General features: G+C 38.6%; 4 protein-coding genes across 4 annotated transcripts in view; all 4 read left to right on the forward strand.

The window, feature by feature from the left end:
* The window catches only part of LOC133655043 (growth/differentiation factor 10-like), a 12,960-nt gene extending 6,700 nt beyond the window's left edge, over positions 1-6,260 (forward strand). The window contains exons 2-3 of the mRNA XM_062054946.1: positions 1,043-1,866; positions 5,886-6,260. Of these exons, the coding sequence (XP_061910930.1) occupies positions 1,043-1,866; positions 5,886-6,077 (1,016 nt within the window). The 3' untranslated portion in view covers positions 6,078-6,260. The remainder of the gene's footprint in view (positions 1-1,042; positions 1,867-5,885) is intronic.
* A 5,355-nt stretch (positions 6,261-11,615) lies between these two features.
* Positions 11,616-16,613, forward strand: gdf2 (growth differentiation factor 2). The gene is made up of 2 exons (XM_062054947.1): positions 11,616-11,995; positions 15,575-16,613. The coding sequence occupies exons 1-2, from the start codon at positions 11,641-11,643 to the stop codon at positions 16,459-16,461; spliced, it is 1,242 nt and encodes a 413-aa protein (XP_061910931.1). The 5' UTR covers positions 11,616-11,640; the 3' UTR covers positions 16,462-16,613.
* Positions 16,614-31,026: 14,413 nt separating this feature from the next.
* On the forward strand, positions 31,027-33,735 carry LOC133655045 (retinol-binding protein 3-like). Its single transcript, XM_062054948.1, has 4 exons — positions 31,027-32,286; positions 32,355-32,545; positions 32,800-32,942; positions 33,099-33,735. The coding sequence occupies exons 1-4, from the start codon at positions 31,093-31,095 to the stop codon at positions 33,422-33,424; spliced, it is 1,854 nt and encodes a 617-aa protein (XP_061910932.1). The 5' UTR covers positions 31,027-31,092; the 3' UTR covers positions 33,425-33,735.
* Positions 33,736-48,105: 14,370 nt separating this feature from the next.
* antxr1c (ANTXR cell adhesion molecule 1c) lies at positions 48,106-119,338 on the forward strand. Its single transcript, XM_062054949.1, has 18 exons — positions 48,106-48,269; positions 72,163-72,234; positions 80,524-80,595; positions 80,910-80,991; positions 81,362-81,392; positions 82,522-82,595; positions 82,741-82,809; positions 84,534-84,614; positions 84,792-84,852; positions 85,344-85,442; positions 85,509-85,578; positions 93,847-93,925; positions 97,654-97,749; positions 97,863-97,901; positions 101,167-101,265; positions 101,342-101,506; positions 103,718-103,798; positions 116,902-119,338. Exons 1-18 carry the CDS (start codon positions 48,106-48,108, stop codon positions 117,148-117,150), a joined length of 1,683 nt encoding a protein of 560 aa, XP_061910933.1. The 3' UTR covers positions 117,151-119,338.
* The last annotated feature ends 24,167 nt before the right edge of the window (positions 119,339-143,505 follow it).

Here is a 143,505-nt window from a genome sequence, read left to right on the forward strand (position 1 = left end):
CCTTGCGTGTTATCACTGGATGCCTGCGCCCCACCCCTGTGGAGCTACTGCCCATCTTAGCAGGCATCCAACCCGCTGAGCTTCGTCGCCAAGGTGCTGTAGCAACTCTGGCGGGCCGGGCAAACATGGATGAGAACCACCTGCTCCATGAAAGGCTCACACTCTCCTCAGAGCCAACGCCCCGCCTCCCCTCCAGAGACCCACTGGTACCAGCCGCCCTGAAGCTCCTGCAGCAATGCAGTGACAACAACATCAGGGCGGCTCACTGGGCGAATCACAAATGGAGCACGGACCTGGAGCATACCATCTCCTCCAGACTCCGTGACTTCATACCTGACACCGGCTCAATACCAGGCCTCTCACTACCACGAGTGGCCTGGGTGAGGCTTAACCGCCTCCGAACTGGTGTCGGTCGCTTTCGCTCAAACATGTTCCAGTGGGGCTTAGCACCTAACGCGACGTGTGAGTGTGGCGCGGAGGAGCAGACCACGTGATCCTGCGTTGCCCGATTTATCGTGCTCCTAATGGTTTGCGTGGCCTGGCGGACCTGGATGACTGCTCGGTGACCTGGCTCACTTCTGTGTGTCCTGACATATGAACGGGAGGGCCCCCCGGGCCTGGGGTGGTAAAAGGCATAGACCCTCGGCCTCAGGTCCGGGTGCCGGAAAACAGCTGCCCATACGATGAAGAAGACCACACCAAGTGCTGCAAACCTCAATCAAGCTATAGCCTCTAATTTAATTTCACCCTTTAAGTACAGAAGTTGGGCAAAGTTAGAAGCTATTTTTTCTATATATATATATAATGACATATTTAAGTTTCTGGAACTTATCAGCAACTACTGTGCATTTCTAGCGGTTTCCATTCAGTGCAAGTCATGCGAGTGAGGTAAGGACAAAAAAACGTAGCGTGGAGAGTTGAGCAACAGTTCATGTGGAAATACAACATATTGAGGGTTTTCTTGATGTCTACATATGCATACACTACAGTAACAAACTGTTATGTTTCTCTCTTTTCCACCCCCCCCCCCCCCCCCCCCCAGAAGCGTCACACGGAAAAGAAATGTTGCAGTTCAATTTATCGTCCATCCAAAACTCTGAGGTCATCCTCTCTGCCTCCTTCCACTTCTTCTACACACGTCAATGCCACCGTCTGTGGCGTTCCCGTCGCCGTCATCCTCTGGTCCTCTTCCATGAATTGTTGTCCAACAATCTGCTGGGAAACGCCACTCTGAGCTCCTTTAAGAAAGGAGCCTGGCAGTCAGTGGACGTCACAAGCGTAGTCCAACAAGGCAAAGATCGGGTCATCATGGTGGAGTCCGATTTCATTTTAGCAGGAATGCGACAGAGGAGTCCCAACGACCACGAGCGTCTCTCTTCGGACATTATGCCTTTTTTAATCCTCTACGCCGATGACCAGGCCATAAATGAGCCCAACAGCGTGGCCGCCACACTCCAAAGGTACAAACCTTTAAGAGTGGAGGAAGATGCAACCGCATCATCCTCAAGAATCCGAAGGGAGCTCCATCACCAAATCCAAACCAATGACATACCAGAGGTCCAGTTCGGCACCTTAAAGAACCACAAACTGTGGCAAAGCACTTTTTTCCCTGGCAAATCCAAAGCCAAAGCAGGAAGGAAGCAGCACCAGGAGGACCGGGAGGCCCTGGGCAAACAGCAGGTGCTGAGCTTTGACGAGAGGACAATGAAGAAGGCCAGGAGGAGACAGTGGAGTGAGCCCAGGGTTTGCTCAAGGCGCTACCTCAGGGTGGACTTTGCTGACATTGGATGGAGCGAGTGGGTTTTAGCGCCAAAGTCATTTGACGCCTACTACTGCGCTGGTTCTTGTGGATTCCCCATCCCTAAGGTGAGCACCTTTTGACAAACTGAAATGAGCTAAACACGGTGAAAATGTTCAACACAGTCTGATGTGGGAAGCTGGTTGACCTGGGATTTCCTCAATAACAATCCATTGACACACTCTTCATCAGAAACACTTAAAGGGAAACTGCACTTTTTTTTTGCAATTTTGCCCATTAAGAACACGTTTTTTCTTATCTGCATATTCTAAATAGTGAAAAACTGCTAGTAAGAGGTGGTTAACAATACAGGTAAGAGGGATACAATCTATTCCACACATATATATATATATATATATATATATATATATATATATATATATATATATATATATATATATATATATATATATATATATATATATATATATATATATATATATATATATATATATATATATATATATATATTAGGGGTGTGGGAAAAAATCGATTCAAATTCGAATCGCGATTCTCACGTTGTGCGATTCAGAATCGATTCTCATTTTTTTTAAATGGATTTATTTATTTTATTTAAATTTATTTTTATTTTTTTTAAATTAATCAATCCAACAAAACAATACACAGCAATACCATAACAATGCAATCCAATTCCAAAACCAAACCCGACCCAGCAACACTCAGAACTGCAATAAACAGAGCAATTGAGAGGAGACACAAACACGACACAGAAAAAAACCAAAAGTAGTGAAACAGAAATGAATATTATCAACAACAGTATCAATATTAGTTACAATTTCAACATAGCAGTGACTAAAAATCCCTCATTATCATTAGACATTTATAAAAATAAAAAATAAAGAACAATAGTGTCACAGTGGCTTACACTTGCATGGCATCTCATAAGCTTGACAACACATTGTGTCCAATATTTTCACAAAGATAAAATAAGTCATATTTTTGGTTCATTTAATAGTTAAAACAAATTTACATAATTGCAATCAGTTGATAAAACATTGTCCTTTACAATTATAAAAGCTTTTTTCAAAAATCTCTGCTTGCATGTCAGCAGACTGGGGTCGATCCTGCTGAAATCCTATGTATTGAATGAATAGAGAATCGTTTTGAATCGGGGAAAAAAATCGTTTTTGAATCGAGAATCGCGTTGAATTGAAAAAAAATCGATTTTGAATCGAATCGTGACCCCAAGAATCGATATTGAATCGAATCATGGGACACCCAAAGATTCACAGCCCTGATATATATATATATTGATTTCACAGAGCGTAGCAACGGTAGCGTTTGTTGAAATGTGCTGTGTAAAATCAATGTCATCAACAACATAGAGAGCACTTTTTATGTTTGCTGACTTTTTGAGCGTTATCATTTACCATGTTTGCTTAACGAACATTAAACAATAACTTGCGATGTCTGCTCTCACTGGGATGCCGACAAATGGGATGTTTACATCTTTCAGGGCTTGCGCTCTCCTTGTGCTAGTAAATACAGAATAAGCGTCAATCCTCAGCCGAAGGAGTGTGTGCAAGCCGATGTCTCACAACGCCAGAAAAGTAGATCCTTGGTGTTAGCTCTTACATTGTTGGCGGTTTTTGGATGTTTTTTTGGAAATAGATGAAACCCATTACTTAGACTTAGACAAACTTTGTTGATCCACAAGGGATATTGTTCCACACAGTAGCTCAGTTACAAAGGATGGAAAGTGTAAGGATGGAAAGGATAATGCAGGTATAAAGTAGACTAAAAATGTACCGTAGTAGCAATATAAAATATAATATATATGTAATATGTTTACATTACATTATGTTTACATTACCTGCATTGTTAGCTGTTTTGAACTTGCCGTTGTTTCCTATTTACAACGTGCAATAAAGAGAAAGACTTGTGTTTTAGTCTCACCTAAGGATTGTGGATGTAGGGCAACATTTAAAAAAAAAAGTGCAGTTCCCCTTTAAACACTTTTTAAGTAACATTTTCTCCGTCACACTCATGTAAAAATAATAATAATAATAATAATAATAATAATAATAGGCTCCAGGTCACTTGCCATCCCACGGCGGACAAGCAGTATAGAAAATGGATTAATTAAACTAATTAAACGACTATCAAGCCTAATTGGTTTTGTGACTAAGCTTTTAACTCAAAACACTTGTCTCTCAAATCAATTTATTGAAAGCAATAAAACTGGTGCTTGGCCCCCAAAAAGAGCACAATTTTAAAATGTATAATGCATTTTTCTTAAACTAACTTTCACATATTCTATAAAAAATTAGACCATAGAGAGTACTACTAACAACTATAGCGATGTTATGAAACAATGTAATAATAATGTACAGTATTTACCTTGGAGAGTGGACTTCCACTGTATTTCTTTCCAGCTGCTTCTCCGTCAAACACACCATCAGCAGCTATTCAAAATTGTCATGTGATAAATGTCTGCTGCTTAGAGATTATATTTAGACTCATTCTGCTTCAGTATGGTGCAGACTGGCAGTGATACGCTCAAATTGCTTTGCCAAGTTAGCAACCCACTAAGTCATGTTTTTGATGATTTCTTTTTTTTATTCACTGAATATCATCCACTTTGTCTTCTCAGCACAGTCCTTCGTACTCACTTTGTTCCGTCCCATGGTTAGAAAAACCAAGTCATGTCCATATCTAGCTATATTTTTACGGAGTTCACTGTGACATTTGCGACGCCAACTACGGGGATGCTCGTAATTCAAATGTGTAATTGCATCATTGAATGAGGTTGCTAGATGCGCAGCCGAATTCAGCTCGATCGACTGGGCTACTCCAAGGAATTTTAAACTACTTTAAACTACTAGGGGTTGAGGTGCTTTGACCATAATAGCTGAATAGACAAGCGTTTTGTCAATAACAAGTCTCTCACCAACACATTTTACACAGAAATTAGGCTATTTCAGGAAGAAGTACGTCATAACTGCCTACAATATCATAACAAATGGCAATCATATGGTTATTGTCAGTACTATCAGAAAATAAACTCTAAAACGAACTACAACCAACACTAGCAATGGTTTTACTGGTGAAAATAAGTAGAGCATGCTTAGCAGCCTAATGTACGCCCAAAACTAAAGAGGAGATATTTCACCAAGGTATGCTTATAGGCTACTGTTTCAAACATTTCAGATTGCCATATAACTTAGTACATGTAGTCCACAATATGCAAACACGAATGAGGAATTATTTTATCATGTGATTTGGCTGTCTCCATACGTTTCACATTGCTGTGACAGCCTTGCTAATGTTGGAACCCATTTCCTCAGCGTATCAGCATATTGAGAACGAAATAGGCACTGACACTACCCATATCGACATAGGTTTTATTTGTCGAAAATATATTTTGCGCTGTCAGTTCGACTACACATCGACATACAGGCTTCCGGGCATATATTTTCCCCGTTAGCCTGTATGTCATTGACCAGGCAAGCATGATAAGCATTACACTAGGAGCTATGCACCATCACACTAAGCATTCGTTGCGCGAACATATTAGCTTTGTTAGACAAGGTCATAGACTGAATTGGACAATAGTTTACATACGGAATGTCCATTTCCATTTACTACAAGTAATAAGAAAACGTAAATGAGGAAATTAGAGAGTTTTGCGTCAGATGAAAAAATCTTCTCCCCTTTCAATTGTCTCCCTCTTTCAAAGGCATCCCCGATACAAATCCTCGTTTTGTTCCTGGCTTGGTCATGAATAAGTTGAGAATCGTAACAACGCCTTTTAAATTTACTAAGGTCTGACATGTTTAGTAACTTTACCATTGGCAGTAGCTAGACGAAGAGGGCGGTGCGTAACTGTCATCCTGGATGTGACACACTCACGGACCTTCTAATTGGTCAAACGGTAGAGAGCGGGGTATCAAAATGAAAACAATAACAAGTTTGAAATTTTGAAATGAGCATATCCCGGCTGAACCACTGTTATCAGTTATAGAAGTATTCGAAAAGAACATGATTTATTAATGCCTTTTGACATATCAGGGTCATTTAATGATGACTTGACATTGACAGCCTCTTCCTGCTTACTCCCCCTAAGGTGGTACGTCCATCCAATCACGCCACCATCCAGAGCATCGTCAAAGCTGTGGGAATCGTGCCGGGTATTCCAGAACCATGCTGCGTACCAGAAAAGATGAGTCCTCTCAGTGTGCTTTTCCTGGACCCCACTAGGAATATGGTCCTCAAGGTTTACCCGGGAATGTCTGTGGATACCTGTGCCTGCCGGTAGGAGCCGAGATCACCCATCTTTTTTTTTTTTTCCTTCCTACAAACTGCCGTTCAGCGATGACAAGAAGAATTTTATTTTTATGACTCCTGGAAAGCTTTGGAGATGTCAAAAACTGAATCACATAACATTAAGTTACGTCATTTCAACTTCCATCCATCCATCCATTTTCTACCGCTTGTACTTAACTAACCGTATATATATATATATATATATATATATATATATATATATATATATATATATATATATATATATATATATATATATATATATATATATATATATATATATATATATATATATATATATATATATATATATATATATATATATATATATATATATATATATATATATATAATGTAACACCTCCCATATAACTACAAAAAGTTATTACTGCATGAGAGGTAATGATTGTGTGTTTATTAATATCTGCATTTTTACAGCGAGTTTGTGCCTCAAGCTGCAACACAAAGAAATAACTTGTGTGTTGCTGCCACCTGCCGTGCGTTTTTAGCATTGCAGGGGCTGCAGCAATGGTGCTTGCTGAAACTATTCATTTCAATGCATTGATAATTTTCTATCCAATACAATGTGTACAGTTTTTCAATATGTACAGAAAATAGTATAAAACTCTAATTGTATAATCACATATTATTGCAGTAATTTAATTTGTTGCTTATACTGTAATCTGACGCTTGATTAATTCTACGGTAGACACAGTGTGTGTGCTTATCAAGGTAATAAAGTAATTTTAATTTACATGAATTAAATCGTGATTATTTACTTTAATTAGATATTTTTTGTTTTTGTTAAATTAGCAAAAAAAAATGTACATTCACAGTATAAACAGTGGGTCGGAAGTGACCCATCTAACATTAGTTTACAATTATAAAAACAAAATACTAGACTTTTAAAAAAAAAATACAAAAAAAGTTGAGCGTACAACATTTACATTGAAAATATAAATAATTAAATAAGAAATTGTATGATTTTAATAATAACTCATTTTAATTTAAATAGTTATAATAAAAATTAATCATTTTCAAACGATTGATGATTATGCATGGGAAGAGAAGCCGTGGAGTTTTGAACAGTTTTTTCTTTAGTTTGATTTTCCCTGCTGTGTTTATTTCAAAGCCAGCATTATTTCATGTTTTCATGCCAGTGGATTTTGTCATTGACATCCATCATTTAAAGCCCCCTCAGTGGGAACTTTCAAACGCATGAATGGACCACTGAAAGTGATCTTGGTTTTTGGGGCCGGGGGTTTGTGTGTGTGCATTTGTTTTTACAAAACACTGCATGAATTCAACCAAGGCTGAAAGACAAAAACGCAAGAAGATAGGCCGAACTTTGGCTTGATCCCCAGAACCCACGGTCATATATTCACTCTTTATGACTTACAGAGTTCGGAGCTGGAGTATGAAATCTGCTTTTGTGTCAATCACTGAAAATGTATCATTTGGATTGGTCAAAAAAGTTCAAGTCGGTTAACAAGGAAGACTTATCTAAAGTAGCTGTTTTTAATAATGCTTTAATTACATGATTGGAATATTTAAGTGAAAATACACAAAAAGCATGTAAAAGAGGATGTATATTTCAGTTCGGTAATAAAATCCTTATATGATGATAAGAGTCTTAAGAAACTATTGAAAGTCAAAAATGATTCCACTTTGTGTTTTTTGTTGTTGTTTTGTGTAGCCTCTAGTCACATTTTGCTAATAGGGGTGATCTAAAGCTAGAGCTAAGTGGGGTTAGCAACTAACTTGAAATTATCCTAAATATTTATGAATTCAATAATGACATACTTAAAACGTAGTCACATTGTTTCTACATTCCGTCCTAGTCTATGGGCTAGACAAACTATCTTTACATTAGCTCAGTTAGCCTCTACAAAAAAGAAAACAAATGTGATGTAAACCCCGTTTTGACAAGTTTTTATGGTATTTGTTCAAAATAAATCCTATTCGCAGATTGACAAAAAAAAATATCAAAGTCAAGGACAGTTTGTATTTGTTTTGTTGTTTTCCGTAACCTCTAGCCACATTTTGCTCATTTGGGGTTAACAACTAACCTAACATGTTCCTAAACAATCTCGGCTTTATTAAAGACGTACTTAAAAAGTAGAATCACATTTGTCGCTTAATTCAGTCGCCTTCCATGTACTAGTATAGTAATCGCCAAACTAGCTTCAGATTATCTCAGTTGGCATCTACAAAAAAGAAAACAATTGTGATCTAAACCCGTTTTGACAAGCTTTAGTTTTCATGTTATTTGTTCAAAACTAATATTATTACAGCATTGACAAAAAATATCAAAGTCAAGGATAGTTTGTATTTGTTTTGTTGTTTTCAATGACCTCGAGCCACATTTTGCTAATTGGGGTGAGCTAAAGCTAACTGGAGTTAGCAACTAAGTTGAAATGGTTCTAAAACATTTTTAATCCCGTAATGACATACTTAAAAATTTGAATGACATTGTTTCTTCATTCAGTCTTCTTCAATGGGCTAATACAGTAGCTGACTAACCTTTTCATAGGCTAACTATGGGCTAATAACTGCTTAACAAGGTTTAGATTAGCCTGGTTAGCATCCACAAAATAGAAAACAAACGTGATGTAAACCACTTTGGTAAGTTCTCATGTTTGTTTAAAATTAATATCAAAGCATTGGCAAAATAAGTCAATGACATTTATTATTTGTTTTGTTGTTTTGTGTAGCCTCAAGCCCCATTTTGCTAATTGGGGTGAGCTGAAGCGAGAGCTAGCTGGAGTGTGTTAGCAACTAACTTGAAATGGTCCTTAAAGGTTTATGATTTCAGTAATGGCCTCCTTAAAAAGTAGAGTCATGTTGTTTCTTCATTCAGTCTCTTTCAAAGGGCAAGTAACTACCTAACTAACTTTAGATTAGTTCATTTTCCCGTAGCTGAGCCAAGAAGATGAGATCTCATTTGTGTCTTACTTATATCTCCCAGACATAACAGAGCACTAATCGAGACCAAAGTAGTTTTCTCATTCTTCGCAAATGTGTCTCCTGAGAAATAAGTCTCACAGTGAGCACTGTGAGAGATCTCAAAGTTGTCTAACAGACACAAATGAGAAATGAATGAGCTGGTTTCCAATATAAAGTTACAGTTAAAGTACCCCTGATAGTCACACACACACTAGGTGTGGTGAAATGATCCTCTGCATTTGACCCATCCCCTTGTTCCACCCCCTGGTAGGTGAGGGGAGCAGTGAGCAGCAGCGGTGGCCGCGCTCGGGAATCATTTTGGTGATTTAACCCCCAATTCCAACCCTTGATGCTGAGTGCCAAGCAGGGAGGTAATGGGTCCCATTTTTATAGTCTTTGGTATGACTCGGCCGGGATTTGAACTCACGACCTACCGATTTCAGGGCGGACACTCTACCCACAAGATCACTGAGCAGAGCAGAGCAGCTTTATTTGTCCATTCTTAACATGTACAAGACACATAAGAACTGAAATTACATTTTCGGCACAATCCCGCTAGATGGGACCGCCAACGGATCAGCCACTTAGGGCGCTCCAGGCTTGTGTATATGTCTCAATTATATCTCAGTGGGAGATATAGTTGGTGTGTCTCTCACTGCTCACTATTTGAGTTCTCAGATGTGTCTCTTTTCTATCTCAGTAAAAAATAAAATTGAGTAATGCATTTTAAATGGCACATTTTAACTAAAGTATACCTCAATCATGCCAAAATTTTAGAAAATAATTAATTCAGGCAATATGGATATATGGTCAGAATGGTTTATTGACATCATATTCTACCTAATGTGTTGATTTCTTACACACACACCATATACTGTAACTCATTGACTACAATTCCGAGATCCAAAACTTAACCCTAGCATCCATGATATGTTCAAAAGACACTTTTTGAGACCTTTTAACGTGCATTAGCTTTCTAGAGGTTAACTGATGACACAGTGGTTAGTGCTTGTGCCTCACAGCGAGAAGGTCCTAGGTTCAATCCTGGGCTCAGGTTCTTTCTGTGTTAAGTTTGCATGTTCTCCCATTCTCCCAGCCATGGGTCAGCTGATTAGTAAAATTGAATTGTCCCTAGCGTGTGAATGTGAATGGTTCTCCATCTATCTGTGCTGGTCCTGTGATGAGGTGGCGACTTGTCCAGGGTGTACCCTGCTTTTAATGATCCCATTTGTCTCAGACATCTCATTTCATTCTCGCTCAAATGCCCTCCTTTGTCTCAGTGATGTCTCTTTTTAGCTTTTGCATTTGTTTCTTATCTCTTGCTCCTAAGCATACTTGCCAACCCTCCCAATTTTTCCGGGAGACTCCCGAATTTCAGTGCACCCCCCGAAAATCTCCCGGGGCAACCATTCTCCCGAATTTCTCACGATTTTCACCCGGACAACAATATTGAGGGCGTGCCGTGATGGCACTGCCTTTAGCGTCCTCTACAACCTGTTGTCGCATCCGCTTTTTCATCATGCAAACAGCGTACCGGCCCAGTCACATGTTGTATGTGGCTTCTACAGACACACGTACACTACCGTTCAAAAGTTTGGGGTCACCCAAACAATTTTGTGGAATAGCCTTCATTTCTAAGAACAAGAATAGACTGTCGAGTTTCAGATGAAAGTTCTCTTTTTCTGGCCATTTTGAGCGTTTAATTGACTCCACAAATGTGATGCTCCAGAAACTCAATCTGCTCAAAGGAAGGTCAGTTGCGTAGCTTCTGTAACGAGCTAAACTGTTTTCAGATGTGTGAACATGATTGCACAAGGGTTTTCTAATCATCAATTAGCCTTCTGAGACAATGAGCAAACACATTGTACCATTAGAACACTGGAGTGATAGTTGCTGGAATTGGGCCTCTATACACCTATGTAGATATTGCACCAAAAACCAGACATTTGCAGCTAGAATAGTCATTTACCACATTAGCAATGTATAGAGTGTATTTCTTTAAAGTTAAGACTAGTTTAAAGTTATCTTCATTGAAAAGTACAGTGCTTTTCCTTCAAAAATAAGGACATTTCAATGTGACCCCAAACTTTTGAACGGTAGTGTATTTTAACAGTTGAATGTTCAATTTTTATTGCATTTTCTGGTTGACACAAGCCCATTTTGACGTCGCACAAAAGAGTGACATGGGTCCCCACAGTGAAAAACTATAAAGAATGCAATCATGTTTATTTAAATAGACATTTTTGGTATTGTTTCCGCTGTTCTTGACACTTTCACCCTTGAGTTGGAAAAAAATACTTGATGGACAGCAGTCTGTGTGTAAGTAACCTCACAGTTTCCAGGACCTCCCTCATTATCGCCGTCAAGTGTTTACAGAGTCTTCATTAGCAGCCAGCCCTCTAATGATAACAAAGCTTAAAATAAGTCATCAATGGCCGCGATAAGCATGGCTGTGCTACTATTTTGGTTGACACGAGTCCCCGTGTTTATTCTTTGGAGCATGGGAATGGACCTCACTGCTATGGTCCTTTCATTTGGGTATCTCCTTTGTCCAACATTACCACCACAAAGCAAGGAAGTCGTTGGCCTAAAAAGAGTATCATTTAAAAATGCACAACTCCAGAACATTCTTGTTTCAGGTCTGTTTGAGTCTGGTGCTTTCTACAGGCTCCTGCACCTGCAAGCCACTCGGTAATGACATTCAAAACGAGGAGGTCCTTAGAGGATTTCACTTCCAGCAGTCAGAGGTGGATCTTCTGGAGGAGGAAGACATGGACTCAAGGATGGAAGACCTCCTCGGAACCATGAAAGAAGACTTCCTGAGGAAACTCAACCTTTCCGATGTGCCGCAGGAACACGGAAAGATTTACCCTCCTCAGTTCATGATGGAACTCTACAACAAGTATGCGTCCGACAGCGCGGCGATCCCTCAGTCGGATGTCATACGAAGCTTCGGTGTCCAAGGTTCGCTTGTTTAATATCATGATGTTTGTCTGGTAAAGCTGTGATCCAAAGTGAAATATCTTTACAATGCATTAGAATTTATTGGGGGCAGCAATATCAGTCTGGACGGGCTAGTTTTTTACTATTGATGAATAAATATAATTATGTTTATGTTAACATTGTTGGGCAGGTAAAGCTGGGTGTGAAACTTGAGTGGTATTTATTAGGGTGGGTCAAAAAGAATTGTTTTTAAATTAGTGGTGATTCTTATTTGTAACGATTCTTAATCGATTAAAAAAAAAAAAATTTTGGTTTCTTTTAATCTGTCCTGTCCAGCCACTCAGACGAATCATATAGTTGATGGAGATGTCCATATCTGCTGTACAGGTCTACTTTAGAAAAGAGAAGTGTGGGATATTTCTCCTGTTGCCTTATTTGTATTTGACTTTATTAAATGTTTGGGTCGATTTATTTTTTTAAACAAAACCTGTTTTCTTTTTAGTAATATAGACATTTATTAGAGCTGTTTAAATGTTTTATAGAGGAATGTATTTAATAATAGAACTGGGACCCAGTGTTATTAAAAAGTATTGATTTTAAATCGAGAATTGTTTTGAATCGAATTTTTACCCCCCAAAAATCGAAACTAATCGAATCGTGTGGTGCCCAGAGATTCACAGCCCTGTATTTATTAAACTCTACATGGTCAAGAGGGATGAGGTGGTTGATAAACAAAAGGGTGCTAAGGACAGACCCTTGGGTAACACCGTATAGCAAGGAATGCCAGCTGGGATTTTAAATTGAATTAAATGAGTTACCTTTTAAACCAGTTATTGGGTTTATCGGAGATCTTGGTGATAGCGTAGTGGTACACATTGCAGCCTTTCATGCAATATCTATGGCTCAAATTTCAATATGATTTATTATCAGTTATTAATTGCAGTGAAGAGTGGTTAATTTTGAGACACTTGTAATTTAGGGCTATATAAATAAACATTGATTGATTGATTGATTAATTGTAAAACTATTGTCACACCATCACCACAGTGCAAATTAAAGAATACTGTGTAAGTGTGTGTGTGTATGTATATAAGTATATATATATATATATATATATATATATATATATATATATATATATATATATATATATATATATATATATATATATATATATATATATATATATATATATATATATATATATATATATATATATTTTTTTTTTTTTTTTTTTTTTTTTAATAAATAAAACATTTATTTATTTATTTATTTTATTTTTTTGAAGAATGCATTCAGGTTTGTGATCTCTTTGACCCTGTGTTTGTATCCCCCGATTGTTTTTTGTTGAAAATATATTTTGAGAGTAGTAAACTTTCGGAACAATTTATGTTAAGTACAGAGGACATCAATACTCCAAGATATAATGATTTAATCCACCGAACATAAAACTAATAATGTCCTCATACCTACAGTATAACATCTTGTTGGTTGATGCTTAGAGGGCGTTAACTTTCCAATATGTTACACATCATATCTCGCCTTCCTACGGCTTTTAGGACGTTATGATGAACTTTGCGTATACCCATGTAACACGTGCACGTGCATTAGCTCTGTGTGTTGTTAGCTAATGACAGCGATTTGGATAGCAAACATTAGCTATCATTGTTTATATATTCTATCGTAACAACAGCATGACTGTACATTGTAACAGTAGTTGGCGACACGTCATTACTCAACTTAACAGTATGACTCAAGGTGTCATAAAAGAAATAATTATAATAAACCATCACACGGCAAAACACAGGGCAACTACTACTACTACCAGGATTGTAAATAACAACTCCAAACATGAATTTTGAGCAATTGTTTACAAAAGGTTGGCAAAAAGCATGCTGTGAGAATCGATCTCTTTGCGGCGTATATTTCATTCGATATTTAGAGTTAAGGTTGTTTTCATTAGTCCCCAAAAAATGGACCAGAATTAGAGATGTCCGATAATGGCTTTTTTACCGATATCCGATATTCCGATATTCCGATATTGTCCAACTATTAATTACAGATTCCGATATCAACCGATACCGAACGATACAGTTGTGGAATTAACACACATTATTATGCCTAATTTTGTTGTGATGCCCCGCTGGATGCATTAAAAAATTTAACTTTACCATGAATTGATTAACGTGGACCCCGACTTGAACAAGTTGAAAAACTTATGCGGGTGTTACCATTTAGTGGCCAATTGTACGGAATATGTACTGTACTGTGCAATTTACTAATACAAGTTTCAATCAATCAATCAAAAACAATGTTTTCCAAAATAAGAGAACAACTTCAACTCCAGTTATGGAAAAAAGTGCCAACATGGCAGTGCCATATTTATTATTGAAGTCACAATGTGCATTATTTTTTTAACATGCTTTAAAACAGCTTGGAATTTGGGACATGCTCTCCCTGAGATAATCCTGATACCCATTACAACTATGGGAAATACTATACTTTGACTTTCACAAAGTGCATTATTTTTTATTTTTTTTAAACATGCCTCAAAACAACAGCTACAAAAACAATGAAGGCACACAGCTTCAGTCCAGAGTGTACTGGACTACGTCCGTGTTTTACCGGATATGTACCGCTCCGTACAGCGAGGTTTTAAAAAGTCATTAATTTTACTTTTTGAAACCGATACCGATAATTTCCGATATTACATTTTAAAGCATTTATCGGCCAATAATATCGGCAGGCCGATATTATCGGACATCTCTAACCAGAATCAAATGTTTTCTTACATTCTGACACTGGAATGTACACCGTTTGTTTTTTGTACACTATTGTTGTACAATATTGTACACTTAAAATGTACAATATTTTTTTACACCGAATTACTGTTGATATAAAAGTATTAATTGGTATTTTCTGTAAAATTCTGGTACCTGAGCTGCCAGTTTTTTGCTGTAAATCTACTGATGTTTTTTTGTTTGTTTGTTTTTTGCCGCGGACAAGCCAGTCTGCTGTCTGCAATTTTCAGCCCCTGTTTCGAAATATATATATTTTTTAAACACCTGTTTTTGGTCATTTATTTAGTTTCTGCAGACTGGTGATTTTCGTTTTTGTTATATGAAATATGAAATTTAAATCAAACCGTTCTTTAAAATCTGGTTATTGCTTTTTGACAAGAAAAAATATAATTTTTTTTCTTTAATTCTTTTGTTTTGTATTTCAAAATGAACCATTTGCTTGTTGTTTTTCAAGTCCCATTCATAAAATGAAAAAAATCAATGACCAAAATATACACTGGCCGCAATATTAGTCACCCTATCTGTGTTTGTTGTGATGGAGTTTGCACCGAGATTTTAGTTGATGGGATTTAAGATAGTCAAACCAAAGTATTAATTTTTTTAATGAATAATTTCAAGATACTGTATATTTATAAGCCCTGCGTAAATGTACTTAACGATGTAATATCCTAATAAAAGGTTTTACTCTAATAAACCAATCAAATTGGCCCTGCGGCTTCTCTGTATATTTTGATTTCCTCTTCAATCCACAGTTATTGTTGAGCATGAATGCACTGACCTCTTCCTATCTCTCTTGCAGATATCACCCATTCTGTGACAAACGGCACAGAGTGGAGATACAGGCTGCTGTTCAACATCAGCATTCCCAGCCATGAAAGGGTCACCACTGCTGAACTACAGCTCTTCTTCCTCCCGGATGCTAGGTCAGAGGCCACCTTCCACAGTTACAAGGCCTCCGTCACTGTCTACACAGGCCATGAACAGAAATCCATGCCTCAAATACTGGCTTGCAAAGAGTTGACCAGCTATCAGAACATGTGGGCAACGTTGGACGTCACCATAGCGATGCAGAATGGCGTCATTTTGGGCCACGGATTAACTGGATTGGATGTAGTGGTGGAAGGGAATGACTGTAGCGGCGATGAAGGCTGTCTGAGCATGAGCGTGTCAGTCGGAGATAACACTTCGGCAGCTTTGATCGTCTTCTCGGACGACTTTAGCAGCAGGCGAAGGGAGGCCAAAAAAGAACTAAGAGAGATGATGCTCCATGAAGAAGAAACCATCTTCTTCAACAACTGGAACACAGAGGGTCAGCTCACCAACCAGATTCCAGGGGCTCAGCATCGCCGGAAGAGGAGAAAGGCGGAAAGGGAATACTGCAGGCGAACGTCCCTCAAAGTCAACTTTAGAGACATCGGCTGGGACAGCTGGATTGTGGCGCCTCCGGAATATGACGCCTTTGAATGCCGGGGATTGTGTTACCACCCGCTGACGGATGAATCCACCCCGTCCAAGCACGCCCTCATCCAGACGCTGATGAACATAAGAAACCCCAAGAAGGCTAACATGGCTTGTTGCGTTCCCATCAAACTGGACCCGATCACCGTCATGTATCAGGAGAACGGACGCCTCACGATTAGATACTTGTATGAGGAGATGAAGGTGGCAGAGTGCGGGTGCAGGTAGTCAGAAACAATGCAACTGTTATTTCTGTCGGCAGCACATTATTATTACTACAAGTACACATCAACAGTACAAAATAGGGCCGTCAAAATGAATGATTTCATAAATCATCATTCAGAATCGAATTAAAAATGTTAACACAATTAACCCACCTGCAGCACTAAACGACTCAAACCCCTGAAACGTGGACAGTTTGTCCTTGTAGCATAATGACATGTGTAGTGACATGCTATAGAAGTAAACAAGTCAATATGGAGGACTAATCAGTACAAAAAACATGACGGAGAGTTTACTGACACCAAATGTTATGCACACTCCGCTGGAAGTAAGGGTTTTATTCCGGAGTAAAATAGCACATTCATCACACAAAAGGAGTCACATGTCCACATGTGTCCAACGTGGATAAATGTTTGTTTAGAAAAAATATGAACATTGTTATGTTCATACAGTATATACCAGGGGTCGGCAACCTTTACCACTCAAAGAGCCATTTTGGCAAGTTTCACAAATTAAAGAAAATAATGGGAGCCACAAAAAAAAAATTTTTAATTTAAAATGAAAAACACCGCATACAAAGCTTAAATTGCTTTGTGCTATGTTAACCAGGGGTCTCAGACACACGCACCGGCACGCACTTTGATGTGGAAATTTGATGTTAGTACGGCCCGCGAGTTCTGAATGAATGGCGCTTGATAGCGTCATACTTGCCAACCCTCTCATTATTTCCATGAGACTCCCGAATATCAGGGCGTGCTGGCACTGCTTTTGGCGCCCTCTACAGCCTGCCCAAATAGTGTACCTGCTCGACCACATGTAGAATGCAGCTTCAGCTTGCTCACGTCAGTGACAGCAAGGCGTACTAGGTCAGCAGCCACACAGCTTACACTGACGGTAGCCGTATAAAAAAACTTTAACACTGTTACGTTACAAATATGCGCCACACTTTGAACCCACACCAAAAAAGAATGACAAACACATTTCTGGAAAACATCTGCACTGTAACACAACATAAACACAACACAACAAATACCCAGAATCCCATGCAGCCCTACCTCTTCCGCTCAACCGACGCACGGGGGGGGGGGGGGGGGGGGGGTTGATGTGTGGCGGGGTTTGGTGGTAGCGGGGGTGTATAATCTAGACTGGAAGAGTTAGGGCTACATGTGATTCTGGGTATTGGTTGTGGTGTGTTTATGTTGTGTTACGGTGGGATGTTCTCCAGAAATGTGTTTTTCATTCTTTTTTGGTGTGGGTTCACAGTGTGACGCATATTTGTAACGTAACAGTGTTAAAGTTGTTTTATACGGCTATCGTCAGTGTAAGCTGTGTGGCTGATGACTAAGTATGCTTTGCTGTCTCCTGCATGTGCAAGTAAAAGCTACATACAACATGTGGCCGAGCTGGCACGCTGTTTGTAAATGCTATAGAGGACAAGTACTGCAGTGCAATTGGGGAACGCCCTTAATTTAGTAATTAGAGTGAAAATAGGATTATATTTGCCCTGGGAGTTATCTAGGAGAGGCACTGAGATCCATAAATCTCCTGGGAAAATCGTATGCAAGTATGCAGCTGGGCCGCATCAGAGTGGTCAAAGAGCCGCATGCGGCTCCGGAGCCGCGGGTTGCCGACCCCTGGTATATACTGTACACACAGTGGTACCTCTAACTTAAAGTACCAGTAGAGTGGAAAAACAAGTTGCCTTTATATTGAAGCCATTATCATATATATATATATATATATATATATATATATATATATATATATATATATATATATATATATATATATATATATATATATATATATATATATATATATATATATATATATACATACATATATATATATATACAGTATATATATATATATATATATATATATATATATATATATACATACATACATATATATATATATATACATATATATATATATATATACATACATATATATATATATATATATATATATATATATATATATATATATATATATATATATATATATATATATATATATATACTACCGTTCAAAAGTTTGGGGTCACATTGAAATGTCCTTATTTTTGAAGGAAAAGCACTGTACTTTTCAATGAAGATAACTTTAAACTAGTCTTAACTTTAAAGAAATACACTCTATACATTGCTAATGTGGTAAATGACTATTCTAGCTGCAAATGTCTGGTTTTTGGTGCAATATCTACATAGGTGTATAGAGGCCCATTTCCAGCAACTATCACTCCAGTGTTCTAATGGTACAATGTGTTTGCTCATTGGCTCAGAAGACTAATTGATGATTAGAAAACCCTTGTGCAATCATGTTCACACATCTGAAAACAGTTTAGCTCGTTACAGAAACTACAAAACAGACCTTCCTTTGAGCAGATTGAGTTTCTGGAACATCACATTTGTGGGGTCAATTAAACGCTCAAAATGGCCAGAAAAAGAGAACTTTCATCTGAAACTCGACAGTCTATTCTTGTTCTTAGAAATGAAGGCTATTCCACAAAATTGTTTGGGTGACCCCAAACTTTTGAACGGTAGTGTATATATATATACATATATATATATATAAGACACCAAAAGACTTCCAAAGTTTGCGAATAAATAGATATGATCAAAATATTATAAATATCAGAGGTTCCCGAGCCATTTTGAGAGATAATGTGGGAGCCAGTCAGGTGATCACGTGACGTCGCTCTAGGAACCAAAGATCCCTTCCCCATCAACAACAATGCTAATCAAGCAGATTTTGTGAGAGCCAACAGCGATTACTTTGGGAATATTTTTGAGCCCAAACACAAAAGACGATGAGCAATACGTTTTAGAAGACGACAGCTTCCCAGCGGATGCAGCTTTATTGAGACGCTAGCAAAAGCCGAGTGATGGATGCAGTTTCCTTGTGACACTGTAGCATCCGCAGCATTGCTAGGTACTAAACATACAAACTAACAATAACAACCCAAAATAAAACAAACACTTTGTTTTATTTTGACCATCTCGGGGGACGTCAAAGTCGAGCAGCCTGTCAGACCATGGCCACATTTGTCTACTACCAGGTGAGAGATGCATGAAATATAATCTAGAGACGAAGCAGAAGCAGCCGTCGACTCAGTGTGTCAACAATAGCAGCGTAAGATAGCATTAGCTCACTGCTATCAATGTGGCGCTAAAATAGTCCATCTGCATTGGCGTCTATAATAACAATATCACTTACATACTTGCCAACCCTGCCGAATTTTCCGGGAGACTCCCGAATTTCAGTGCCTCTCCCGGGAAAACCATTCTCCTGAATTTCTCCCGATTTCCAGCCGGACCTGAGTGAGGACAGCTTGTCGTCACGTCCATTTTTCCTCCATATAAACAGCGTGCCGGCCCAGTCACGTTATAACATCTACGGCTTTTGGAGCTCAGTGCGCAACTGCACACACAACCAGAAGGAGACTATTATATACAGTATGTCTCCGTTATCCATAGGTTTATCTATAACCCATAAAGTAGGCAGGCACGGAGCTATTTCTCAGCGTGTGTTTATTCCAGCCGGCACGTTAATACACTGACACACAACATCCACATTCCCATCATGCATTGCTTCAAAACTACGGCAAGTAGTAGAGAGGAGTGTTATGTGTGTATATGTGTAAATGAATGAACACTGAAATTCAAGTATTTATTTTTTATATATATATATATATATATATATATATATATATATATATATATATATATATATATATATATATATATATATATATATATATATATATATATATATATATATATATATATATATATATATATATATATATATATATATATATATATATATATATATATATATATATATATATATATATATATATATATACTATATATATATATATATATATATATATATATGTATATATATATATATATATATATATATATAATATATATATATATATATAATATATATATATATATATTATAACTATAGAGCCCACATACGGGCAAGGAAAAACTCACCCCAGTGGGACGTCGGTGAATGACTATGAGAAACCTTGGAGAGGACCGCATATGTGGGTAACCCCCCCCCCCCCCCCCCCCTCTAGGGGAGACCGAAAGCAATGGATGTCGAGTGGGTCTGACATAACATTGTGAAAGTCCAGTCCACAGTGGATCCAACACATCAGCGGGAGTCCAGTCCACAGCGGGGCCAACAGGAAACCATCCCGAGCGGAGACGGGTCAGCAGCGCAGAGATGTCCCCAACCGATGCACAGGCTAGTGGTCCACCCGGGGTCCCGACTCTGGACAGCCAGCACTTCATCCATGGCCACCGGACCTATGCAACTCCCCCTCGCAAGGGACAGGGGAGAAGAGGAGAGAAGAAAAGAAACGGCAGATCAACTGGTCTAAAAAATGGGGGTCTATTTAAAGGCTAGATTATACAAATTAGTTTTAAGATGGGACTTAAATGCTTCTACTGAGGTAGCATCTCTAACTGTTACCGGGAGGGCATTCCAGAGTACTGGAGCCCGAATAGAAAACGCTCTATAGCCCGCAGACTTTTTTTTGGCTCTGGGAATCACTAATAAGCGGAGTTCTTTGAACGCAGATTTCTTGTCGGGACATATGGTACAATACAATCGGCGAGATAGGCTGGAGCTAAACCGTGTAGTATTTTATACGTAAGTAGTAAAACCTTAAAGTCGCATCTTAAGTGCACAGGAAGCCAGTGCAAGTGAGCCAGTATAGGCGTAATATGATCAAACTTTCTTGTTTTTGTCAAAAGTCTAGCAGCCGCATTTGTACCATCTGTAATCTTTTAATGCTAGACATAGGGAGACCCGAAAATAATACATTAAAGTAATCGAGACGAGACGTAACGAACGCATGAATAATAATCTCAGCGTCGCTAGTGGACAAGATGGAACGAATTTTAGCGATATTACGGAGATGAAAGAAGGCCGTTTTAGTAACACTCTTAATGTGTGACTCAAACGAGAGAGTTGGGTCGAAGATAATACCCAGATTCTTTACCGAGTCGCCTTGTTTAATTGTTTGGTTGTCAAATGTTAAGGTGGTATTATTAAATAGATGTTGGTGTCTAGCAGGACCGATAATCAGCATTTCCGTTTTCTTAGCGTTGAGTTGCAAAAAGTTAGCGGACATCCATTGTTTAATTTCATTAAGACACGCCTCCAGCTGACTACAGTCCGGCGTGTTGGTCAGCTTTAGGGGCATGTAGAGTTGGGTGTCATCAGCATAACAGTGAAAGCTAACACCGTACTTGCGTATGATGTCACCCAGCGGCAGCATGTAAATACTAAAGAGTGCAGGGCCAAGAACCGAACCCTGGGGAACTCCGCACGTTACCTTGACATAGTCCGAGGTCACATTGTTATGGGAGACGCACTGCATCCTGTCAGTAAGATAAGAGTTAAACCAAGACAAGGCTAAGTCTGACATACCAATACGTGTTTTGATACGCTCTAATAAAATATTATGATCGACGGTATCGAAAGCGGCGCTAAGATCAAGAAGCAGCAACATAGATGACGCATCAGAATCATTCGTTAGCAATAGATCATTAGTCATTTTTGCGAGGGCTGTCTCCGTAGAGTGATTTGCCCTGAAACCGGATTGAAAAGGTTCACAGAGATTGTTAGTCACTAAGTGTTCATTTAGCTGCTGTGCAACAATTTTTTCGAGAATTTTGGAAATAAACGGAAGGTGGGAGACCGGTCGGTAGTTTGCCATGAGGTCAGGATCGAGGTTAGGTCTTTTGAGCAGAGGATGAATAACCGCTTTTTTGAATGCTAGGGGAACAGTGCCGGAGGAAAGTGATAAGTTTATAATATTTAACACTGATGGACCTAATAATACAAACAGTTCCTTGATAAGTTTCCCAGGAAGTGGGTCAAGTAAACATGTTGTTTGTTTTATCCCACTTACACGCTGTAATAATTCCTCTAATGTTATTTCATCAAAAATAGAGAGACTATTTTGGAGGGCAGTGTCCGTCGTATATACACTCGTATTTGTGTTAATAGAACCCAGTTGTAGCTGGGATGCGTTGTCTTTAATCTCCTTTCTAATGAGTTCAATTTTCTTATTAAAGAAATTCATAAAGTCATCTGCCGAGTGGGTGGAGCTACTGGGAGGAGTCCCTTGTTGGGTTAGCGATGCTACTGTACTAAACAGAAATTTAGGATCGTTTTTGTTGAGGCGGATGAGATTTGAGTAGTATTTAGCTTTAGCTAAGGTAAGCATGCGTTTATAAGTTATTAAACTATCACTCCATGCTTGATGGAAAACCTTAAGTTTAGTCGCGCGCCATTTGCGTTCCAGTTTTCTACATGATAATTTATGAGCTCTAATTTCTTCTGTAAACCATGGGGTGCGCCTTTTAGGGGCCCTTTTTTGCTTTAGCGGTGCTATACTATCAATAATTTCGCGCAAGGCATCGTCAAAGTTGTTAGTGAGGTTATCAATAGAGCCGACATAATTTGGGAATGGTGCCATTACCGAAGGCAGTAGGTCAGCAAGAGTCATCGTTGTGGCAGCATTAATGTTGCGGCCGCTATAGCAGTTATTATTATTATTAGCTTGTTGACAATGAGTCAAAACTTCAAATTTTATAAGGTAATGATTGGACATTACTTTAGTATATGGAAGTATCATAACTTTGGAGGTGGTGACACCCCTGACAAGCACTAGATCTATTGTATTACCGTTGCGATGCGTGGGTTCATGTATTATTTGTGTGAGACCACAGCTATCAATTATGGTTTGGAGCGCCACGCACTGAGGGTCCGATGGGGTATTCATATGGATATTAAAGTCCCCCATTAGGATTATATTGTCGGCGTGCGTCACTAGATCAGCAATGAACTCTGAGAATTCACTGATAAAGTCTGAATAGGGCCCAGGGGGGCGGTAGATAACAGCCAGGTCGAGAGGTAGCGGTGTGACCGACCTCATAGTAAGCACCTCAAACGATTTATATTTATTATTTAGGTTAGGGGTAAGGTTGAAATTTTCATTGTATATTAGTGCGACACCCCCTCCCCTTTTAAGAGGACGGGCAACATGCGCATTCGTATAGTTAGGAGGAGATGCCTCATTGAGCGCAAAAAATTCGTCTGGTTTGAGCCAGGTTTCGCTAAGACCAATGACGTTAAGATTGTTGTCTCTAATGACCTCATTAACCAATAACGCCTTGGGAGACAATGATCTTATGTTTAAAAAGCCCATATTATAGGTATTGGGCTGTTTTGACGAGTTTTTGTTAAGATTATCCGTAGTGGCAATATTAACAATGTTGCGTTTATTATGCGTAGTGCACTTTAAATAGTTTCGACCATATCTAGGAATTGATATGACGGGAATTTTCCGATTGTTTGCTTGGTGCTGCAATAGACTGGACATATCATAATTTGCCACCTCAGTAGAATGCATGTCCACCCCTGACACAGACACAACAGAAAAAACATTATGTGAATTGTGTATTATTCTAAGAGAATTGCTATGCGTACATGGATTATCCAGCCTGGCGCTGGCTAGTTCTAGCTTAACTGACTCCTCACCCGGACTAACAGACATTGTAATTGCCTGTGACCGGGCTTGCTCTAGTGTGGTCAGTCAAGTGAGACTTAAATAGTAGTCTATGTTTCTAGACAGGATGATGGCGCCTTCCTGGTTAGGGTGAAGGCCGTCTCTCATCAGCAAGCCTGGTTTGCCCCAGAAAGAGGGGCCAGTTATCAATAAACGTTAGTCCCTGTTGCCTACAGTAGCTAGGCAGCCACTTGTTAAGCGAGACTAATCTGCTATATCTCTCATCATTGCCTCTCGCAGGCAGGGGGCCAGAGACAATTACTCGATGCCTGGACATCTTTCTGGCGAGATCACAAGTCCTGGCTATGTTTCTCTTTGTAATCTCTGACTGTCTCATTCTAGTGTCATGTATATATATATATATATATATATATATATATATATATATATATATATATATATATATATATATATATATATATATATATATATATATATATATATATATATATATATATATATATATATATATATATATATATATGTATGTATGTATATATATATATATATATATATATATATATATATATATATATATATATATATATATATATATATATATATATATATATATATATATATATATATATATATATATATATAATAAATACTTGAATTTCAGTGAATTGTAGCTATAAATATACTCCTCCCCCTTTACCCCGCCCCCCGGTCAATTTTTGCGTATTTCCATTATGACTAATCTAATAACATGGGCAGAGTGCAGAAGTTTTACTACCGCAATGTCAATCTCCGAAAATAGTCGAAGGTATTCAGAGCACAATATTCAAAATGGCTGACTGAATTTGTGGCATTTTGTGATGTTTAAACTGTGTTTTCACAAACTTTGCGGATTGTAAATACAATTGGATATGGTTTAATGGATACAATGAAACACAAACAAGCATATAAAGTCAACTTGTTTTTCTCCTCTACTGGTACTTAAACAGTGCCCCAAATTAACAGTGTTTTGAGATACAGTAAGAAAGGGGATTCATATGGCCTCAAAGTGGATAGTTCACCCCCCATTTTGTCACGTTTCATGTGTCAGGAAAACCGTGACGAATTGGGGGGTGCACTATCCACTTTAACCGCTAGATGCCAGTAGAGTGTTGAATATTTCAAGATGTGTTTTGTGTCAGTTCCAACTTTGACCACAGCTTTATATGCCATGTAGAATGGCGCTTCTTCCCATCATTTTCATTATTTTCAAAAAGATTAACCCCCCACCTTCCCCTCAAGAGAGATCCACCTGTTTTGCTGTACGTTGCAAGCAAATATTTCCGTTGGAAGCATTCCCGCCATTAGTTGACACAGCAAATGTCCCAGTGAACCCCTTTGAAAATGACCAAAACGTCTGGATTTACTTGCTAGCATTAACTTATAGCTAAGATCGACATAATTTTGTGTTTTCAAGCATGGACAGGAAGAAAGTGGGTGTGAAGGACAGTACCGAGAAGAAGAAGTGGATGATATTCATTGAATCAAAGAAAGAAATCAACAACAACATGACAAAGCGTATAGTCATAGTTGGAACGTAGTACTGCTAGTCTGCACCATTCTGAAGCAGAAGGAGTCGATGACACCATCCATGAAAATATGGAAAAGCTGATGATGGTGTGTTTGAAGATTGAAGGAAATACCGATAAAGTCCACTCTCCAAGGTAAATAATGTACATTAAAATTACTTCATAAAACTACTGTAGTTGTTTTCTGACAATATTTCTTATCCAAAAGTTTTGTTTCTTTTTAAAATGCATGTTACATGTGAAAAATGGTGGTATTTTTTGGGGGTGGGGGGGCAAGCACCAATTGCACCAATTGCTTTCAAGTCATTTCAATGGGCGACGTTGATTTGAGATACAAGTGTTATGAGTTAAGAGCTCTGTCACAGAACCAATTAAGCGTGTAAATTGAGGTACTACTCTCTCTCTCTATATATATATATATATATATATATATATATATATATATATATATATATATATATATATTATATATATATATATATATATATATATATATAAAATCCCCTGACGAGTAGGGAAACCTGAGAAACAGGCTTTTAGGGATGATATAGCCTCTGTGTTTTTTCCTGACTTAATATATATATATATATATATATATATATATATATATATATATATATATATATATATATATATATATATATATATATATATATATATATATATATATATATATATATATATAAAGGAACTCTGAAAATTTGAACATCGTGTAAAAGTCCATTCATTTCAGCAATTCAACTTCACATGCTAAGTGAGCTATGTCAAGCCTTTATTTCTTATAATGTTGATGATCATGGCCTACAGTTTTTGAAAATCCTACATTTTCTGAGATTTTATATTTCAGGTTTTCATAAACTGTAAACCATTATCATACAAAAGTATACTAAAAGAAGGCTTGAAATATCTTGAGTTGCATGTTATGTCATATACTGTACTGTATTAGTTGTACCTTATAAATCTAATTGCTGGAACAAACGAACCTTTGCACAATTTTTTGAGTTTCACCAGTATTCAATCTGAATTTTTTAAAAAAGCTTATTTGACAGTACTTAAAATGTATTTATGAATCAATGTAAATCTGTACATTTGTAATTTCAATATAAATTATCAATGATCATATTATAATAACAGACTTTCCCAGGATATTTAATCAATCGCAACTGGACTTTTCAGTTTGTCTCAGAAGACGTTTCGCCTCACATCAGAGCAGGCTTCATCCGTTCATGCTCATATACTTAAAATATATATATATAGATTGGTTAGACCTAGTCTTAGATTGGTCAGATCTAGTCTAAGATCTAAGTCTTAGATTGGTCAGATCTAATCCAAGGTCAAAGTCTTACATTGGGTAGATTTAATCCAAGATATAGGTCTTACATTGGTCGGCTCGAGTCCATGACATAAGTCTTGAAATGGTCAGATCTAGTCCAAGATCAAAGTCTTACATAGGTCAGATTTAGTCCAAAATCTATGTTTTAGATTGGTCGGATCTAGTTCAAGATCAAAGTCCTACATAGGTCAGATTTAGTCCAAAATCTATGTTTTAGATTGGTCAAATCTAATCCAAGATTCTAAGTCTATGAGCATGAACTCATGATAAAGCCTGCTCTGATGAGAGGGGAATCGTCTTTTCAGACCCCCTGAACAGTCCAGTGCGATTGATTGAGTCTACTGATATATTTCCAATTAAAGTCATACATGACTGTATAATGCCCTAATGTGTTATTAGTTTTACTTGCAGTTGTTTGTTGTTCATTGTGAAGAAATTTTAAAACTGATGCAGGGTTTATTTTTATACAAAGTGATCTAATTGTTTCAATAAGACTATTAACACTAATAATAATAAAGAATATGTTTTAAACTGTATCTTAATGTTGACCCCCTTAATTATAAATAGCTCTTTAAAAGTCTCAGTTTAAATGATTTTTTAACAGTTTTAAGTAGGTGTCAGAGTTCCCAATAGTTTATTTCAAGTGTGTTGTCCAAAATCATAGTCTTGATGTTGGCATTAAGATGTAATCTGTAGTCTGTATTTTACATGCTTATGATCTGTTTTTGATTAATTGTATTGATGGGATTCTTTTGGGGGGGGAAAATGAACATAAATCTATCGTATTTACTGTATATTAGATGACAGTTTTTGTTTGCTCATGCAAGTAAATTATTAATAAATACAAATCTTATTTTCAATTTGGCTGTGATTTGTTGTTGCTGTTTCTTTTGTTGCAAATGATATGTAATATAGCTTGTAGCGTATATTTGTGTATGTGATTTTCTTGACCAAGCATTGAGCGGAAACTCACCAAGCTATGTGAACCACTAACCTACCAATGGCTATATATATATATATATATATATATATATATATATATATATATATATATATATATATATATATATATATATATATATATATATATACGCAGTACAGAATCCAAAGGGTGGAAAGCACACTGTATGTTTATGAAGATATTTGCATATTAGGGTTCTGAAAAGCTTATTTGATTAGTGGTAGTTGGCATTCTTTACCCACTGAAAAGCTTATCCAGCTTCAAGATTAGCCTTGCTTGGTGTATGACGTATGATGTACCTCTTTGAGTACATCATTAAACATTAAATAGCATGTACTGTTTATTATCCCATTTGTCATGGAGGAAGCAATTGTTAGGGTTATGACATGGTTTATTTGTTCAACAAGTTACACTGAGGATCACCGCCTGTCACCTACACACTTCAACATATTGAAAAGGAGCAGGAAGAGGCTGCCGTAAGTTTAAGGGTTAATATTAGGCTCTCATGGGTCCTGAACTGAACAGCTCAGCAGTATAGTTTATATACACAAAATGAAGTTTGCTCTTAAATCCACAGTGAAAGAATGTTTCATTCTGATCCAAGTTTGTGATTTAAGGCAGCTAGGCCACGTGTCTGCAAACTGACCCAGACTTGACCGCTTAAGTTACCAAAGCTTTTATAACTGTGAGTGGGATCAACATATTTTAGTAATAGGACTTTGATGCATACCCTGGATTAGGCAGTACAAACTATACTACAATACTTTTCGTATTTAAGTAGTAAATGCAAAAGTTACGAGGGCCACCTGGTCTGTGTTCTGGATCATCCCATTCTTCAACAGTCGAAAAATGTGCATTATAGGTAAATTGGAGACTCTAAGTGGTCTGTAGGTGTGAATGTGAGTGGTCACTGCTTGTTTGTCCATACTGTATATGTCTTGTGATTGAGCTAAACAGCTCACCGGTGACCCAAATGCCATATGCATGGATGTTAAACAAAGATTTAAATTAAAGGGTCGTCAACGTTCTCCAGGCCACAGACCCTCGAACTGATGGAGAATTATAGAGAGGGGACCCACCATTTAATCTCCCATAAAAAAATATTTTCAATTAAACTGGTTTTGAAGGTACATTGTTATTGTGCAATACTAAGATATTAAATTAATACAGTACATCGCAAGCTGGCAACTAGTGCACCAATCGCTAGCTAGGAATTAACACGCTGAACGCTAACTTGAAACTAGTGCACTTAATTTTTAGCTTGAAAATAGCACACTAATCGCTAGCTATCCTGAATGCTAACATGTACACTATATTGCCAAAAGTATTTGGCCACACATCCAAAGGATCAGAATCAGGTGTCCTAATCACTTGGCCCGGCCACAGGTGTATAAAATGAAGCACTTAGGCATGGAGACTGTTTCTACAAACATTTGTGAAAGAATGGGCCGCGCTCAGGAGCTCAGTGATTTCCAGCGTGGAACTGTCATAGGATGCCACCTGTGCAACAAATCCAGTCGTGAAATTTCCTCGCTCCTAAATATTCCAAAGTCAACTGTGGGCTTTATTATAAGAAAATGGAAGAGTTTGGGAACAACAGCAACTCATCCACGAAGTGGTAGGCCACGTAAACTGACAGAGAGAGGGGTCAGCGGATGCTGAAGCACATAGTGCAAAGAGGTCACAATTATGGTGTGGGGTTGTTTTTCAGGAGTTGGGCTTGGCCCCTTAGTTCCAGTGAAAGGAACTTTGAATGCTTCAGGATACCAAAACATTTTGGACAGTTCCATGCTCCCAACCTTGTGGGGACAGTTTGGAGCGGGCCCCTTCCTCTTCCAACATGACTGTGCACCAGTGCACAAAGCAAGGTCCATAAAGACATGGATGACAGAGTCTGGTGTGGATGAACTTGACTGGCCTGCATAGAGTCTCGACAGGAACCCGATAGAATATCTTTGGGATGAATTAGAACGGAGACTGAGAGCCAGGCCTTCTCGACCAACATCAGTGTGTGACCTCACCAATGCGCTTTTGGAAGAATGGTGGGAAATTCCTATAAACACACTCCGCAACCTTGTGAAAAGCCTTCCCAGAAGAGTTTAAGCTGTAATAGCTGCAAAAGGTGGACCGACATCATATTGAACCCTATGGGTTAGGAATGGGATGGCACTTCAAGTTTATATGTAAGTCAAGGCAGGTGGCCAAATACTTTTGGCAATATAGTGTATATAATATAAATATTTATTCACATTGTTTTTATTTTAAACCTACAACGTACAGTGAGTAGGGTGCCCATGCCACTGCTATATATAAACTACAGTGTGTTGGATCAATGTTAGAGAGATTTAAATTTGTGTAAAAATTGCCGGGGCAATATAAAAAAATATATTTTAAAAATAGTCTAATCAACCAAAAATGTAACAATCCCCGCCCCACTGCAATAACTTTGTGAGGGACGTCAGCCCCTTGTTAATGACCACTGATCTTATTAATTCATTAAAAGGGTTTTCTAATTATTTTGTCACATAAAACAGTACACCAACTAAAATCCATAATAATGCGTCTTTTGTGGAAACAAAAACCCAATCTTCTAATTACCATATTTGGACATAATGTATGTATCATATAGGTTGGCTGGAATTTTTCCCCACTTTATTTTTTTCCCACTGATTCTGTGCATTTAAATGTATTTTTTCTGTCTTTTATTTCTTTAAATTGCCAAGAGAGGAATTTTAATGTAGCATTACAAGCATCCTAAATGCACACTTGCCAGCAGAGGGCGTCAGCACCAAGGCAACCTGACAAGAATCCATTCAGTCAAAGTCATGTTATTTACAGAATGTGGGTAATGCATACAGTATATATTCATGCTGGAATCATTTCCTGAATGGATCTTTTCAGCACAGTTAATCTCTTTGCAGACGTTTGGTTTTCTTACACTGCTCACCACATATGACAGCACTCGCTTTACATAGCAGTTTAAAACACCGTATTCAAATTTAGGGGGAGTATCTTTGGAAACGCTTCCCGGTTATTACAACAATTGGGCAAGCTTGTTACTGCCTTACAGATGGATAATGCGATTAGAGGTTTATTGTGGGTTAAAGCCTCTTATGAGTGTGTTAACAGAAACCTTGCAGACATAACACAGCCATTTAACAAAGGACCTCTTCGCAGGCGGAGGTTGGTTCACCTGCTGACTACATTGGAGAAAATGGCAAAGTCTGTGTTTCTGATAGCGTCTCTTCTAGTTTTAGGAAATGTTGCCTTCATACATGCTGCGTTTTCTCCCACTCTCGTTGTTGACATGGTAAAGGTCGTCATAGACAATTACTGCTCACCAGAGAAGCTCCAAGGGATGAAGGAGGCCATTGCAGCAGCCAGCAGCAATACAGAGATCCTCAATATCCCAGATGGGGAGTCTTTGGCTGGAGTCCTCAGCGCTGGAATGCAGACCACAATCAATGATCCACGCGTGAAGGTCTCCTATGAGCCAAACTACGCCCCTGTGGTTGCGCCAGTGATGCCTCCTCTACCACCCGAGCAGCTTGTCGCCGTCCTCCAAAACTCCATCAAGCTGGACATCCTGCAGGGCAATGTCGGCTACATGAGAATCGATCACATCCTCGGCGTGGCAGCTGCTGACAAAATCGGCTCTTTGCTGGTAGACCTGGTCTGGAACAAAGTTCTGCCTACTTCCGCCCTTATCTTTGACTTGCGGTACACTAGCAGCGGGGACATCACAGGAATTTCTTACATCATATCCTACTTCACTGCAGCCGATCCTATCATTCACATCGACAGCGTGTTTGACCGTCCTTCAAACACCACCACTAAGCTATGGTCCATGCCCACCCTGCTGGGCGAGCGATACGGCACAACCAAACCTCTCGTTATCCTCACAAGCAAGAACACCAAAGGTATCGCTGAAGATGTTGCCTACTGCCTCCAAAACATGAAGAGAGGTACTGTTGTTGGAGAAAAGACCGCCGGGGGTTCGGTCAAACTAGATCAAATCAAGGTGGGGGACACTGACTTTTACGTGACATTGCCAACTGCGAAGTCCATCAACCCCATCACAGGTTCAACCTGGGAGCTTGCAGGCGTCACCCCTGACGTTGAAGTCAACGCAGAGGACGCCCTTGCTACAGCTATCAAGATAGTGGAACTCCGCGCACAAGTCCCCGCCATCATTGAGGGGTCGGCAGCACTGATCTCTGACAACTATGCCTTTGAGGAAGTTGGGGTTGCTGTTGCCGCAAAACTGAAAGGTCTCTTGCAGAACGGAAACTACAGCATGGTTGTCTCCAAGAAAGATCTTGAAGAAAAGTTGTCTGCTGACTTAAACACTCTGTCTGGGGACAAGAGCCTGAAGACCACCAGTAACACTCCAGTCCTGCCACCTATGGTAAGATCCCAGTACGACAGATATAATCGTCAGTCTTCTTTGTAAATCTTCCTTGTCTTTCTCCTCAGGATTATACTCCCGAGATGTATATCGAGCTCATAAAAGTCTCCTTCCACACGGACATTTTTGAAAACAACATCGGTTACCTGCGTTTTGACATGTTTGGAGACTTTGAGGAGGTCAAGGCCATCGCGCAAATTATTGTGGAGCACGTGTGGAGCAAGGTGGTCAACACAGATGCCATGATCATTGACCTCAGGTGGGCAGAACCTCAAGATTTTATGTAAAAGGCTGCTTGAGGTTTTTTTAAATGTTAATCGCTCACTTAAAATGATGACTATGTTCAGTATATCTTTCAAATTAAAGTTGTGCCTATGGTAGTGTAATGGTTGAATGGTGACCATTCTGCACAGAAAATAAATGGATGGTTAATGTAGGGCCAGCAACCGAGACTGGAAATGTTCTTCATAGAACAGCATTGTCTTATGTCTTCCACTGTAATTGCATTTACAGGAACAACCTTGGTGGCCCGACGACAGCTATAGGAGGTTTCTGCTCTTACTTCTTTGACGCCAACAAACAGATTGTACTGGACAAGCTGTACGACAGACAGTCTGGCACCACCACTGAACTCCAGACACTGCCTGAACTCACTGGTAATTGGACCTGGCATTGGGCCATTGCCTTTTTTTAGTCCTGCTCTGCGGTACAGCTAACCTGAATTATTAACTAATACTTCCCCTGTTTTCAAGATCCCCAACAAAAGTTCCTCCTCTAGTCTTCAATTTCTAAAAGATTTGTTTTTGACACAGGAACAAGATATGGATCCAAGAAGAGCCTAATCATCCTGACCAGTGGAGCAACAGCTGGCGCGGCAGAGGAGTTTGTCTACATCCTGAAGAAACTTGGCCGCGCTATGATTGTCGGAGAGACCACTTCCGGGTCATCCCACCCGCCCAAGACCTTCCATGTTGGTGAGACCGACATCTTCCTCAGCATTCCTACAGTCCACTCTGTAACAACAACCGGGCCAGCCTGGGAAGGAGCCGGCGTTGCACCTCACATACCCGTCTCAGCATCCGCTGCCCTTGAAACTGCCAAGGGCATTTTCAAAAAGCACTTGGGAGGCCAGAATTAATCCTCAAAATGAAGGTATACTTTTGTTTTGGCAACCAAAAGCGTTGTTGAGGTTTAGGATCTAGATTTGTTCCAATTTTAAACACTATTTAGTCATATTTGTGACATAGAGCAATGTTTTGGTGCCAGTTTTTATGTCATTATAGATAATAGATGTCCACACAAAACATGAAAATTAACTGTCTGAAAAAATGACTCGCCATAAAATGTATGTACTATTTTTATGTCAACTCCAATGTTAACTGTACTATTCAAACCTCCTGTTCAACTTGGGCTAACTTTGTTGCAGTGGAAACAAAATAAAAAGACAAACAATGAAATCAAGTGTGTTGGGTCATTGTTTAAACCTTTAGTCATTTTTAATTCATCCTTTACAGTCGGACGCAAAAAACACAACCTGTCTTACACATATGATGCAGTGGTTACCGTATTAGGTATCATATATATATATATATATATATATATATATATATATATATATATATATATATATATATATATATATATATATAAATATATATATATATATATATATATATACATATATATATATATATATATATATATATATATATATATATATATATATATATATATATATATATATATATATATATATATATATATATATATATATATATATATATATATATATATATATACAGGCCAAAAGTTTGGACACACCTTCTCATTCAATGTGTTTTCTTTATTTTCATGACTATTTACATTGTAGATCAGACCTGGGCATTCTGCGGCCCGCGGGCCGCATCCGCCCCTTTGTGCATCCCTGTCCGGCCCGCGTGAGGCCAATCATAAATTACAAAATACATTTAAAAAAGTATCTATGTCGAGTGTGCAATACAACTGTGCTGCTTTTATTTTGAAATGTGTTATTTATGGGCGTATGTCCGGGTGTAACCTGTGAGGGAAGGTGCACAGCGACAAGTGATGAGACGCTAAAAAGAGAAAAGTTGATGACGAATGCCGTGTTTCCAACAAGACATGGACTGCCAAGTATTTCTTTACAGAAATTAAAGGTAAAGCCGTGTGCTTAATTTGTGGTACACAGCTTGCTGTGTTTAAAGAATATAATTTGAATCGCCACTACACGATGAAGCACGAGGGAAAATTCTGTCCGATGAAGCGTGCGCTAGGGAGGCTGATGCGTTGATGGTAAAACTGCAAACCCAACAAGGACTTTTTGCCAAATTTCACACCCCCAGAGATGCAGCTGTCAGGACAAGTTTCGTCATTTCTCACAAAAGCCCCAGAAAAAGTAAGGCGTTTTCTGACGGAGAGTTTATTAAGGAGTGCTTATTGGACTCTGTTGCGCTGTATGCCCGGAGACTTGGACTGTTTTTCGGTGGCTTTGGATGAGAGTTGCAATGTACGTAACACCGCCCAGCTGCTCATCTTCTTACGTGGGATAACTGCAGACTTTCAAATCACGGAGTAGCTGGCAGCCATGCAGTCAATTAAAAGAGACAACCACAGGTAATGACTTGTTCACATAGGTAAATGCGTGTTTGGACATGTTAGGACTGAAATGGGACAAGCTGGCAGGTGTGACAATCCAATCCACTTTATTTATATAGCACATTTAAACAACAAAACGTTTCCAAAGTGCTGCACAACAATATTAAAAACAATATTCAAATATTATCCTTAGCTCCACCAATGACTGAATAAAAAGAAAAAATAATTACATATAAAACCAATATAAAAAACAATATAAAATAAATATGATTAAAAACGATTTTTAACAACAGATGGTTGTCCAAATCTGATGGGGAAAAATGTTGGATAACGCAGGATAAAGTGACAGAAATTAACCCTGTGCAGAAATGGACATTTTTGCATTGTATAATACATCAGGAAGTGTTGTGTAAAACAGTGTTAAAAATAAAACCATCATAAGCAATCTGCTTTTGTATAAAGTTAAGTTAGGTTAAATTAAATTATTATTATTATTATTAATTATTATTATTATTATTATCATCATTATTATTTATCTTACGGTATATCAAAAATAATATTGAGCAAAATTTAATTGAAATATTGTCGTGTGGCCCTCCAGCAGTGCTCGGGTTGCTTATGCGGCCCCCGGTAAAAATTAATTGACCACCCCTGTTGTAGATTGTCACTGAAGGCATCAAAACTATGAATGAACACATGTGGGGTTATGTACATAACAAAAAAAGGTGAAATAACTGAAAACATGTTTTATATTCTAGTTTCTTCAAAATAGCCACCCTTTGCTCTGATTACTGCTTTGCACACTCTTGGCATTCTCTCGATGGGCTTCAAGAAGTAGTCACCTGAAATGGTTTTCACTTCACAGGTATCATATTTTTGATGCCTTCAGTGACAATCTACAATGTAAATAGTCATGAAAATAAACAAAATGCATTGAAATGAGAAAGTGTGTCCAAACTTTTGGCCTGTATTGTATATATATATATATATATATATATATATATATATATATATATATATATATATATATATATATATATATATATATATATATATATATATATATATATATATATATATATATATATATATATATATATATATATATATATATATATATATATACGAAGATACATATATATGTATGTATCCATATATGGTGTGTTTAGATCATGGGAACAATGAACATCAAATCAAAACCACACAAACATAAAACATTACCACTTTCAGGTTGTTACAGTATGAGCGGATATATATATGACTAGCCTAATATATGCGCATTATGGATGAGTGATGCACCCAAAATTTGTCCGCAGTAAAAAACTGACCACCAGAACAACGCTGCAGAAGCAGGATATAAGCAAGACGCAGGGGATTGTCCACAGTGGGGGCAGCATTATTGCAATGTGGACATACTTAAATGTATCCCAGATATATCCGCGGTCAGCGATCTACAAAATGTGCAAATATTAAGAGGACAGTGATGGTTTTTGAGGAGAGAACATCCAACTGGAGCAGCAGCGCAAAGCAAGTGTGACGTCATGCTTGCTGCAGCTAGCCTCTTTTGTCACAGACATCGAGGGACAGAAGTAGAGTCTCTAAACATGAGTACAGTCTCTATTAACACCAGAAAAAGATGCTAGATTTGTTGATGGTCGTTTTAAATAAAGAAAAGGTCACTAAAGTCTCTAGACATTTGAACAATTCTCAACAAAGTACATGGTACAATTAGCAATTTAAAAATGGAGCAAAACGATATAAAATAAAAAGTACATGTTAGTACTAATTTGTTTTCAAACGTATGTGTACGTTGTTTTAGCCTTTTTAAAAGAAAATCATAATATAGAAAATTATGCAAATTAAGCAATGACATCATGTGACCGCACCCACACCACGCCCATAACCACACCCACACCACCACAGGTATTTTGGCAATCTAGGGGAAACTCTGTATATACCTTGTTGTTTTGGGTACACTTTCATTGACACCAAATTTATTTCAAATTGTGTTTGATGACACTCTAATATAAACAATAGACATTGTTTTAACATCTTTAAACCAGTAAGTGAATTCTCTTAAAGTACCAGTAGAATGGAAAAACAAGTTGCCTCTATATTGAAGCTATTATCATATATATCTGATTTATGACCCCTAAAGACTTCCAAAGTTTGCAAATAAATAGATATGCTCAAAATATCAATCTCACCAAGATTCCTGAGCCATTTTGAGAGTTAATAAGCATGCCAATCACGTGATCTGTGAGGTTGCATTAGGAATCAAAGAGCACTTCCCTCATTAACTTCTCCATTGCCGCGAGCAGAAATCGGCGTTTTTATCCAATTTTAGGTCGCAAATATACCATATTTTATTTTTGATACCTATTTAGGATACTTTTATGGACACTTTATGGACAATTTTAAAGTGATCAAGGTGTCCTTGTTTGTTTAAAAACTTCACCGACCGCTAGCTAGCCTGGTTTGTTTTTAGCCAGGTGGCTAGCTAGCCAGTCGCTAACCTCCAGCTCGCCTTGTGCTTGACATTTTAACGATCGCACGTTTGAATACCGGGTTTTTGGACAGTCACAGTTGAGATGACCAACAAAAAGAGTGACAAGAAGGAGGTGTCTGGTGGGGCTGCGTGTAAAGTCAAACAACCAGCCAGGAGACACCGATCCCAGCGTGGCTCGACCGATAGCGGAGGTGAGCCGGGTGGTAGCATGGAGGTGGACGCATCCGTATTGGAATCGATCAACGCGAGATTGAGCAAGCTGGATATTCTGGATGCACTACAGCAGGACATCCGTGACTTGAGAAGTAGCCTGGAATTCAGTCAGAAGGAGATTGAGGATCTAAGAAAGGATAATGTCCTTCTGAGAGGCGCGATGACTGACATGCAGAGATCTACCGACTTTCTTACAGCGGACTATAGGCGCATTAAAGACACGCTGTTGGATATACAGTGCAGGGACATGAGAGACAATCTCATTTTCTCGGGGATCCGAGAGGGCAACGCCGATCCGGAAAAAACTGTAAGAGAGTTCATGTCGGATAAACTCAAGCTCTCCCCGGAGGTGGTAAGATACATAACTTTTTCCAGAGTGCACAGAATGGGCAGACCTGTGGACAATAAAGTCCGTCCCATAATAGCTCGTTTTGAGCATTTTAAGCACAAAGAGTTGGTGAAAAGCCGAGGAAAGGAGCTGAAAGGGACCTCTCTCTGGTTAAATGACCACTTCCCGGCTGAGATCAACGATAGGAGAAAGAAACTGTCACCGATCATGAGAGAGAACCGAGCCCAGAACAAGAGAGTGGCACTAACAGTGGATAGGCTGTACATAAATGGACAGCTGTATCGGGACCCAAAGGTTACCCCCTGGCTTTTTTAGAATGGGCATTCGTGGGTGTTTTTAGTATCTTGGTTTGGCCTGTGTCATGACTACTTCCAGTACTGTTATGTCCTGCACTAAGCTGGGCCTTCATAGGGGCCTGGTGTTAGCTCACGTGAATGTATGCAGCCTGCGTAATAAGTATCAGGGAGTAGAGTGTATTATCAAAGATAATTTTATTAATATCTTTGCCATTTCTGAGACCCACCTTGATGATTCCTTTTCTGATTCAATTGTAGCCATTGAGGGGTTCTCAATTTTTAGGAAAGATAGGAACAGGTTTGGGGGTGGGGTGGCTATTTATGTTCAGAATCATTTATCTATCAAAGTGCGCAATGATTTGATGAGGGAGAGTATTGAAGCTATTTGTGTGCAGGTCTATCTGCCTTATTTGAAACCAATTATAGTAGGCTGTTTCTATAGGCCTCCTAGTGCTGATGCTCTGTATCTGAAGGAGTTATGTGAGATGTTTGACAGGATATCAGATGCGAATAGAGAAATCTATTTACTGGGTGATATGAATGTTGACTGGCTGGGACAGGGGTGTACAAACAAAAATAAGTTACTATCCATTTTAAATGCTTGCAATCTGTCCCAAATTGTTGCCCCTCCCACGAGAATAGGTAGTAATAGTGATGGTATTATTATAGCTACATGCATTGATCATATTTATACAAATGTTCCGGACCAATGCTCCAAAGCAGTCTCGGTTCCTGTAGGTTTTACTGACCACAATATAATATCTGTCACTAGAAAGACAAGGGTTCCTAAACCTAAAGCGAAAATTATTTTTACAAGGTCTTATAAGAGATTTGATGAAGAATGTTTTATTGATGAAATATCCTGTTTAAATTGGAACGAGGTGTGCAGTGAGGAAGACCCTGAGGCTGCACTGGACTTATTTATGTTAATGTACATGAGTGTTGTGGACAAGCATGCCCCTTTGAAGAAGTTTTCTGTCAAAACTAAGTCTGCCCCATGGATTGATAATGGACTTAGAAGTTTAATGACAGAAAGAGACATGGCTAAAAAAGCCTCCGTCAACTCTGGTTTAATTGATGACAGGCATAAGTACTGTTCCTTAAGAAACCAGGTCACAAAGTTAAACAAACTGAAAAAAAGGGAATATTACAAACAGAGGTTATATGATGTGAGATATGATAGCAAAAACTTATGGAATGTTTTGAATGAAATCATGGGTAGAAAGAACAATGTCTGTACACCTTTTGTGGAATCAAATGGGTTGGTACTCACTAAGCCATGTGACATTGCCAATCATTTTAATAACTATTATGTTGACAAGGTATCTCAATTAAGGCATGGTATGCATATATCCAATAACAACAAATCAGCTGACCTCATTAGGAATATTATAATGGATAATAAGGACTGTGAATTCAATTTTCATCAGGTTGAAGTCAGTGAGGTTGAGAGGTTACTACACTCTCTTCCTGACAACAAAGTAGCTGGTGTAGACAACCTGGATAGTAAATTACTGAAAATGACTGCTGGTATCATATCAGTGCCTGTTTGTCATATTTTTAATAAATGTTTACAAGTGGGCCTGTGTCCAAAGATATGGAAGGTGGCTAAGGTTACTCCTCTACATAAGGATACCAAATTGGCTTTCAATGAGGGCAATTCTAGACCAATAAGCATCCTACCTGGGTTATGTAAAATACTGGAGAAATGTGTGTATGCACAAATTCAAGCTTACTTTCAATCAAATGGGCTAGCAACTGATTCTCAACATGCATATAGAACGGGCCACTCTACGTCCACGGCTCTTATACAAATGACGGACGATTGGCTTAATGCTATAGATAATTCTATGTTGGTTGGAGCTGTGCTGTTAGATTTTAGTGCTGCATTTGACATGATTGACCACTCTCTTTTAATTGAGAAACTTAAATGTTATGGTTTTAATACTTCAAGTTTAATGTGGATACAGAGTTATTTGTCCTCAAGATCACAACAGGTGTATCTTAATGGCAGCTTGTCTAATAGCAGAAGTTTGGATTGTGGTGTTCCACAGGGAAGTTGCCTAGGACCTTTACTTTTTTCTATATTCACCAATGATTTACCTTGGGCTACCGGGCGTGCAAGATTGGTTCTTTATGCTGATGATGCAACCTTATATCATGCTGCACCATCATGCAGTGTACTTAATGTAGTATTGAGTGAGGAACTAAAACTGTGCATGACTGGACAGTATGTAACAGACTTGTCCTTAACACCTCAAAAACAAAAAGTATTATATTGGGGACTAGGCAAGGGTTATCTTGTGACCCAAAGTTGGATTTGAGGCTAGGTATTTCAACAGTTCAACAGGTCAGAAGTGCCAAGCTCCTTGGAGTGATGCTGGACTGCACTCTATCCTGGTCAAATCATATCAGTGATATAGTTACAAAGATGGGAAGGGCTGTTGGTATTTCCAGGAAATGTGCTGGTTTTGCTGATCCACCTCTTCTTTGTCAAATTGTTAAGAGTTTAGTCTTGTGTCATATTGACTATTGTTCTACAGTCTGGGTGTCTGCTGCAAGTGGTGAGATCAGTAAGCTCCAGATTGTCCAGAATAGGGCAGCAAGGCTGGTTCTTGGTTGTTCACTAAGAACCAATGTGAACCAAATGCATGCTTCTCTTTCCTGGCTAACAGTGCAGAACAGGTTGTTGGCTAATACTCTTATATTGTTCAAATCAGTAACCGGTAGTAAAACTCCTGCTTTTCTCATGGCCCAAATAGTTCACAGTAGCACTATACATAATCACAATACCAGGGCATCCAGTGAGGGGCATTTTGTACTCCCTCGTCCCAGGAAGAATGCTTTGCGGAAATCTTTTATTTATAGATCTTTATCGCTCTGGAATAACCTGCCTCGAATTCTCACCAGCATTGAAAGTAAACAGGTTTTTAAAAAGAGAGTAATATTTTATCTGAGTTTTTAAATTAGTTTGCTCATTGATGATTTGTTTGTTATATTTATATGGTAATTATTATTCTGTGACTGTAAATTGTTTGCTTGTTTTTTTATTGATGCTTTTATTTTTTTTCTGTATTGTGTAGTTATAATTATATGCTTTTACTTGTAATTGTATTGAATTGTGGACCCCAGGAAGACTAGTGGGTTGTTGAGGCAACCAGCTAATGGGGATCCTTAATAAAAATCAAATCAAATCAAATCAACAACAATGCTAATCAAGCAGACTTTGTGAAAGCCAACAACGATTACTTCTGGAAAAATTACGATCCAGGACCTTATATTTTTGAGCCCGACCACAAAGAGGATGAGCAATACGTTTTAGAAGACGACAGCTTCCCGACGGATGCAGCTTTATTTTATTTCTAAGTAATAAACATACAAACTAACCATAACAAACCAAAATATAACAAACACGTATTGTGATATTTCCACTCTCCCAGGGATCACTCTGTGACAGGTGTGTGTCGCAGGGTTCTTGTCAGGACCGATAGACGGGGCCAGGCGGGTTGCCATGGTTACAATGTTTTATTTTCGATATCACAAAGTCTTTTCTCGTCTTTGCTTCTCTCCCAAAAGTCTTTCCTCTTTCCTTTTCTGGCTTTTTCAGATCTCCTCCTGGACCACGCCCCTTCCACACACTCCCTACCATCCCTGCTGATGCCGGTATTATTCAGCCCCCAACTCCTCTGCTTCCTCCTTAGCCACAGCCAGAGGCTTCCATTTTCAGCCAGTTCTTGAATCGCTTTTCGATACGCTGATCCTATGCAGCCAATGTCGCGGCTTAGGCGGATGGTTGAGGACCCGATGAAGCCCCTACATCCCATCTCGATGGGTCGCATGTGAGTTTTCCAGCCAACCTCCATGCACTCTGCCGCCAGGTCTGCATACTCGGAGTGCTTCCGTTCGTTTGCGGCCTCCATATTTTGCTCCGATGGGACAGTGAGTTCCACCAGTATAATTTTGAGTGACTCAGACCACATAATCAGTTCTGGCTATAGTGATGTTTCTACAATCTCCCTGGGGAATTGGACTTGCTTCCCCAGGTCAACCCTCATAGACCCCTCACTGCCGGTTGGGAGAAGCCCCGCAGTTTTTTTTGGTGGGTTGTGTCAGTGTTCTCTCTGGCTCTTGTAAACAGTTTAGCGTGTTTGTCCTGTAACACGGGGTCAGCATGACTCTGCCACCGCTGCCAATTTCCTAAGCACCTGATGGTGTCGCTACCAATAGCGGCCTTAGGACAGTGTTGTGTTCCAGTCCGACAAAATGTATTGGAGACATTAATGATATTACAGAGGAGACAGGCCTCTTCAGTGCCAAACCATTGGTGAAGGTTTTGGGGACGAGGTAAGATGTCACAGAAGTATCTGATCACAAAACCGAGCCTGGCTTAGGGGGTCTTCCACAGATGTGACCATGAAAACACCTCTGTAAAAACCCTCTGCTTTGTAATTAGGGATGGGAATCGAAAACCGGTAGATGTTCAGAACCGGTTCCCAGTGGATCAATTCCTTGGAATCGCGTGCCATTTTAAAAAAAAACGATTCCCTTAACGATTCTTGTGGGTCGGAATGCCATCATTACACAACGTGCATAGTGAAGTCAGATTGCAAAATGGCGGAGCAAACCCTCTAAAGTTTCTCTCCTAGTCTGGCTACATTTTACAAAAAACATTGCAACAGCGCTTCTTGTAATAATTGCAAGATTGCTACTTAATCAAGAGGAGGACAGCCGAGCAATATCCTGAAACATTTAAACATTAAAATTAATGTCGCGTTTTTTTTTTTAACCGCTCCGATCTCATCCAAGCAGCAGTAACGCTAGCACGTCATCTGAATACTACAGGTACTAACTCACCGCCTATCATGTTAGCGCTATTATTTGTTAAAAATTGAAATAAATGTCTTTTCCTTTAGATTAGCGTGACGAGAGACAGATTCTGACTGGCTCCGAGGCGGGAAGTACTCACTCCAGTTCACGTCTGCCGCTAGACAAATGTCACCGAGCGACGACTCAGTTTGTGGTCAAAAGCTTGCACCCATTTGACACGGGAAACACTCTTTTTTTTCCAGTAGGAGAATGTTCAATTGTAGTCTGAAAAAATGTCACATGTTTTCCTCCTACCAGATTTTCACTCAGTCATTAAATTCCATCCATCCATCCATTTTCTGCCGCTTGTCCTTTTTGGGGTCGCGGGGGTTGCTGGAGCCTATAGTCATTATATTATACAGATGAAACTCAAAAAAATGTAATATTGTATAGAGGTATTTTCATGTCAGCAATTAACTTCAAATGTAAAACTAATCTGGGATATGAACTCATTACATGTCATGGCTGACAGTTTTTGAAACCCCACTGTTGGAGCCTATCTAAATTATTTATTTATTAATTTTTAGGACAATGGTAAATTAAATAATACCAATGATGATGTTGATTAATTATTGAATGTTTTAGATGAATATTGATTGAGTGTGATTGTTTTTAGCTGCTCACGGTCCTCCTCCTGGTGAGAGCGTCCTCCTCCTATTATTAAGGAGAGAGGACAGCTGGGTGCTCCTTTTGTCTGTCTATCATGTTGAAGGAGTGAGGAGTGAGACAGTTTATCTACCGCTAAATAAGTGTTATTTTGATTAAACTGAAGTCAACCACAGAGAATATATTTGTTTGTGAAAATAAATTATGATCATTTGGAATCTAGAAATACCTCCGCGAGTGCTTATTAAGGAATTTAGTGAGTCATAGACCCCCTCCTCAGGGGACTACTCTGCTATCTTTATTTTTTCAAACTTTTTTGAATGCAAGAGTAGCCGTAACACCCACATTTTCTGAGATTTTCATTTCAAGGTTTTCATAAACTGTCAGCCACAATCATCACAATTATAATAACCAATGGCATATATCACTTTGCATGTTATGATTTAATATCACATGTTACTAAATGTTACATGTTTTTTTAATTCTATAGAAGAATATTTATTTCTTGTATATATATATATTTTTTAAAGTATTTTTTTCTATGCTATGTCTGTGCCTCCTGATACCTCACTGTAGGCTTTTTAAGGTCATGTTACCTCTAAACCAGGGGTGTCAAACTCATTTTAGCTCAGGGGCCGCATGGAGGAAAATCTGTGCATTAAACTCATGGCATTAAAACTAAAAAAATGAAGACAACTTCAGATCGTTTTCTTTGTCTCACGTTGGCCAAAAATTACGGAGCCCCTAAAGCATGGGTGTCAAACTCTGGCCCGCGGGCCAAAATTGGCCGCATTCACCGCTAATTCTCATACTTGCCAATCCTCCCGTGAGACTCCCAAATTTTACACCCCCGCTACCACCAAAACCCGCCCCTCCACAACCCCGCCCACCTCAACCGACGCACGGAGGGGGGCGGGGTTTGGTGGTAGCAGGGGTGTATATTGCAGCCCGGAAGAGTTAGGGCTGCATGGGATTCTGGGTATTTGTTCTGTTGTGTTTATGTTGTTTTACGGTGCGGATGTTCTCCCGAAATGTGTTTGTCATTCTTGTTTGGTGTGGGTTCACAGTGTGGCGCATATTTCTAACAGTGTAACCTGTATCGCTGTAGATCAACTATGCGTTGCATTCACGCGTGTGTGCGTACAGAAGCCGCACATATCTTGTGACTGGGCCTGCACGTTGCTAGAATGGATGAAAAGCGGACGTGACGACAGCTCGTAGAGGAACTTAAGGCAGTGCCTTTAAGGCACGCCCGGGTGGACTACGAGATATAATGACTGATGAACACCTTCGTTCGATAATGAAGGTTGCCTCAGCTCAAAGCCTGAGCCCCGACATTAATGAACTAGCATCCAAGAAAAGATGCCAGGTATCTGGCTTGGGCACATCAGATTAGATCAGTGTGTTGCAAACTGAGCAGTTTAAAGTCCTGAATGGTTGGTTTATTCTTTGTTATTTTATTTTACAAATTTATTAGCCTGTGGAAAAAATTAATGTTGATATTTACCTCAGAAGGCTGCAAATAGAAAAGAGGCATTCAATTTTTAATTAAATTGTATTTGATATGCCATTGATATTTTGTAATTATTATTATTATTTGAAACTCCATTTTGCATGTCACTATAAAGTTATATAAGCCTTGCTTGTTCAATATTCAATGCAAAACTTGTTTGGGTCTCTATTAAAAGGTAAATTTGTTCAACCTTTGCCCGTGGCTTTGTTCAGTTTAAAATTTTGGCCCACTCTGTATTTGAGTTTGACACCCCTGCCCTAAAGGGATATGGGGTATTTTTTTTTTTAGATATGTATCTCGTGCTCACGCAAAAGTTTCTCGAGCGCTCGAGATAGTTTCTCGTGCCCACGAGATGTTTTCCTGTGAGCACAAGAAACATATAGGCACAAGGGGGAAAATATTTTTTTAGATATGTTTCTTGTGCTCACGGGAAAACATCTCGAGCGCACGAGAAACTTTTGCATGAGCACGAGGTACATACAGTATCTAAAAAATAATTTCCCCCCGTGTCCCTTTAGGGGCTCCGTATTAGAACAAACACATTCTGAAAATATTACAATAAAAATATAGAAAAAAATACTGGCAGCGGTAAAGTTTAGATCCATGAAGGAAAGAAGAAAGTGAATTAATGTTTATAACTGAATAAATTTACATATGCATTATTTTTATTTTTATTTATTTTAATTTTAATTAAGTAACATTTATGACAACCTTTTTCCAAAACACAATATAGAATGTGAGATATAACAGGACAATGCAGACATTTATCATTTGTTTTCAAAACGGTTACAAAAAAGTGGGACCCCAAAAATGTACTGTGTGACACCATTTTTATGACTTGATGGGGTCCCTCTGACCCCATTTTGAAAATTCCTAGCGCCAACACTGATGGAGTATTGGTGTTTGCAAAACAGCAGCAGGCAGCTCTGGCCTGCGGGCCGGTTCTAATACTAATCAAATATCATCCCGGGGACCATAGATCATTCATTTGCGGGCCGAATCTGGCCCGCGGGCCTTGACTTTGACACCCCTGCTCTAAACTAAACACAATTGATGTTAATCCACCTTTTTTTTCCCTGTTTTCCAAATAAGAATCGATAAGAGAACCGTTGAGGAACGAAATTGTTGAGCAGAATTGAAAATGGAATCGGACTTGTGTTTACATAAGTTTCGATCGGGAAAGGCGTTGATGTGTTTTTTATTCATGTTAGCATTTAGGCAAGGCGGCAATCAGTCCGTGAGTTTTTGATATTCTTTCATTTAAAATAACCGCCGTTGTCATTATTACCGTTTATCATTACATCTCTAGTTGTGTGCCAGTCTGCCTTGGATTTTTCCTTTTTGCCGCATTGTAACTTGGCTGCATTCCTTTTAAAAGCCATGTAAATTGTGACATACTTGTTCCAAATCATTGCAAATATTACCTTCTCCATCTGCATTTCAGTGAATAAATGCCACCAGTCACTTCCAATTTTCAGAAATACAATACTTTATTTACTATAAATTAGGGTTGTACGGTATACTGGTATTAGTATAGTACCGCAATACTAATGAATCATTTTCGGTACTATACCGTCTCTGAAACGTACCGGTGTCATTTTTTGGCATCACAACATCTTCTTTGATTTATTTTAAATGTATATTATGTTTATATACTCAGGAAATATGTCCCTGGACACATGAGGACTTTGAATATGACAAATGTATGATCTTGTAACCACTTGGTATCGGATTGATACCCACATTTGTGGTATCATCCGAAACTAATGTAAAGTATCAAACAACAGAAGAATAAGTGATTATTACATTTTAACATAAGTGTAGATAGAACATGTTAAAAGAGAAAGTAAGCAGGTATTAACAGTAAATCAACAAGTAGATTAATAATTCATTTTCTACCACTTGTCCTTAATAATGTTGACAAAATAATAGAATGATAAATGATACAATACGTTACTGCATACGTCAGCAGACTAAATTAGGAGCTTTTGTTTGTTTACTTACTAATAAAAGACAAGTTGTCTAGTATGTTCACTATTTTATTTAAGGACTCAACTGCAATAAGAAACATATGTTTAATGTACCCTAAGATTTTTTGTTAAAATAAAGCCAATAATGCAATTTTTTTGTGGTCCCCTTTATTTAGAAAAGTACTGAAAAGTATCGAAATAATTTTAGTACCGGTACCGGTACTAAAATATTGGTATCGTTACAACACTACTATAAATGAATTACTACTGTAGAGAATATTCATTAAATATAGAAATGAGTAAGAGGACCAAGCTTTTTCGCCAAAGTGCCTTCTTGTGCCTAACCCAGTCTCTCCATACCATGCTATATTGCAAGAGTGTTCCTTTGAACTTTTTAAACAAGTCTAAGCAGGCAAACTTGATCCAGGAGGAGGAAAAGTGACGATCAGGAAACAGTGAAGTCTGTGGTAAAGTTCCGGGGGGTCAAACTTGAAGATGTTGAACCTTTCCTGCCTTGCTCTTATTCCCAGTCTGATGTGGGCGGGGCAAAAAGGGATGTTGACCCAATTTTTTCCTCTCTCTCTTTTTCTCTCCTTCTCATGCCTGAAACATGAAACCTGGACCATTTGAGTCCAGCTTGTCCCACGGGCTCCAAGTGCCAACAACGCTCCGCTTCATCTTAATCTAATTTTGTATTATTTTATACCGCTGCTCAAACATGTTTTTTCATTTTTAATTGATTTTACAAAGACTCTAACTGCAGTTTTTCTTTTGTCTTTCCTGCATCCCTCTCATTTTAAAGCCGACTCCGGGATGTGAGCACACTTGTGTCGGTGTGTTTTTCATCCAAGCTACTAAGGGACTACTTTTTTTAAGAAGAAGAAATGCTGCCACGATTGTTGTGGAACATGTCTCTTGTTCTGGTGTTGTTTGGATTATTTTTGCTCACTTCTTCATCTGCCAGAGGCGAACCAGAGCTCAGGGATGAAGAGGAGGAGGAGGAAAGTTCTTGCCAAGGCGCTTTTGACCTCTATTTTGTGCTTGATAAGTAAGTCATGAATTATCCGACTGGTATACTAAGTGGGGAAAACATCATTACTCCTTCATGGGTGTCATAAAAGTGATTTTAAAGATCAACATGATTGTTTATAAGCCTACAGTATGTGTTAAAGTGAGCATCTCTGCATCCGAGCGCGTGGGGTGACGCAGCAGAGGAGGCGGACTTGTGGTCTGCTGAATCAGCAGAAAGAGAGGGGACTGTTTGGATGATACAATCATGTTTTTCTCTCGACCCCAAGTTAAAATCCACCCACTCCCCCTTCAAAAACAAAGAAATTATACATGGGAGAAGGGTCTCTCATTTTATAGCCACATGTATACCTCCTTCTTTTTCTTTTTTTTTGAGATTGCCCTGCCATCGCTCTGTCATTACCAATCTTGGTACTCCCACACTGGAAAAATGCTGCGGTTTAGGGACATCTCAGCACTGCATAGATCACTCTGCCAGGGAAGAACGTTTCCACTGCTCAAAAGAGGTCCTGTGTAGTACATGATTCAATGAAAACTTCAACATTATTCTATACCAGTGGTTCTTAACCTGGGTTTGATCGAACCTTAGGGGTTCGGTGAGTCGGCCTCAGGGGTTCGGCAGAGCCTCCGCCGCAGCGGTCAAGACACACCAGACTTATGAATTGATGAACGTGGACCCCGACTTAATCAAACAAGTTGAAAAACTTATTCGGGTGTTACCATTTAGTGGTCAATTGTACGGAATGTGTACTGTACTGTGCAATCTACTAATACAAGTTTCATTCAATCGATCGTGTAAATAAAAACATCTCCCTATCGACGTATCTGTACTGTAAAGTTAATATTTGAATAACAATAAAAAAGAAGTTTAAGTATAAGTATTATGGATACCCCCAAACAATGTTCCCTCTAATTTTTCTTCTGATTTGCAAGTGTATAATTTGTTGTGAGTTCATGCACTGTGTTGGTTTTGTTCTTTGAACAAGGTGATGTTCATGCATGGTACATTTTGTGCACTAGTAAAAAAAAACATAACTTTGTCTTGACTTTGAAAAAAAAAAAAAAACAAAGTTATTTTTCACTAAAGAAGGGTTCGGTGAACGTGCTTATGAAACTGGTGGGGTTCGGTACCTCCGACAAGGTTAAGAACCAATCTTCTATACTGTATCTTTTTGTCAATACTTTTATACAATTCAACAATTTATCCATTTGTCCACCTCCTTCCATTCTAACCTATCTATCTCTAGGGGTGTCCAAACTTTTCGACTGGGGGGCCACATTAGGCTTAAAAAATTAGGCCGGGGGCCGAAAGCGGACTGCATGCATAGTAACTATATAAATATATATATATATATATATATATATATATATATATATATATATATATATATATATATATATATATATATATATATATATATATATATATATATATATATATATATATATATATATATATATATATCCATCCATCCATCCATTTTCTACCGCTTGTCACTTTTGGGGTCGCGGGGGGTGCTGGAGCCTATCTCAGCTGCATTCAGGCGGAAGGCGGGGTACACCCTGGACAAGTCGCCACCTCATATATATATATATATTTATGTATGCATATGTACATATAAAGCCTATACCTATATGAGTATATCAAGCAGCCAGGGTTAAGCGCCAAACATGGATAAGAGGAGAGAGAGTTTTAAATTGTTTCCATCATCCCTTGTAATGGATTTAAATGGGTCTCATTTTGATTTTTGTTGTTGTTGATTAGACATTTTTTACAATATCCAAAAAGTTCAATGAGCAGGTTGTGTTTGTTGACTCTTTGTACTGGTTGATTTTTTTTTTCTGCAACGTGAACTTGGAAAGGTTGTTTGAATTGGGTCATATAAGTGAATGCTGTACTTTGTTGACTTGTTGTTATAATTAATGGCAGATTTATTGTTATTGGCCAACAAATTGTTTCTAAATGGCAGCAATTAGACTACTGGATATTTATATATGATATGGATACACTGCTCCTGATCAAATTGTTTATCGTGCTGTTTCGTGGGCCAAATTGAGGCTGCCGGTGGACCACATTTGGCCCGCAGTCCGTAGTTTGGACACCACGATCTCTCTGTCCACCAATTTGTCAGTCCAACAATCTTTTGTGCATCTACAGTATGCATCTGCCCAACTATCTGTCTGATAGAAGCTACTTAACCTGCAAGACGTAATACGTGAAGCTAGGCAAACACAAGTCTACAGCTCTAAATATATTTTGGGGTGTACCACAGGGATCAATACTGTGACCAAAATTGTTAAATGTTTATATAAACGACATCTGTAAAGTTACAAAAAACCTAAAGTTAGTATAATTTGAATTTGTTAAGAAGAGAACACACAGAAGCTAATACAAATAATAACAGAAGAAATGAACAAAATAAAGAGATGGTTTGATAAAAACAGACTATCCTTAAATTTAAGTAAAACTAAAATAATGCTTTTCGGTAACAGCATTAAAGAAAGTCAAAGAGAAATAGAAATAGATGGAGTATATGTTCAAAGGGTTAAATAAATACATTTTTGGATGTATTACTGTAATAGATAATAAAATGAACTCGAAATCTCATTCAAAAAAAATATACAACATAGGGTGGCAAGACATACATCAATAATAAATAAAGAAAAATGGACCAAAAATCACTCCATATTCTCTCCTGCTCACTGGTATTACCATAACTAAGTTATTGTGTAGAAATATGTAGGAATAACTACAAAGTACACTTCATTTGCTAACCGTGTTACAAAAGAGGTCAGTTAGGACAAAACACAATGATGGTCATAGAGAACATTCCAACCCTTTATTTTTGTAATCAACAATATTGAAATTCAAGGATTTGGGGCAACAGCTTAAGTTATTCACAAAGCAAACTATAACCATTTTTTCTCAACAAAAGAGGAGAAATATAAAATTCAACTTAAAACAATTGTAGAAACGTACAACACTTAAAACCCACATTATGGAATGGATTAAGCAAATAAATAAAACAAAGTACTAATTTGCCACTTTAAGAAACTGTTCAAACCCAGAGTGTTTACAAAGTACAAGGAATAATAATCCTGATAAACATCTGAAACCTTATTGAAAATGGAGATAATCTTATTTACCTCAATATATTAATCACAATTTATAACTTATTCACGCTCAGTGTAGTGTGGCAGTAAGTTAGTAATAAGTATATAATATATAATAATATAATATATTATAGTTAATAAGTTATCTTCTTACCACTCCCTTTTCAGGCAAAACTGGATCATCATGGTTACATATTGTACATTCCCTTTTCCATTATATTAATTAATATTATTATATGTTGTATACCTTGTACTTTTTCTGTGTCGTTGCCTGCATGAAATAAATGAATACATGAAAAAAAAAAAAAAATTATACACATATTTATTTATTAGATTTGTATGTGTTACACATTTCAGGAAGTAAACAAATGTGTTGGAAATTGTTATGGAATGGAAAAGGGGTAGATAACGGGTAATATGAGGTGTGCTTTTTCCTACTCCTTTTTGGACATGTTGTAATGAGAAACTGGTAATAAGTGATGAACTATATTGTAACTGTAGATGCATGTTTGAAATAAATCCAAACCGTAACCATCTGCCCACTCATCCAACCGTTCAATAGTATCTCCATAAAACTACCCATCCTTCATTCTAGCCATTTGTCCATCCATGTGTCCATTCATACAAAGATCAGTCCATTCTTCCAATCGTCTGTCCATTTATCGCTCATCTGTTCATCCATCCTTCCTTTGTTGTATCTTTGTGTTAATCCATCTCTGTGTCCATCCAACTATCAGTCAATCCATTTGACTACCAATCTATTTATTTATCCATCTATCTGCTCATCTACTCTGCCGTCTTTGTATCCCAATCTCAATCCATCCAAGAGGTAAAACACTACTGGAAATACAAAAACTTGTAGAACAAATGACTGGATAGATGACATTTAAAAAGGGATCTATTGTCTCAGGGCGTCGGGTCGATGGCTTCATCAGGAATCTTCAAATCACATGGATTTATGTTTGACGAGCTCCACACAAGACTAGAATTAAATCCAAAACATGTGACTGCTGTCCAGATGTGGAGGCCATTGTTGACTGCCTTTGTTCCCTAAACACAGACACATGCTGACAATAATGTGATTATACTGTAAGTCGCCGCTATTGTTGGCTGTGGTGCCAACTTCAATGGCCGCTCTAAAGAAGACTTTGACAAGACTTGTCAACTTCAAACAGGAGGAAGCTCATTAGTAATCTTCCTACAGCTATGCTCAGCCCCTTTCCTTCGGTCTGCGCTGCTTTTTTTTAGCCTACACAGCATTAACCAGGTTGTATTCATATGGAACAGAAAATGCTGAGCACATTTACGGTTTTCTGAGCTACCAAAACGTATTGTGGAATTCAGTCGGGCAAACTGACACAGCTGGTTTCAAATAAATCCATAAATTTAAAACAAGATGTACAGTTCTGGTCGAAAGTTTACATAGCGTACACATCAGGAGAAATAATGTGTAATCAATTGTAGGCATTTAGTGATTCATACAATCCATTATTTTTCTTTTATGAATTGATTAGACATAGTACATCTCAATTTTTAAAAGCAAGAATTGGTTGCAGACGAGTTTGAATTCATTCTTAATGTATACAAGGTCAAAATTAAACAGGGTGTAATACAATAGTATCTTAACGAACAAGCTAATTGGTTTAATTGAAATTAATTTGATCAGGTTTTACTGGTGTTATGACTCATTCTGCTTCAGTATGGTGCAGACTAGCAATGATACACTCAAAATGCACGACACGCTCAGGCATCCATCCATCCATCCATTTTCTACAGCTTGTCCCTTTTGGGGTCGCGGGGGTGCTGTAGCCAATCTCAGCTGCATTCGGGCGGAAGGCGGGGCACACCCTGGACAAGTCACCACCTCGTCATGTTTTTGTTTATTTCTATCTTTAATTCAACAAATATCATCCGCTTCTTCTTCTCAGCACTGTCCTTCCCACTCACTTTCTTCTTTCCCATGGTTGGAAAAACAAAGTTATGTTGATCTCTAGCTTTAATCTAGTGCTAGCAAATAAGACCAGATGTTTTGACATGGTTCACTGTGACATTTGCTACACCAACTAATGGCGAGGATGCTTGTAACTCAAATGTTTGCTTGCAACTTAAAGCATAACAATTAGCCGAGAGACAGCTCTTATCTTAAAACACTCTTAAATTGAGGACATAGGACCCAAGTAATGTTTGGTTTTACCTTAACCCCACTGTTTTTGTAGTCACCAGCAAGCTTTTGGCCTAATTCTGTCCAGATATTTTCCCAGTCTTCTTGGCAGGATTGGTAGAGCTGATTTTAATTTGTTGGTTTTCCGCAAGTTCATTGAGGTTGTTCATTCAGCCTACTAAAGTCACTGTATCGATGCACTGTTGTTTTGGAATACCCAATTGTGTCCGAGTTTCAACTGTTTAGCTCACCTCACCTTGACTCCAAACATATGTCTCTGTCATTGTGGTCAAATAGCTCAATCTATTCCTCGTCTGATCATACAACTTTTGTATAGAAGCCATCTGTCTTATCCATGTGATCACTGGACACATTCTCACAGCTGGGGCGTCTTTCTTGGTCTTACCCTCTCAGTCCATTGCGATAAAAAACTGGCATCATGGTGGACAGTACAAGTACAGTAGTGTTCTAGCAGTTTCCAGTTCATGGCAGGCTTAACTTTGGTGGATCCGGAGTGATTCCTAAATATCCTAAACAATTTCCTTTCATCTGATGGCAACAATGTTGAACTTCTTCTTCCAGACTATAGCAATGTGCTGACACACCCAAATAACTTGTACTTAGGTACACTTCTAAAAACCGACTATTTAGGAACTTTCAGAAATACCTCTAAAAGACTTCTAAATCTACTGTGTACTTTGTGGCGTCCCGGAAGAGTTACTGCTGCAAAGGATTCTGGGTATTTGTTCTGTTGTGTTTATGTTGTGTTACGGTGCAGATGTTCTCCCGAAATGTGTTTGTCATTCTTGTTTGGTGTGGATTCTCAGTGTGGCGTACATTTGTAACAGTGTTAAAGTTGTTTATACGGCCACCCTCAGTGTAACCTGTATCGCTGTAGATCAACTATGCGTTGCATTCACATGTGTGTGCGTACAGAAGCCGCACAAATTTTGTTACTGGGCCGGCACGTTGTTAGAATGGATGAAAAGCGGACGTGACGACAGCTTGTGTAGAGGACATTAAAGGCAGTGTCTTTAAGGCACGCCCCCAAGACTGTGGTACGAGTGGACTACGAGATATAATGACTGATGAACTCCTTCGTTGGATAATGAAGGTTGCCTCAGCTCAAAGCCTGAGCCCCAACATTAATGAACTAGCATCCACGGAAAGATGCCAGGTATCTGGCTTGGGCATCAGATTAGATCAGTGTGTTGCAAACTGAGCAGTTTAAAGTCCTGAATGGTTGGTTTATTCATTGTTATTATATTTTCAAATGTATTAGCCTGTGGAAAAAGTTAATGTTGATATTTACCTCAGAAGGCTGCAAATAGAAAAGAGGCATTCAATTTTTATTTAAATTATATTTGATTTGCCATTGATATTTTGTAATTATTATTATTATTATTTTAAACTCGATTTTGCATGTCACTATAAAGTTATATAAGCCTTGCTTGTTCAATATTCAAGGCAAAACTTGTTTGGGTCCCTACTAAAAGGTTAATTTGTTCAACTTTGGCCCGCGGCTTTGTTCAGTTTTATTTTATTTTCCTTTGGTTGAAAACACGGCAGTTTCAGGCACCGGGAACTTTCACAGCAACTACTTCCCACTCCACTGCTACACACACACACTACTTCTCTAATGCCACCAACTTCCTCTCTAATTTTCCCGCTCTATTGGTCAGGTCAGAGTTCACCCAGGACCCCAAAACAGCTGTCCTAGGCTGTGTCTGTAACAATACCTACCATTGAGTAATTTAAATTGATAAAACCAACATTGCAAAATAGTAAAAGTAAGTACAGGACTTATATTTGTGCTGATATCGTCCATCCATCCATTTTATACCGCTTGTCCCTTTCAGGGTCGCGGGGTATTGGGTAAATATCGGTATCGCCCAATACTCAAGGCTCCAATTTAGCTATCATATCCAAAGTAAAAAAGTTGTATCGTTTTGACTATCACTTTGCTCCAATTGGTGTTAATTTAATGCTGCTAAAAAGACACTAATAGCCACACTCACTTAAGATCACTAATTACAAAACCCAAAACCAGTGAAGTTGGCACATTGTGTAAATCGTAAATAAAAACAGAATACAATGATTTGCAAATCATTTTCAACTTATGTTCAATTGAATACACTGCAAAGACAAGATATTTATGTTCAAACTGAGAAACTTTTTTTTATTTTTTTTTAATAATCATCAACTTAGAATTTCATGGTAGCAACACATTGCAAAAAAGTTGGCACAGGGGCATTTTTACCACTCTGTTACATGGCCTTTCCTTTTAACAACACTCAGTAAACATTTGGGAAAAATTTTTAAGCTTTATAGGTGGAATTATTTCCCATTCTTGCTTGATGTACAGCTTAAGTTGTTCAACAGTCCGGGGTCTCCGTTGTGGTATTTTACGCTTCATATAGCGCCACACATTTTCAATGGGAGACAGGTGTGGACTACAGGCAGGCCAGTCTAGTACCCGCACTCTTTTACTACAAAGCCACACTGTTGTAACACGTGCAGAATGTGGCTTGGCATTGTCTTGCTGAAATAAGCAGGGGCGTCCTTGAAAAAATGTTGCTTGGATGGCAACATATGTTGCTCCAAAACCTGTATGTACCTTTCAGCATTAATGGCGCCTTCACAGATGTGTAAGTTACCCATGTCTTGGGCACTAATACACCCCCATACCATCACAGATGCTGGCTTTTAAACTTTGCGCCTATAACAGTCCAGATGGTTCTTTTCCTCTTGGGTCCAGAGAACACGACATCCACAATTTCCCAAAAAAATGTGGACTAGTCAGACCACAAAACACTTTTCCACTTTGCATCAGTCCGTCTTAGATGAGCTCGGGCCCAGCCAAGACGGCGGCGTTTCTGGGTGTTGTTGATAAATGGCTTTCGCTTTGCATAGTAAAGTTTTAACTTGCACTTACAGATGTAGCGACAAACTGTAGTTACTGACAGTGGTTTTCTGAAGTGTTCCTGAGGCCATGTGGTGATACTGATGTCGGTTTTTGATGCTGTACAGCCTGGGGGATCGAAGGTCATGGGCATTCAATGTTGGTTTTCGGCCTTGCTGCTTACGTGCAGCGATTTCTCCAGATTCTCTGAACTTTTTGATGATATTACGAATTGTAGATGGTAAAATCCCTAAATTCCTTGCAATAGCTCGTTGAGAAATGTTGTTAAACTGTTCGACAGTTTGCTCACGCATTTTTTCACAAAGTGGTGACCCTCGCCCCATCCTTGTTTGGAATGGCTAAGCATTTCATGGTAGCTTTTATACCCAATCATGGCACCAACCTGTTCCCAATTAGCCTGTTCACCTGTGGGATGTTCCAAATAAGTGTTTGATGAGCATTCCTCAACTTTCTCAGTCTTTTTTGCCACTTGTGCCAGCTTTCTTGAAACATGTTGCAGGCATCGAATTCTAAATGAGCTAACATTTGCAAAAAATAACACATTTTACCAGTTTGAACATTAAGTATCTTGTCTTTGCATAGTATTCAATTGAATATAGGTTAAAAATATTTGCAAATCATTGTATTCTGTTTTTATTTACGATTTACACAACATGCCAACTTCACTGGTTTTGGGTTTTGTAGATGTTGATAAGGATTGGCATTGTAAATCCAAAATCCATAATAAAAATTAAAAAGAAATCCACCCAAAACAAATGATTTAAGATGTACATTGGATGTTCTTTGCGTCCTGGAAGAAGAACTTGCATTTAAGTCCATTAGGGGGAACCATGAACAACATTATTCAGCATGGTAAATAATTGTTAAGGTATATTTTGTCTCTGATGTGCAAAGCTCTTTTATGGCTCAGTCTGAGGTGTCAGAATGTGGCAGCATGTACTCCTCCTACCACCAATTGTCTCATGTTTGTTTATATTGTAAAGCTTAACACAACTAGAGAAGCTTTGATACCTTCAACAAGCTTAAAGTGGGCAAAAGTTAATAAATTATTTAGCAGGTTTATGCAAAAAATACACCATTTGGGACAAGAAAGAACCTATTACATTTTAAAGCATACCTGGATACAGTAAATGTATGAATTCAAGGCGAAAGCTGTCACATTCCACTGGCATTGAGGCCAAAAGAGCCAGTAATCTACCATTTAATTTGCTGTAAGGAAAACTAATGACTTCATACATCTTCAACTTGGTCATAGTGTGATGGGTGGAGTATGAAGTACATAGGATTCATGATTTATATAGCATGGAGTAATGTAACCATAAAATGTTTCCATGTGCATTGAAACCAATTGTTGAAAGATGTTCTAGCCTCTAACCACTGCAGCTGTTCTTGTTAAGACCCACTGTTGCATACTAGCTGCTACAGTGTGAACACAATCAACTTGATTGGACAACAAAGTATGTCTATGACGCAAACCTTCTATTTTATTTAATGTAGTTTTGCAGTGCTTAATGATAAAAAAAAAACTGTTGGCTTGAGTGTTCCGTCTAATGGGAAGTTGGTATAAAGTACGCATCTGACGATTTTTTCTTCTGTCATTTAAATATGTCAATTATAAAACAACAATTTCATAAATGTTAAAGTTAAAGACATATTTCCGTGAAAGCTCAACAATAAGGTTTGAATCAAATTACCAATGTCTAAAAATGATGAATAGTTTATTCCAGTGTTTTTCAACCACTGTGAGATACAGTCTGGTGTGCCGTGGGAGATTATCTAATTTCACCTATTTGGGTTGAAAATATTTTTTGCAAACCAGTAATTATAGTCTGCAAATAATGTGTTGTTGTTGAGTGCCAATGCTGTTTCGAGCTCAGGAGAGTAACCGTGTAATAATCTTCCATATCTGCTAATTGCTTTGTAGATGTCGGTAACAAGGGGAGGCAGCGTGCAGGTAAAAAGGTGTCTAATGCTTAAACCAAAAATAAACAAAAGGTGAGTGCCTCTAAGAAAAGGCATTGGCACTTAGGGAAGGCTATGCAGAACGAAACTAAAACTGAACTGGCTACAAAGTAAACAAAAACAGAATGCTGGACGACAGCAAAGACTTACTGTGGAGCAAAGACGGCGTCCACAATGTACATCCGAACATGACATGAAAATCAACAATGCCCCCACAAAGAAGGATAAAAACAACTGAAATATTGTTGATTGCTAAAACAAAGTAGATGCAGGAAATATCGCTCAAAGGAAGACATGAAACTGCTACAGGAAAAAACAAAAAAAGAGAAAAAGCCAACAAAAGAGGAGCGCAAGACAAGAACTAAAACACTACACGCAGGAAAACAGCAAAAAACTCAAAATAAGTCAGGGCGTGATGTGACAGGTCGTGACAGTACACCTACTTTGAGACAAGAGCTATAGTGATGCATGGTTGGTTATGGTTTAAAGTCATATCAAACAATTGCGATGACAACTTTTTACTGTCAACTGACTTTTGTTTTTTAATGATTTCTGCTGGTGATGTGCCTCCGGATTTTTTCAACGCAAAAAATGTGCCTTGGCTCAAAAAAGGTTGAAAAACACTGGTTTATTCTACCTGGAAATAGGCAAACCTAGCATACATTTCCCTCAACACGGGCATCAAAAGCTCACCTTTGACCATTCACACACAGCACCAATATTTTGGAACACGGATGAGGTGATAGAAGAAAAGTAAAAGAAAGACAAGTTATGTTCAAGTTTCACTTTTGCATCTCATTGTACATAACTGTGGTGCATTGAAGGATTCTCGATTAAAGTTAGAAACAGAGATGTCACTTGGTTTTAAAGGCAAGGCTTAGGATGGAGTAGGGGGCCCTTCAGGGCTATTGTGTATGGGGGCCCAGAATTTAGTGCTACGCCTCTGTACACGCTAGTAAACGCTCCACATAAGGTCATAAAGTCTTCTGTAAAGGCATTTAATAGCGAACTGAGAAGGATGACACCATGAAGGGAACGTGCCAGAGCTGTTTCAGACCAACGCTGGATCAGAGAATTGCTTAATCAGACTATAAATTATATTCTTCAGAGAAAGCTTTGCTGAAATTGAGATGCTCAACTAGCGTAATTAAGAGTTATATCCAAAGTGTAAACAAATATCTTGTAGTTACACAAGCCTATTAATTGGTTGAGGCTAGCATTAACCTAGCATAGCATCGCTTGGAGTTGAATACTCATTTAAGCCTGCTAAAAAGCTAAAATTATAAATGAAACCCTGAACGGGACAAACGGTAGAAAATGGATGGATGGAAAATGAGAGTATTTGTTAATACAAGTAGTGAATCAAAATAACTTACCTACACTCAGCATTGTTTCGCTGCCGCTAAATGCTAAGAAGATAATACAATGAGACCTCTTTAAGTTGACTGCATTTAGCAATACTTTGCTTTTGCTCAGAGGATAATAAAACCAAATATCAAATAATATGAGGTAATAAAAGTATTGTTCCAGTTTTGTAAAAGCAATAGTTTTAAGATTAATTAAATTAATTTCAACTGTGCTTAGCATAGCATTGCTTGGAAGGAAATGCTAAAGTTGGTACGCTAACAGGTAAACACATTGACTTATTTATCAAAAATGATCATGTTGGAATGTGAAACGTGGAAATATAAGATAAGTTAGGATAAGATAGGAGTTGGTGTTGTAAAAAATAGTTATCCAAATCAAATAAATGCTAAAGAAAAGGAATATAACAAGTTGAGACAGGAAGATGCACTAGTAACATTAGTATTATTGCACATGCTATAATGGAGTATCTCACAACTAATGTTTGTATTACTTCCACTCAGGATCATGCATATTTTAAAGCCACGGAAAGAGAAAACAGGAGGTTTTTGATATGATTTTGCTCCCAAGATTTCCTTTCAGTTCAGTGTAGATGTGCCGCATTAGCTCAGCAGTTGTGCAGTAAAGACCGGGGCTGCAGCAATGGCCGTACTGTAAAAAAAGGTTAGTGGTTTTAAACAAACAATTCTTTGTGCCCAGTTATTTAAACTGTGGCACCATCATTGGCTACATGGCCGGGGTGGTCTGGATAAGCCCAGCTGGAATGGTAGACAGCCGTCTTGGTCGCTGTAGGGATTTTTGAATTTTTATTTTTCCATTTTGCACACTTTGCGGCTTTGGGCTTCATTCTCACGCCTCGAAGCTTGTCGACCAACCGAGCTTTTTCCCACATGCTGTCATCTGCCTTTTCCGACATCTTATTGTCACAGGCTTGACATCAATTGAGCTCTAAAACGCCTCGCTGGAAATACAGAATTTTAGAAGCAGTCGACAATAAGTGACGATGGCCGTAATTAGATCATTTTCCCTGAATTAATTTTGGATTAGTCATGTCCTGAGCAACTGAGGCATTATAGAGTGCACTACTTTGCTGCCACCAGCAGAGGCGCCGTTGAGCTAGATTTCCATTTTAAAGAGTAAAAACAATGTGATATCATTTATGTCAAGTTGCGCCCAAGAAATGGCATTATTCCACTCAAAAAAACACTAGTCACAACTATAGATGTCCGATGATATCGGCCTGCCGATATTATCGGCCGATAAATGCTTAAAATGTAATATCGGAAATTATCGGTAAGGTTTTTTTTATTATCGGTATCGGTTTTTATTTATTTTATTTTATTTTGTATTAAATCAACATAAAAAACACAAGATACACTTACAATTAGTACACCAACCCAAAAAACCTCCCTCCCCCATTTACACTCATTCACACAAAAGGGTTGTTTATGTCTGTTATTAATATTCTGGTTCCTGCATTATATATCAATATATAACAATACAGTCTGCAAGGGATACAGTCCGTAAGCACACATGATTGTGCGTGCTGCTGGTCCATTAATAGTACTAACCTTTAACAGTTAATTTTACTAATTTTCATTAATTACTAGTTTCTATGTAACTGTTTTTATATTGTTTTACTTTCTTTTTTATTCAAGAAAATGTTTTTAATTTATTTATCTTATTTTATTTTATTAATTTTTTAAAAAAGGACCTTATCTTCACCATACCTGGTTGTCAAAATTAGGCATAATAATGTGTTAATTCCACGACTGTATATATAGCAGTATCGGTTGATATTGGTATCGGTTGATATCGGTATCGGTAATTAAGAGTTGGACAATATCGGATATCGGCAAAAAGCCATTATCAGACATCCCTAGTCACAACATACAAAGATTATTGAAAAAAAAAATAGAAGTGATCATTCAAATAAATCAAATAACTCTTTATCTAAACATTGACCAGGACTTTGGAGGACGTATTGAGTTGATTGGATGTAAGCAGTATAAGAAGGGAAAGTACAAACTAATTACTAACCAATCATTACCAAAACAAGATGTCAGAATTACATTTAGATTAATTCAAGAAAACAAGGGGGAGTACAAATAGTTAAGCATAGAGTGATGTACATTGAATTGGTTTTAGCATCTCTACAAAAATGTATCAAAGTGGCCACTCACATTCTTTCATTTTTCAATATGTAGCGCTCGTGGAAAAAGTTTGGACACCAATGAGTTAAACCATGAAGAGTACATCCGTCCAAAAATTCTGATCTAACATTTTAGAAGCACCAGAGGCATATTTTGATGGTTGGTCAGTCTTTAACCAGTTGGTCTGGACTAAAGTGTAGCACACAATTTAAAAAGTTTGTCCTGAATAGCGTAGGTGCTAACAATTCGATTCACATCCGAAAATGTGTTTCGATTCAAAATGTTTAACAATCATTTTTTTTAAATACATTTTTAGGCCTTTACTCTCTGCGTGTGTACGTTGAAAGCCAAGATGAGTTTTTGTAATCTTTTTGAAAAAGTTTTATTATAAATTATAAAGCAAATACTATGTTGCAAGAATTGGTTTGAATCTACAATCGAATCAGCACCCCAAGAATCGGATCGACTTGAATCGTGAGTTGTTCTAAGCATGGATGTAATCTGGAGAGGGGGGGGGTGGGAGGACATGTCCCCTGCACTTTCTCAACAAACAGTTTTTGTCCCCTACACTTTTTAACATCCAAAAATAATAAACACTATTGAATGGAGACAAGTCAAACACTAGTACCAGGCGGAAAACGGCCGCTCATGTGGAAACTTGTTCCACAAGCTCATTGATTAGCTTTCTGGGTCTCCCACCCCCACACCTTCAGTTCTGAAATCCAAATAAGATCCCTACTAAACAGCATTAAGACTATTAATTATTGATAACAGAACATTTGAGTCTTTGTTTATATTGCTACTGTGATGAGGGAGGGAAGACAATGTGTTTGCAAACTTAAGACAAAAGTATCAACTGTTGGTAAATTCATCTGCCTTAGTGTATTTTCTTGCTATCTCATCTTTTTGGTGTCCAATTTTGTATGTCAGCCTCATTTAGGTCTCCATAACACAACCATTTGGCTGACTGTGTTTGTTTCTTCCCTACTCAGCAGGATAAAGTTAGGATTGGGACATTTCTTTAAATGTCTAGCTGGCAATCAGCGTATAGTCAATCGGCAATATCAGCATGTCTCTTACTTGTTTGCACCCCTGAACTGTTTTGACTTGTTTGGCAGCTGTGTTGAAAGAAGCGGGTTACACACACACATACACACGCGCGCGCGCGCACGCACACACACACGCGCACACACACACACACACACACACACACACACACTCACACACAAACCTGGCTCTCAGATGGAAGTTTTCAGCAAAATCATTGCCACACTTTAACTGGCAGGCAAAACAGCCTGCAGATTTTTCACATTACCTCACTCCCCTTCTGCCTGTAAGTCCTTCACACTAAAAGAAAACGTTTTAACGTGTGGGAAAAATGATGTACGACATTTGTATTCCCATCAGAGGGTTCTCGTTGACATGACATCTACCTTGTCCACAGTAGAATAAGAATAATACTCCATGACTAGGAGAGTTCCCACACTAAAACACACAATATGAGCTCATGGGAAGTTAACTATACTGTACTTAAATTTCGGGCACTGAAATTTTTACTTTGCACAACCCGCTCCACAAACAAACCATGTTAAAAATATATGCTTTGAATTTATTATGATCGAAACCACTAAAATTTTACAAAGTTTTTATTAAAATACATGACTTTTATTGACTGGCAGTGATAACAGGCACTAGTAAAATGCAAAACAAGAACAATTAAATGACACATCCTTTGCGGACAAGTTTATGTTTGCTAGATATTGAAGTCATTTGTAACGACCTGGTCGCATCGTGGTGCGAGGTGTTCTCCCAGGGATGCAGACGGCTTCGGACACAGCGTGCAGGTAGGAAAATGATTTATTTAAGCAAATAAATCATAGCGGGGAAAAAACAAAGACGTGTACATAGCACAAAAGACAAAAACAAAGGGACTAGCGTGGGAGCTAGCAAGTAAAAATAATATAGCATGAAAGCTAGCAGGAATCGAAGAAGTCGTATACTGTTGCATGAGAACAAACTGATCCGAGCAGCGGATCCTAGCACATTTTCCTTTTTAACGCACTGACCAGACATGTTTGAGCTGTTTGTGTGCTGATCAGTTAGGATGTCTTTAATTTAAAAAAAAACCATGTGACCAATACAGTTGCTGTAACGGTTGACCGCGAAGGCGCCAAACTGTTTTTATCAGAAAGCGCTTCTTTAGGCTGACGAGTGACAGTTTGTACTAAATAAAATCGGAGGAGTGACATGATGATCAGTTTTCGTCACCATCATCGATTGAAGTGGAACTAAGAAATAGGAAAAATTCTGAAGTGTGGGATTATTTTGATCTCACAGCGCTAAGAGAAACGTTCTTCTTTTCTTGTGTACAATTTGGCTCATAGAGCAGAGTTGTGCATTTCATATTCCTTTAGGCGCTACTATTCGTTAAAAAAATACAGCTTGTGAGTGTGCCATACATTCACTGAGTTATTTACCCATCACTACTGTTCAGCCACTAATTTGGGCAACAGTTTGAATCAATAGTTTAATAGGAAGTAAGGCGAATAGTACAAATCTGTTCCGGGCTACCAACGCCATAAAAGATTCAGAAATACACTATGTTGCCGAAAGTATTTGCCCACCTGCCTTGACTCACATATGAACTTGAAGTGCCATCCCATTCCTAACCCAAAGGGTTCAATATGATGTCGGTCCACCTTTTGCAGCAATTACAGCTTCAACTCTTCTGGGAAGGCTGTCCACAAGGTTGCGGAGTGTGTTTATAGGAATTTACGACCATTCTTTCAAAAGCGCATTGGTGAGTTCACACACTGATGTTGGTCGAGAAGACCTGGCTCTCAGTCTCCGTGCTAATTCATCCCAAAGGTGTTCTGTCGGGTTCAGGTCAGGGCTCTGTGCAGGCCAGTCAAGTTCATCCACACCAGACTCTGTCATCCATGTCTTTATGGACCTTGCTTTGTGCACTGGTGCACAGTCATGTTTGAAGAGGAAGGGGCCCGCTCCAAACTGTTCCCAAAAGGTTGGGAGCATGGAATTGTCCACAATGTTTTTGTATCCTGGAGCATTTCACTGGAACTAACGGGTGAAGACCAACTCCTGAAAAACAACCCCACACCATAATTCCTCCTCCACCAAAGCTCACACTCAGCAAAATGCAGTCCGAAATGTACCGTTCTCCTGGAAACCTCCAAACCCAGACTCGTCCATCAGATTACCAGATGGAAAAGCGTGATTCATCCCTCCAGAGAACGCGTCTCCACTGCTCTAAAGTCCAGTGGCGACGTGCTTTACACCACTGCATCCCACGCTTTGCATTGGACTTGGTGATGTATGGCTTAGATGCAGCTGCTCGGCCATTGAAACCCATTCCATGAAGCTCTCTGCATACTGTACGTGGGCTAATTGGAGGGTCACATGAAGTTTGGAGCTCTGTAGCAACTGACTGTGCAGAAAGTCTGCGACCTCTTTGCACTATGCGCTTCAGCATCCGCTGACCCCTCTCTGTCAGTTTATCCATTTTCTTATAATAAAGCCGACAGTTGACTTTGGAATATTCAGGAGCGAGGAAATTTCACAACTGGATTTGTTGCACAGGTGGCATCCTATGACAGTTCTATGCTGGAAATCATGACGCTCCTGAGAGCGGCCCATTCTTTCACAAATGTTTGGAGAAACAGTCTCCATGCCTAAGTGCTTGATTGTATACACCTGTGGCCGGGCCAAGTGATTAGGACACCTGATTATGATCATTTGGTTGGGTGGCCAAATATTTTTGGCAATATAGTATAGTACAAGCAATATGTACAGGAGGTCAAAGTTTTTAATATTGTACATGACTATACATGAATTACAAGCTTTTTTAAATGCTTCCGAATTGTGTCTTTGACTTTAGAGGTAAACAATTGAACCAATTACAGTGGGACCTCGATTCAGGAACCCCTCAGTGTAGAAAGTTTCCGAAATGCAGAGCGATAAAAAATATGCTTTTGACAAGACCGTGTTTTTTTTCCCTTGAAAAAATCTACAGTTTGGGCTCTAGAGATGCAGACAGTAGGTAAACCAACAGGCCAAACGACTTCTCTGCATGGGAGTCAGAGCTTTTCTTCCTGTCACTCACACACATTACTGACCTGGGCCTGAGACCCACTCAAAAAAAAAGTAGCCAAAAAACTTGGGCAAGTTAGAAAACTGCAGAAGAGGAGTTATGTTGACAATTAAAGATAATGTTCAATAACAAAGCAGAGATGTGAAAACAAGCAGTTAAGCAACAACAAAAAAGGCATGATTATTGCATCATGAAAAAGCATGATAATGTAACAGTTCCGCATGATATCATCTCGTAAAAGAGGTGCTAAAAGCTTTTGTTCCTTTCGCTCTCGAGTGACTTGTCAGCTGTGGGCGACCACACATGAAATTCCCCGGGTCACCCCAGGAAACCTATTATTCATTCTGAGGGGGAAAAGTTGCAGTTTGATGGTTGGCGATGATGTAACTTTGAGTTGATCTTGGCCTCAATCACTTAGTTTGCACATTCTACTCCCACCTTTGAATACCCCAGACCACTAAATTTGATTTTTTGAAAACGAGTGCACTCCAGATAAAATAATAGTCATGCGCACGTCCTTTCCCCAGTGGTGTTTGAACAGGTGAGTAAAACTGCAAGCTAGGCCTCGGTCCCACGACGGCAGCCACCTCAGACAATCAAAGTGATCCAAGCAAAACAAGAGGCATTGTGAAATCACCAGTCTTTACCCACACCCTGGCGTCAAATAAATAGTCACACATGACATTTTTATGTGGCTTTTTTGCTGCAGAAAAAAGACAAAACATTCCCAAGACTTTGTATTTGCTTTTTTTGGGGTATCTTTTGGTGTAATGGAACAATCCTAATCCTTCTATGTGTGCTGCAGCATGTTAAACATTGTTTATCTTCTAAGGTCTTGTCCTCTTTCTCAGCTCAGTCAGCATTACAGGAAAAGTCTTGATGTGGGGGAGCAAATGTATCAGAACAAGAGGGAGAAAATGCTGACCAAGAACATTGGCCACCATTTGTTTCTGCGCAGAAGCAGACGCCAGAGTTTATGGAGTCTTTGTTATTGTGGAAGCCCTCTTTGTATTTGGGACCAGATATTTTCCGCATGTGTGGTCTGCAGGGGTAATTCTAAAACTCATTGATAACATATTTCAATTAGGCTTATTTGTATCTGTCATGTGACTTGTGGTTCTCAGTTACAGCGGAGCCTCGTTTTACGAACTTAACTGGTTCTTGAACAGGGTTAGTAAATCAAAAAAGTGGATATATTAAAACAGATTTCTCCATTAAAAATGTAAACATGAGTAATGGGTTCCAGCCTCACTAATTCTGAGGTGTCAAGGTTGGCAAGTATGAAACTCATCTGGTTCAAGTAAGCAGGCTTGTTGAGAGTTACACCAAGGATATTTATACTAGGGGAAATCAGAGTTACCCACCCATTCTGAAGTTGTATGTATCGTTGTAGCGACTATCTTTTCAAACAAGGTGCAGCACTAATCTCCCCAAGCACAAATTTCTTCTTCTTCACCTTCTTCCTGACTCGTCCATTTCTTTTTTTTTCATTCGGTTCTCGTACACACGGCAATGTCAGGCCGGCAGTCGTTCTGTCTTTGCTCGAAACCCCAGATAAAAGCACCTCCTGCTGACTTGTGATTGGTCAGACCCTGCCGAGCTCAAGCACATGGCTACTTTTAATAAGATTTGCAAATGTTTAAGGGGGCGTGCCGAGCCATGCACACGTCTGCCACCGATTCCAAGGAGATTGCGATGTGACAAAGAAATGTGCTTGGATTTGTGCGTGCGAACACTTTAATACATCAGAGTTTTTACTTGTTCTGGATTTGAACGCATGTCCATTTTTAGTAGGAAAGCCACACAACTGTTGTTACATGAGGGCCCTTACAATGATTAGGAATAGAAAATAAATCTACTTTACTGGTCGGTTAATTGTTTTGGCGTGCAGCAGAAGAGAGGGAGAGGAAGGCAGCGTTGACAACGCTGTAGATACTTCTTGACTGTTTCAAACTACACATCGCTTTTCCATTGCTTTCTTTGAACTCCTGTTCAGCTAGCAAAACTAGAAAAATGCTGCAAAAATGGCTAAAAACACATAAAAACCATACCACTAACACACCAAAGCATATTTTTATTCGTTCTGTGGTTTGTAAATCAAAAAGTTTGTGCAATGAGAGGTTCGTAAATCAAGGTTCCATTGTATTTTCTGTCCCCCCGAAGGGACAGATATTTTTTCACACACCCCCTGAATTAAAATACGATCGAGAACCTGATGATAAGTTGCTGGCACCAACATTCTGCATTAAATCACCTGATTTTTAAAATACCGTCATGGTGAAGCCATATGTACTGTATGCTTCGTCGCATTTGCTAGTCTTTTGTTCCGATTATCGTCATTTATTTTCCTTCCCTCTGACGCCTCCTCCGTTTTTCTTTTCATTCCTCTGAGAAAGTTCTCTATATCGCTTCCTCCATCAGTTCCGTACACCAACGTTCCTCTATACTTCTTCTTCTGGGTTGAACAGGCAGCCGTCGATTGGTTTGAGCACTGCTGCCCCCTAGCTGCAGGCTTGTGTATTGTTCAAGCATTAGTGAAGATACTAACACTAAAAGTCCTCCTCCAAACTTCTTTAAAGGTTTTAAAAGGATGTTCTGCAGTTTTTGCAGCAACAAAATTATTTAGTCACCTAAATATTATAGTGAGCGGTGCTAAATGTTCCAGAATGATTCTAACTTGACAGGGCCAAGACCTATTAAGCCCTGACAGTGTCCCTTTAGAAGCATTAAAAGTTTTGTTTGACAGCACTCACTGGATGGACCAATAGGTTGTGTTCACCAGACGAAACGTCCGGCTCTTTAACTATGCAAGGTTTGAAATGGTGGGCCAGCGAGAGTCTGCTGTCATATTGTTCTAAGCAGGATTTTGCCTCTCTCGAAGAAAAATGCCCTATGCTTGTGTTGTTTTAGGCTGCTGGAACCGTTCAAATTGCGAAAAGGCTAAAAAAAATTTCATCAGGGATCCTGGAGAGGTAATCAAGAAGGGCAAAAAAGTGCAATATTTTTACAAAAGAAGACGAGAAATGTGTCACACGCTCCAGTCCAAGGGAGCAGAGTCGAATAATGCATGAGTTTGCAGTGATCACTTTATTAAAGGTTTGTTTGCGATGAGGTGGCGACTTGTCCAGGGTGTACCCCGCCTTCCGCCCGATTGTAGCTGAGATAGGCTCCAGCACCCCCTGCAACCCCGAAAGGGATAAGCGGTAGAAAATGGATGGATGGATGGATGGATGTTTGATAGACTTTTAACGTTTAATATTGCCCATTTGATATTATTAGGATTTTATCTTGTTTCGGAGTTCTTAAAACACATTTTTGCCACTAGTGTTTCGCAAAGCACCAAATGGGTCAGTCTAAATAAAATAAAACAAATGTGAGCGAAACGTTTTGACCAAAAGCAGCAATGGTATAGGAAGATTTCTGGACATACAAAATGTTGACATCTATAGCTATATTTTTATAAAGACGGGGAAAAACACACATACTCGTATCGGCGCGTGCAACAACACCAAGACAACAAACACAGATGTAGACATGAAGTTAAATCATTAAAATGGGACCTCAGCCGAGCAAAAATGATTGCATATTTATCCGGGAGAGTCTTGCTACTAATTTCATTGACCCAGCCACACACAAAGAAGTTGTAGACCTCCATGCTTTTCCAAGTTTCCATCTGTTTTTTTATGTAGAATGATGTCTGGAGCACCGGAGAGTTCGACATGTCTGGAAATGTGACAAAAGGATAATCCTTGATATCACTCAACAAGTTATTTTTTTTAAATAACGCATAGGAATAGATTCCATTGAATAGTTATATTTTTTGCTTGTATCTGCTTTTAGTGGTAAGATCTAGGCCCCTTGCGTACTCAGAACGCCGAACTCTGTTTGCTGCACAGTAGCCATATTGGTTTGGTGGCCCACCACTTTGTTTACTTCTGTTCAAAAGCCACGTGAGTTGATACAACCTATACTCTGGGAAAGTCCAAAAACCAAGTCCAAAGTTAAAATAATTGTAGATTCATAGGCGCAGGGAAATCATTTTTCTGTCATTTCTGAACAACTATTCGGAGATCCTCAATGGTGCCGACACTTTGCTAAGGTCTGGGGCAAGACCTACACTCAGAAGACAAGAAAACGATTAGGATGTTTGGGAACAAGCTATGAACCACCAAACCTCAAGCCTGCCATGACCTGGAAGCTGCTGCAAAACCACTGTCATTCTCTACAATTATTTAAGTAATTTACATCGCTAATAAGTTGGTGCAGACCAACTTTAGGTCGTTGTTGTTCCTTAAAGTCCAATAGGGGTCCTAGCAGATTTCAAATTGTTGCTGATAAATCATGAAAATGTGATCTACCTAACCTACACTAACATCAAAGCAATAGACTTGTAACAGGACCTTTCATACATACTTAAAGTTAGGGAACATCCATGATAGATGCACCAATGAGATAGAGGTAGATAGATGACAAAAAATTAATTTGAGCACTGTGGGAAAACAGTGTTGTTGACCTTCTGCCACTTCATAAATAGAAACAGCAAAACACTCGTTAGCAAGTTCCTGTGTAATATTGTTACATCAGTCTTTCGGCACCTAAAATAACATTCTGTCTCCCTTGAACTGTATACCGAGTAGGCGTCATCTTTTGAATGGGCCTTCAGTTTCAACCGCAGTCCATTAGCTCATTTCCCATGTGTCATCTTGCTTTTAACTGCTGACTCTTCACATTTGTGCCGGAAGACGCCTTCTGTATTGCTTAGACTGTTGGTCCTATGACCAATTAGCAAACAACACACACCAACACAAACACTTGGCTTGCTCCATATGTTGCTTCTTTCTTCATTTATAGACCAGTTTTATGGCCTTCTCCTGGGAGACAGGCTCTTATAATATCAGCCTCCTGGCACCCATTCACGGCATGAGCATGGTTCCAAATCACACACGCTCGCCACTAATGAATTGCGCTGACTAATCATTTTGCATTATCTTTTTCTTTTTTCTTCTGAGTGTTCATGATAGTCTCAATTAATGTTCATAACAAAGTACCATTGATGGCAACATACTCTAATTCAGTGGCTCTTAACCTTTTTGACCTTGGGGGCCAACTTTTCAACCACAGAGGTGTCAGGGGCCCACTCAAATGTTAAAACTGAGTTAGTAATGTTACTCTTGATTTTATTCGTACTTAAAGATTATATCTAACCAACTTTGACTTACTCAGTGGCCTAGTGGTTAGAGTGTCCGCCCTGAGATTGGTAGGTTGTGAGTTCAAACCCCGGCCGAGTCATACCAAAGACTATAAAATGGGACCCATTACCTCCCTGCTTGGCACTCAGCATCAAGGGTTGGAATTGGGGGTACTAACCAAACATGTTGCATGCTCATAAATAACTGACGTAAAATACATTAATATACAATGATGTTGTGCTAAATTAAATAAACTTAATTAATAATGACATTTTTTCTTAACTAAACTGTGAATAAAATTAAATTGCAAATGAAAATACAGCTTCACCATTTTAGTCATAATTTTCGCGCTAAAGAAACTTCTCTATGACTTTAGCTATATTGTCTGATATTGTCTTTACTGCCACAAGTGGTGGAAAAGTGTATCACAACTGAGTACCGCTGTAACCCATACAAACCACAACTGAGAAACAGATATTTTTCAGGCGGCCCCGGCCCTTTGGTTAAGAAACACTGCGGTAAATAAATATGATTAGTAAGATTATAGCATTTTAGCTAGCTCTACAGAAAGCTGTCCAACTATAATACGTTGACAAATGCTCATAATAATTATATTTCTAATAATGAAACATTACATTTTTACAAATTCAGTTTTTCAATCTAATTACCCCAACAATAGCTCTTGAAAGAACGCTAACCCCTTAGCAATGTCAGCTACAGGACATTCAGTAAAAGCTACAAGCTAATTCCAACCATGCGAATAATACAAACAAGGAACTTTTTACCAGCATTGTGCTATTTTTATTGCGTAGTTATCGGTTGAGTTTTATGCTTAAAGAATGGTTGCATTTTGTTTCAAATGCCTGTTCCAGTAAAGTTGGTGTGACCTAACAAAAGACTGAATGTGTAATTAAGTTTTTTTGTTTTCGTGTCTCAGGTCCGGCAGTGTGAAGAATCACTGGGATGAAATCTACTACTTTGTGGAAAATTTAGCAGAGAAGTTCAAAAGGTAAGCACGTTTTCTTTGCTGACAAGAAACTGCCAGTGAGATTTGGTTAAAGCAAATTCACATTGTAGAAAAGGTTGTATTGTCACCAAAACAAGTTTTAGCTACAAATAAATACAAACACACTTTTATTGTTTTTGTGTGTTTTACAGGTTTTTATTTTCAACTTTTTTTTTACGGATTCACCTTTTACGGTTTTGTTTATTTTTTTCTCGGTTTCAAAATAATGGCAGTGTTTTAGCATGGGGGGGGGCGGGTGCCTGTGGGCGGGGCTTATAACAAGTTTACCCAGAAGTAGTTTTACTAGACTTGGGCTTGCAGGTAAAACGCCGTAGAAAATGAGGACAGAGGGCGTCAAAATCAAGTTGAAAAAAAAATTCTAAATATGAAATTGTGAAGCAAAAGTTGTGTTTTACATTTATCTTGAGTAGGCCTATGTGTGTTGCTGTCGGCAGATTTATTTCCTGCTCAGAGAGAGAAATCTTGTAATTTTTAAGACATAATATAGTGATATTATTTTTAGTAATATATAGTAATATAGTTTGTTTTATTACTTTTTGACGACTTACCTAATTGGTAAAGCACTCTGGTCAACTTTGTTACTTACAAAATTGGTTTCATATATGCAGTAGATTTCAGCACTAAGAGGTTGTTTACATTGCACTACACACCTGTTTACTGCACACAGATCTGATTTTTTGCCAGTCGAAACGCTCCAAAGTGCTTCAAATCAGATCTTTTGGCATAAGATTCAGGCCACATCAGAAGGTAGTCTGAATCCGATTGGAATTTGGCCTTTTCAAATGTGACTTCAGTGTGCGGCGACCTGAATGCGACCCGTATGTGACCTTTTCGTCAGCTTAGGGCGAGCTACGTCACTCATGTGCGCCGAGAAAGACCTGTCCGCTACCTCAATAGTCCTATGTGCCAAAAGAACCCGATAAGACTCCTTCTTCAGCTTGACGGCATCCCTCACCGCCGGTGTCCACCAACGGGTTCTAGGATTACCGCCATGACAGGCACCAACTACCTTGCGGCCACAGCCACCAGCCGCCTCGACAATAGAGGTGCGGCACATGGTCCACTCGGATTTAATGTCCAGCACCTCCCTCGTGACATGTTCAAAGTTCTTCCGGAGGTGGGAATTGAAACTCTCTCTGACAGTAGACTCTTCCAGACGTTCCCAGCAAACCCTCACAATGCGTTTGGGCCTGCCAGGTCTGTCCGGCATCCTCCCCCACCATCGCAGTCAACTCACGACCAGGTGGTGATCGGTAGAAAGCTCCGCTCCTCTCTTCACCCGAGTGTCCAAAACATGAGGCCGCAAATCCGATGACACAACTACAAAGTCGATCATGGAACTGCGGCCTAGGGTGTCCTGGTGCCAAGTGCACATATGGACACCCTTATGTTTGAACATGGTGTTCGTTATGGACAATCTTTGACGGGCACAAAAGTCCAATAACAAAACACCACTCGGGTTCAGATCCGGGCAGCCATTCTTCCCAATCACGCCTCTCCAGGTTTCACTGTCGTTGCCAACATGAGCGTTGAAGTCCCCCAGTAGAACGAGGGAATCACTCGGGGGAGCACTCTCAAGTACTCCCTCGAGTAAATCCAAATAGAGTGGGTACTCTGAGCTGCCGTTTGGCACGTAAGCGCAAACCACAGTCAGGACCCGTCCCCCCACCCGAAGGCGGAGGGAAGCTACCCTCTCGTCCACCGGGTTGAACTCCAACATGCAGGCTCTGAGCCGGGGGGCAACAAGAATTGCCACCCCAGCCCGTCGCCTCTCACTGCTGGCAACGCCAGAGTGGAAGAGAGTCCAGCCCCTCTCAAGAGAACTGGTTCCAGAGCCCTTGCTGTACGTCAAAGTGAGTCTTCGAGCTGCTCTTTGTCTGATCCCTCACCTAGGACCAGTTTGTCTTGGGAGACCCTACCAGGGGGCATAAAGCCCCCGGACAACATAGCTCCTAGGATCATTGGGACACGCAAACTCCTCTACCACGGTAAGGTGGCAGCTCAGAGAGGGGTGATCATGTATGCAGTAAACCCGCCACCCACAAGGGGAAACAGCGAAACATATATGTCACAGTGACGCAGCAGTAGGGTGAGTAGAAGAAGTCTACTCATTCAGCCCTGGGAAAGAATCTAAATTAATGGCAAAAATCGGACTTTTAACAACGACTGGACAACAAAATATGAATGTTTTGCCCCGAGCAAGTGCTCCAGTCATTGTTTTCTGGCGGACCTTTTAAGCGACGGACACATTGATGCAGACAATCAGCAACAATGGTAGAAATCTCAGCGTGTAAACCTCATCACCAAACTCGGTCAAACATTTGTAAGTAGATGTAATTTGTGCATAAAGATATTTATTTTGTTTTGTTTTGAAATTGCTGACTTCGTGATGTCTTTTGTTTTCGTGGTCGTGTTTTTTTTGCCTGAAAGTAACAATCAACCCTCTAACAAATGTAGTGCTAAATTTGACCATTAGAGGGCGACAACGCTAATTGTGATAAGTCACACACAATGTATAGTATAAATGATAAATGGGTTAAAGTTGTATAGCGCTTTTCTACCTTCAAGGTACTCAAAGCGCTTTGACAGTATTTCCACATTCACCCATTCACACACACATTCACACACTGATGGCGGGAGCTGCCATGCAAGGCGCTAACCAGCAGCCATCAGGAGCAAGGGTGAAGTGTCTTGCCCAAGGACACAACGGACGTGACTAGGATGGTAGAAGGTGGGGATTGAACCCCAGTACCAGCAACCGTCCGATTGCTGGCACGGCCACTCTACCAACTTCGCCACGCCATGTGAATGTTGTGTAATTTCTATGTGTTTATTGTGTGAATATCCATATTAACACTTAACCTTCTATTTTTATTTATGTAAAATACACAATGAACGTTATACTTTTGTAATGTTAATGTTATGTTTATATTTTCAGTCTAACAAACCTAAATGAAGGAAGAAGTGCAAAGAAATAAAATTAAGGAAGGAAAATAATTCAAAAGAAGTAACATCGATCCTCAACATATTGTTAACTAACTGCACACGCTGGAAACGAGTAGCGAGGGTGGAATAATGGATTTATTGACAGTGCAGTGTGAAAGCTGATGTGTTTACTTTGCAATTAAGTGAACGCAGTCTCGAAGTAATATATCCTGCGGAGACACTTTCTGACGAAACATCCACACCTCGGGCTCTTAAAACTGTGGCCCTCTTCATTATGTAGTTGAATAGCCCTGTTCTACAGTGTTTTACCTGCGAGCCCAAGATGAATAAAACTCAGTTTGGGTAAAACAGCCCTGCACGGAAAACACCGCCATTAATTTGAAATGGTAAAAAAAAGAAACGAAACCGTAAAAAAGAGAAGGGAATGTGGAAAAAAAAGTTGAATATGAAAACCTCTGAAACACACAAAAGCAATAAAAGTGTACATAAATATGAATATTGGCATCGAAAACATGTCGTGATACAAAAAAATATCTACTAAAAATATTGTTGTATTTTATCAACGTTTGTATTTATTTGTTGCCAAAACTTGTTTCCGTGCCAATAGAACTTTTTCTACAATGTCAATCTTTTTCCCAATACCAAATCTTACTGGAAGTGTTTTGGCTCCATATTTTTCAAGCTGAAAGGAATATTTCCTGTGAGATTCCAACAGTTGAAAGGCAAAGTATAAAGTAGAAAAAGTATTATTTTTTATAACTAAAACCTCAAGTCATGTCTTTCATCCGCACTGGACTTCCTGGAGCCCCACAACAAAGATCTCCAAAGAGAAACTTAAATAGCAGTGCAATAAAACTAAATGTGTCCCTTGGACTACTACATCCCAGCATATGTTAAAACACTTAGCACGATGATGTATCAATAATCATTTATGACTGTGGCCCTCAATGGTCTGTCTTTGTATGAAAGGAAAGCAATCATGTTATACACAAAAATGCCTGAATCAGTTCCTTTCCTTTTTTGACCCTGAAATAAAAAAATGTCAAAATGCCAAACAGAAGGTAACAACTTAATAACAAGTTAAATGTTTTATTTTAATAATAAAATGACGGCAGTCATTTTCATTACATTTTTTTTCTAATATAAGTGATTTGGCCCACTTATATGAATATAACAATTATAATCTTGTTTCTCATGAGCTGTGTGCTATAGTGTTTTATATCTAGGTGGGGGTCTAGTTTTGGAAGTAATGTGTACTCCTTTCAGAGATCACATTTAGTTCCGCTTAATATATCTTTTTATTAGCATTTCTGTAACCTGGTAACAGCATTCCATGATTACTATTCATATGACAAATTAACATTCTTAACAAAAGACAGTATAATAAGCACATCTGTTTGGGGAGTCATAGTGTAATAATATTAAAGTACCAATGATTGTCACACACACACACACACACGAGGTGTGGTGAAATTTGTCCTCTGCATTTGACCCATCCCCTTGTTCACCCCTTGGGAGGTGAGGGGAGCAGTGGGCAGCAGCGGAATCATTTTGGTGATTTAACCCCCAATTCCAACCCTTGATACTGAGTGCCAAAAGGGAGGTAATGGGTCCCATTTTTATAGTCTTTGGTATGACTGGGCTGGGGTTTGAACTCACAACCTACCGATCTCAGGGCAGACACTCTAACCAATAGGCCACAGTTGGTTTAAGCCTGGATTGTACGGCAGACAATGACCAGTTTTGCTAGATAGAAGTTTTTTTTAACTTTGTTTTTACTATGTTTTTGTTGTAGTTACGGCCGACAAACATTTTGCTCAATAAAGTGATGGATGGAATTCCTGCCCTCTTGAAAGCGTCTCTACAGATGTAATAATTTAACAGTGTTGACGAACATTGTTTTCTCTGTTGTGGCCGCTTGCCACCACCTGTTACTCACAGTTGTGTTGCAAAATCATACAGAACAAATTATCTGTTTATTTTGTTTATAGTTCAGATTTGATTTTATATAAAGTTCCAACGATAGTCACACGCACACAGGTGTGGTGAAATTATCCTCTGCATTTGACCCATCCCCATGTTCACCCCCTGGGAGGTGAGGGGAGCAGCAGCGGTGGCAGCGCCCGGGAATCATTTTGGTGATTTAACCCCCAATTCCAACCCTTGATGCTGAGTGCCAAGCAGGGAGGCAATGGGTCCCATTTGTATAGTCTTAGGTATGACTCGGCCGGGGTTTGAACTCACAACCTTCCAGTCTCAGGGCGGACACTCTAACCACAAGGCCACTGAGCAGGTGTGCGCAGCATAGATTTGCTTTGCGCACCTTAGAAGGAACGTTAGACGTAAACCACAAAAAATCTAATATACCGTATTTTTCGGAGTATAAGTCGCTCCGGAGTATAAGTCGCACCGGCCGAAAATGCAAAATCAAGAAGGAAAAAAACATATATAAGTAGCACTGGAGTATAAGTCGCATTTTTGGGGGAAATTTATTTGATAAAACCCAACACCAAGAATAGACATTTGAAAGGCAATTTAAAATAAATAAAGAATAGTGAACAACATGCTGAATAAGTGTACGTTATATGACGCATAAATAACCAACTGAGAACGTGCCTGGTATGTTAATGTAACATATTATGGTAAGAGTCATTCAAATAACTATAACATATAGAACATGCTATATGTTTACCAAACAATCTGTCACTCCTAATCGCTAAATCCCATGAAATCTTATACGTCTAGTCTCTTACGTGAATGAGCTAAATAGTATTATTTGATATTTTATGGTAATGTGTTAATCATTTCACACATAAGTCGCTCCTGAGTATAAGTCGCACCCCCGGCCAAACTATGAAAAAAACTGCGACTTATAGTCCGAAAAATACGGTAAGTAACGTGCAAATGTGTGTATTACATTGAATTATATTGCTTTTTACGAAAACCCATGGCTCATACTGTACATATTCTCCCATCTCATATGTTTGCCCCTATATTAGTGGCTTATAGTTAGTATACAGTTAGCTATTAGGAAAAACAACAGAGTCATTATTGAACAGAATAAGTCCCCAGTCCTATCATTCGACATACTAAGCTCAGCTCAGTGGCCTTGTGGATAGAGTGTCCACCTTGATATCGGTAGATCGTGAGCTTAAACGCCAGCCGAGTCATACCAAAGACTATAAAAATTGGACCCATTACCTGCCTGCTTGGCACTCAGCATCAAGGGTTGGAATTGGGGGTTAAATCACCAAATGATTCCCGAGCGCGGTCAACGCTGCTGCTCACTGCTCCCCTCATCTCCCAGGGGGTGAACAAGGGGATGGGTCAAATGCAGAGGACAAATTTCACCACACCTAGTGTGTGTGTGTGTGTGTGACAATCGTTGGGACTTTAACTTAACATATGGAAAGCAAATATCATTTGTTTTTAAGAAATACAATTTGGTGAAAGTCTGTTTACTAGTGAGGGCCTGGTTGTAGTTTGCCTCCAGTTTTTTGTTTTGACATCGCCGGCCAAAACGTTATCATAACCAGCCATTAGAGAACATTTCACCTAAATGTTGCATTCTTAAATGAGACATACCTTAATCTCCGGGCCATAGATCGCACCTAAAAATATAACCTGCACCTACCTAAATTTTGGATAAATTTCATTTGTACATATGTTTGCCACAGAAGTCTAAAAGCTACAGGTATAAACATTTAAACATGATATATTTACACAGGCGATTGCGTTCATTCACAAATGTAACAAAAGACGGTGCGTGTAACACGGCATACAGTCATCTACAGGAGAAGTCCTTCTTGAACTTGTCTTGTTCAGCGCGTGGTGCTCCGACCTTTCGGGACTAGTTAGTGGCGGTGGATTTCCGATCCGTGCGGCGTCTGTTTCCTTTTTCAATGGCTGTGTCGATCGTCCTCTGCTTTGGGGCAGCGTTGTGCGTATTTTGTCGTGTCTTTTTCATGACGGGGATGAGTCCATCTCGCGCTAAATGGCGGGACAATTGTGTGAGTGTGTTTGATTTAATGTGAACAATTTCTCACTGCGAATGTGACGCATTGGGAAATTTCATTGGTTTGATATCCATCCATTTTCTACCGCTTGTCCCTTTCGGGGTGGCGGGGGGTGCTGGAGCTTATCTCAGCTGCATTCGGGCGGGAGGTATGATGGGCCTAAATTTATTGCCGGCATTTGAAGCTTGTGACCTAGATATCCATTAATTAGCCACAGCTTTTTAAAAGCGCAGGGTTCAAAGCTTGGGGAAAAAGTAGCGGAAATGATGGTACTGTTCTATGCCATTTTTTTCACCGATTGAAATAGCAGCCACTGTATGTGTAGCTGTGCAACTAACCACACTGCAGCTGTGCTTCGTTTCTGGTCCTAATAGTGGTTTTGATAGGCAATTTAGAGCAGGGTGTCAAACGTACGGCCCGAGGGCCGGATCAGGTCCACGAACAGGTTTTATTCGGCCCGCGGGATGAGTTTGATAAGTATAAAAATTAACCTGAAATGTTTGAATGAAAGAAACAGCTGTTCTAAATGTGTCCACTGGATGTCACAATAGCAATTCTTTATATCTTTGTAGATGATGCTTCATATGTACAAAATAAACCACATGATGTTAGTACATCAGTCGAGGAAAATGATCAAACTACATAAATAACATCCTGTAATTTGATTTTGATATAATTTTTTTATCTTGGTTGATTGAAAATTAACACCAATGAGTTGACTGATGAACATTATTACATAATTTATTTAGAAAATATGAATAACGACAAATAATTGATTAACCGCAACATGTACGTGTAAAAGAAACCAACAACATTATGATTTGTACAATTTCAGAATGTGCTTGTTCTATTTTTAAACAAAGAACATCTGACGTTGTCTTTCTTTTTAAGTTATCGTGCCGTGATTTTACCAGTCCGGCCCACTTGGGAGTAGATTTTTCTCCATGTGGCCCGTGATCTAAAATGAGTTTGACACCCCTGATTTAGAGACTCCAATTGACTTTTAACGAGCATGTTTTTGGGAAGTCTGATGAAGCCAGCGTAGTCAGAGAAAATATACACACAAAGGATCACACAGGCACATTAGAACTACACACCCGCCATTGCGGTTTGAAAATTAAAATGCAAGCTGTTTCATTATTGAGTATGATAAGCCATATTAATAATAATAATAATAATAATAATAATAAACAGTTGTAAATTACTGTTACAATGATCAAAATATGTGTATAGAAATACAAGTGAATGTCGTCTTTTAATAATGTGTCATTAATGTGATAATTGTTTGTTCTTTTTTCTCCTTTTCCAGTCCCATGCTTAGAATGTCATTCATTACTTTCTCATCCAGAGCATCTACCATCCTCAAGCTTACTGAGAACAGGTAAGCGATAGAAGTCCTTTGACTAATAATCTCATTAGGCACAAATGACTACAGAAATGGATGACACTGCAGCGCCGTTTGCTCTCACGCGAGAGGAAGCAATCGTCAGCAAACTGAATTCAAAGCATGGCACCAGAGTGAAAGCAGATGTTCCCCGCTCAAACTGACACCCAGCTGAAAATGAACCCATGTGACTACCTTACTGTTACTGCATGAAGCAGTTTGGCTTTTTATAGACTTGATAAAAAACAACTTAATTGGATACAGGCTTTGCATGCGTATGCGTGAAATTATCATTGCAATCATCTTTGCAGGGTGGACATCAAAAAGGGGCTGAATGCGCTTAAAAGAGAGATTCCAGGTGGAGACACGTTCATGCATCTTGGACTATATAGGGTAGGCTACTGCCGTTTTTATTTATGTACAAGACAATATGTAGGTTATTGATGCACAGTCATTTTAATTTGGAATTTTCATCTTTTTTTTATCCTGATTTATGCTGTATGTACACTAAAATCCCAAGATGAATATGGCATCCATGCCCATGATGAGTGTGTAAACTCCTGACCACAATTGTTGGTTACTCACCCACACTAGTTTTTAGAATGACAACAACAAAAACACTGTAAGGAGTATCAGAGAAGCTTGTTTACACACACTATTTATGCAATTCAAACACAACTCTGCATTGCATATAAAACAGCACATGATTGCACAACGTGGTTGTTTTTGGCACTTTCTTACCAACACTGTCTTGTTTTTAAAGGCAAATGAGCAGATTTACCAGGAGAACTTTGGTAAGCACATATTGATTTATTAATACAGTTTTTTCCATTTGCTTACACACAATCTTACTAACTGTGTGTCTTTTTTCAAAAGGATTTACACACTTTTCCAAACACAACATTCAATTTTATTAATTCCTAGATTATTCGCAAAATGACACACTTCGATCAAAACATATGCCCATTCATTAAAATAAAGCAAGCATTTGTAAAAATGCAGTTTTATTGTAATCTCACTCACACAGACTTCAAATGATAAGACACTATTGGAGTGCGTTACCCAGAACAGTGATATTGTAAAAAACCCTTTTTTAATAAAAGAAATCACATGTTTCGGGCATTTTGCCCGACCTTTTTAGCATATGTTAATTACTGTAACTTGACAAAATATATTGGCAAATCCATAGCAATCGTCATTGTTTACTTTGAAGTGGGCCTATACGTAAGGACCAAAAGAGAAAGAAAAATATCCTGTAATCTTTTCAAGAAGTGCTCAACAATGATGCTGCAAACTGAAAATATGGATTTTTACCACAGTCAGGTAAAGTAACATATCACAGTTGTCAACAATGACATGCAGTACAAATTAAAATCTGAGACAAATAAAAAAATCTGGAGATAAATAAAAATGACAGCAAAAAGTATAGGCTACATGTGCAGACTTAGGCAACAGCAACTCTATGAAAGAACATACTTAAAAACCTCAGTTACTGATTCTAATCATCACTTGCCCGTCTAGCTGGATCAGGCCATGGTATCTCATCCACATCACATGTGCAAGATGGGAAGGTGTGTGTGAAGCATTGTGTGTATTATTTCGCAAAAACTGTGAAGCATAGTCTATGCCTAATATTAGGCAAATCTGCACAGTGGTTTTGTTTACTGTGTGTAGACTTTTGTTAACTGTGTGAAAATTTTAAATTTAGTGTGTAAGCAATTGGAAAAAACTGTTAAAGGATGTCTCACAAATGTTATGCAGCTGTTGGCTTAATTGATGATAAATGTATTTATAGTAACAGAACTGGCAAGAGCTGCTAAACAGAGAAATAGCAAATGAAATGTTTCTGCTAGCACAGTCAAATGTTTTGGGGTTCCATTGACTTTGGTTGAGACTATAGCATCGCTTGTTTGTATTTCCCAGGCAAGGCCAGCGTGATTATAGCACTTACAGACGGAGAGCTGCAGGAAGATCAACTTATCACTGCGCAGCAACAGGTACTGTAGCAACCACACCATAAAGTTGTGCCTGAGGCACATTGCTACGGTTTTTACACGTTGCACTTTCTGGAGGCAGGGAACACCCAGCGTTTGGTTTCATGGTTTTCTGGAAATAATCCTGACACAGATTGTTTTCCAACAGGCCGAGCGAGCCAGGTCTCTCGGAGCTATCGTGTACTGTGTTGGCGTCAAAGACTTCAATGAGACACAGGTATACTAATGCGCAAGAGAACACAGATCTAATACTCTAGATGACAAAGTTCAACATGGAGCACGGAAAACGGATTAAAACTGAGTTGTTTTGGCCATTTGTTTACACAACAACAGAGTTTTGTAGCCTGAAAAAACAAACATTTAAATACAAGTGAGAGTATAGGCTGAACGCAGTTATCTGCAACTAAAATGGTGGAACACTGAACTATTTGGTTTCCCAGGAAAATTAGTTGGCTTATAGAACATTTTCCCAGCAAAGTTTGCAGAGAATAAATAAGTGAAAATGTAAAACCCACACAATACACGCAGCTACAAAATAACATTGACAACCACCGGTCTGGCATGTGCCAACTTGTCCAAAATTCAGAAATTCATTTAAAATGTCACCCAAATTCCGATTCCATTCACTGGAATTTGAAGTTGGCAAACAGGAGCTAAAAATGCAAATTCAATTCGATATATACGCCCCGCGACCCCGAAAGGGACAAGCATAATATTGAACTCCATGAAATTTCGAACAACTCTTTGTACTTAGTGTTGTCATGCTAGGTGCTTACATGCTAACAGTTTGCAGGATAACAGTCAGCATGTTAACATTTTAAGACAATATTGTATGAATAAAACAAAGAGCACTGGATATTGTTACTTGGCGCTATATTGCTAGTATGCTAACTGTTGGCATTTTACCATTTTAGTCAATTTTGAAAGTATAAAACTAAGTGCATGGATATTGTTCATTTGTGCTAGCATGCTAAATGTTGACAGAGGTATAAAAACTAATTTTGCACAATGTAAAATGATAAATGGTCTGTATTTATATAGCGCGTTATGATGCACGCACCATTTTATTTCAGTGGAAATGGAAATTATTTTAACAGCTTTTGTAAAACTTTTCAAAATCTTAACAGCAAATGTAATACTTTCCCCTGTTTTCCAAGTAGGGAACGAACATTAAGTTGGTTAGCAATGCAAAAAAGTGCTGAGATAAAAAGACTAGATTTCAGGGGTTAAAATACTAAAAACTAGTGAAATTAATTAGTTGCATGGACAGATAATTTTACTCGATAAGACATCCTAAATTAATATTTGTATATCGAGAATTTAGCAAGACTTTTATTATTTTTTAATTTGAATTATTATTAAGCATATTCGAGATGTTGCAGAATCTTTAAACAAGATATTTTACGTTGGGAAAAATCATTGGTATCTTATTTGAAAAGTTATTTCTCAATTCTAATAGTTTTTAAATAGAATAGAAAAAAATAACTGTAACTATAACCTATTTAATTATTGATGCTAAAATTAAGATTAGTCACTGACTAAAATAAGTAAATAGCTCTTAAAACTAGGGACATTTCTATAAATAACATTTTAAATCTTGGCATGTGGCAAATCATTTGCAGTATATCTTCTCATTATGATATATACATTATCTACTAAACATGTAAGGAAATATATAAAACTGTGATGTTCTGTAAAACATAGAAAGGCTAGGTGTGATACTGCTAACAAACTGTGCTGCAAACATACTGTAACCTATTTTGCTCATATTTGGAACATTTAAAGTTCCACTCTTGGAACCGACAAAGGGAATCTGGAGTGATGTCCAACATTGTGTTGACCTCATTTTACCGAACTGTTATTGAAAGATTTTCTGTAAACAATGCATTATTTCTTCCTCCTTTGTACTCACAGCCAATGTCTCTCCCCTTATGTCTATAGCTGGCGACTATTGCAGACACCATTGAACATGTGTTTCCTGTTATGGGCGGCTTCCACGCCCTTAGGGGTGTTATTGATTCGGTAAATAAAGTCTTCTCTGTGCAAGAAAAGCATGTGTAGAATTATTATATTCACAGTGAATTGCTTCCGACATGATGTTAATGATATGCTTATTGATTGAAATTATGGAATGCCAATGAAATAAGCATGCACATTTTACATACTGTGTATTTTTCTCCCTTTTTCCCCTTCCTTCAGATCATCAAGAAATCTTGCATTGAGATTTTGGCAGCGGAGCCCTCCAGTGTGTGTGCAGGAGGTGGGGGCTGCTACACACACACACACACACACACACACACACACACACACACACACACACAGTTAATGCTATTACAGGATACTTGGCTTCCTAATGACAAACCCAGACTGAAAACCAATACGTAAATGGACATCCAGGTTACAAGTAACTGCTATATAGTACCAGACAACATTCTTTTGTATCCTGCCAAGATATATTGACTGTCATGACATGAAAATATGACTAGAACAACTATACTGTAAGTATAGTTTTCAGTCGAGTACTTTCAGTTTCAATTTGGCCTGTTCCTTATTGATTAAAACCTGGAAATTTTACATTTGTTTGCCAATATGCTGAGTGATCCCAGACTCATTTTACTTACCTGAAGAAACAAACTACACCATACACCTGAAGGTCAGCTACATCTGCTGCCACCTTTAGAGTTGAACATGATCAACCCAGTATCGAATGACATTTGTCTTGTGAAAATGTGTCTCTTGGCATGTAACCAGAATCTTTCCAAGTGGTGGTGAGGGGCAACGGGTTCCTCCACGCCAGGAACATCGACCAAGTGCTCTGCAGCTTTAAAATCAACGACACCATTACAATCAGTAAGTAGACTGTACTCCTAAATGACACATGTTGCAAAATTATATTTTACTTCATGTGCCTTTTAGATGAGAAGCCTGCCGGTGTAGAGAATACGTTCTTGCTGTGTCCAGCTCCTGTCATTGATGAAGTCGGGAAGTAAGTTTTTTTTAGTAATGAATCTTAAAAAGGAGCTATGCAAATACATCATATTATTTTCCCTGTAAAATATAAGCATCTCTGCAAATGCATGTACAGCTTTTATCCATTTGTTCTGCCATGATTTACAATAAAGCTAAACTAGTAAATCAAGACTTGAAATTTAAATATTTATGGATAGATTTCATAATTTACCATTATTTCATGCACATCCCATTCATGCATTGAATGTTATCCACGACATGATTTTGCCTGTCATGAAACAAGCTGGAAAATGTGTATTTCCTTTCTCTGTCATGTTGTAATGCGTCCTTCTGACCACGAACTACGATGCCAAGTGCTATAGATTTAAAATAGTAACTCTATATTGGATTTTTGTATTGCAAGTTATACCGGTATTAATGTGGATGATATGCTATGATACGGCCCTAGTGAAAAAGTATATCATCACTGTCACGCTTCAAATAAAACATACCAATTGTATATAAAAAAATAATTTAAAAACAAACCAATTGTTCATGTTCATGAGCCAATCAACATATTTTGTACGTTTGTGAATATCACAACCTTTCAGTCTTTTCAATACATTTGATACATTGAATGATGTAGAACAAAGAAAAATACAACTAAAGAATCAACAGAAGAAAATTCATACACAGTTTTAATCATAATTTGCATTTTTTTTAAACTTTTTAACTTTTTATCTTCTAATTCTCCTACAGTGTCCATTGTAATAAATTATGCAAATAAGGGAATTATGTCATCAATCCACTTCAAGCAAAGTTTATGACAGTCTATTGCTACTTTCCTTACTGAAGAGTTGGCAACACTGGAAGATGAAGAGAGATCATGAGAGATTGAGGACGGTGAGGATGGAAATGTAGACGAGATACAAATTGAGAACACAGATGCTAATTTCTGGTTCATTAAGACGAGCATTAGGAGGCCACAGTGCAGGGAGAGCTGTTGGCGGTGAGGACATCAGTCTTAAAAATAAATCAACATTAAAACAGGCCAAATCGATGTTTGAAAAGGCCAAGTTTTTTTTCAAATCTATCAAGCCACTAAAGTCTCACTCGTGTCAGTTGTAAAACTTGGCAGCCCTGCTCAAACAACACCAAGAAATGTTTCGTAAAGTGTAGCTGGAACCACAGTACAGCCGGAAGTAAGCAGCTACTATCATAAAATTAACAAGTAGACTAATAAGAGTTTAGAGCAGTGGTTCTTAACCTTGTTGGAGGTACCGAACCCCACCAGTTTCATATGCGCATTCACCGAACCCTTCTTTAGTGAAAAATAAAATGTTGTTTTTTTTCAAATTCAAGACAAAGTTACATGTTTTTGGTCACACTTTAGTATGGGGAACATATTCTAAGTAACAAAGACTTAATTTAGAGTTATTTGGTTAGGGTTAGGGTTAGAGGGTTAGAGTTATAATAAGGCCATGCCGAATAAGGCATTAATAAGTACTTAATAATGACTAGTTAAGAGCCAATATGTTACTAATTTGCATGTTAATAATCAAGTAATTAATGGTGAATATGTTCCCCATACTAAAGTGTTAACATGTTTTTTTACTGGTGCACAAAATGAACCGTGCATGAACATCACCTTGTTCAAACAACAAAACCAACACAGTGCATAAACTCACAACAAATTACACACCTGCAAATCAGTGGAACTTCTGCTGTTGCCGTATCCGTAATATGCCGATAGGGAAAAGTTTTTATCTACACGATGAGTCGTGTGTGTCTTGACCTCCACCGAACCACTGAGCCCGACTCACCGAACCCCTAGGGTTCGATCGAACCCAGGTTAAGAACCACTGGTTTAGAGAGAGGATAATATAACAGTACAGGACATGTGAGGTGATCCAAATCGATCCATAAATTGGTGGTGTCAATATCAAGGGTCGTTTCAGTATATGATTAATACTTAAGTAATTAGGTTGACATTTTTATTTCATAAAAAAAAAATTTAAAAACGGTCTGTTTTTTTATGTTTACACAGTCAGGGATTAATTCCCTGTATACAGGAGGACTTCAAGGGCAAAAACCAAAGGATTTAAAGGAGTAGAAGATTAGGTTTAGCTTTTGTTTAAAGTTAAGTAAAGTCCCAACGATAGTCGCACACACACTAGGTGTAGTGAAATTATCCTCTGAATTTGACCCATCCCCAGGTTCACCCCCTGGGAGAGTGAATCCATCCATTTTCTACCGCTTGTCCCTTTATTTTGGTGATTTAACCCCCAATTCCAACCCTTGATGCTGAGTACCAAGCAGGGAGGCAATGTGTCCCATTTTTATAGTCTTTGGTATGACTCGGCCGGGGTTTGAACTCACGACCTTCCAGTCTCAGGGCGGACACTCTAATCACAAGGCCACTGAGCAGGTCCTTAATTGTGTACTATTTACTTTGTTTTGCTCAAAAAATATATGTGATAGAAAAGTATAAGGATTTAGTTTAATTATTGTGTTGATATTGTTAAACTGGCATTACATTCACAATTGATTTATATATTTTTTTACAGTTAATAAATGTGATCGGTATCTGTATTGGATGATCAGTAACCAAAACTCTGGTCGGTATCAAAACCCTGATCGGAACATTATTTTTTGCAAAGGCAATAATGTGACATCTCAACAACCTGGAGTCATGACGTACACTCTAAAGCTTTTATTATTGATGCATTGGCAGAGAGGTCGTTAAAACTTCTGTTTCCCTGCCTTGAACTCACAGAAGAGAGCTTCTCATCTGAAATTCTCTGTAACTTTCCATCACTTCATGCATCAACACCTAACCATCTGACACTCAAATCATCTCGCTCTCCACCCACTTTACTTTTGGTGCTACTGTGGCTTCGCAGCCCACAAACCCTCTATGTCTGTCTGCATGCATGTCCCTTTTTTGTTTTTGCATTTGTCTGTGTCAGCTCCCAGCTTTTCCCATCTAGTTGACCTGATCAAAGCTGCGTAACAGCAAGCAAGGTCTTCCAAATGTGCGGCACATGTGTGTGCTTGTACATGTCTTGCCTCTCAACTTTTCAGCACACATTAGAAATGATTTTACAACAGAGAAATCGAGGCCATAATCGAGTCGATTTCACACTATTTTATGCCATTTCACAGCATTTAGACTAAAATAACTGCGCATGATCTTTTTGCAAATATTTTTGCACATATACCTGTACAGTCAACGAATGCTTCCTTTAAAAAAAAACTATAGGCTGACTCCACCATTACTTAGACTTTTTGTCACATACTTTGTGTTTGAAGTGTTACAAATAGCCAAAATCGTAAAATATGCTGAACTCCCTAAGAGCCAGCCTCCACTGCATAGACATTTAAGTTTTGCACAACAGCTTTGACATATTTTTGACCAAAATCTATAACTCTGACAGAAGAACTTAACCAAAGACATGTATTTACTGCAGTTTTAAGGATTATAGACAAAAAACACCTGTATACTGTACGATTGGATGCTATATTGTATGATTGTGTTCAATTGGTGATACATTTTCAAGTGAAACTAATTGTACGACAAAGCACAACTGTAGAAAACGTATTTACTTCAAAACTACAAAGACTTCAAAGAAGAAAACAAAAAAAGAAAAGAAAATGATTAAATGCAGTAAGTCCAAAACCCAAAAACCATGTGAACAAATCATATTATGAATTGCAACATGCCAAAACGGACAACATTTACCATGTACTAGGAATGTAAGGATATGAAAATGTAATATCACGGTTATTGTCACCAAAATTAGCCCGATTACCATTATTATCACGGCATTGTTGAATTTGCTTAAAAAGTAGTAATACAAACACTGAAATCTAATCTTAAAGATGTAAATGTGTTAATTTTAGCATTTAAGATAGCTAACAATTAGCATGCTAATTTCTGCCACAAGTATTGGGCAGGGTTTTTTGAAATTGCGGTCTTAAATCATAGCTTGGCGAAAATTGTTTTTGACACGGTAATGCTAACCGTGCTTTATTATATCGGTAATCGTTATGTCCCTATTGTGTATAGGCTACACAAATAAATATTATTCTTGGTCAATACATGTCAACATTGGAATATGGAAGGAAATTGTATCACCTTATCCTGAAAGCAAATGGTACAATCCGGTGTGTATATTTTCTTAGACTTTCTTTCTCATTTCACATTGAAACTATTCATTTCTCAAAAGAATGTAAAAACTTAAATCCGTTGTGTCTAATATCATCACCAGTCCTCCTCCGTGAACCAGGAAGTAGCCACTAGCTCATTATTAGAGGAACAAACAAGGATAACAATCATACAGATCCCCGATTTCAGGACCTTTGTCTTACTTATTTGAGGTTTGTGTCACAATAGAATAGTTCCAAAAATGGTACATTCCCTTTGTCTTACATCGACTTTTGTGAACCAGACCGTGGCCTGCTAGCATATTGCTTCTGAATCAAATTAAAATAGCGCTTGCCTATTTTTCCAGTTCTGTCTGACAAAAAAAGATATTGTTCCATTGTCTAACGCGGTCTCTGTATACCAAGAGGGACAGGTTGTCATACCAACGAACAAACAAGGATTTCCCTTTACAGAGTGCCGTTCTAATTTGTCTGTCAGTTAACATACTCGGTCTATTTCTTGCTTATTGCAGTCAGTTTATGACAGGGAAATTCAACTAAATTGTTTTGGGGACCACATTGACATGCACCTGGGGATAGGTTGATTGGCAACACTAAATTGTCCCTAGTGTGTGAATGTGAGTGTGAATGTTGTCTGCCTATCTGTGTTGGCCCTGCAATGAGGTGGCGACTTGTCCAGGGTGTACCCCGCTTTCCGCACGAATGCAGCTGAGATAGGCTCCAGCACCCCCCGCGACCCCCTAAGGGACAAGCTGTAGAAAATGGATTGATGGATGGATTTCCAGAAAGCTAAGGACCGGAGGGGCGGACTTCTCCCTTTACTATTATTCTTATTTTGTATATTCCAGAGAACCAACGCACTCTATAGTAGACATTTGATTTTGGTCTGTGTATTTGGTCAGAGTTAAGGCTGGTATATACTCTCGCGTCGTGTAGCTTGTATCCCCTCCGACGGCTTCGTGTTTGATTTGTAGTTCTTCCTTGAGGGGTGGCCCCAAACTTCTAATTCTCTTCCAAAACACTAAGGGGCAGTGTCTCCAGAAGGAGAAACTGCAGACTAGATACTGTGTATTTCCTTCCTGAACCACAACATCAACAACTTTGTCTACACTGGAACTAATCATTCACAATAATCAGGTTACTTTAAATGGACGTTTTACTTATTAACTTTTGTGAAGATGGACTGTGCATCTTCTGAACGAGTCGCGGCAGAGGGCTTTATTATTTGCAACAATATTTGTCCGATATTCAACATGTAATTGTAAATAAACAAAACTGTTAAATAGCATGCTGGCGGTTATCTCCGTGGTCATGTTCAGAGTTCACAAATGTTTGTAAATATACCGTGCCTGAAAGATTATTGACGTAGAATGTGGAGTGTTGTGTGTGACAGAAAAAGACGCGTGAGCATGAGAAAGAATGTGTCGGAGTTGAACTTGTTAGCACAAGATTCGTAATAAAAGTTAAGTGTCGTACTTTCACTTTGTGACTTCTTCTGGACGCAACAACAACACAATAAGCTGAAAACACCCACATTCAGTAATTATTTTCAGACCACACCGAGATATTAAGTACACAATATCAGTTTTCATGCAAATTTTTAATCACTGTTGTTTCATTTAATCCAATAATGTGTGCATTTCAAGCAAAAAGTCTGCTCGCCTGTGCTCAGGGAGCCTCCCTGGCCAAAACTGACCAATCACAGCTCTGCATTCTGCGTCGCCGGCGATTCGAACCTAGGATTTTTGGGAAGTGCACGTAGGCTACACAGGAGACTACGCAGGGGGAGGGAGGACGACGGCGTCGCCTACGCGAGCCACGCGACGCGAGAGTATACACCAGGCTTTACAGGAGCGCTCTGCTGTTTTTAAGGACCCTCAGCCAAAAAGCAACTTAAGGATCATCTATACGACAGCACTCTATTGTTTTTAAGAATCACCTGAATAAATGTGAGTCTCTCGCAAGTTTTTTTAACCCGCAGTCCATCAGTTGAATAACCGAAATTATTAAAAAGAGAGGACCTAAAATGTGAGGAACACCACTAATATAACTAAAGTTTAACAAATGACTACTGACTTCATCTGTAGTAAACAAGCTACAGCAACAGCTTAGTTACATAAATCACATTAAGAAAAACATTTGTAACTGCCAAAAATGAATGTACTCAAAGGGGTGCATGAGAAACGCTTTAGTTAAGTAAATCCCAAGTTTGGACCCCAGTGTTCTATGTTTGCTAGAAAGGTTAAAATGTCAACGCATGGATCTGCCAATGTGTTTAAAGTGCTCCAAGTTCCTCTATACAACAGGAGCACTCTCGTGTTATTCGGTATTTGATGCAAAAATGTTTGTCTCCCAAAGTTTGAACTCAACTCGGGGGCTGGCATGCCGTCATTACCAGGCCAAATTTGGCAAAAAAAAAAATTCATCTGACATCACATGGACAATGATAAGACCTTCTGGAGGAAAGTTATGTGGTCAGATGAAACAAAAGTTGAGCTGTTTGGCCACAATACCCAGCAATGTGTTTGGAGGAGAAAAGGTGAGGCCTTTAATCCCAGGAACACCAGGCCTACCGTCAAGCATGGTGGTGCTAGTATTATGCTCTGGGCCTGTTTTGCTGCCAATGGAACTGGTGCTTTACATAGAGTAAATGGGAGAATGAAAAAGGAGGATTACCTCCAAATTCCTCAGGACAACCTAAAATCATCAGCCTGGATGTTGGGTCTTGGGCGCAGTTGGGTGTTCCAACAGGACAATGACCCCAAACATACGTCAAAAGTGGTAAAGAAATGGCTAAATCAGGCTAGAATTAAGGTTATAGAATGGCCTTCCCAAAGTCCTGACTTTAACGCTTGGACAATGCTGAAGAAACAATTCCATGTCAGAAAACCAACAGAATTAGCTGAACTGCACCAATTTTGTCAAGAGAAGTGGTCAAAAATTCAACCAGAAGCTTGTGGATGGCTACCAAAAGTGCCTTATTGCAGTGAAACTTGCCAAGGGACATGTAACCAAATATTAACATTGCTGTGTGTATACTTTTGACCCAGCAGATTTGGTCACATTTTCAGTAGACCCATAATAAATTCATAAAAGAACCAAACTTCATGAATGTTTTTTGTAACCAACAAGTATGTACTCCAATCACAAAAAATAAGAGTTGAAGAAATTATTGGAAACTCAAGACAGCCATGACATTATGTCCTTCACAACTGTTTGTAAACTTTTGACCACGACTGTATACATCAATTTTCAATGATGTGCATCTAATTATATTTGGACTTTTTGTTAACAAAGATTTTTGATTTATTTTGCTTGGCTGTCAATGACGTAAACATACTGATGTTCATTAACTTCACCTACCGACAGACTCAACCCCCTTTTTAAAGCCAGACAGTTTTTTAAGTGTCAAGGTTAAGACAGGTTTATCAGTCATGAGCTCCGCTTTCCATCTTCCAGACCTCTTTTTTTACATTCACCTAGTCCTCAACCGAGGGATTTGGACTGCGATTGGTCCTCAAGGGTGCCTTTCAGGCACATGTTTTTAGAAATCCACTGCAAATAGGTCACCTTAGGTTACTAGGATTTCATAGAATTGTTTTTCCACCTTTGAAGAATGAAAGGATTTAGGCCATCAAGAGGGCTTAGTTGACTTGTAGATAAGAAAAAAAACAAGGAGCCTCGATAATCCTTAAAAAGTGGAAAGAAACTTAATCATCTTTATTTGTTTTTTATAAAAATTGTCTTGACGTTGACTATTTATTATCAGCGTGCTTTGGCAAAAGTATGAAAGCGCTTTAAACAGAAATTCATCTGCTATCTTCTGAAAATTGCCCCTACATTTTTTTCAGTTGGATTCATTTTCCTCTCTTTATTTGTATTGCAACACACAACTGAACATTCTCTATAGTAATCATTTGGTTGGACTGAACTTTTTCATAAATTGCTGAGTTTTAGCTTACTTTGTCAGTTACAGCCTTCGTAAAAAACCACCAGCGTCAGATGGCTCAATGACGTTATTTGCTACCAAGTGACTTCATTTCAAAATACATCAGACAAAATAAAATGCTTGGCGTGGACCCTCATGTTCTAATGCGCAAATTAAAGTCACTACTTTGTCCTTGTTGTTTTGTTTCAGGGTGATTTATCTTCAAGTGAGCATGAACGACGGTCTGTCTTTCATCAGCAGCAATGTGCACATCACCACCACAGAGTGTGTAAGTGGAAGCTTCTTTTTCTAATTTATTTCGAGGAATAATTTCGGATGTTTTTGATATCTTTTATTTGCAGCATACGGTTCAGAGTCATCTTTGTGTTAACCAAGGGATTCCGTTTAGCTTCATCTGACTTTTTTTTTCCAGCCCGAGACGTGAAGGCAGGATAGTAATGGTTGATATAATTACAAAGTTTCCTGATAATTTTGAGGGAAATGAGTTTGAGAGAAGAAGCTGGAATAAATATTGCAATATTATCTCATTTGAACTAAGCCGTGTTTATAAGATATACAATTTTATAGCGGTTACAGAGTGTTACAAATATTATGTTGGCAGAAAATGCTTTTCTTTCTCATTTCTTCTCATTGTTATTCTCTATTTAGTCCTTCCTCAGACAAAATATGTCTACTTTTTAATTCATAATAATGTAGCTAACAGTGTGTATACTATAACTTGTCAAATCACAACAGGTATTGTCGATCGATATATTGGAGGTGTGAGCACAGTAAACTCATATAAAAGTAAAATTATAGGTCAAATACAGTGTATTTAAATACTGTATGTTTGTATACTTGTTGGCTAAATTGTGTTTTGTTTTGTTTTTTTGCGTACCTACAAGGCCTTCCCTCCCTATACACAGATCACACGCTGTGCTTATGGCCATGTGATGCGTGAAGTCCATATAAATGTCAATTAATGGGGTGCTTCATTTTAAGTCTTACCGCAAACATATTCCAAGCTGCCTCCTGCTCCATCACTGATAAGAATATAATGGAAAATTACCCCTCCTCGTCCCACTGGCTACTGGGGCACACAGAGTAAGTGCTTGTCTTGAAAGGCAGTGGTACTGGGTTTAAATCCTGTGTACAGCATAGCATGGTTTGGTGTAAACCCAAGATGCAGAGACGGCAGGCGGAATGCTGGAAAATAAGGATATGTATATATAATGACTAAAAATTCAAAGCTATTGTAGCGAGGAAGTGCACAACACTGAACAGGACAATGATCCAGAGGATAAGGCTAGTATATCAGAATCAGATTTAGAAATACTTTATTAATCCCCAAAGGGAAATTAAAATTTTCAGCACAATGCCATTCAAGATCAGACAAACATTACAGGGAGACAGAACAGGATCGCTGACGGGTCTGCCAACTTCCGGCGCCCCTTACAAAAAAGGTGAGAAACAGGTAAACAATGAGGGGGGGTAAGGAAAAAGAAATTGGTCTAAGCCTGGGCCCCTGGAGAGGGGGTCCAGATTGAGGCCAAGGGGAAAAAACAACTCATATCCATAGCACACACCAAACATCAAACATCATATGTGTTGGCAACCATGAATAGTTGTGTCCTGATTGCCAATCAGAGACAGGTAAAAGAGGCAGTGCTCAGGTCATAAACAAGTGTCATGGAGGGTCATGACATCCTGGTCAGAGTTGGGATAGGAAGGTTTATAAAAGTATGTTTTATAATGGTTAAAATTGTTATTTTGCAAAACAACAACAAAATATATTAAACAATAAGTTTTAGTACTATGCATGCATCAAATCAAATTCAAGTTTGATTAACAAAGTATTTAAAAAAATTAACACAGAGGGGCCCCAAATAAAATTCTGTTTAGGGCCCCAATTTATCCTGGGCATACCTGCATATATTATCAGTAAAAAAACAAGTTAACTTTGCATTTATCATAATTATTGGTCATTACTGTGTTCTATTGTGTATTCATTTATTCCAAAACCAAATATTTTGGCTAAATATGGCAATTTATCAAGGTATAATTTGGGGTACCGACCATTGCTACTACTTTGGACTGTGTGTGTGTGTGTGTGTGTGCGTGTGTGTGTGTGCGTGTGCGTGTTCGTGCGTGTGTGCGTGTTTGTGCACTATGTCCTTCATTCATCAAATTAAAGTGAATTTGCCACTGCCATGGCAACAATGAATCACCCGCTGTAGGAGGTCTATAACGGTGGAGGTCTATAACGCAGATAACAAGGTCATGGAATATACAAATTACCTGATGTGAAGGCAACAGAGTCATTTTGCACCATTACCTCATCCCTTTGCCAACTAATCAACTGTTTTCATGAAACTCACTGACTAATTTGAAGGCCTTCTAGGAAACTGTCATTAGATCTCGATGTCTGACTCTCAATGACGGACTTACCCCTGATTTCAGATAAATAGCCCGTGTCCTTTTGCCGCAAGATTCATAGGCTTAAGTCAAACCACATCTGATCCATATCTGCGGTCTGTAATGAGAACCATATTTAGCTTGTGGACATTCACCCCGAATATAGTGATGGATTCGTTTTGGAAGCCCGCCTTGGAGACTGTCATCGAGGAAAAAAGACTAAATGTTGAAAGACACAAATGACCTGTTATTTTTATGAAAGTTCGATTTTTGCTTCTTTCCGATTCCTGATTAATTGAAGTTTTATGCAACAGTAAAGCAAGCAGGACAAGTTAGTCATAGGTTCACAATTCTACCCTGTAGTCATTGTGTGGGATCCTACCTTTTAGGCGGGGGTCGGCAACCCGCGGCTCTAGAGCCGAATGCGTCTCTTTAGCGCCGGCGTAGTGGCTCTCTGTAGCTTTTTCAAAATTGTATGAAAAATGGAAAAAGATGAGGGGAAAAATATGACACAAGCCTCCCTAATTGTTAGAAATCACACTGTTTATATTAAACATGCTTCAGTAATTAGAGACTATTTGGCAAGCACTGTTTTGTCCTACTAATTTTGGCGGTCCTTGAACACACCGTAGTTGATTTACATGTATAACTTTCTCCGACTTTCTAAGACATGTTTAATGCCTCGCCTTTTTTGTCTCATTTTGTCCACCAAACATTTTATGCTGTGCGTGAATGCACAAAGGTGAGCATTGTTGATGTTATTGACTTGTGTGGAGTGATAATCAGGCATATTTGGTCACAGCGTGACTGCAAGCTAATCAATGCTAACATGCTATTTAGGCTAGCTGTATGTACATATTGCATCATTTTGCCTCGTTTGTAGGTATAATTGAGCTAATTAAATATCCTTTAATTCCTTTTAACTCAATTTATATTTGCATGTCTCCTGACACATTATCTGTATGTAATATTGGCTGCATTTCTGATAGCTGTTTGTGTGCAATGTTGTTCCACACCACAGCAAACATTACCCAGTTTGCAAAGATTGTAATAAATCCATTAGAAGAAGACAGTCTGCCGTTTCCTTTAACTTGGACACACATCTATAACTTTGGCATTTCTAAGCCAGTCATTTCCAGGAGTTATCTCACCCTCTGAGAAGCCTTCGTTTTACCAATGATTTTGAATGATGTAAAAATGTGTAGAATAAATATTACATTTCAACATTTCTGTCAACAAAGATTTGCGTCAGCCATTTTGATGGTAGGCTAATATAGCTATTATAGACACTTACATCATGTGTTGTCTTCATTATAACACTTATACAAGGCTTTTAATTTTTTGCGGCTGCAGACAGATTTTATTTTTGTATTTTCGGTCCAATTTGGCTCTTTCAACATTTTGGGTTGCCGACCCCTGCTTTAAAGTTATGCTTTTGTACCCTTGACTCTTATGACTTGCAAACATACCTCCACCTTCTTGGTCTAACTCTAATAAGTCACAGCTTGGAGTCCAAACATTAGACCTCTGAGTAACTTTAATCATCATTGATAGTGTTGTGGTTTGTATTGATGTTTTATACACTGCCCTATGTCTTCACAGTTTGATGGCACTATTCTCCTCATCACCCTGCTGGTGTTGTTTCTCCTGTTAGCCTTGCTTCTCATGTGGTGGTTCTGGCCTCTCTGCTGCACAGTGGTAAGAACATTAAAAGGTTGTTCTAAAAATGTTCAAAACACCAAATCTTTGATCCTGTTGAATCCCGTTGTTTCTACCACTATGAACGTGTCATTTCTGGTGCTTTTTTCTAGGTGATCAAAGAACCTCCTCCTCCACCTCCTCCTGAGCCTGTAAGTTGGAAAACTCACTAAAAACAGAATACAGTATCACACCTAAGGCTTTCTACTTGCATAATGTGGATATGATGGGTCTTTTGCTCAGTAATAACAGTGTTTCTCATGCATGTAATTATTTATGGCGGCTCGCCACAGATACACTTGGACAGCCACAAATATATTTGTCACTACCTGTAAATAATTATTCATATTTATGAACTTTTCTGCCTTGTTGCTTATTCTGCACCCTTTAGCTTCGAATGTGAAGTATGTTTCATGTTACAATCGTCGCTTTCAATCGGTGCAGAAGAAGATATGTACGAATTTCCCGTATTTCATGTTTGCTGTTATTCGCTCATTGCAAACAAAAAACAACACAACCCAACACCACGGAGAGATTATATACCGATGGAAAATGCGGAATAAATTAGGTATTATTGTACGATCTAACAAGAATCAAGATGAAGGAAATATTCAGCGTTTGTAGAAACAAAAAAAGGTACCTGTGATGAATTTTGTTTTTTGTTTTTCTTGTTACAATGTTGGATACACATAGTAAACAATGCCGACGCATCAAATCATGAAGTTCATGTATTTTGGGGTGAGCATGCATGCAGTTGTGGATGTATCTGTTTGCAGGGTTTAGCGGTCTGGCTATGTACTTGCACTGTATTTAGACATTAAAGAGGCCCTATTGTGCAAAATACATTTTAATTAACCTCTTGGAACCTGTTTCTGTGTATTTGGGATCCCCGTACGTCACAAAAATTTGAAATCAAACCATGGAGTCATGGCAGGGAGATATTTATAAACAATCTTGCCTTCTTCCAAACGAGCCGTTTGGAACTTGACACTTAAATGACGTATTTTGCTTTAGTAACGTCAGCGGGTATCTGTCCGCCATTTTTCTTCAGTTGTATTCCAAAGTTGAAGCCATTACAACTCTATCTGATGGTCTAACTTCTTGTTGTGGGGCAGACTGGCTCACACATGCATGCTAAAATCCTTCGCTGTTGCCATTTTCTATTAAAAAGTAGGGTACTTATAGCTGTCAGTAGACTCGATATGACAGCACTAAAACTACAACATGGCTGACAGGGTGTTGACGCAGTCAAAGGTGGTTTGGCCTGGAGGACGACTTTTGGACGTAAATAAGGCGCATTCTAATGAGGCAGTCAGAGAGAAGCTTGAAGATGATCTATAAAACTGCATTTATGCAAATGTTTGACCAAAGCACCACCATTACATGTTTTGTAGACTACAAGGAAGTGTTTTCAATGGAGAAAAACAAATCATAATACTGTACAAAGTGATTCAAAAAGAATACGCCAAAATTATCACTCAATATTTGATAAATGAAAAACAATAGAAAACCTAGCTTGAACACTAGGGCTGCAACAACTAATCGATTAAATCGATTAAAATCGATTATAAAAATGCGCAGAGGCTACTTTTATTTTTTTTAATTTTTTAATAAACCTTTATTTATAAACTGCAACATTTACAAACAGCTGAGAAACAAAAATCAAAATAAGTATGGTGCCAGTATGCTGGTTTTTTTTCAATAAAATACTGGAAAGGATAGAAATGTAGTTTGTCTCTTTTATCCAATTATTAATCAATTATTTGAAGTAATAATCGACAGATTAATCGATTATCAAATTAGTTGTTAGTTGCAGCCCTATTGAACACATGTGTTGTACATAACTCCATCCATCCATCCATTTTCTACCGCTTATTCCCTTCGGGGTCGCGGGGGGCGCTGGAGCCTATCTCAGCTACAATCGGGCGGGAGGCGGGGTACACCCTAGGACAAGTCGCCACCTCATCGCAGGGCCAACACAGATAGACAGACAACATTCACACACTAGGGCCAATTTAGTGTTGCCAATCAGCCTATCCCCAGGTGCATGTTTTTGGAGGTGGGAGGAAGCCGGAGTACCCGGAGGGAACCCACGCAGTCACGGGGAGAACATGCAAACTCCACACAGAAAGATCCCGAGGCCGGGATTGAACTCACGACTACTCAGGACCTTCGTATTGTGAGGCAGACGCACTAACCCCTCTTCCACCGTGCTGCCCCTGTACATAACTCTTGAGCATTTATTTCATGCATTACAAGTGTTCAATATGGCCACCACCGGCAACACGGACAACATCAAGACGATATGATAATTCCTCTCAAACGCGCCCCAGGATGTCGCGATCCACCGATTGCTGCTGTTATTCCATCTTTCATGTCATCAAGGTCTTCCAGGACTCTTTCCTTTACACAAGCTGCCAGTTTCTTTAAACTGTTCTGTTGAGGAGTCGCCATTTTGAGGGTAAATGACCATGTGGTCTTCCTACAATTGAACGGAGCCGAAAGGATTACATAACCACAACGGTGAAATTGTAGCACAATAAAACTTGGATAACTCCTGTGCGAAATGACCATTGATTCAGTCTATTACAATGGTTTAGAACTGAATAAATGTGTGAAGATTTTGGCGTATTCTTTTTGAATCACCATGTACAACCCCTTTAAGTCAAGCTTCAGGCCAAGAGGAAAGAAAACTTTTTTTTGATAAAGTATTATATTCATCTAATCATGGCACATGCATTATAACACTGACATGTGACATGCAGTGACATAAATGCTGCTAAAAACAGCTTTTTTTACGCACTCTCTGAATAATCAGCGAGTGTGCAGGCGTACATAATGTTGTGACCGGGTAAATCTACATGTTAATGTTGTCGACTGTGTCTGGAAAAAAAAATAGCGTTGATGACTTCAAGATATATACATCTACATCCTGGTACAGTTCATGAAGATTGACATACTGCTTGCCAAACTGTACAGCAGGGAAGGGGTTCATACGGCCCCATTCCTGGATGGATCTCACGTAAGAGGAAGGTGGGGGGTTAATCACTTTGCAATGCAGTCTGCTGAAATTGATAGATGGCGGCAATCTACATAGCAACTGACGTTGTGGTCAACGTTGGAATTGCCACAAAACACATTTTAAGATATTCAACACTCTACTGCCATCTGGCGGCTAAAGTGGATAGTGCATCCCCCAATTCGTCACGTTTCATGTGTCGGGTAAACCGTGACAAATGGGGCCATATGAATCCCCTTTTTACTGTACCAGAGTCACAAATTAAAATGTAAAAATACATTCTTTAAAATATAATGGATTCTTCCATGGCCAATGCACCACTTTTCTAAAAAGTATGTATAAAAATGCACATGTAATTGTATATGTTATACAAAAATGTATATCTACTTATCTTGTAGGAATCAGATGATGAAGATGGTCTGCCAAAGAAGAAGTGGCCCACTGTAGATGCTTCATATTATGGAGGAAGAGGAATCGGAGGCATTAAAAGAATGGAGGTGACAAGATGACAAATGCATGTTAACAGACTATATGAACATAGCCTGATAAAAAAAAATGTATGTGTTTAAAAAGGTGCGATGGGGCGGTAAGGGCTCCACTGAAGAAGGGGCAAAGTTGGAGAAACCGAAGAATGCCGTGGTGAAAATGCCAGAACAGGAATACGAACCCTTCGAGCCAAAACCCAAGAAATCTCCTAAAAAGGCGCCTCAGAACCGGAAGTGGTACACACCCATCCGGGTAAAGAATGCCTTCAGTGTCCACAACTCTGCTTCTCTTCATACTGTTAGGATAGCCTCAGGATAATCCCAGCACACTGAGCAATGTAGAAAAAGGCTCCAGTGTAGTCAGCAGTCAGTATCTGCACACGCCTTATGCTGGAAAGCGTATTTTTCTACAAGTAGCCATTTATTGACTTATTTTAAGTGTTTATATATACAACTGCATGACCATGATATTCAACATACATTATATACATTCCACAAACAAAATAACAGCTTCCCTGGAGTTTACAAGTCTGCCATGTTACAGCTTTTTCCCCAGTGCATTTTTGAGCGCTTGCCAGCCAGTTTGACTGAAATCAGACAGGCTGAGAGGCCGAAAGTTTCATAATTATAGCTGCATTTTTTTCTCAACACAAGACTTTGACACATCTAAAGAAATATACTAACATCTACTCCAAACACTGCAGCATTATTAGATTAGGCGCCAGTTATAATTGTGTTAAAGCAAGCGAACAGCGCTCTGTGTAACAACACTGGCGATTCATTAGGTAGTGCAGTGCTTACTGTTATCTCTACACACTGCTAGTGGAACTGTGCAGCCTGTGTATTTTGTATGAGGCAGCACATCAGGCCCCGGTTCTGCTGTGATTCATGGTGAAACTCTACACTCCTCACAGTCAGTGGTAGGAAAAAGGCCAGTCACTATGCATGCTGACTGTACACACTTATGTAAGGAAAGAAAATTTCCCCTGTTCATCTAAGAATGCCACAAGGATATGCACAAATATTATACTTCTGCTTTAGCATATTTTCAAGAGATTTCTTTCAAATGCAACAGTCCCAGTTATTGCTAGGATAGTATGAACGTATTTCCTCAAATAGTGGCCTCAACTCTAGTAGACACCATGCACCCATTCAGTGCCAGAAAAAAAAATACTGTATTGACTGGAATATAAGGAAGTAGTTATTTACCTTGTAAACCGTCAAGAACGATGGGTTGTCTTAATTTCTAGTACCTCAGGATCCGAGTTTAATTGCGTCTGTGACGCAGCTTGTATCTTTGAAAACCTGTATAAAACAGTCACCCATTAAAATGAATTGAAATCATTTAAATCCTTGCTTGCCGCTTCCACACAACACCACAATATTAACATTTAACATGCCTTTAAAAAAAGAAAACAAACTTTTAGATAATAAATATTGTATAAAAACAACACAATTCATATGTATTACTAACAACTACAGTAGTTTTATGAAGTAATGTGAAAGCAATTTCCCTTGGAGAGTAGACTTCTACGATATCTACTCAAAGTAGATATCGCAGATATACGTCAAACACACAATCAGCAGCTTCTCAATATTTTCATGGTCAAATGTCCGCCGTTTGAAGATTATTTTGACCCTTGGCTAGTGTTGGACTCATTCTGCTACGGTATGGTGCAGAGTAGCAGTGCTGGTTATGTTGCACTTGAGCCAAAAGTTAATGCCAATGTGAGTCAGACACCTGATGTTTTGGTCCAATCTTACAGTTCACTGTGGCATTTGCCACGCCAACCAGCAGTATAATAATTAGCCGAGAGACAGCTTTTATCCCAAAAACCTCATAAGCTGGGGCACTTGAATCCTGAGTCACTATTGTACTCGTAATCAGGGTCTAGGCTAGTGCACATGTTTGCAGACACATTTTTTCTTACATAGTTGTTACTTCTTCATGCGTTTTGTTGTAATTGTATTGCTGGCCGGTGTCTTTGGTGCATGTAGCGTTCCCAACTGAGCGCGGCAACAACTCTCTTTAAAAAGGATATTTTTTTACAGGTTTTTGGTGAAATCATATGAAAATGAACCAATGCATTCCACCATGCAGACAACATTGTATATTGGAATATTTGAGTTTCATTACATTATAAGCCAGGAAGGCTGGAAAGCTACCCAATCTCGTCCTTGCTTTATGAATATTATGCACCCTCTTTTTTTTAATTTCTGGTCCGTGGGACCTGAGACCTCATTACCGAAACACAAATATTAATAAAGCCTCAGCAAACAACAGGAGGCATATGGCACTAAATATAATTGCTTTGATGTTTTAGGCCTTATTCTAGTTGTCTATAACCATGATCTCAAATAGATTTAAAGCCTGGGATTGACTCAATACAAACAGTCTCAAATATCCTTTTTAAAGCAGGTCCAGCTACTAAACTTCCATTTTGTTCTCCTCTGTTTCGTTTAGGGTAAACTGGATGCTATCTGGGCACTGTTTCGCCGGGGTTATGACCAAGTGTCTTTGATGAGACCCCAGCCCGGTGATCATGTAAGTGGCAATGCACAATGGAACTACCGTCATAATCCATCATAATCATATTGTCCATCATTTGGCCATCATTGTATTTTTCTACTTCACTCCTCATGTTGGGTTTTGCACTCGAGGTGACATAAGAGCTTTGTCCCAAATCATTTATCCATATAGTGCTTATGCATACCTTGCGTACAGAAGTAGGTAGAGTAGTCAAAAATAGTACTCAAGTAAGGGTAATAGAGTAATATGACTCAAGTAAAAGTAAAAAAAGTAGTTATCATAATGGAAAGTATTCCGTGAAAAAAAATACTCAAAAAAGCCTGTAATTTCTGATTGCACTACAGCTGTAGTGTGTGAGTGAGTGAGTGAGTGAGTGAGTGAGTGAGTGAGTGAGTGAGTGAGTGAGTGAGTGAGTGAGTGAGTGAGTGAGTGAGTGAGTGAGTGAGTGAGTGATACAGTACTACAGCATGTACCACAATAGATGCACATTTTACAGTCTGCATGACATTATTAAAGGGCTAATGTTAGCATACGCGCATCTTTAAACAAAAAATGATCGACTATTTAACGCAACCTTTCTTTCCTAGTTGGAAGCGCAATTCTTGTAGGCTGAAGTGTGGACATTTCTATACTGACACAGAGGACAGCGCAAAATACAGCTGTTATTTTTCCTACTTTTTAAGGTAAACATTGATTGAAGAGGTGGACTGCCTCACGACATACTAATATGTCACTTTGAAAGTTTGAGTACGGTCATGTGACTGCCGGCTCCGTTTGATTGGCAGAATGGAATCAAACATCACCGGTGTTTATGTTGGATTGTTGAATCAGAGTCCTGTGATAGCACCTGCAGGAACAAGTTTTTGTCACAAGCCAGAACAATACATCTTCGCAAGCAGTATTGAAGTGAAGTGAAGTGAATTATATTTATATAGCGCTTTTCTTTAGTGACTCAAAGCGTTTTGAGCGGAAGCAGGAATCGAACATGGAACCCTCAGGTTGCTGGCACGGCCACTCTACCAACTGAGCCACGCTACCGCAGTAATCAATAGCGTAAAATAAATGTAGCGATCTGAATTAAACTCAGTGTAACGGGGTAAAAGTAGTGTTTCTTCTTCATAGAAATACTAAATACGATGAAGTATGACTCTGACAATACAATTTTTCAAAAAAGTTGCTTAAAATACCAGTTATATGGAATAACACGTTTATTTTATTAGCTTAATTGTGTTTCATTATATCCATTGAACCATATCAAATTGTATGTACAATCCGCAAAGGATGTGAAAATACTAAACATCACGAAATGCCACAATTTTAGATGGTAATTTTGAATATTCCTCTCCGAATATCTTAGGCGATTTCCGTAGATTCGAGATCGGATGACGTCATAATGGTAACGCTTCTGCACTCTGACCATATCATCAGATCAGTCATACTGGAAATGCGCAAAAATTGGAAATAGTTGTGCTGTTTATCATTCACAATCTTTATGTAAGACAAAAACACATATTTTTTGTTATGCGTTCAAAATCGTAAATAAATAGCTAACAGTTGAGTCAACAGATCAAGGGTCTGCTATCATAAAACCCTCTAAAAAAATATCCAGAAACCACGAACAATATTTTATTTACATGTTATCTGATTATTAACCAATTATGAGCAATATTGTTATTATAAACGCTAACGCAGACGGCCTATTTTAGCGACGCATTGATAGCAGTGAGTTAATGGTAGCATACGCTGCTATTGTTGACACGCTTCTGCTTTGCCTCAAACTTAGTAAAAGTAAATTCTATATTATAATTCATGCATCACCTGGTAGTAGACAAATGTGGCCATGGACTGAGAGGCTCGTCAACTTTGACATCCCCCGAGATGGCAAAAAAGGCAACTTTTGTTTGTAATTGATTCTTAATCTAAACAGGATTATGTGAGCATCTCGTCTGTTGACACTCCAGTAAGAGTGGACATTGTAAGTGTAACAGTAAGTGTTTGTTTTAGTTTGGTTTATTATGCTTAGTTTGTATGTTCAGCACCTAGCAATGCTCTAATGCTATAGTTTTACAATAATGCTGCATCGGTTTAGCACTCGGCTTCTAAAACTTATTGCTCATCCTCCTTGTGTTCGAGCTCGAAAATCTAAGGTTCTGCATCATAATTGTTTCCAAAAGTAATCGTTGTTGGCTCTCACAAAGTCTGCTTGATTAGCATTGTTGTTGATGGGGAAGGAATCTGTGGTTTCTAATGCTATGTCGCGGATCTTGTGATTGGCTTGCTTGTTATGTCTCGAAATGGCTCGGGAATCTCTGTGAGATTGATACTATTTTGATCATATTTATTTACTCGCAAACTTGGTAAGTATTTTGGTGTCATAAATAAGATATACAGTATATAATAATAGCTTTGATAAAAGGACAACTTGTTTTTCCATTCTACTGATACTCTAATACTCTTAAGTAAATATAAGGGTGTAAATGTAGCATGTACTACCTACCTAAGCCTGCATATTATTTTGTATAATACTGTATGAACTTTATGAAGGTACGTTTAGATTGATTTATAGTGCAGTTAGTGTAATATTATGTACAGGATTGATGACACAGCAATTGGTACGTCAAGAACATGCATTACACGGCAACAAAACAAGCCTAGATTGTGCGTTTTGGCAAGTGTATTTTCCAAATAAAGCTCAGGTAACACTTATTTAAATTGAAAGATTACATTAAAAGATGCTTGTTTCCACTCATGGTGAACATACAACATTCCACTGCCTGGAAATGAGCTGGCCTGGAGATATTTCTGAGGCTTCATCACAAACCGCATATTGCTTCAGTGGAAAAAGGCATGATTTCTTCTTAGCGATGAGAATTGCGTCATGGAGAACCAACGAAAGTTGGCCTCGCTGGGCAGGAGAGACACAAAGGTGACGAAAATTGACTCCATAATTCTCCAGGTTGCGCTGGTGAAGACGCAGAATCAGGGCGAAATTTAGTCTCTTGAGGGCAGAAAGGGCTGTACTCCTTTGCTATGCCAAGAAAACACTCTTAAGCAAGGAATTCCTGTTAAAAGAATTATTGGAACCTTTTCTGCAAGAAAGGCATGATTTTAACTGGTGTTTGGACCAAGGCCTCATGGCTGAAAGGGAGAGATTAAGATTAGAGGATGAAAAACAAATGATAGTATAAAAACTTGCAATAATCTACACGTATTACCTCTCAACTCTTATCTGTGGATTTCTGAGATTTGGAAATAAAGCAGTAAGTATCCCAGGTATCAAAGTACAAGGATTAGAGTGAGCCGGCCCTCGTGCAAGTTCTAGAGCACATTTCAGGCCTGTAATGTGAAGCAGGTGTTGATGTGTCTATAGAAGTGTGTGACAATGAGCCAGACAGACAGACGGAAGGAAGACAGAATGAGTAAACGTTTTTTTTCCAGACTGCAAACACTAGAGTAGAGTTTCTCAAAAACTAATCTTAAAAATGTCCACAAAGAATTGCTTCATTGATTAAAAGGTCCATTTACTTGCTATTCTAAGGTTTGAGAAGAGGTGGGTAGTAACGCGCTGTGTTTACTTAACCCATGAGTCTATTTAATTCTAAACTACGTTAAGCCTCCTAAGCGACGAAAAACAGACAAGATTAAAAAAGTGTTATAAGTAAGTCATATATATATACACTACCGTTCAAAAGTTTGGGGTCACATTGAAATGTCCTTATTTTTGAAGGAAAAGCACTGTACTTTTCAATGAAGATAACTTTAAACAAGTCTTAACTTTAAAGAAATACAATCTATACATTGCTAATGTGGTAAATGACTATTCTAGCTGCAAATGTCTGGTTTTTGGTGCAATATCTACATAGGTGTATAGAGGCCCATTTCCAGCAACTATCACTCCAGTGTTCTAATGGTACAATGTGTTTGCTCATTGGCTCAGAAGGCTAATTGATGATTAGAAAACCTGTGTGCAATCATGTTCACACATCTGAAAACAGTTAAGCTCGTTACAGAAGCTACAAAACTGACCTTCCTTTGAGCAGATTGAGTTTCTGGAGCATCACATTTGTGGGGTCAATTAAACGCTCAAAATGGCCAGAAAAAGAGAACTTTCATCTGAAACTCGACAGTCTATTCTTGTTCTTAGAAATGAAGGCTATTCCACAAAATTGTTTGGGTGACCCCAAACTTTTGAACGGTAGTGTATGTTTTTAACTCTCAACACTTTAACAGCTTGAGACCTATCCATAAATATATAGGTTTTTTTATGTTATATGCTCTTTTTTGTTAAAAAAAAAAAAAAAAAAAAAAAACGTATTAAAAATTACTTTTATGATAGGAAAAACACAAAATATGGATAATTTTTTTTAAATGAGTTGCGAAGTGGAATACTTTAGATGAGATACTTACATCCTTTAATAGGTCAATAATTCAAAATAACACTGATTTTCATGCAGTATTAATTTTGGAACAATGACAGGTTTTTTTTTCCATAAACTCACACTACTTCTCCTTTTGTCTGAAAAATTTATATATTTTTTATATATAAAGTACAGACCAAAAGTTTGGACACACCTTCTCATTCAATTAGTTTTCTTTATTTTCGTGACTATTTACATTGTAGATTGTCACTGAAGGCATCAAACGTATGAATGAACACATGTGGAGTTATGTACTTAACAAAAAAAGGTGAAATAATTAAAAACATGTTTTATATTCTAGTTTCTTCAAAATAGCCACCCGTTGCTCTGCTTACTGCTTTGCACACACTTGGCATTCTCTCCATGAGCTTCAAGCACACCTGTGAAGTGAAAACCATTTCAGGTGACTACCTCTTGAAGCTCATGGAGAGAATGCCAAGAGTGTGCGAGAAAGTAATCAGAGCAAAGGGTGGCTATTTTGAAGAAACTAGAATATAAAACATATTTTCACCTTTTTTTGTTAAGTACATAACTCCACATGTGTTCATTCATAGTTCTGATGCCTTCAGTGACAATCTACAATGTAAATAGTCATGAAAATAAAGAAAACGCATTGAATGAGAGGTGTGTCCAAACTTTTGGCCTGTATTGTATACGTATAATAATAATATAATGTTTAAATGTTTTGTTATTCATACTGCTCTTGGAGAGGTAAACTTGGATTAAGTTTTCCGTCAAATGTATTTATTCTTTTATCCTATCGGCATTTAAAAAAAAATAATTATTCTGTATCTAGATTCCAAACAGACCGCAACTCTCAAAAGCCCACATTTTCAATGGAGCTTCGGAGCATGAGTTGTCGAATCTCTCCTCGCGTCCCTAAGCGGTCACGTGGTACGGCCGGGCAGCGAGGCTTCACACGCCATCATTTCCGGCTCTTCCTCTACGTGAAGCAAGCCTCGATACACGCTTCGCGGAAAGGCCCCCTCTATTACCCGACACACGCCTCAAAACCTCGCACATCACTGGATTAAGCACACTACCACCACCTGCAGGACACGGGTTTGTATGCTTCAAATCGTTCCACCTCTGAGTGAAGTGACACTTGGGGTAGCCTGTCGGATTCTCAGAGTGGCGCGTGCCACCCCCGAGACATGCCACTGAGAACAAGCTTAAACAACACATAATACGCGATATAGTGAAGCCGCAATCTTTGAAGCGCGTTGTTGCGAGAGATGATTGGTAATTTATTGATTACTGCTTGCAAACAAAAAATGTTTGGGATTGTCAGAGAGCGGGCACTATCACATGACTCTGTTTCACCAATCCAATGCAAGCACTAGCAGTGTTGATATTAACGATGTTAGAGTATAACACCGTTATTTTTTTCAGTAACGAGTAATCTATTTAATTATTATTCCCATTGCCGTTGTCGTTACTGAGAATGTGAAGTGGCACCTTACTACAGTTTGGTTGAATGAAGCACAAGCAAGAGAGGGGATGATAAAATGACTGGCAGTAACTGATAAATCCGCTGAAAAAAGGACACGATACACTAGTTTACAGACCTGGGCATTCTGCGGCCCGCGGGCCGCATCCGGCCCTTTGTGCGTCCCTGTCCGGCCCGCGTGAGGCCAATTATAAATTACAAAATCAATTTTAAAAAGTATCTATGTCGAGTGTGCAATACAACGGTGCTGCTTTTGTTTTGAAAATCGTTATTTGTATTACTTCCGTGTGGACGTATGCGTGATTGTGAGTGAATGTGAACAACTGCAATTACAAAATAAAGTTGAAAAAACATCTATGTCCTGCGCCCAATACAACTGTGCTGCTTTTATTTTGAAAAGTATTATTTATGGGCGTGTGTCCGTGTGTAACCTGCGAGTGAAGGTGCACATGCAGCGACAAGTGATGCACGGTTTACACCCGAGACGCCAAAAAGAGAAAAGTTGATGAGGAATGCCGTGTTTTCAACAACACATGAACTGCAAAGCAACGTCCCCTCACCTAAGGTGCGTGCCTGCGCAATTGTGCACTGCTCAAGCGTCCGCTGCGCGCAGCAAATATATGCCGCGCACCAAATCAAATCCCATCTGAATTATAAACAAAATAAACATATTTATTCTATGTAATTTTGCAATGCAACTTTGAGTGACAGTGACAACAAGCGGCCCTAATGGTGTTCGTCAACACCGTTCAATTGAACACCGTTCAATTATTGTAACGTCTATCGAGATGCTTCGAGGACAGGAATTATATCGATCACTTTATTGAACAAAACTGTTTATATTCGGACATAACCACACCAAAAACATGAGTAAAACAATTCTATCTCGAAAAACTAGTCATTTTCTGCCGTACAAACCAGGCCAAAACCAACTTGTCATCTGTCACCAACACGCATGGCACTAAACCACTGGTGCGTTTATGGCCACACAAAAAGTCGGACAACTCAAACACCACACAAAGTTACACTATGACTCCTCAGTCATACGTGTGCTTATTTTACTGTCATTTATTATTATGTTAATTTATATATATTAGTCATTGAATGCTGTTACACACACTATGTTGAAGTATTACTATTATTATTATTATTATTATTATTTATCTTACGGTATATATAAAAAATAATATTGAGCAAAATTTAATTGAAATATTGTCGATGTGGCCCTCCAGCAGTGCTCGGGTAGCTCATGCGGCCCCCGGTAAAAATTAATTGCCCACCCCTGCACTAGTACCATCTTTCCTCATCGCTGTCCCTCGGTTGCCAGTGTCAGCGCTCCACAATACGCGCACTCAAACACACACACCCCTCCCCTCAGCCCTCAGTAGACCAGTGTCAATGAAAATGTTGACATAACCAAAATCTTATCATATTTAATCTAGTAAGCCACTAAAGTCATCCAGCAGTTCATCGAGTTGATGGGTGGGACAAGTTCGGAATACATCCAATCACAGTTCTTTAATAGTGTCAGATATGAGAGAGTCTTGGGAGGGGTTTGGCGACAAAGTAGTAGAGCTGTTTCCTTGTCGGATGAGTTGAGTTGAGTTGAGTTTGTGTTTATTTGGAACATGCATGCATACAACATGTTACATCACAATTTCCAGTTTCTCTATTCAACATGAAGAAGCAGAACTTATTTAATCCTACCCCTTTTCCTTTACATACAGTAGTAGTTGCTAAAACTTTTGTTCACTTCCTGTTCTCAATTTATTCACAATATACTCCATAAGTAATAACAATACAAATATTTAAATAAATAATAATTACTGAAGTAAGTTATATTTCACATGGTGCGATAAATAAGATTATCTAGAAAATGAATGGATGGATGAAATAAATTCAGAATGTTTATCATGGTTCTTCTTATTTGTACTTTGTAAACACTTTAAGTTTGAAGAGTTTCTTGAAGTGGATGACATTAGTACATTGTATGATTTATTTGCTTAATCCATTCCATAATTTAATTCCACTTACTGATATACTGAAGGTCTTAAGTGTTGTACGTGCATACAAAAGTTTTAAATTAAATTTTTCTCTAAAATGATATTTATCCTCTTTTGTTGAGAAGAATTATTGTATATTATTGGGTAGCAGATTGTAGTGTGCTTTCTGTATAATTTTAGTTGTTTGCAAATTCACTTTGTCGTGGAATGCCAGTATTTTCGATTCAATAAATAAAGGCTTTGTATGTTCTCTATATCCAACATTATGTATTATTCTAACTGATCTTTTTTGTAACATGGTTAATGAATGAAGTGTACTTGTGTTGTTATTTCCCCATATTTCTGCACAATAACTCAGATACAGTAACACTAGGGAGCAGTAGAGAATATGAAGTCATTTTTGGTCTAGAACATGTTTTGCTTTATTCATTATTGACGTGTTTCTTGCTACTTTATGTTGTGTATTTTTTACATGAGATTTCCAGTTCATTTTATCATCAATAAGGAAGTTGAATTTCTGTGTGGATTGAGCATGTTCCACATCGCAATATTTGAACAAAAAAAAAGAGGACACCTTTTATTTTTGATGCTACATGATGCCATCAGCAGACAAGCCATGGATCGTGACATCGACACACACATATATATATATATATATATATATATATATATATATATATATATATATATATATATATATATATATATATATATATATATATATATATATATATATATATATATATATATATATATATATATACATATATATATATATATATATATATATATATATATATATATATATATATATATATATATATATATATATATATATATATATTTATATATATATATACATATATATATATATATATATATATATATATATATATATATATATATATATATATATATATATATATATATATATATATATATATATATATATATATATATATATATATATATATATATGTTTGTAACAATACCAACAAAATGTTGTTTTTCTTTTGTTGTTACATACAATTATTTGAGCAACATAATAAAGTAAATTAACACAGTAAATTATTTAGTTTTTTCCCAAAGCACTTCTGTGTCTAAAACTTATTCCCTGAGTTTGTAAACAATACAGAAATGTATTTAAATATCAGTAATGTAACAATATGAAACCGTCAAAAACACAGATATTTCTGAAACTAAACAGAAGAACACCAAAAACTATAGATCTTATTATGTTAGTATCGATCCAACACTGATATCAGGTACCGTCGATACGAGAACCCCCAGTTTCTTGAAGAACAGAAGCTGGTATGGCAGCAAAAGGTGTACATATTTTCTTATATTGTCAGTTTCTGTAGATGTTGTCATGTAACTTATCAAGTCCAAAGTACATGAATAATTCTCAAATAGTTTATTCAAATACGAGGGCAATAAGTTGTCATTTAAAGTCTCTCAATAGGCCACTTAGCTGTGAAGGAGGAGATGCACTGTGCAGTAAGAAGCTGTTTATAATTAGTGGTTTATGGTCGGCTAATTTGCATGACTGGAGTTCTTAAAGATTTATGAAAAATGCAGATATCAAATGAGGCACACAGTCCTTTCCGCTCTCCCTGCAACGAACCCAGTAACCTCTGCTCCAAACCACATCATTTATATTGACGTCAGCGCGCATGAGCTTGAGTTGCTTGCTCACAAAAGAAACACACACAGTCAAAATTACTGACTAGTTCTTACAAACAATTTATTCACTTAACATAAGCCTCCTCATGGGGGAATTTAGCTGTCTAAAAAGGAGGTAATAGCACACAACACGCTTAATTCTATGACATTGATGAGACTCTAGAGCAGGGGTTTCAAACTGGTTTTTCATTGAGGGCCACATCGCAGTTATGGTTGCCCTCAGAGGGCCGCTTTTAACAATGAGTAATATATGAATATACATGTATATATATATAATACATTAACAATATATTTATTTACATAAGCTGCAAAAAAAGTATTTAAATTTTATTTTAAAAACTGGCAGCTTAGTCACCAGAATTTTACAGTAAAAGCAGTGTTTTTTTAACAGAATATAAAAGAATGGAATAAATGGAATGGAATGGAGAAACAATACCACTGTCTTTAGCGGTAAAATTCAAGCAACACTGCTGCCAATTTGTTTTTTTTACCATAAAATCTTGTTGTTTTAATGTATTTTTTTTGTTGTTTTTTAATGTTTTAGTGTCTTACTGTTTGTGGAAAAAACAGTACCAAAGTTGATTTTACGGTAAAAACCTCAGTCGGCGGAATTTAATCGTAAAATCTATTGTCAATTTTACAGTCTACAATTTGATTGATCATTTGTTTTGAAATCATAAGTCAAGCAGATATATGAGTATGGTATTTATCTTTATTTTAACAAAACATATTTTGGGAATACATGATAATATAATATTTTGATTTTGAGAGTATTGAATTTTAAAAGATATGCAGTTGCATGCAGTACATGATTTTTAATGTCAAAAGGGAAAGAACAAATATATTTAGTAAGAAAAGATTAAGCATTTTATTAACACATATTATTTCCAGGCTTTCGCAGGCCACATAAAATCATGTGGCGGGCCAGATTTGGCCCCTGGGCCTTGAGTTTGACACCTGTGCTCTAGAGAGACTGTTTTTTTTTTCATACTATACACTTTACATTCATTGCAATTCTGTTCTCCTATGGAGAATTTTTAAACATTGTACTCTGGTAAATGACTACTTGCCAGAATCCTTTGGAGCTAGGGTGCCAAAGTCAGGATTTAAGAGTCATCTGGAGCACCAGCTGGCTAGACATGCTCTCACACAGGCATAAAAAAATACACACACACACACACACACACACACACACACACACACACACACACACACACACACACACACACAAAGTTAGACTAATGTCACTGCCGCCACCTCTGCCCATATGTACTTCTGATTGGACACCTGTGTCTATACCTGTATACCCTTAAAGTATGCTTGTGTGTGTCCTTAATGCAACTTAACTGATGGACTCAGACAAGCAGTTCAATAGAACAAAAAAAGTAAAAAGTCAAGTAAGTCACAAATTCGAAGGCACGAAATGGCAATTATAGACAATGAAAAAGCAAATCCCAAATGAGACAAATTATAGAGAATAAACAAAGACTCAATTAGAAACTATGAGCCAAAGTTTAACATAAGGAACAATGAAACAAAGCTGAACTTATAAGCTCGTGTGCAGAGGATTGTGTCTCTTAAGTGAGCAGAATAAGGAGTGCAATCAATTAAGTGTGTCTGTCTTCATGGTCATGCAGAATATATGCTGATTATCAGAATGCCCACAATACCGTGTGGAGGAGATGCAAATATAAACATTTAGCATTCACAATGTGATTTATCAAGATTAAAACTGTTCCGTAGCCGCTTTTTTGCATGGGTTTTGTTTGGCCTAAAATCTGGGTGCAAACTAGCACATTTATGCACAAATGGCTGTGAAAAAGGAGACTGCGCTGTAAAGACAGACAATCGATAGAGAGAATATTTTGTCTGTGTTTTTGTGTCGGCTGCCACTTTGTTTAGCTACCATCTTAACGTTATTGGCCGAGGTTTGACTCATTTTGCTTCAGTATGGTGCAGACTATCAGTGATACGCTCCCATTGTCAATAAAGTTGCCGACACACTCGGTCATGTTTTTGATGATGTATTTTTTTAATCATCCACTTCTTCACAGCACTACCCTTTAAACCCACTTTCTTCCTACCCGTGTTTGGAAAACAAACATATGTTGATATCTAGCAATATGCTAATGCTAGCAAGTAAGACCAGATGTTGTGGTCGGATCTTACAGTTTGCAACTGAAATGTTTGTTTGCTACTTAAAGCATAACAACCACAGCTCTTATCTCAAGAAACTCTTAAGTTGAGGTACCACTCAAAGCACAGGTGTCAAACTCAAGGCCCAGGGGCCAGATCTGGTCCGCCACATCATTTTATGTGGGCCGCGAACGCCTGGAAATGGTATGTCTCAATAAATTACCTTATCTCCTCTTACTAATAGTATTCCTTCTTTCCATTTTGACAGACACAAATATGTGTATTACATGAAATTATATATACCTTTTAAACTCTAATATTATCCAATATTCCAACAAATATTATATTATTATATTTTCAAAACATTTTTTTTCAAATTAAAAATAGATTCTCAAATATCTGCTTGACTTATGATTTCAGAGCAAGTTATCCATTAAATTGTACGCTGTAAAAATAATTTTACTGTAAAATGTACTGTGATTTTACAGCATATTACTCTTAATTGAAAAAAAACCCTAGGAAAGTTTTTACGGTAAAATTCTGTCAACTGAGCTGACAGTTTTCTTACTGTAAAATCTATGGTTGTTTTTACGGTGTATTACTGTAAATGGAAAAACGATACCAGTTGCCGAAATTAAACACATTTTACTGTAAAATGTATACTTTTTTTGACAACATATTAACGTGGTACTGTTCTTCCATTTCCAGTAATATGATGTTAAAAAAACCTATACATTTTACAGTAAAATTCTGACTTTTTCCCATTTACCGTAATATGTTGTAAAAACAGTGTATATTTTACAGTTCAATTCTGGTAACTTCATTGCCAGTTTTTTACTGTATAATCTGCAGGGTTTTTTTTATAATAGTCTACGTAAAAAAAAAAAAGTATATAAAATAATCAAAAGTAGAGGCAAATTAAAGTTAAAGTCCCAACAATAGTCAAACACACACTAGGTGTGGTGAAATTATCCTCTGCGTTTGACCCATCCCCTTGTTCACACCCTGGGAGGAGAGGGGAGCAGTGAGCAGCAGCGGTGGCCAAGCTCGGGAATCATTTGGTGATTTAACCCTGAATTCCAACCATTGATGCTGAGTGCCAAGCAGGGAGGCAATGGGTCCCATTTTTATAGTCTTTGGTATGACTCGGCCAGGGTTTGAACTCACAACCTTCCAGCCCCAGGGCGGACACTCTAACCACAAGGCCACTGAGCAGCATATATTAAAAGCTGTTATATGGAGCCCTCTGAGGGCAGCCATAATTGTGATGAGCCAATTAGACAATTAGCTGAGAGACAGCTCTCATCTCAAAACACTCTTAAGTTGAGGTACCAAAATGAGGTGCCGGTTTAAAAATGGCCCCTTTTAACACGCCTGTCCTATGTTAAATCACAACCAGTTCTCTGATGTATTTCTCTTCAACTTCAGGGTCGATGCATCAACTTCACAAGAGTGAAAGAAGGCTCCAATCCAGCCAAGTCGGCGCCTCGCTCCCCAATCCACACGCCCTCACCACCTGTGCCTGACTACCACCGCGCCGAGTCCCCTACAATGTCCAGCCCTCCCGCCAAAGCCCCCCCTGTGGCCAATCTACCACCAGGACCGCCTCCGTCCCGCACACCCCCCGGGCTTCCCTGTCCACCGCCGTCGCGTCCACCACCCAGCCTGCGACCATGAATGAGCCAGGTAATAAGCCCGCCCCCATTCGCCGACTGACCACTCTGTTGACCCTCGGTCTGACGTCAGTCCTCCAGACGCAGGTTCTTCTGCCATTCCCTGAAGATCATCATCACCTGATCAATTACGGCTTATTTTGCTCTCTCTCGTACGGCTGTCAAGATGAAAGATTCTTAACATAATCAGTGAGGCCTTCAATGACTTTGTATGCTTGCAGTTTCTATGCAACTAACACCAGGAGTGTTACACCTTCAACACTATGCACTCATTTGAGAGTCACATGTTAAGTTTTGTTTGCGTTCTTTCCTGAGAACTTAAAGACCATGTTTTCTATTTAAAAAAATAATGACATAACACCCCGTTGACAGAAATGATCCAAAAACACACAAACACTATGAAACACATGCAATGAGGAAATGCTGCAATCACGAAAAAAACAGCAAAAAAATGTTTAAATTGCACTCAAGCCCTCAAAAACAGCTGCAAATGAGAATTGCTGAAAGTTCAAAGAACAACATGAAGGTTAACTAGTTGTTTTCAGGTTTGTGTTTGTTGTGCATGTTTCCCGTTGTTTTGTGGCGTTTCTTTATTTTTGGATCAGTTTTCCCTCCGTTGGCCACCCTAGAAATAAACTTCAGAATTACGTTGGGGTTTTTTTCGGACCATAAGGCGCACCAGATTATAATGGCCCACTGCCGTTAAGCGGGTCTACTGAGGTCTATTTTCATACAAAAGGCACATTAAAGGGGTCATATTATGATTTTTTTTCCTCTACGTTTAAAAGACTTCCTTGTGGTCTACATAACATGTAATTAAAGTTAAAGTACCAATGATAGTCACACACACACTAGGTGTGGCGAAATTATTCTCTGCATTTGACCCATCACCCTTGATCACCCCCTGGGAGGTGAGGGGAGCAGTGGGCGGCAGCGGTGGCCGCGCCCGGGAATCATTTTTGGTGATTTAACCCCCAATTCCAACCCTTGATGCTGAGTGGTTCTTTGGTCAAAATGTTAACTAGCAGACCATCTTCAAGTCGTTTTCTGGCCGTCTCTTCAGGATGCACCGTTTTGTGGGCGGTCTTATTTACAGTACGTGGCTCTACTTTGACAGCGTCTTCTCCCCGTCATCTTTCATAGCAAGTCTATTGACGAATACAAGTTAGAACTGTACCCTATTTTAAAGTAGAAATGGCAACATCAAGGATGAATGCCCCACAACAACAACATAGAGAAAAAGAAGGAGCTTAATGACAACACGCGGACTACAATGGCGGACGCGCGCACATTTTCGGGACTTATGCAGTTCCCAAATACACATCAGCCGGTACCAATAGGTAAGAAAAGTTGGTTTTGCATTTTGTTGCAAAACAAAACACCAGATAATATATCCTAATAGGTGCCATTTTGGATTCCTTATACACACCATAATAATACCCGTATGTTGAAGCACAGTATGTCTGACTACAGTAGCCGTAATGCTCCAACAATCCATCAAGGGGTGCGGCTTTGTAGCTTACCAAAGTCATACTAAAACATATTGACAGATTTTTGAGCGCCGTGTGCTGCTTGCTTACGGGTACTTGCTAGCGTCATTTATTTAACAGTACACACACTTTTTGTGTGACTGCCATCCACTGATCACACTAATTACACCATTTATTAAATAAAATTGCTTCGAGGGTCGGTAAGCACAACCAGAATTAATCCGTACATTAGGCGCACCGGGTTATAAGGCAAACTGTCCATTTTTGAGAAAATGAAAGGATTTTAAGTGCGCCTTATAGTCCGAAAAATACGCTAGAACGATGACTTTTTATTTTTTACACCTTTTTTGTGTATGTCTAGTCTGATACAAAGTGAACGAGGTGATGCAGGGGAACCTAAACAGGATGATTGTTGCAGGACAGCAAAAGCCTCTACAGACCAAAGTCAACACAAGCAATACGATTTTTGGATTTGTTTGATCAACTACTGAGTTATGCCTTTGCCATCGAAAATTCAAGTAAAAAGTAATTAGAACCTGAGCAGTTTTTGCAGGATTGATTGGATCGTTTGCTCACAAATGTTGGTGCTAATTTTGCTAACATGCTAAATCAGCACATTTGTTCTTCAGGAAAAGTATTAGTTTAAAGCAACATGGTTTTGCAACATGCAATAACAGGGAAGTGTACAGAAGTTGTTTTTTTAGGATGGTTTGGGTTTTGTTCTTGTTTTTACATTCTTTTTTCCTGATGCATTTTTTTAATGGTTAATTAGAGGCTTTGGATTTCGTAATTTGATTTAGAGCACAGCAGGATGTCTTTAGTTATGTATCTGCGCACATAATAGACGGCTGGATGTTTTTTGTTAGCATGCATGGAATGGAAAAGTCATGACTTCAAAGCTGCCATAAATCAGGTTATATCTCCTCATGTTTTATTTGTTTGTTTGTTTTTCTAATATTTTGACACAATTCTGATATTTTATACGTTTAAATGTTATGTCTACAGTTGTATCCTCAGCGGTCACATTGCAACTGCAGGGCAGTTCACAGAGCATCTAATTTATTACAGCCTTGCCAAGAGAAATAGAGGCGAGTACTTGAATATCGACAAGCACCGACATAGACACTGTGCGCAGTCTAGAAACAGCTTGACACTCAAACAAGGCCTACCAGTTTTTTATCACCTCAGTGCATTGTTTATCTTTCTGCATTTGATGATGTTTGAATAAAATATGAACTTACTGGACACAACATTAGGTACACCTGCATCAGCATTGCAAGAAGTAAATCAAATATTATTATATCATTCTAAAAAGAGTGAACCATTTCACTGGATATGATTACCGTATTTACCAGAATATATGGTGCTTTTTTTTCCCGAGAAGAAGAGGTCATCTTATATTTAAAGTCCGGAGATATTTATGTGCACACCAGCAGGTGGCGTCAATTGACCTGCAACACACAGACCTGTTCCGAAAAAAAGTTGCAAAGTTCAATCTACCGGTTGTTTATTCGCTGATATTGAAAATTGATTACCTATATATTTTTAATGTCAAATTTGTCTTAAAAAATATTTTTCTAAAAGAAAGTACCCCCTCCTTCCACCCGAGTGCAGCTGGAATAGGCTCCGGCACCCAGAGAGGGACAAGCAGTAGAAAATGAATGGAGAGATGGATGGATGGATATGATATTATTGAAAGTGGCTTGTTTTATTGGGCGCAGGACAGGCCTGTGCAAAAATCCAAATTGAATTTGCAATACCACAAAAAGTAGAATTGCAAGTAAAATTCCAATTGAAGGAAGTATAATTTCAATTCTAGACAATTTGTATTAATTATTATTTGTATTTTTTTAATGTATTATTTATTTATCATTTGAACACAATTATAACTGTACACATACATTTCATATTTACATTTTCATATAGACATATTTTATTTACAAATAGTTTTACTGACTGCATCTTCTATAAAACATATTACTTAGTTTTACTTAGTTGAATGTAATATAGCTTTCAAATGATGAAAAATGGTGGATAAATACTTCCATTCCCAGAGTATTAAAAATGAAGGGAATGTTTTAGTAATTTCAGTGTTGTAAAGTATTTTTTGTAGTTAAGCCAAAACTTTTGTTGAACGTGACAAATTCTTCCTATTACTTGGCTATATGGAATTTCTTTGAATTGCAATTAATTTAATTCCACTTCCTGTAATCCCAATGGAACATCCTGTGGGGCGGAGCCTATTCAATTCAAATTGTTCAAATTCATTGAATTGTAAAGCCAAATTTAGAATTTTGCACACGCGTTGGATGCTTAGTCATTTGTATGCCATGAGGGTCTGTAGAAGTGCCTAATGAAGTGTCCTGAATGTATATTGAAGGGGTTTTTTAAAAAGTTGGTACAGTATTCCTTTAATACTCATCGCCTTACATTTCGTTCTTGTTTTGTTTTTGTCTTGCATTCAGTTATTCAACATGTACCAATGGTGTTCCAATATACATTCCAAACAATTACCAATGTTGCCATAAAAGACAGTATTTGGATGACAATGCATTTATACGTCACTGTGTCTGTCTATCAAGTATGCAACTATTTTTCAGCAACAATTGTTCTTTTGCTGCCAGAAGGAAGGAAGGAGTTGTCATCTTTTTCACGTCATACAATATACTGTATATCTTTTTGAATGCACTTGGTAGCACTATTTTTGTCACATTATGTTGTGAAGATGCCATTATTACATACCCCCAAGACTCATATACTGTATGGTCTTGGCCTCAAGAAAATGAACAGCCATTATTGCAGTGGTTGAAATGTAAGTACATGATATTGTATGCATAAACAGCAGATATACATGTTTGTTTTTTTACTGGTCTGATCTTTTGAACCGTATCAATAAAGGTTGACTTCCAAGCTTCTATCGAAATGTTTCTCTATAATATTTTAAATTGTGACAGAAGTCTATGACATGTTTTACTTGGAGTGGGGTTAAAATATGACATAATAAATGAATGGATGATGTAATGAATGCTAATCAAAGTAGTTTTCACAGAGGGCCACATCGCATTTATGTTTGGCCCCAGAGGGCCGCTTCTAACAGTGAATACTATTACACATTTTTTTTAATGCATTTTATTAGTAGATTTTTTTTTAACTAAAATGTAAAAAAAATATGGTAAGTTGCAATAATTTCACCTCAAAATGTAGTGTATATTACTGTAAATAGAAAAACAGTACTGCTGTTTTTATGGTAAAAAAAAAAAAAAAAAGGCAGCTCAGTTGCCAGAATTTTATTGTTAAATGTACATTTGTTTGTTTTACTGTAAATTTAAAAAAAACTGCAATCCTACAGTAAAACGTTGGCACCTGAGCTGCCAGTTTGTTTTTTACCGCAAATCAACAAGTGTAGATTTTTCGGTGTATTACTGTAAATTCCAAAACGGCAGCACAGTTTATTACAGTAAAAAAAAAAGTACAGTTTTTTTTTTCATTTAGCGAAAAATGCTGTAAAAACCACAGTAAATTTCACAATTTTACCATGAAATCTATTGCTATTTTTACATTGCACAATTTGATGGATAACTTGCCTTGGAATCATTATCATTAGTATTTATTTCTATTTAAAAAGTGGTTTGAATGTTTGATAATATATTTTTGCATAGATAGACAATATTTAAGTTAACATAATTTGCGAATACGTGGAGTAAATTGTTTTCTCTCCCAAAATAGAAACAAAGAATACATTTAGTAAGAAATGTTACAGTACTTTATTGATACATATTTCCAGGCTTTCGAGGGCCAAATGAGTTTGACCCCTGTGCACATGCACCCTTGAATGGGATTTGCTGAAAATCTTAATTTCCCCTCGGGGATTATTAAAGTATTTCTGATTCTGATTCTCTGATGCTGATTACTAATAATGTGAGAATCCAGTCCATTGGGGGCAAGCAGAGGGTCGTTGGAGGTCTTCATCCCTGTGGAACAGAGAAGTGGTTCACACCGGGTCACGACTTAGAACAGCTAGCATCTCATCCAGGGTTTATCCGTGGCCACGGAGGAGAGGGGGGCAAAAAAGAGAAGCGGCAGGTCAACTGGTTTTAAAATAGAGTCGATTTAAAGGCTAGCTTGTATAGATGAGTTTTAAGGTGGGACTTAAATGCTTTTACTGAGGTGGTGTAGAGAGTAGAGAGGGTGTTGGAGCCTATCCCAGCTGCATTCGGGTGGAAGGCGAGGTACACCCTGGACAAGTCACCACCTCATCGCAGAGCCAACACAGATAGACAGACAACATTCACACACTAGGGACCATTTAGTGTTGCCAATCAACCTATCCCCAGGTGCATGTCTTTGGAGGTGGGAGGAAGCCGGACTAACCGGAAAGAACCCACGCAGTCACGGGGAGAACATGCAAACTCCACACGGAAAGACCCCGAGCCCGGGAATCGAACCCAGGCAGCAGAATAGTCCATACTGGCAATTCCAGTGGAATACTTGGTGTTTTTCCCCTCGGCATGTTGAGGAAAGTAAGTTGATGGACGTTGAAAGGCATGGACACCATCCCAAACATGGAGGATGGAGAAAGTGAGGAGGGAAAATGAGCTCTTTTGTGTCTGATTTCATTGACGACATGTTTACTGCTGCTTGCTTTCGCCTCTCTGGCTCCTCCTCAGCGACTCAGACAAGACGAAGCGCCTCGGAATGCGCTGATGTTTCATCTCGCTCTCACGTTACCGCCAGATTGCGAGGCACTGACTTGACACGCAAACACATTGAGGGACGATGGCGCGATGTGTCATGGTGTTGTGTCCGAGTGGCTCGGTAACCCTGGCAACGGTATGCACTGTTGCAAGGGAGGATTTTGAGTTTTGACTGGTGTATTATTAACTACAGCTGACAACTAGATAGCATGACCACAATGTGACTGCAAAACACAATAATAAACATGGCAAGTGTCAATCATTCACAATGTTGCTCTGATTGGAAATTTTAATGGAGGGTTGTAAACGTGGCACACACACACCTCCTCCCTTCCTCTACTTTCCTGCAACCACTCAGGCCAACTGGTGTGGCAAAGAATCCACTACCCACTCCCACTGCCACCATTCCCTCCCCTTGCATGTTTAACCCCTAATGTACAGCCATCAACAAATAATGTGACATTTGACGTCGCATTTTAACATTTTTACCAGACTCATTCTGCTTCAGTATGGTGCAGTATGTTAGTGATACGCTTAAATTGCTCAAATACACACTCTGTCAAGTTTTTGTTTTAAAAAAATGTGTTGATTCAATATCATCTACTTCAGGGGTGTCAAACGTAAGGCCAGAGGGCCCGATCAAGCCCAGGATCAGGTTATACTCGGCCCGCGGGATGAGTTCGCTAAGTATAAAAATGAGGCAACATTTTTTAATGAAAGAAACTGCTGTTCTAAATGTGTCCACCAGATGTCGCAATAACAAATCTTTGTATCTTTGTAGATGATGCTTCATATGTTAAAAAAAATAACCCACATGTTAGTGCACCAGTCGAGGATAATGAGCAAACTACATAAATAACATTCTGTAATTTGATTTTGATATTATTTTTTATCTTGATAGATTGAAAATTAACACCAGTGACTTGACTGATGAACATTATCACATAATTTATTTCAGAAAGTATAAATCACGACAAATAAAGGTAGAATACTATTAACCGCAACATGTAAGTGTAAAAAAAAAACAACAACATTATGATTTGTACATTTTCAGAATGTGCTTGTTCTATTTTTAAACAAAGAAAACCATCTGAAGTTGTCTCTATTTATAAGTTATCATGCCGTGATTTTGGGAGTAGATTGTTCTCCATGTGGCCCCCAATCTAAAATGAGTTTGACACCCCAGATCTACTTTTTCTCAGTACTGTCCTTCACACTCACTTTCTTCCTTCCCATGGTGTAAAAACACAGATATGTCGACCTCTAGTTTTAAGCTAATGCTAGAAAGTATTACCAGATGTTTAGTCAGATCTTACTTTAACATTAGCTACACAAACTAATGGCGGGAATTCTTGTAACTAAAATTTGTGCTTGCAACTAAAAGGAGAACAATTAGCTATCTCAAGTTTATCTCTTAAGTCGGGACACTCTTAAGTTGAAGTACCACGGTCACTACAATTTTAAATATTTATTTAATAAACTACCTTAAACACAAAATTATGGCATTTGCTGCCTGGCCCTGCTACCTGAAATTAGAAATATAGTAGTTTAAATCCTTCAGATATCCTTTACACCAGGGGTCCCCAAACTACGGCTAACGGGCCGATAAAATTAAAAATTAAAATAAATGTTTTAAAAAAAATTTAAATGTGTCCTTTCTAATCCATTTTCTACCGCTTGTTACTCTCTGTTTCTCCTAGCCGCTCAGGCAAATCATATTGTCTAAAAATGCGCTTGGAATATATATATACAGCCCGGCCCCCGGCCAAATTTTTTTAACCCAATGCGGCCCCAGAGTCAAAAACTTTGGGGATCCCTGCTTCACACATTTGTGTTACTCATTATCTTAACTTTAATTGTATTTTATTATAAAAAAACAAAATCCAAACAGTTAATTTAAAACTCCGTCCTGTTACCAGGCCTTCCAAATAAAATTCTGGGTAGAGCCCTGATTTTGACTGTCACACGGACCACATGAAGTTGCATCATTTATATCCTTTGCAGGCCATTGGAAGGCTACAAGGAAGTTTGCTCATTTATTTGTCTGTACATTTGATAACATTTCACGTATTAGAGCAGACCTGGGCATTGTACGGCCCGCGGGCCGCATCCGGCCCTTTGCGCATCCCTGTCCGGCCCGCGTGAGGCCAATCATAAATTACAAAATACATTTCAAAAAGTATCTATGTCGAGTGTGCAATACAACGGTGCTGCTTTTGTTTTGAAAAGCGTTATTTGTATTACTTCCGTGTGGACGTATGCGCGTGTGCGATTGTGAGTGAATTGAACGGCGCAATTACAAATTACAAAATAAAGTTTAAAAAACATCTATGTCGTGCGTGCAATACAACTGTGCTGCTTTTATTTTGAAATGTGTTATTTATGCCGTATGTCCGGGGGGAACCTGTGAGTGAAGGTGCATAGAGACAAGTGATGAGACGCTAAAAAAAGAAAAGTTGATGAGGAATGGCGTGTTTCCAACAAGACATGGACTGCCAAGTATTTCTTTACATAAATTAATGGTAAAGCCGTGTGCTTAATGTGTGGTACACAGCTTGCTGTGTTTAAATATCATTTTAATCGCCACTACACGAAGAAACACGAGGGAAAATACCGGAATGTGTCTGATGAAGCGCGCGCAAGGGAGGCTGATGCGTTGATGGTAAAACTGCAAACCCAACAAGGACTTTGTGCCATATTTCACACCCCCAGAGATGCAGCCGTCAGGACAAGTTTCGTCATTTCTCACAAAAGCGCCAGAAAAAGTAAGGCGTTTTCTGACGAAGAGTTTATTAAGGAGTGCTTATTGGACTTTGTTGCGCTGTATGCCCGGAGACATGGACTGTTTTTCGCTAACTTTGGATGAGAGCTCTGATGCAGTCAATTAAAGAGACAACCACAGGTAATGACTTGTTCACAGAGGTAAATGCGTGTTGGGACAAGCTGGCAGGTGTGACAATCCAATCCACTTTATTTATATAGCACATTTAAACAACAAAATGTTTCCAAAGTGCTGCACAACAATATTAAAAACAATATTCAAATATTATCCTTAGCTCCACCAATGACTGAATAAAAAGAAAAAACAATTACATATAAAACCAATATAAAAAACAATATAAAATAAATATGATTAAAAACTATTTTTAACAACAGGTGGTTGTCCAAATCTGATGGGGAAAAATGTTGGATAATGCAGGATAAAGTGACCATCAAAAGCAATCTGCTTTTGTATAAAGTTAAGTTAGGTTAAATTAAATTATTATTATTATTATTATCATCATTATTATTTATCTTACGGTATATCAAAAATAATATTGAGCAAAATTTAATTGAAATATTGTCGTGTGGCCCTCCAGCAGTGCTCGGGTTGCTTATGCGGCCCCCGGTGAAAATTAATTGCCCACCCCTGTATTAGAGTGTCCGCCCTGAGATCGGTAGGTTGTGAGTTCAAACCCCGGCCGAGTCATACCAAAGACTATACAAATGGGACCCATTACCTCCCTGCTTGGCACTCAGTATCAAGGGTTGGAATTGGGGGTTAAATCACCAAAAATGATTCCCGAGTGCCCACTGCTCCCCTCACCTCCCAGGGGGTGAACAAGGGGATGGGTCAAATGCAGAGGACAAATTTCACCACACCTAGTGTGTGTGTGACAATCATTGGTACTTTAACTTTAACTTTAACTTTAACTTGAGGGGTTAAAATCACAGCACAACATCCTTTTATAAAAGAAAAAAATATGTCGTTGTGGCTTGTGCAGCCCTTTGAGACACTTGTGATTTAGGGCTATATAAATAAACATTGATTGATTGATTGATATAAATATTTTAACGGGGTCATATGATTTTCTACATTTAAAACACTTCATTGTGGTCTACATGACATATATTGATGGTTCTTTGGTGAAAAATGTTCAGAGATTTGGTATTTTCAAGCCACTTTTTGCTCCCTTTCAAAACGGTTTATTTTGAGAGGCGGAGTTGTTAGATGCAAATTAACTTCTCCTCGCCACACCCCCTCACGTTCAGTGAGCATTCGCTCTGACAGAATGAACATTGATAGATAGGTGTGCCAAGCTTATGGCATCATAGTCAAAAAGACTCAAGGCTGTAATTGCTTCTAAAGGTGCATCAACAAAGTATTGAGTAAAGGCTGTGAATACTTATGTGCATGTGTTTTTTTATTTTTAATACATTTGCAAAAACATTTTTTTTTTTTTAATGTTTTCACATTGTCATTATAGGGTATTGTCTGTAGAATTTTAAACATGTTAAAGAATTTGAATTTTGGAATAAGGCAGTAACATAACAAAATATGGACAATGTGAAGCGATGTGAATACTTTCCGAATAGACTACATTAACACACACACACATGCCAGTTCAGTGGCTTTGTGGTTAGAGTGTCCGCCCTGAGACTGGGAGGTTGTGAGTTCAAACCCCGGCCGAGTCATACCAAAGACTACAAAAAATTGGACCCATTACCTCCCCGCTTGGCACTCAGCATCAAGGGTTGGAATTGGGGGTTAAACCACCAAATGATTCCCGAGCGCGGCGCACGCTGCTGCTCACTGCTCCCCTCACCTCCCAGGGGGTGATTATGGGGATGAGTCAAATGCAGACGACACATTTCACCACACCCAGTGTATGTGTGTGACAATCATTAGAACTTTAACTTTAACACTCTGACTTATGGTTTGCAGGTAATTAAAAAAATTAAATGTCCTGCTTTAAAGAACAAAAACAGAAATCAGGCATTTTTCAACAGGATTTAGCCAAATGACGCTACAACAATGTTAAGCTACTTTGTTTTGCCAATGCCCCTAATCTGAAATTTTACCCACATATTGTTGCACAATAATCCAAACCATACAGTAAAGAAATAGTATAGAAAATGTTGTGGTATTGTTAATACAAATAAGCCTAAAGTAGTTTTTTGTAAAATAGATCTTCCTTCAGTGTTGCTTGTTAATGTTTGCTTCATGCTCAAGCAGCAGGAGTCCAGGAAGCGAACCAAGGGCCTTTCCATTTTAGTCCAAAGACGTTACTGCGCTGCTTTGGCAAAAAAAAAATGACGAATGCGTCTTGCACAGCGAGAGAAGCGACGGAAACCTCAGCAGTGCAACATGATAGCACAAGAGGGACTGACACAAATTGTCATTTTCCACTGTGCTACTTTGCCATGCGGCTTGGACAGAATTATGTAGGCCAAATTTGTGTTTTCTGTCAGGAATGTACTCTCTGCTGTCATTCACTTAGGATTTCAATGCTTTCTTGTGAAACATTCATGCAACTGCTGCTGTCTGGCTGACTTTGACGCAATCAAACCACAAATTAACTTGATGGTAGATATTAAGATGAGTTAGCGGCTGTTTGAAGCTGGCAGACAAAATGGCACAAATGAGGAAAACATTTGCAGTCGTTTTTGTATTTGTTGGTGTACAATTCAACCTTTTTCAAATAATACATGTAGTATATTCAGGTCAGTACCGTAATATCAAATCAATTTAAAACTCAAAAAAGTTGATAAAACACAAGAAAAAAAAAAGTCATTTTATGACAATAGTTATATCATCAGAATAATTAGAAAAAATTACAGGAGTAAAGTCATAATTTTAAGAGGATTTTTTAGAAAAATGTAATATAATGATTAAAAAAAATGTTTGTAATATTATGAATATTAGGTCAATGTTCAGACAAACTACTGTAATAATTTTTGTAAAAATACTAATATGAGAAAAGAAAACCAATGGGGATATTCTGATAACATAATTTCATGAGGGGAGAAATGTCAAATATTATAAGGAAAAATGTATAATATTACAATAACTTTTCAATTTGACACTATTACATAGGGCTCTGTACCGAGGATGTCGTTGTGGCTTGTACAGCCCTTTGAGACACTTGTGATTTAGGGCTATATAAATAAACATTGATTGATTGATTGATTGATACATTATTATGATAATAAAGTACGAATATTAAAATGTTACCAAAAACTGACATACTTTTAGGGGGAAATATTCAATATATGAAACAAATTAGATGCATATCACTGGAAAAATAATTGAAGAATTAAGTCAAGATATTAAAATCATAAAATCATCATGCACAAAAACATGCATATTATTACAAGAAAAAAATATATATTATGATGATGATGTGGTGATTACAATAGGTGTATATACTGTATGTATATATATACAGAGAGAGCTATTCACCAAGAGGGGAGACCAGGAAGTCACTAGTCATGCTGTTGAGCTGTTCCTGCTGTTATTGGCTAAGTGGAAAGGATTGATGCACTTTATGTTCGACTCCTGCCTCATCAATCATACACCTCCACAATGTCATAATTTTACGTATGAAAAAAATGTCAATATGAGCAAAAAGATTTCATATCACTGGGAACATTTTTGAAAAAATAAGTGAAAATATTTTAAGAATAAAGACATGCTTTTTGGAAGAACAAAAGTCTGTTATTATGACAAAAATGTGAAATATTATGGCAATGACGTCGTAATTTTAGAGGGGAAACAGTTTAATATATGAGAAAACATGTCATATAACTGGAAAAAATCTTAAAAATTAAGAGAAAATATTCCAAAAATAAAATCATGATTTTTGGACAACAAAAGTCTATTACGGTGAGAAAAATGTGGAATATTATGACAAATTACGTCATAATTTTAGGGGGTGACAGGAATTCACTATATGAGCAAAAACGCATCATTATATCACTGTTAAAAAATTAAGAAGAGCTGAAAATATTCCAAGAATAAAGTCATGACTTTTGGACTAAACAAGTCTGTTATTTTGAAAAAAATGTGACCTATTATAACCATGGTGTCATAATTTTAGGAGAAAAAACTATTCAGTACATGAAAAATAAACGGCTTATCAATGGTAACAAAAATGTAAGAATTAAGTGGAGATATGCAGAGAACAAAGTTTAGATTTTTGGACAAAAAAGTCAATTATTAAGAGAAAAATATGACGATGGTATCATCATTTTAGGGGAAAAAAATCTAGGATGATGATGATCTAAAATGATTTATATTACGTGAATAAAGTCAAAATATTCAGATGATATGGTCAGGTTTTTCGAGAGGGTGGGAAGAAATTTGTAATATCGTGAGAACGAAGTCAAAATATTCTGAAAATAACTAAATAATTTTAAGAGTTAGAAAATGATGAGTCATTTCAGTTCTGATACAATATTTTCTTGAAACAGTACAAACTTATTAACGTGGCTCAATTGTCATAATTTTTCCTGTGATCTTAGTTTTTAGGGTTGTTTTTTTTAAGTGTGGGTGTAACAGCTGGTATCTTTTTTTTAGACAAGACAATTTTCCACCTCAGTGGAAAATAAAGATTGATTTGATTCTATTCTCCACTATCCCATCCTTCCAACGCGTGCATGCACTGAGTTGTTTTGCACATTAAAACGGAATGCGCAGCTTTCCAGGAACTTAGGAGAAAAATAGTCTGGGGCTTGTTCAACTAAAACCTGAAATTTTCCGGTCAAACTCCCTTTCCTCCTCCTTTAATTTTTTAATTTATTTGTTTTACTAGCCTTCAAGCCTTCAAAGATTCACTTTTCTCCTCTACTGTAGGGAAGTGAGTCTTAGTTTCATGTTTAATATATAACAGGCCTACAAAGCATTGGCCTAAAACTACAATGACCCTCATAATTTAACCATAACAAGGTCCAAATACTTTATGAAAAAAATTAAACATAAAAAAGTTATAATCTACAAAATAAAAAGGTTTGGATGGGACTCTGCACCTTTTTTTTTTTTTAAATGTCGCCCAACATCCATTATATTTATGTGAGACAAGAACACACACTTTTTTTTTTCTGTGCATTATAAATAGTGAAAACTGCTTGCAAGGTTTTTGGATGTTTTGTAGAGGGCTTTATAGGATATATACATATACAGTGCCACGACGGGATCACCACCTTATCGTGGTGAGGCACTTTGCGCGTCTCCATGAGCCCTAGAGCTATGTCGGCTGGAGTCTCACACTCCTGGCAGGGTCACCCAAGCCGAACAGGACGAAGGGTAGGGTAGAGACCAGACTAAGAGTGATCCCAAACCACGAGACCTCAACGGCAGAGCAGGCGGAGGGCGGTGGGTGTGAGAACCACCACAACGAGAGGCAGTATGGCTACGGGAGTAAACCCCAAATGAAAAATCTGTGCTCCGGGGACACACACATGGGCAAGTTTCCAGCAGACCGGATCTCTGGCTGACTGGATCTCTGGCAGTCCCATGCAACTGCACTCACCTGAAGGTCGTCTCGAGTTTCTCTCGTGCCACTGGAATATGGTGGGTGTGGCCAAGATTGTGGGGGAAGGAACTGCGCGCACCATCCCTCACACAAATACACTCTTTGCGCAGGCTTCAGCTTCTTCCGAAAAGTCTTCTGGCGACAGGATAAAGCGACGGGGGCAGGTCAAGGATGTGACTGGAAGTTCCTAGCTTGAATCCTGCACAGAGGCGGCATGGGTGTGATGGTCGTTGTGAAGATTTGGATCAGGAACATGATCTTCCTTCGGCAGCTGCCCATGTGACTGAGCAGCCCTATTAAGGGTCCGCACTGCTCACCCCAAATTGGATTGGTGAAGGGTCTGGAAAAGGTGACCCAAAAATTGTTTGTTCCTCATACCTGGGTGGAAAACCACAGCTACCAAGGCATCCCCTACTGCGGTTGAAAACATAACAAAGGACAACATATGACTATACACCTGGCTACCTGGAATGTCCGCACCCTCCTCGACACGCAGGATAGGACGAAGAGACCTCATAGACGGACGGCGCTCATTGCACATGAGCTCAAGAGATACAATGTCGACATCGCAGCACTCAGCGAAACTCGGTTGTCGGGTGAAGACTCCCTGACAGAAGTCGGTGAAGGCTATACCTTCTTCTGGAAGGGTCTCCCGGAAGGCGAACGTAGGCTCCATGGAGTTGGCTTTGCTGTAAAAAGTAAACTACTCAATAACATCCCAGAGTCCCCCCAAGGCATCAGTGAGCGGCTCATGACCTGGCGTATCCCCCTGGTGAAAGGCCGGTTTGCTACGCTACTCAGTGCGTATGCCCCTACCCTGGATGCTGATAGTAACATCAAAGATGCCTTCTACGAGTCTCTTGCGGCTGCCCTATCCAGAGTCCCTAAGTCCGATAAGCTTGTCCTCATGGGTGACTTCAATGCCCGAATTGGCACAGGTGCCCAGCTCTGGACTAAAATAATCGGGCCTCATGGATCTGGGAAAATAAACAACAACGGTATTCGACTATTCTCTGTGCTCTGAGCACCAACTTCTCATCCCTAACACAATGTTTCAGTTAAAAAAGAAATACATAACATCTTGGATGCACCCACGGTCCAAACATTGGCACCTGCTGGACTATATAATTACACGGCAACAAGATCGACAAGACGTCTGCATAACCAGGGCCTTACGTGGGGCTGAATGTTGGACTGACCACCGGCTGATCAGATCCAAGCTGAGGATGAAAATCCGACCCCCGCACAAGAAACAGCAGCCAAGAAAGCGACTGAACTGCAGGGCCCTGGATTCTCCAGAGTGTACATCTCACTACCGCAGAAAACTGGCTACGGGGCTTTCCACCTTGGAGGACTACGGCACCACCTGTGACATGGACAGTGAGTGGGCAAAACTGAGGTCAACATTACATCAAGCTGCCTCTAAAACCATCAGCTTTACTCAGAAGCACCATCAAGACTGGTTCGACAACAGCTCGGTAGAAATACAGGAGCTGCTGGATGCCAAGCGCAAAGCCCATGCTGCCCTGCTCTCCAACCCTCACTCTCCATCACTCCTCCACCATTATAAAACAACCAGAGCTGAGACACAGAAACAACTGCGGCTCATGGAAAATGAGTGGTGGCTCAAAAAAGCCCAGGAGATCCAGGGATATGCAGATGCTAATAATACCTACGCATTCTACGCTGCTGCAAAATCCATCTATGGTCCACAAAAGCGAAGCATCGCTCCAATAAGATCCGCAGACGGACACGTGTTATTCAAGTATAAACAACAAATTCTTGAGCGTTGGGCTGAGCACTTCGACTCACTGCTCAATAAAATAAACCCCTCTGATCGATTAGTGCTCAATGCACTCCCAGATCTCCCGCCTTCTCCCTTCCTTGATGACCCTCCCATGTTCAGTGAGGTCCTTACTGCAATCAGGAGCCTCAAAAACAACAAGAGCCCTGGCCCTGACGGAATTCCGGCTAAGATACTAAAGAAGGGAGGCTATCTACTGAAGCGGAAGCTGTTTCACTTCATATTAGCCATCTGGCACAGGGAGGCCTTGCCTCAAGAATGGAAAGACAGCAACATCGTCACCATCTACAAGAAGAAAGGACATAAATCATCTTGTGGAAATAGTCGTGGCATCTCCCTTCTCTCAGTGGCCGGCAAGGTACTTGCAAAAATTATGCTTTCTCGCCTTACATTTCTAACAGAGCAGAGGGCATCCTCCCAGAGACACAGTGTGGCTTCAGAAAGAACAGAAGTACACTAGACATGATCTTCGCTGCCCGTCAAATCCAGGAGAAATGCAGGGAACAAAACAAGGACCTCTACATTACCTTTATTGACCTCACCAAGGCCTTTGACACAGTTGACCGTGATTTGCTCTGGAGCATCCTCAGGAAGTTTGGTGTCCCCCCCAAGTTTCTCAGCATCCTAAAACAGTTTCACAATGGTATGCAGGCCTGTGTACTTGTAGGCAGTGAACAGCCCCCCCTGTTTCCCCGTGAAAGTAGGGGTGAAGCAGGGGTGTGTACTGGCCCCAGCGATCTTCAATCTTTTCCTGGCAGCAGCCACACTCCTATTCCGCCAGTCCATCACGAAGGATAGTGGTGTCTCCATCGAGTTTCGCCTGGATGGGAGCCTATTCAACATCCGGCGCCTACAGGCAAAGACGAAGATGGCAGGCACCAACATCCAGGAGCTGCAATATGCAGACGACTGCGCACTCCTCGCCCACACTCCTGATGCCATGCAGCATGCACTAGACACCATGTCATCAGTCTACCGTTCACTAGGTCTGGTGATCAACATCCAGAAAACAGAGGTTCTCATCCAGGAGAGGTCCCCATCCCCTACACCCCTTGTCTTTACCATCAGCGGCACACCCCTCAAGCTCGTTGAGCAGTTTTGCTACCTCGGCAGTACTCTGACCCCAACATGCCAGATCGATGATGACATCCAGGCTCGTATCAACTCAGCCTCCTCTGCCTTTGGAAGACTGCGCTCCCGGGTGTTTGAAAACAACCACCTTCGAACCTCAACGAAAGTGTCAGTCTACAGGGCGGTGTGTGTTTCTACTCTGCTGTATGGGTCAGAAGCCTGGACAATATACCGCAAACACATCTGCTGCCCTGATGCATTTAACATCAGATGTCTCCAACGCATTCTTGGCATCACATAGCAGGACCAAGTTCCTCATACGGACATCTTACAGCGCAGAGTCCATAAGCATAGATGCCACCCTGGCACAGCGACAACTCCGGTGGGTTGGTCACACCATCCGGATGCCAGGACACCGATTGCCTCGTCAGATGCTTTATGGTCAGCTCCTTTCAGCCAGCAGAAAGCCCGGAGGACAAAAGCTGCAGTACAAAGACCAACTGAAAGGGATATTGAAGAGGTGCAACATCAAACCCCACGAACTTGAGACAGCTGCAGCCACTCGATCGCTGTGGCGTTCGCTGTGCCATGACGGGGTCATGTATCTGGAGGAGTGTCGGAACCAAAACCGGAGGGATCAGCGGAGGCGAAAACACCACCCTGCAGTTCCAGAACCATCCCAGCCCCCTGATCCAGGCCTGACATGTCCCCACTGTGGCAGGACGTGTGGTTCCAGGATCGGACTTCATAGTCATATGGAGTGGCATCGTCGCCAGCAACGATAGCCACCGACCAGAGCAACAAAATGGAAGCTACGTCATCTTCGACTACGATGGACCGCCTAAGCATACATATACAGGAAACTGAATGATAACAGCTCTGCTCTAGTCTCCATGAACAAGGAAGTAGTTTGCTAACTAATAGAAATATGAACTCTCCATGAACTTTGGTGTCTTGATTGGCTGTGATCCCTACATGTAGGCACATACATGTACACACACACACATGTACACACACACACATGTACACACACACACCATGGCAATAGGTGAGTATGAAGTAGGATCCAGGTGAGCATTAGTAAGCTAAGAGGATAAAAGTGTGGGGTGAGAGTGGGTCTGGAGGATTGGCGGTTACAAATAATTCAGTCATTGAGAGGATTGGACTCCTTTGTGTTTATTTTGGTTCCAGTCTTCTGCTATTCTGGTAATAAAGCTGATGTATGAATAAACATAAACAACACCGTTGTCTTATGGAGGAACTCCACTTCCTGTTTGTTTACCAACATCCAACATGGACAATATATAAAAATAAAAATATATATTTAAAGCAGGTAGTGTGAAAATGAACATTCCGTATGTGAATCAATCATTTGTTTCTATTTGGTATCGGCGTGTCATCATCATCCATTATGAAACATTCATGACGTTACATTTGTTAACTGGCAATACTGTCATCTAGTGGTGATTTATAGGTGTAGCTGGGTTTAGTGTACTAACATATTTTTAGTCTTGTACTCACTATCGAGAGACGTATTCATGCAAACCAATAGACTTGTCCCAAAGCAGGTCAGAACTTTTCTTCCTGTCACTCACATCCTGGAGAGATTCAGAGAAACAGAGACATTCTGGTTTGTTTTTTTACAAAGTTAGCCCACAATAGAGTTATTATGATACTGATTTTAAAATAATGTTGATCGGTATCCAAATATTGATAGTATCGATAACTTCTGCTTTTATCCGGCTGCTTTTTTTTTTTTTTACATTCAAATATCACCTTATCCCAAATGTATGGTGGCCAACAAGGGCACAACAAATGCAAAAGCTACAACACAACACTGTAAAGGCACAACGCAACAACTTTTAGTCCATCCATCTATCCATTTTCTACCGCTTGTCCTGGGTGGCTGAGTCACAAAATAAAAACATAAACCCAAAACACCACAACTTTGAGGCACAACAAAACATTTAAATAAAACCACAACACAACAACTAAGTCACAACACAAAAACATAAAATAGCAACATCTTTAAGTCACAACACAAAAATATAAAATCACAACACAACAACTTTTAGTCACAACACAAAAACATTAAACCACAACACAACGACTTCAAGGCCATCCATCCATCCATTTTCTACCATCAAATCACATAAAATAGCAACAACTTTAAGTCACAACACAAACAAATAAAACCACAACACAACAACTTTAAGTCACAACACAAAAACCACAATACAACAACTTTAAGTCACAACACAAAAATAAAAAACCACAACACAACAATTTTCAGTAACGACACAGAAACATAAAACCACAACACAACGACTTCAAGGCCATCCGTCCATCCATTTTCTACCATCAAATCACGACACAAAAAACACAACACAACAACTTTAAGTCACAAAACAACAAAATAAAGCCACAACACAATAACAAAAAGTCACAACCCAACAACTTTACTGTAAGTCACAGCACAACAACATGAAACCACAACACAACAAGGTAAGGACACAACACACCAACAAAAAACTACACTGCAACGACATATAGCCACAACACAACAACTTTAAGTCACAACACAAAAATAGGAAAATACACAACACAACAACTTTCAGTAACAACACAAATCATAAAACTGCAACACAACAACTTTAAGTCACAACACAAAACATAAAACCACAACACAACTTTAAGTCACAACAGGAAATATAAAACCACAACACAACAACTTTAAGTCACAACAGAAATATAAAACCACAACACAACAACTTTAAGTCACAAAACAAAAACATAAAACCACAAAACAACAACATAAAGCCACACAACAACTTTACTGTAAGTCACAGCACAACAACACGAAACCACAACAAAACAAGGTAAGAGCTCCACTCACCAAAATAAAACTACACTGCAACAACATAAAGCCACAACACAACAACTTTAAGTCACAACAGTAACAGAAAACCACAACACAACTTTAAGTCACAACAGTAATATAAAACCACAACACAACAAATTTAAGTCACAACACAAAAACATAAAGCCACAACACAACAACTTTAAGTCACAAAACAAAAACATAAAACCACAAAACAACAACATAAAGCCACAACACAACAACTTTACTGTAAGTCACAGCACAACAACACGAAACAACAAAACAAGTTAAGAGCTCCACTCACCAAAATAAAACTACACCGCAACAACATAAAGCCACAACACAACAACTTTAAGTCACAACAGAAAACATAAAACCACGACACAACAACTTTAAGTCACAACACAAAAACATAAAACCACAACACAACAACTTTAAGTCACAACACAAAAACATAAAGCCACAACACAACCACTTTACTGTAAGTCACAGCACAAAAACATGAAGCCATTGCACAACAAGATAAGGGCACATCTTACCAACGTAAAACTACACCACAACAGCATAAAGCCACAACACAACAACTTTAAGTCACAACACAACAAAAAGCCTCATCACAACATGAAGCCACAACAAAATAACATAAAGCCACAACACAACAGCTTTGAGTCACGAAACAAAAACATAAATCTACAACACAAGAACATAAAGCCACAACACAATAAAAAAGCCACAACCCAACAACATAAGGGCACAACTGCAAAACAACAACATACACCACACCAACATAAAGCCACAACACAACAATTTTAAGTCTCAACACACCATGAAGCCACATCATAACAACATGAAGCAACAACAAAATAACAAAGCCACAACACAATAACAAAAAGCCACAACACCACAACATGAAGCCACAACACAACAATATAAAGCCACAACACAAGAAAATAAAGCCACAAAACAATCAAATAAAGCCACAACAAACCAACTTTAAGTCACAACACAACAACTTTGAGTCACGAGACAAAATCATAAAACCACAACACAAGAACATAAAGCCACAACACAATAACATAAAGCCACATCACAATAACATAAAGCCACATCACAACAATTTTAAGTCACAACACAACATAAAGCCACATCATAACAACATGAAGCCACAACAAAATAGCATAAAGCCACAACACAATAACAAAGCCACAACACAACAACTTAAGTCGCAACACAACATGACGCAAAATACAAAAAGTTTGAGTCATCAGACAAAAACACAACACCATAGGGCACAACACAATAATATAAAACCACACCACAACATAAAGTCACAACACAACAACATGAAGCCATAGCAACTGTGAGTCACAAGAAAAAAAAGAAAAAAAAATCAACACAATAACTAAGTCACAACACAAAAACATAAAACCACAACACAACAACTTTGAGTCACAAGACAAAAACATAAAGCCACAAAACAGCAACATGACGCCACAACAGAACAACTTTAAGCCACAACACAAAACATTAAGCCACAACACAAAACATTAAGCCACAACACAACACCATAAGGGCACAAAACAACAACATAAAACCACACCACAACAACACAAAGCCACACCATAACAGCATAAAGCCACAACACAATAACATGAAGCCATAACACAACAGCTTTAAGTCACAACACAACAACTTTAAGTCATAAGACAAACACATAAAGCGACAACACAACACCATATGGGCACAACACAACAACATAAAACAACATTAAACCCCAACACAATAAATTTAAGTGACAAGTTGTCAATAAAGTGACGCACACAACAGCAGCGACAGAAGCACCAAGTGATTGAAGACCAAGTGATTGAGGAGAAAAGCTGAAGAAGTTTTAGAGAAGAAAGTTGCATAAGAAAACTGACTAGTGATCCATGATGATGTCACTGCCATTGTTGCTTAATGTTGTTGTGACCTTTCTTAGCCAAAGTACAAATGTGTTTCATGAATTCTTCCACACCAAACTCTTTCAGCTGTGCTTGACAACACACTGTGGCTCTGTTAAAGACTGTATGGTGACGTGTGCACTATGACAGTGGGCCCCAACCTTTTTGTAACTTTTTGTCATAAAAAAATACAATCATGTGTGCTTACGGACTGTATCCCTGCAGACTGTATTGATCTATATTGATATATAATGTAGGAACCAGAAATATTAATAACAGAAAGAAGCAACCCTTTTGTGCGAATGCGTGTGAATGAGTGTAAATGGGGGAGGGAGGTTTTTTTGGGTTGGTGCACTAATTGTAAGTGTATCTTGTGTTTTTTATGTTGATTTAATAAAAAAAAAAAAAAATTTTTTTTTTTTTAAACTTCTTGTGCGGCCCGGTACCAATCGATCCACGGACCACTACCAGGCCGCAGCCGGGTGGTTGGGGACCACTGCACTATGACCACATTTTAGCATTCATAAATTTGCAATCAATATGCGAACATTAGCATACTAATTTTTTCAGCTAATTTAATAAATTTTTTCTCTAATTCCACAGCCATACACCTTGGAGTCATACAACTTGGTATGTGACACATGTTGCAACCGTTTACCCCAGTGTCATATAACTTTGATGTGACACATGCTAACTTTTTTAGCTCATTTTGCAACCGTTGACCCCAGAGTCATATGACTTGGTATGTGACACATGCTAACTGTTAGCATTTGCATGCCAACTTTTTTTAGCTCATTTTGCAACTGTTTATCCCGGAGTCACATAACTTGATACGTGACACATGCTAAGTGTTAGCATGCCAATGTTCAGTTCAGTTAAGTTCAGTTTCCGTTTATTTCGAACATGCATACGATACAATGTAATTCATCACACATTTCCAGTTGTTTCATTACAAGCATGTCCGAAAAGGAGTAGGATGAAGCAGAGCTTATTTAATCCTACCCCTTTTCATACCATAGCAAATTTTATCCAATTTCAATGTTAGCTAGCATGCCAACATTTATAGCTCATTTTACAACCGTTTAGCCCAGAGTCATATAACTTGGTATGTGACACATGCTAATTGTTAGCATGCTAACATGAACATGCTAAAAAATCATTTCTAATTTTGCGCTGGTTTAACCCAGAGTCATATACCTTGATGTGTGAAACATGCTAATTGTAAGCATGCTAACATTAGCATGCTAACATCAGCGTGCTAACATTTTTAGCTCATTTTGCAACCTTTTACCCCAGACTCATATAACTTGGTATATGACACATGCTGTTAGCATGCCAACGTTAGCATGCTAACTTTTTTAATCCAATGTTGCAACCGTTTACCCCAACATCATACAACTTAGTATGGGACACATGCTAACTGTTAGCATACTAACTTCTTTAGCTCATTTTGCCACTGTTTATCCCGGAGTCACCTATGTGACTCCGGGACAAACAGAGGCAAAATGAGCTAACTTGGCACGTGACACATGCTAAGTGTTAGCGTGCCAATGTTAGCTAGCATGCCAACTTTTTTTTAGCTCATTCTACAACCGTTTGTGTATAACTTGGTATGTGACACATGTTAAGTGTTAGCATGCTAACATGAAAATGCTAAAAAATGTTTGCTCATTTTGCAACGATTTACCCCAGAGTCACATACCTTGGTACGTGAAACATGCTAACTGTAAGCATGCAGACATTAGCGTGTTAAATTGTTTTGCTCATTTTGCAACCGCTTACCCCAGAGTCATATAACTTGGTATGTGACACATGCTAAGTGTTAGCATGCATGCTAATTGCCTACCGGAATTGCACAGATTCTCGATATTATTACATATTTGATGTTGATGTCTGACAGAGGAGGCACCACTATGCTATGTATGAGCGTTTGTGTTGATGTTTAAACAAATGCACACACCTTCACGGCCCAGGACCTTGTGTTTAAAGCTCACAGTTCTTAGCTGGGTCATGCTGGGGCTGACAGCTTGAATGTAGAAAGAGCTGAGAGTAGCAGAGTGACCAGTGAAATTCCACAGTCAATAGGGGCTTTTCAGCCTGCCTGGTGGACCACAATCCTCCGCACACTCACTGCTGTTTGCAGAGGGGGATGGAAGTGGGTGAAGCACTGCTTTGATTTAAGTTCCCCGTCTAAATTTATCATTCAAAATTTCAATAGTAGTGTTTTGTTTCACTTTTTAAAACTTTTACCTGTAAAAATAATTGTCATTTTCATTCAAAAGTAAATGTTGTTATTTTTTCTTTCATTCAATCGTTTGAGATTAATATACAAGTGAGGAGCGCCCTCTTGTGGCACATTACACCAGACGCATCTTTTTTTTCCAATAGTATTTTTCTTTTTTTTCTTTTTTTTCTTTTTTTTTTATTGACATCCAGCATCAGACATTCCTATCCATTACATCACATATGTCAGAGTCAAGGCCCGCGGGCCATATCCGGCCCGCGAGAAGGTTTTTTACGGCCCTTGGGATGATCTTGATTTATTATTAGAACCGGCCCGCAGACCGCAGATCTTTTTTTTTTTTTTTTTTTTTTTTTTTTTTTTTTTTTTTAGACCGCAGATCTTTTACACGCACCAAGCGGATGCCGGTCCAAGGTTCCGAAAGGGGGCGAGCGGCCCGCCGGGACGCGCCTGCCGGCCGAAGGGCTGCAGCCCGGCCGTCAGTCGCGGAGCCCGCCGTGCCACGCGCGCCAAGGGGGCGGGCCGAAACCCGGCCCCGAGGCCCTGAGACTTCTGCTTTGTTTCCCCAAACCGCGCGTCACCGCCGGGCCCGCACCACCGTCGGGCTGCAGCCCGAGCGTCGGTGGCGGAACCCGTCATGTGCCGCGCGCGCCAAGCGGAGCGGGGGGGTCAAGCGGGCCGAAACCCGCAGGCCACCCCCTCACCACGAGGCCCTGAGACTTCTGCGTTTGACCCCTACGCGCGGCCCGTCGGGACGCGCCCGCCGTCAAGCCACGAGGGCCAGCCGTCGGGTCGCGGAGCCCGCCGTGCCACGCGCGCCAAGGGGCGGGCCGAAACCAGCGGGGGGTTTCGGGCACCCAACTCGCCTCCCTCCCACGGAGGGAGGAGGGGGGTTTAATGTGAACATTACTGTGCAATCACATATTTAGAGTTTTTACTCAATTCAAGTTTAAAAGTTAAAGTTTAATATTTGTTTTCACTGCATGTTACTTCTCCTTAAACAAAGTGTTGTTTTTGATTTATAGATTTTTGCACTTTATTTTATTGTATTTCAATTTAATTATATTTTAAAAATATTTCAGTTGAGTGGATGATAGAAAATTGCTATTATTGTTTTTTTCTTTGAAGTAAATTTAGCCCACTTTTGCTAAAATAGAAAATATAGGCTACTGATGGTGCCTTGAATACCGGTTTCTTTCATTTAATGTTCATGTTATGGGGATTTTTATATAAAGGAAATTTGTCTTTTGTGTCTGTTGAAAATTAAAGATTACTGACAGAGCCATAAGAAAATATTGCTTTATTTATCTGATCATATTGGAATATATTTGTTAGGTTTTCAGTAGGTTCAATTAGGTTCACTAGACTATATGCGTCATTTAAAATTTTTTCAATGAACATTCGAACAGTCCGGCCCTCGGCTTGTAGCTAAATTTTTTATTTGGCCCTCCGTCCATTTGACTTTGACACCCCTGCATTACATCATATTCACATACATCATATATCTGTTGTCTGACCTAAATGTCAAAATATTTTTTGTTTGTATACCAACAATAACCCCCCCCCCCAAAAAAAAGAAACAGCAAAAAAAAAAAAGTAATATCTACAAATAAATCAATTAAATAAACAAAAAAGAAATAATAATACATTAATAATAATCATCATCATCCATCTATTTTCTACCACTTGTCCTTTTTGGGGTCGCGGTGGTCGCTGGAGCCTATCTCAGCTACAATCAGGCGGAAGGCGGGGTACACCCTGGACAAGTCGCCACCTCATGGGGATATATATATATATATATATATATATATATATATATATATATATATATATATATATATATATATATATATATATATATATATATATATATATACCTATACACATATAGGGAGTAATCCTTTTTTTTTTAAGCAGTACAATCACTAATTCGAAAAATTAAA

This window comes from Entelurus aequoreus, linkage group LG08 (assembly GCF_033978785.1).
Source record: "Entelurus aequoreus isolate RoL-2023_Sb linkage group LG08, RoL_Eaeq_v1.1, whole genome shotgun sequence".
NCBI lineage: Eukaryota > Metazoa > Chordata > Actinopteri > Syngnathiformes > Syngnathidae > Entelurus > Entelurus aequoreus.

Coding starts and splice junctions, on each gene's coding strand:
- gdf2 (XM_062054947.1), top strand. CDS start 11,641: ATGCACAACTCCAGAACATTCTTGTTTCAGGTCTGTTTGAGTCTGGTG. Junction 11,996..15,574: donor ACGAAGCTTCGGTGTCCAAG/GTTCGCTTGTTT, acceptor TCTCTCTTGCAG/ATATCACCCATTCTGTGACA.
- LOC133655045 (XM_062054948.1), top strand. CDS start 31,093: ATGGCAAAGTCTGTGTTTCTGATAGCGTCTCTTCTAGTTTTAGGAAAT. Junction 32,287..32,354: donor CTCCAGTCCTGCCACCTATG/GTAAGATCCCAG, acceptor CTTTCTCCTCAG/GATTATACTCCCGAGATGTA. Junction 32,943..33,098: donor GACACTGCCTGAACTCACTG/GTAATTGGACCT, acceptor TTTTTGACACAG/GAACAAGATATGGATCCAAG.
- antxr1c (XM_062054949.1), top strand. CDS start 48,106: ATGCTGCCACGATTGTTGTGGAACATGTCTCTTGTTCTGGTGTTGTTT. Junction 97,902..101,166: donor CTCCACCTCCTCCTGAGCCT/GTAAGTTGGAAA, acceptor CTTATCTTGTAG/GAATCAGATGATGAAGATGG. Junction 103,799..116,901: donor GACCCCAGCCCGGTGATCAT/GTAAGTGGCAAT, acceptor CTTCAACTTCAG/GGTCGATGCATCAACTTCAC.